At 46.9% G+C, this 144,179-nt stretch overlaps 3 protein-coding genes and 1 long non-coding RNA gene across 7 annotated transcripts; 1 reads left to right on the forward strand and 3 right to left on the reverse strand.

Moving 5' to 3' along the window:
• Positions 1–20,270: 20,270 nt before the first annotated feature.
• LOC144671567 (myelin-associated glycoprotein-like) lies at positions 20,271–45,336 on the reverse strand. Its single transcript, XM_078533521.1, has 10 exons — positions 45,087–45,336; positions 41,945–42,301; positions 36,126–36,449; positions 34,163–34,423; positions 32,137–32,397; positions 30,561–30,818; positions 29,750–30,040; positions 28,350–28,443; positions 25,956–26,001; positions 20,271–22,061 (listed from the first exon to the last, which is right to left on the reverse strand). The coding sequence occupies exons 1-10, from the start codon at positions 45,133–45,135 to the stop codon at positions 21,846–21,848; spliced, it is 2,157 nt and encodes a 718-aa protein (XP_078389647.1). The 5' UTR covers positions 45,136–45,336; the 3' UTR covers positions 20,271–21,845.
• A 10,719-nt stretch (positions 45,337–56,055) lies between these two features.
• LOC144671658 (transcobalamin-1-like) lies at positions 56,056–73,380 on the reverse strand. Of its 2 annotated transcripts, XM_078533662.1 has the most exons (8): positions 72,289–73,380; positions 70,119–70,280; positions 68,556–68,711; positions 67,003–67,169; positions 63,247–63,433; positions 61,848–62,031; positions 57,443–57,561; positions 56,056–56,283 (listed from the first exon to the last, which is right to left on the reverse strand). In XM_078533662.1, exons 2-8 carry the CDS (start codon positions 70,129–70,131, stop codon positions 56,222–56,224), a joined length of 888 nt encoding a protein of 295 aa, XP_078389788.1. In that variant the 5' UTR covers positions 70,132–70,280; positions 72,289–73,380; the 3' UTR covers positions 56,056–56,221. The 2 variants fall into 2 exon arrangements, with proteins under 2 accessions (XP_078389788.1, XP_078389789.1); XM_078533663.1 differs by lacking the exon at positions 72,289–73,380 and having other exon boundaries at positions 70,119–70,656.
• Positions 73,381–80,725: 7,345 nt separating this feature from the next.
• On the reverse strand, positions 80,726–88,891 carry LOC144671659 (claudin domain-containing protein 1-like). Its single transcript, XM_078533664.1, has 5 exons — positions 88,829–88,891; positions 86,435–86,758; positions 85,840–85,947; positions 85,228–85,365; positions 80,726–83,927 (listed from the first exon to the last, which is right to left on the reverse strand). The coding sequence occupies exons 2-5, from the start codon at positions 86,730–86,732 to the stop codon at positions 83,704–83,706; spliced, it is 768 nt and encodes a 255-aa protein (XP_078389790.1). The 5' UTR covers positions 86,733–86,758; positions 88,829–88,891; the 3' UTR covers positions 80,726–83,703.
• Positions 88,892–90,423: 1,532 nt separating this feature from the next.
• On the forward strand, positions 90,424–99,009 carry LOC144671646 (uncharacterized). Of its 3 annotated transcripts, none has more exons than XR_013573979.1 (4): positions 90,424–90,507; positions 91,477–91,811; positions 92,877–93,000; positions 98,906–99,009. It is a non-coding gene; the product is annotated as an uncharacterized LOC144671646 (long non-coding RNA). The 3 variants fall into 3 exon arrangements; XR_013573977.1 differs by lacking the exon at positions 98,906–99,009 and adding an exon at positions 96,154–96,190; XR_013573978.1 differs by lacking the exon at positions 98,906–99,009 and adding an exon at positions 95,189–95,544.
• The last annotated feature ends 45,170 nt before the right edge of the window (positions 99,010–144,179 follow it).

Raw genomic sequence — 144,179 nt, forward strand, 5'->3', positions numbered from 1 at the left:
TAATAGCCCCAAACTAATCCCAATTCCCCACTCTCGTCCCATAGCCCTGTATCAATTCCAAACTAATCCCACTGCCCCGCTCTCTCTCAGAGCCCTGTATCAATTACAAACTAATACCAGTGCCTCACTATCACCTCATAGGCTTGCATTAATCCCAAACTAATCCCATTGCCCATCCCACTCTTCAGAGCCCAATGAAATCCAAGATTTATCACCTGGCCCGCTCTCCCTGCATAGCCCTGTAACTGTTTTTGTGAAATTTTGGTGATTAGAAGTTGGCTAAGATTGACATTATTCCTGTTATACCTGTTAATTAACCTATTGTTGAATTACTATCTAAATATATAAAGATAATGGGGACTATAAATAAAAAGAATTATAATTAAAACGTTTCTGGAGCCAGTGAAACTGATTGGTTATGTTTTCTCTTTCTCAGTCTGCAATGCCGAGGAATTAAGGGTGAACGAGTTCGCCACCGGCTATTTGGGAATGGAAGTGATGCTCCCGTGTCAATTACAAACTTCCCAACCGGGTCTGACAGTAATCCAGGTCACCTGGGCGAGGAAAGCTGATCCGTGGAGAACCCTGGCACTCTGCAATCCAAAACGTGGAACAAGCTACCCCCAGCAACCCGGCTCCTCGCGGCTACGATTCATAAATGCCTCTTGCCAGGACGCCACGCTGGTAATTTCATACTTGGAAATGAGCGATGCAGATGAATACAAGTGCAAGTTCACCACATACCCCAATGGAAGCATATGGGGGGATATCACCCTGAAAGTACTAGGTATGCCCAAGCGTCCATGCATTCTTGATTTATAACCTCCTCTGAGCAGTTAGATTAGAGCAGTGAAGGTTAAGGAGAGACTTAACAGAGGTGTTAAAATTATGAATGGTTTATCCAGATTAAAGGAGAAACTGTTTTTATTTCCTTATTATTCACCTTGGGCTGTGAGTGTGCCTGGCAAGTCCAGCACTTATTGCCCATTCCAAATTGCCATGGAATTGAACGGTTTGACAGTTCATCCCAGAGGGCATTTTAGAGTAACCACATCGCTGTGGGCCAAGACGCCCAGGTAGACCAGGCCAAGTAAGGGCGAAACATTTCCTCCTCTGATGGGCATTAGTGAATCAGATGGGCTGTTACAACAACCTGGTCGTTTCATGATTATTATTGCTAATGAGACAAGCATTTTGTGCCGGGTTTATTAGTTAATCGAATGTTAATTCCCGCAGTCGCCCTGGTGGAATTTGAACCCATGTCACAGGAGCATTAGTTATTATTTATTGCTGTTTCGTTCATTCGTGGAAGCAGACTCATGGGTGATTTCATTGTCCATCCTCAACAAACCTTCTTAAGATTGTTGTGATGGTGGCTTCCTCGGCCATTGCAAGCCAGAGTTTAATGCGCAGAAATTCCTCTGTGTAACCTCAATATTTGTTAGCCTGCGCTTTAGGTTAGCCTTTGGAAGGCAATTAATCAGGATTTGATCCCTTCGTCAAACTGATTTCTGGGTCGGAAGGTTGTGGGTTCAAGGCCTACTGAGCAGTAAACCCAGTTGACGGGTTTTAGAAGGATTAATTATGTTGCAGATATAAATATGATGTTGCATAGCACTGACAGCCACTTTATTTTGATGCAGGATGCATAGTTCTTGAAAGTAAATAAGTTGGGTTCCTATCTCACATTGTCCCCAACAAAGATGGCGGCTGCGCATGCGCCTTGCTGCACATTGCCCCCTATAAAGATGGCGGCTGCCCTTGCACCTGCTGCACGTTGCCCCCTGTAAAGATGGCGGCTGCTCATGCGCCCTGCTGCCATTGGCCCCTACCCAGAGGGCGGCCACGCAGACAATTGCGCATGCACGGCGTAGGGAGCCAACGTCACATGTAGGCCAGGGCGGATAAGGAGGACAGGTTCTCTTCTGTAAAAGGACAATAATCAACCAACTGGAAACGTATGAAAACCTGGTGGTTGCATTCGTTTTCTCCCAGGTCATTTGTTTAATAAATTCATTATGTGTTTTCCAAAAATATTCATAAAATTTGTAAAAGTACATTCCAAAACATTTCAACTTGAAAATTGCAGAATGTGCAAAAAATATTGGCTTGTCTCCATAAAATATGTTCCACTCTTAGGTGCTCCGATACAGTTGTAATTCTCTTCATATTTTCGATATACGCTCCATATCAGGCATTCAGCCTCGATGGAAAACATTTCAGATTCAAAAATTACAGAAAGTCCAATGGAGCTCAACTTTCCTTCATACAGCATGTTCCTCTGTGGGGTGCCTCAGTGCAACATCAATGCTCTTGCATTCGCAAAGTACATTCAATGTCAAACAGATAGCGCGAGGGGTTCTACAAAGTTTTCCCGCCCCCTCGGTGCGCTATGCCTGAAAGGCCTTAGACAGCGACCTTTCTCTATTGAACCTCTGCAGTTGTCCCCCCCAAGCGTTTGTGCACCCCTCAGCACGTAGTCCTGGACCTTGGAATGGGCCAGTCTGCAACAGCCTGTTGGGGGCAACTCTTTCCACTGGAAAACCAGCAGATTTTCTGCAAACGAAGGAGCGTCTTTAGCCGAGCTGTTGACCCTCCAGCCGCAGCTGATGTCTATCTCAGTGTGAGTTTCTTACTGAGCTCAAATTCAGAAGCTGTCATGGCGGGGTTTCAGGTTAGGTTTCCACATCATGAACCTAACCCTGTGCCTCACTAGTCCAATAACTTCACCAGCATGCTGCATTATCCGGGTGTCTAAAGGCTTTCTTTCGTTTAAACCCAGCAAACTGTTTTCAAATGAAATGACCTGTATGGAATACACATGGCAGAAGATTAAACAGTAAAATTTGAAAGGCTATAGACTTGAAAAAAAAACAATGCAGCACTATGGGTAAAGAGGAGGAGAGTAAAACTAATTGGATAGCACTTTCAAAGAGCTGACAAAGGCAAGATGGGCTGAATTGACCCATTCTTTGGGGTTAGATTCTATGAACCCATGATTAGATCTATTGTAATCGGACGAATTGATTCGACTGACGTTGCTTCATTTTTATTCGTTCATGTGTTTGGACGTCGCGAGGCCAACATTTACTGCCCATCGCTAATTGCCCTTGGAAGGCGGGGGTGAGCTGTGTTCTTGTACCACTGCAGTCCATGCGCTATAGGTGCACCCACAGTGCCTTTTGTCCCTGCCGCTTGAATGATTTCCTGTATCACTGCACCTGATCAGTTTGCTCACCCACCATTTCACCATTCCGCCTTCCACACCACGCCCCCTCGCTCCCACCACCACCCCACCACGCCCACATCCATACAGACGGAGATAGCCTGATACATTTTTGATAGGATAAAGTCTGTTTCCTTTCTGATTCATCCATGGGATGTGGGCATCACTGGCTAGGCCAGCATTTATTGCCCATCGCTAATTCCCTTTGAGCTGCTTCAGCCCCTGTGGTGTAGGTGCACCCACAGTGCTGTTTGGGAGGGAGTTTGAGGATTTTGGCCCCTTGACAGTGAAGGAATGACGATATATTCCCAAGTCAGGATAGTGAGTGGCTTAGAGGGCAACTTCCATTTGGTGGTGCTCCCATGCATCTACTGCCCTTGTCCTTCTATTCTAGATGGTAGCAAGCGTGGGTTTGGAAGGTGCTGTCTAAGGAGCATTGGTAAGTTCCTGCAGTCCATCTTGTAGATGGTACATACTGTTGCCACTCTGCATCAATGGTGGAGGGAGTAAACATTTGTGGATGGAGTGCCAATCAATTGGGCTATTTAGTCCTGGATGGTGTCAAAAGTGTCTTTAGTGTTTTTGGAGCTGAACTCATCCAAGCAACTGGAGAGGATTACATCACCCTCCTGACTTGCGACTTGTAGATGGTGCACAGGCTTTGAGGAGTTAAGAGGTACATTGCTCTCTGCAAGATCCCTGCTGGACATATAACCTGCCTGACCTGATCTGCTCTTGTAGCCACAATGTTTATGTGGCTATTGCAGTTTAGTTTCTACTCAATGGCAATCCGCAGCATGTTGACAGTGGAGGATTCAGCAATGATAATACCATTGAATGTTAAGGGGAGATGGTTCGATTCTCTTTCATTGCAGATAGTCATTGCCTGGCACTTGTGTGGTGCGAATGTTATTCTGTTCCACATTCAAGTATCGGGCCTGCGACAGTTGATCCTAATTTAAGAGGAATGACTGTGCACTCTCTTTCTTTTCTGTCTTGAGAAAAAAATATACTGAGAGGGGACATGATTAGAATATTTAAGAGTATGGATGCTCATACATAAATTGAAGCCAAGTCTGCTTATGCGTAAAGTTGGTGAACGTGTGGAGGGTGAATTGGGACACCCTTATGGGTTTCAAGAAGGACAAGGTCTTGTCAACGTCTGGGATCGAGGGTCGTGCGCCAGTACGATGCTGTGGATAGCGAGCTAGATCGGCCAAGAGCCTTCGCCTGTCTACTGTATGATTGCATACACCATTGCTTAAAACGACTCAAAGTTCTCATAGAAATGCAGGGAATGCGTTGGGTAGGCACAGCATGCAGAATTCCTTCAGTACTGGTCTGAAGTCTCAGCCGAAAGTTTACATCAGAGATATAAGAAATGAGAACATAATGAAGAGGACTTATGCCCCTAACCTACTCACTCATTCAATAAGACCATTCGTGATTGTAATACAGAGACAGAGATTGAATATCTTGTATAATGTCAACTTGGCAAGACTAATAACTCTTAGCAGGTTGGCTAGCACTTGGCAGGCTTGGTAGAGCTTGTTAACATGGGTCCCACTTGGCAAGACTGGCAGTGCATGCACCAGTGAGTCCGCTCCCTTGAATGAGAGTGTTGCCCTATGAGGAGTAGGTGAATAGAATAGGCCAATATCTCGGGAGGTCAAAAGGATAAGAGTGACCTCATTGGGATATAGAAACTCATTAAGCAGCTTGCCAGCAGAGATGCTGTGATCGGCTATTTCTTTTTGGAGGGAGAGTTTAGAATTAAGGGTCACAGGCACACGGAGAAGAGGTTAGCCATTTACAACCCAGAAGTGTAGAAATTTCTTCAGAGGGACATCGGTGAATGTTTGGAATTCAGCATCCCAGGCTGTCATGAACGTTCAGCCATTGAGCACATTTAAGATTGTGATTGGTAGATATTTGGACACGAAAGGAATAAAGGGATAAGGGGTTAGAGTAGGGAAGTCTTGTGGCACAGTGACTAGCGTCCCTGCTTTTGGACGAGAAGCTCCAGGTTCAGGTCTCATTTCAGGACTTAACGGCCACGGACTGTGCGTCCATAACATGACCAAACACGTTGGTCATCAGGCTGCAGACCCTTCCAATACACCTCTGTGGTAAGAGTGGGAGAGTTTTATGGTAAGCCATACTGCAGAAGGCAACGGCAAACTACTGCAGCACTTTTCCGAGCATAAACCAACACAATGGAAGTCCCTGGCCACCAATGCCCTCTTGGAGGATGCCTGGAGGTAGGTCAGAGTTGGAGGGCAGGAGATCAGACATGGTCTTATTGAATGGTTGAGTAGGTTGGGGGCATAAATTCTCTTCATTATGTTCTCATTTCTTATATCTCTGTTGTAAACCTCCAGCTGAGACTTCAAACTGGTACTGAAGGATTTCTGCATGCTGTGCCGAGGGGGAAGGGATGATTATATCCAAAGGATGTGAAGGCTTTTGCTAAGTTCACCTCATCTTCCTGATGCTCCACCACACCAGTTCAGGTGGAAGTTATAGGCTCACTTACAACTTGGGAAACTAACATGCTCTGAAATTCAACTGTGGCACAAAACTATTTCAGAGGTTGATGCTCTCGTCCTCAACCACCCACCCCCCAGCCTCTCTACCCTAACCGCCATGGGACAGAGTGGGCTAAAATTGGGGCTGAATTCTGCCCTGGAATTTCTATAGCTCCAGGATTTCCAATGGGCCTGTGCAATTGGCTGCCAGAGGCCTGACCTCATTCATGATCCCAAGTCAGAGAGGTTGGCGTTCTCACTGCCTAAGGAATTGCATTGTTTTTGTTGTCCTTGTAATGGCACAGCCGATGGTAAATGCTGAGCTGCTCAAATACCAAAAGGAAACTTGAAACAACTATCACAACTCTTTTGCAATTTGTATATTTATCTGTATATTTAGGAAGGTGCTGAGGGTAGAAGTGACATTCGAAAATTGAGGTGTTTTAATTGTAAGAAATCTGGACGCACAATTTCAGTGTGTTGGAAATTGCAGGGAAAAGCTTTTGGGATTATTGGGGTGCAGAAAATCTCTGGAAGTAAAAGTACTGTAGGCTCTGAGGTTCAGGCACAGGAAATAAAACAATGCTTTGTGTACAGGTAAAAGATGGAGAATCAGTGATAGGTAAAGAAGCGTGAATGTGCTCACAATTTACCCAAGAGAATTCTGAGGAGGAGGTTTCAGAAATGTTAAAAATTCTGTCTGTGAAGGGGAACATTTTTCATGCGTATGAGGTGGAGTAGGTAAAGATATTAAAATTTAAGAAGCACAGGGGCTAATCAATCCTTAATGTTGTAGAGTAGCGATATTTGCTGTTCAGATGGAGTATTTCTGGAGCAGGCGACAATCAGTGGGGTTCATGGAGATGCTAAACCTATTCCATTTTGGAAGGTGAATTTAACGAGTAAGTGGAAAACAGGTAAAGTGATTGTTGGATTAGTGGAAAAATTGCCCATTGCACGGGTTCAATTTATTTTGGGGAATGATAGCCAGGTCCTAGATGTGGTTGATGCCCATGGTAGTTGAGTAGCCTGTAGAAGTGGTTTCAACCAAAGTATTTCAACAGAAGTGTTTCAGAGAAAGCATCCTGTGTTGTTTCCAGATTGTGTGATAACAAGATCGCAGGTTCATGGTTTGAAACAAGATGAACAGGAAGTTCAAAGGTAGAGAGAAGTCCAATTAGCTGGCATTGTTTTTTCATAACATTGTTCAGAAAGAAAGGTTGGAAGAAAGTGCAGCTGAAGTGATTAACTCAAGGCAGTTGGTAGAGTTGCAGAAAAAGGAATCGCGAATAAAATAGTTATATCTGACAGCTTACTCAGAAACAGAGGCAAAGTGTATTACAGAATGTTATTACCTTAAAGGTAATGTGTTAATGAGAAAATTGAGATCTTATCATGCTTCAGCAAATGAAAGTTGGAGAGAAGTGCATCAGATTGTAATACCATTTGGATATAGAAATGAGAAACCAAGAATTGCTCATGAAATTCCAATGGAGGGGGGCATTTAGGAATTAGAAAGGCACAGGCGAAAGTACAAAAACATTTTTATTGGCCTGGATTGCATAAGGATGTAGTCAAAATTCTGTAGGACATATCACACGTGTCAGGTGATATGGAAACCACAAGCCGTGACTAAGCTGGCACCTTTAATTCCAATTCCAGCATTTGAAGAACCTTTTACTAGGGTCATGATTGATTGTGTAGGGCCCCTCCCCAAGACGAAAAGCGGGAATCAGCTTGACTATATTGGATCAGTCTACAAGGTTTCCTGAAGAGATTCCTTTGAAAAATATTACAACAAAGAAAATTGTGGAAGAGTTGACTAAGTTTTTACAAGATATGGTTCACCAAAGGAAATACAATCAGATAAGTGTTCAAATTTCATATCACAGCTGTTTAAGGATGTAATGAACAGTTTGGGGGTAAAACAATTTGAGCCAACAGCCCTGAGTCACAAGGGTTTTGGAAAGATGGCACCAAACTCTAAAAATTATGATGTGGGCGTGTAGCCAGGATTATCCACATGATTGGGGAAGGAAACTCCATTCATGTGATTTGTTATTAGGGTCATTCGTAATGCATCGATTGGTTTTAGTCCTTTTGAATTAGTTTATGGTCATGAGATAAGGGGACTACTGAAATTGATTCATGAGAAATTGGCGGATCAAAATTCAGAAACTACCCTCCTGGATTATGTATCAACCTTCAGAGCGGGATTGGATAGAGTGTGAAAGTTAGCTAAGGAACATATAAATATATCACAGCTTTTGATGAAAGTGAAGGCAGACAAAAAAGTTACAGCTCATAGTTTTCTTGCTGGGGGAAAAGTGCGAGTTCTGTTACCAGCACTGGGTAACTCGTTAAAGGCAAGGTTTAATGGGTCTTACAGGATTGAACATAAACTAAGTGAAGTAAATGATGTAATAATTACTCAAGATAGAAGGAATAGGTAGAGGCTGTGTCATGTAAATATGCTTAAAAAGTGCTTTGACAGGGAAGAGGACCAAAAGGAGGCATTAGTGATGGTAGATAATAAGAAAGAGGTAGAAATTCATGATTCTGAAATTGGTTTTCCTCTAATCAAATTGGATAATGAGGGGGTACTTGAAAATGCAGATTTATTATTGAGTTTCCTTCTAGCAAGTGTCAAAGTGATTTGCAGATGCTATTGCAGTCACAGAAAACTATTTGTGGGAACATGCTGGGGAAGACAAATTTAATGATACATGATGTATCTGTTGAAGTTTCATCTTCGATAAGGCAACATCCTTATAGGTTGAGTCCAGCAAAGTTATCTCAAGTACAGAAAGAAATTGAATTCATGTTTCAAAATGATATCATTGAGTCTAGTTAGAGTAACTGGAGTTTGCCTATTGTGCTGGCACTGAAACTGGATGGAACACAAAGACTGTGTGTGGGCTATCAAAAGGTGAATGCAGTGACAAAAGCGGATTCATAGCCTATACCATGGTTGGAAGATTTCATTGAGAAAGTGGGACAATCAAAATTTATCACAAAGATTGACTTGAGGGTATTGGCAAGTGCTGTTATTGGAGAGGGCAAATGAGACATCGGCTTTTATGACTCCAGATGGACTATATCATTTTAAAGTCATGCGTTTGGTATGAAACATGCACCTGGAACATTTCAGAGGCTGACAAACAAAGTAATTGCAGGACTGAGCGATTGTGCTGTTTATATTGACTGCTTTATAGTTTTCAGTCAGACGTGGGAGGAGCATTTACAGCACCTGGAAGAATTGTTCTGTCGATTAAAAGAAGCTAATTTGATTATGAACTTGGCTAAAAGTGGATTTGCAAAAGCGCAAGTTACACATCTGTGCCATGACATTGGACATTTCAAGGTGGCTCCGAGAGATGTGAAAGTCAAGCCTATCATGGATTTCCCAGTGCCTTAACAAAATGAAAAGTTTTTAGATTTCTGGGCATGATTGGGTTTTATCATGAATTTGTACCAAATGTTTGCAGTGTGGTTGCTCCATTGACTGAACTATTGAAAAAGAACGAGAAGTTTCAATGGACACAGGGATGTCAGAAGGCATTTTAGCAGTTTGAAAATTGTATTAACTAAAACACCAGTTTTTGCAGTACCCAATTATGCCAAGCAATTTAAGTTGGCCGCTGATGCAAGTGATTTCGGCATTGGGGCTGTACTGTTACAAGAAGGTCATACTGGATTTGAAAGCCGAAAGTGTATTTTTCACCGAGGTTGAATGTACAGCAGAGAAGATATTGAATGATCGAAAAAGAGACCTTGGGTTTTTCAAATTTTGAAATTTGCATTGCAAACGGTTTGGCAGAAACAATTGTTTAAACAGAGCGTGCCCTTTAACGTTTTTCGACAAATTTCCATGCAAAAGTGCAAGGATATGCAGATATGCAGATAAAGTGTATTATGGCAACTATTTAATCTATAAACTTTACATGTGGCTCTAGGAGAATATCTGATTGCAGATGCAGCGTCACGAGTTTGAAGCCTAAAGAGAAAGTTCGGCATTTAAAACCTGAACACTAGACTGGAATAATGTCTGTTGATTCCAAGGATTTGCATATGTATTATTATGTTAATGCATGTATCTGATAATGGAATAGTGCAATAAGTATAGGAGGTAGAGTAAGATGGGTTCAGAAAATGAAGCCGTCTTTTTAATTTATGGTGGTTCATTTTTTAATAAGGGTGATGATGTCTGGAAGATATAATAACTTTCATGATGACATTGGAATTTATTTTAAAGTGGAGTAATAGTGAGATATGTGTCTATGCACGCGTGTGTGTGTGTGTGTGTGTGTGTGTGTTGCTTAATTGAATTAAAGACAGCTGGTCTGGCTTCTGTAAGAAAAGAAGTTTCTATTTTTTTACAAAACTAAATTAAACATTTTTTTAATAGAAGAAATGATTTTAAGCACATACTTTGGGCTACAATTTTTTACTATGAGTTTCACTTAGCTCCCCTGACAAATCTAACTCCCAATTACACCTCCATTAAGGCAACAGTAAGACACATAGATTTTAAAAGGCTCAGGCAAAGTAACATAATACCCTGAACAGTCGAACTCAAAGTGAGTTTTCTTAACTTCAGTTCTTTGTAGACAGCAGCTTGAGGCTTAGATGCTGGAGGTTTTTCACACTTGTGTTAGATCTTAGAATGCATGCCCTTACACACAGCCTTCGCTCCGTTATATATATTTTCCCCTTTGAATGCAAATTCCCATTATTTCATTATGCCTCTGGACCTTACCTCTCTAATAATAAAAAATCTATCAAAGTACTAATTTTACCAGTAATCATTGGGAAAAATAAACACACTGTTTCTTAACTTCTCCTGGCTTGGCTGTAACACTTCACCCCCTCCTTTGAATTCAAGTTACTCTGGTTTATTTAAAAATTCAGATGTTCCCATTACACCTCACGTTCTAAAACTCCACCCATATTTGCCAAATTAGCTGTTCAAACTTAGCTTCTCTTCTTACATCAAAACCTTCAGACCAGCTGTCCTTAATTCAATTAAGCCCCCCACACCCCGTCTCACACATACACACACACACACAGACACAGACCCATAGACACAGACTCCACTATTACCCTATTTTACAATAAATTCAAATAACATTATGAAAAGCTTTAGATCTTCCTGACACCCTCCTTTATTTCCTCTGGACCTGAGGGAGCTTGACGGGATCGTTTTTGAGAGAATATTTCCCCCTATCAGGGGAACAAAGGACAAAAGGGCACATTTTCAAAATAATATATTCCCTCTGTGAAATGGAAATGATGAGAAATTTCCTCTCCCACAGGGCAGTTCGCCTGTAGAAATCTCTCCCACCGAAAACAGTCGAGGCTGAGCATTGAATAAACGCAAAGCTGAATTAGGCAGTTGAGTGAGTGGGCAAAGGCACGACAGATTCAGTATATCTTGGATAAGGGTGAAGTTATCGTCTTTGATCGAAAAACCAAAATGGCAGTGTATTATTTCAATGTTGCTTAGATTGGGAAATGTTGATGTACAAAGGGGTATGGGTGTCCTTGTACACCAATCACTGAAGGCAAGTATGCAGGTGCGGCAAGCAGTTGAAAAGGGAAATGGTATGTTGGCCTTCACTGTGATAGGACTTGAATACAGGGGCAAGGGTTTCCTGATGCAGCTGTACAGGGCCTTGGTGAGACCACACCTGGGGTATTGTGTGCTGTTTTGGTTATCTTACCGAAGAAAGTATATGCTTGCCATAGAGGGAATGAGGAGTGATTGGGCCAATTAGGCCTGTGTTCACTGGAGTTTAGAAGAATGAGAAGAGATCTCATTAAAACGTGTAAAATCCTGACAGGGCTGGACAGACTGGATGCAGAGGTGATGTTTCCTCTGGCTGAGGGGGTCCAGAACAAAGTGTCACAATTTCAGGATGTGTGGTAGGTCATTTAGGACTGAGATGAGGGAAATTTCTTCAATCAGAGGGTGGTGAATTTGAGGAATTCTCTACCGGGGTGGGTTGTGGAGGAGAATCATTGAATATATTTAAGAAGGAAAAAGATAGACTTCCAGACTCTAAAGCGTCAAGGGGTAGGGGGGGAGAGCGGAAGAATGGCGTTGAGATAGAGAATCAGCCATATGCATATTGAACAGTGGAGCAAGCTCGAAGGGCCGAATGACCTACTCCTGCTTCTATTTTCTATTGTTCTCTATCCCTGTCTGTTCTACAAGGAACTCAAGTCATGGGGGACGTGGTGGTGGTTGGCTTGTAGGAAAGTGGAGCCTCGGCCACAGTCAGGTTATTGATAATCTTTAAGAATGCCACAGCAGTCTTGATGGGCAGAGGAACTCATTCCTGCTCCAATTTCTTATCATAATATCATTTTATATTAACTCTACCTCGCCACATGTCTCTCGACTTTCTCGAAACTCCTTCAAACTTAATTCTGTGACCAAGTTTTGGTCACTTCTCCTCCTGTTGTAAAAGGTAACCACTGTCAATCCCGTGAGCTTCCAGTAAGCAAAGATTTTATTCAAGCATACATATGCTGGAAGAGATCAGATCTATCCCGGTTGCTTTCCCAAGGATTTCTCAAAAATACAAAGTCTGTGTCATGATTTATAGCTCTTGCTTACTACATTGCAAGACATTGTTTGGTACAGCCCTCAATCACTGATGTTGCTTTCACATATACACCACATAAGCTAGTAAGTGTGACAAGCCAGGCTGCAGATATCCCCTGTTATCTCAGCTTTTGGTGTCGGAAGGTTTTCTCATGTCTGGGGCCTAATGACTCCCTGTCTGTTTCCTTATCTCCTGAACACTTTGTTTACCCAAGCTGTAAAGGCCATTGAGTTTTATGGCTTGTGATTTTTTTAGCTGGATTTATTTACTGTGTTCCCACAGTTCTGTCTGCAGACCCATCATGCCTACAGTGTCGGCTAAATTTCCCATCATTCACAGAAAGGGCTCCCATAACTACATTCGTCCGTTCAAAAGCTAATAATGCATGTATCTAGGTCAATCCTAACATGAAATCGTTTCAGCTATCCCACTTTACTTCTTATGCAGCTCACTGCCAAATTCGGCTGGCTAGTTATTTCTGTGAAGGCCCTTGGAGCATTTTACTACATTGCAGACTCTGTATAGATGTAAACTGATGGCTTGACTTTAGGTGGAGAGTCAAATGGGTGTCCCTTTTACGACCCAAACCTACGCTCATCCCTACAGGTATAAAATCAATGAAGAAGTTCAGATTAAACACTTCACTGGGGCCTTTTGATGATATTAATCCTGATTTGTGGGAAGACTTTGATCCCCTTCCATTTGAGAATGACCACTTCCTTAGGTTAGAACTGCGAGTTCGCTTTGCTGTAATTTCTGGCCTCCGCCACGACTCAGCAGCATTTTCATCTTTAAGCCAGTGCTGGTACCAAGGGAATGCTGCACTGTTGGAGGTGCCGCCTTTTGGAGGACCCGTTAAACTAAGGCCCCAACTCTTCTCTCTGACGGATCTCAAAGATCTGAAGGCCACCATCGTGAATAGGTTCAGAGGAGATCTCCCCGGTGTTCTAGTCAACACATATACCTCAAACAACACCTCAAGACAGGCTATCTGGTCATTATCACATTGATATTTGTGAGAATTTGTTGCAAGCAATTTAACTGTAGAATTCTCTACATCGCAACAGTGACTGAACTGCAGGGAGAAAAAAAGTAGTTAATTGTCTGTGAACTGATTTGAGATGGCCTGCCGATATGAAAGCCGGTGTTTCTCTCTTTATCCGCCTTTCCATTTATCCCTGTTTCTTGCTCTCTTTTAAACTCCTGAGCTGAACTCCCATCCCCATATCCTCTCAACCTCGAAGATCCTATAAAGCTGTCTGTAATGTCATCCGCCCCTGCATCCATCTCAGCCAGGCTCTCGATGCAACTCCACGTAGATCGATGTGTAAAATGCATTTAACAAGTCATCTATTTTCTTTACAGCTGAACCCCTGCCTGAAAGGCGCAGGCATACCCTTTCCGTTGCAGTTTATGTGGTGATGGTGCTGCTGCTCGTTACAATGTCAATTCGCTTAACAAAGCTATTCTGTACAACACGGATTCAAGGTAAGCTGGACGTCCATATGCTCTGGAGAGTTTCAAGTTACGTTCAGGTACTCTGAACAGGCTCAGTGCAAGATTAACAAGGTGTAAGTGTAGATATTGGAAACGGTTGAAATATAAGGTCAGCAAGCTGTAAAGTTCATTGCATTACAGTTTATCCCGAAATCTATACGGGGACCAGAGAACCATGGAAACGTCAAGTCATAGAAAGAGGCCATTCAGTCCATCGTGTCTGTGCCGGCCGGAAAGGAAAAAAAAAATTTAAAAACTAGCCGCCCATCTAACTCCACCGTCCAGCACCTGGTCTGTAACCTTGTAGGTTACAGCACTCCAGGTGCCGATTCAGCTACCTTTTCAAATAGTCATCATTTTGCCGCACAATTTTGACTCCAGAATGTAGTCAAGTTAGCCTGGTGACGACAAAAGGAAACCCAATTGTTTGCAGCTCCAGCTATGCTGCAGACTGATGGACAGCATAATTCTGCTGCTTGCATGTTGGAGACGGAAGTTATGATAGTCACAGTGGTTGATTGTAACTCTGGTTCATATATAACCTGTTACATCAGGAAATTACTAAGTGGGTCAACTTTCCAAAGAGCTCTCGTCCCCTGCCTTAACGTAGCACCTGATTGGAGAGGGGATAGTCATTTCACAACGAAATATCAGACAAGTGCTGATAACTGTAGCATAAATAACCTTCAAAATATGAAACAAATGAGAAGTTGAAACCTGCCGATGAAGAACTATTCATCCATAATGCGATGATGAAGCGGCAAGGCCAGTGGTTGCCAGAAGATACAACGCGTATTCTATTCCACCTATTCTAAATGGGAAGCCTGGGCCGGTTGTCCAACAACGTTGTAACAAGCAAACAAACATACCAATGTAATGCTTTCAGTAATTCATGTTTACACTGTGTTAAGTGCAAGATGTGTAAAAGAGTAGAATGTAAGTCACGGGGATGGACAGGTATAGCTTCAGTTTGACAGTATATTAGTGCAATAACTTCTGATTATATTCCTGTTTTATAATGCAGATGTCAAGAACAGTCCTCCTGGACTGGAGGTATGTATTCAATAATTTGTTATTAATTTGATATTATAAAACATTGAGATAGTAACAACGTTACACTTGTAGGACGTATAAAATATTAAAGTAAAAGCTAGTTAATTAAAGGATTCACCGAAAAAGCAGCACTGGGTTACAGGGCAGTGAAGATTGTCATACCTCAATACAATGCATCTTTTTTTTTTCAAATTTCTAAGGTCTCTCAAGCTTTTAGCCAAGTTACAGAATATTCATTCAGGATTCCCATTGATCACCTGATCATTGCTGCAAAGCATTGATTGCTTCCTGGTCCAGCAATGTGGCTGACCAGCACACAAAGCTATCAACAAGCTAATAAAGAATAGCTGAGCTAAACGAGCAGAAATCCACACGGTTAGAGTTCCGACTTAATTGGAATGTATACTCTCCCACAATAAGGCCCACCGCTCAATTATATCCATAAAGCAGGTGGGTTAGAGCCAGGGCCTAGGGTCTCATGTGCGTCCGAACACAGGTGAGTGCGCTGAAATAACGTGCCCAGTTTAGTGAATACTTTGCAAGAAAGTGACATTTTACTAGTTGCCCTGCAACCTGTATTGTGCTGCGAAATGTTAACAAAGGCTCTTCAATCATAGGTTTATTTAATGGGTAAATGTTATTTTTTTTCGGAAGCAATACATTTGGTTTTGGGTGCTAATGATAATATGTATGTGCGATGTTTACCGGAAAGAAAACGCAATTATTCCTTTTTTAGTTCTGACACTACATGGATATGTTATAAATTATAGGAATGTAGGGAACAGGAGGAGACCATTCATCCCCTCTACCTCGTTCCTCAATTCAATGACATATTGGCTCATTCGTGGCCTGACAATATATATTTACCCGCCGATGTCCCATATTCATCCAGCTCCTTCTCCAGGGTCACCTGGGTGGGGGAAGCGAGCAATGGAAAGGGGGGGTCGAACTACCCGCCGCCTGGACCTGGGAATGGCCACTATGGCCAGGTCCACAACCCGTCCACCCAGAAGGCGCCCCCGGCTTTCCTGCTCTGTTCACCCCTACCGAGTGGCCAGGTCTCAGAAGAGTGGGACTCAAGTGCAGCCAGGAGCCGAGGACCCATCCCCCTCACGTTACTGAAGCGCAGCTGTAATTCCCAGCTCCGCATTCTCCTGAAATGCAGGCTCTTCCAGGCGGCCAGAATTTCAGGCCGCCTGAGGGAAACAGAAGTTAGAGATCAGCTCCTTCCACAAACCGTCTCATGGGAGTCAAACTTCCCGCTGGAGGGGGCACAAATTGCCCTTCCTGAAATTGTTGGCGCGTGGCTTTGGTCATCTCACACCCTGGGGAAAGAGAGTGTCAATGGATGTGCATTTCTATCTTAGCAGGGTGATTGCACAGTGGAATATGCCGTCTTAAACCTGCAAACTCCACAAGCAGCCGAGAGGCAAACAGAAAAAGTTCCAGAAGAGGAGGTGACTGACTCCACGATGATTGTGTATGCAGCAGTGAACGGCGGACCAAAACATCCAAATATTACTATATAAGTGGATTTGCCCAATGTATTAATTTATGAGATCTGTGCAGTCCCGGTTAATGAGTATGAATCTGTCTATTTGCTCTGGTATTGTTACTCATAAAACACTGATAACATTCAAGGATCTACCATGGATCCCATGATTTGCTGAGGTAATGCCAAACTCCTAATTACTTACCTAGGCTTCCCATTCCATAAGCCATTGTGACTAATAGGCTCTCAAAGGGCAGGCAGAGTAAGGAGTGTTCCCTAATAAGAGTCTTCCCTTTTTCCCAACCTTATGCAATTATATTCCGTAATTCTTTAAAGGGTGAGAGAGGCATTTATCTCCAAGTTGGGGTAACAATTTATGCATCTTTATTCGTTCCTCGGAGGTGAATGGTCAATGGACTCACACAGACACTCCGGCTAATTTACTCCTTGTTTAGGGTACACAACGTCTGCCGTGTCCATTGTAACTCCAAAATAGATCCTAGGTGGTTTGAGCGACACAGTCTAGGAAGCCACAAGCAGCGAGTAGCCGAACGCTTCACAATCCTGTCTCAAAGAGTGAGCGTGGGCCAAAACGTAGCTAACAACGCGACACTCTGAAAGCATGTGATCGCTGCATCTATTATGTCTAGCTCCTGCAAGTGGAGTGCCTGTTCTTTTGTGAGTGGCTGCAACTAACATGGTTAATTCAATTGCTGAAGGTTGTTCAATGCAAAGGCGACAAACGTTTGTACAGAAGCAAAAATAATGCAGCTGCTGGTCATCTGAAAGGGAAAACGAAGAACACTGAAATTATGCAGCTGGTCAGGCAGCAACTGCGGCAAGAGAAGCAAGAATCAATTTTTCATGCCAATGACCTTTCTTCAGATATGGAAAAAAAAAGTTATGCAATAGGCTTAAGCAAGTACAGACAGAAAAGCATTGTTTCAAGGGAGCTCAGAATAAGATTTGCAAGGAAATTCCACTTTCGATTCAACACTTTACTTCCTGCCAGACTCAGCGTTGAGTTCCACAATTTCAGCTTACAACTGAATCATCACGTCTCATCTTTTATTTTCAAAGAGGAAGTTCTGGTAATGATTCCACTGTTGCAATTTAAACTCTATAAATATGTTTTCTTTGCATTCACTTTTCACTTTTCAGCATTACTTTCCTGTGCACCATCATTCATTTTCACATCTAATCTCCCGCCTTGCTTCCTCCCACTGACCGTTGTTATTTCCTGCTCTCCCTGCCTTTGTACTTGCTTAAAACGTGTTACAGCTCAAACAAATATCAGTTGTGATAATGGATCGCCCTTATGAGTTCACTCTGTTTTGCTCCCCACAGATGATGGCTGACATGCTGAGCATTTAGTAACTTGCATCAGATAATGTGTAGGGGAAACTGGTTCTATTTTGTTACTTATGCATGGACCAATATTTTCACTCTTATGTTTCGCTGGGACTTATTTTTGATTCTCTGAATTTAAAGTCACTCATTACTAAGAAATAAGTAAGGGAATACGTGAACATTTGTATAGGTTCGAGTATTGTGCAAAGTTTTTGAATGTAAAAGATTGAAAACTTTATTCTAAATCGTTATTTGCAAACATTTTGGAAATACATAAATAGCTCACTCTGTGTGTCCCCTTTAACAGCTGAGGAATTAGTCAGTCCCACTTCCCTTAATGAGAATGCTATAATTTCTCAGCCGGTGTCTCATTTCTTTGTTTCACATCTCAGGACCTTTCCCCGTGGTTTGCTGGGGATTTACTGCCTTTGGCCTCACTCCCAACAAATAGGCAGTCGTATTCATAACTGAGCAAACCCTAACGTTCATATCTATGCTTGACAGTCTTGCACTAGACTCGCTACTGCCGGAATGATAAAAACAACAGAACGGGCGATACCTGCCAAAATGTAGACAAGTGTTTGTTTAGACACCTGTGTGTCGGTGTCGCTGCCATCTATTACACCATCTGTGTTGGCGCGGACACAATGGGCCAAATGACCCCCTCCTACACTGCACCAGTTCGGCGATCCGGGCCAATTTTGTGTGACGTACCCAGATGAAAGGACGATTTGCAGTAAAACTGCAGCTGGCTCTGTGGATTAAAGTCACGTCTCAACTCGGACCACCCCTCTGCACATCTATCCCCAGAATGTGCATTCCCTTCTCATCCATGAACTAACGAGGTGGGGGGGGGGGGGTGATTGAATCAACACCATGGCCTTAACTGGCTGAGTAGTGGTGGCACTTTTCCCCTCGCTGTCCTGTTGTATCTTCCACCACCAAGGGAAAGGTAGGGCCTATCAGAGATGTAAATGGAAACGTGCGCGTTGATGCAGATGAGAGCAGGATTCTCAGTGAGTACTTTGTCTCTGTCATCACTAAGGAGAGGGATGATGCAGATATTCTAGTTAAAGAGGAGGAATGTGAACTATTCGATACAATAAGCATTGTAAATTGCATTAGTTGTAGACGAGAGCATCTTTGAACTGTTCCTTATGTCACTCTTCAGTAAAATCATGGTTCCAAATCCTAACAATACTCACTTCATTGGCCATCTCTGGTTGAAGGAAAGGACACCCCCAATCCATTTGCAACTATACCTTCAAAATCCCAACTATATAGACTTTGGCCCTCCTTTTCTACAACATTTCTCAGCTACTGGCTTGCTCATCTGCTTCCTCAACTCCACCTTTGATGCCATTGCCTGCAATAACGCCCATTGCCCTGGCATTGCCCTCTTAATTCTTCCCTTAAGTAAGTCCAAGCGACGCTGACTTAAGAGGATGGTGTAGGTGACTGGTTTAGCCTTGACCACAGAACTGGCTGAACCATAAGACGCACTTTAGGGTAATGCTCTCGCCACTGTTCCAGGATCATCCAGCAATGCCAAGATAATTTACGGCTTCCATTCTCTATTTCAAGCCATCTTCTTCAAGCCCTGTTTCCCCCCCCCCACCACCCAGTGTCTCCAGCAATGGGCGTGCAGAGCTCATGGACTTCTTCGTCACTAAGATTGAGGCCAACCGATCAGCTGCCTTTGTTGCATTCCTCCCTCCACTAGCCCACCGGGTTAATCTACCTCTGAAGTTCCCCCAGCCCCAGCCCGCCACTCGATGCTTTCTTTAGTTTCTTTCCTAGACCTTCCACGCTGTCTGCAAGTTCTTTTTGTTTACCCAGAGACCCACTCTGCTGCTCTTTCGGCCCCGTTCCCACTAAATTGCCGACCACATAACCACCCTCTTGCTTCCTCAGTTATCCAATGTTGATAATGGCCCTCCCTCTTTAAGTGTTGTCGCACCCTCCTCTAAATTTGCCCTCATCGCCAATCTCTAAGAGAGAAAAAACACCACCAATGGACTCACCGTCCTTGCAAACTACCACCCTGTCACAAACCACTCAATCTTTTCCAAAGTCCTTGAACTTGCTGTCACTTGGTAAATCTGTGCCCACCTTTCCTGGAACTCCATATCTGAATCCCTCAAATTAGCTTTCCCCCCGTACATCAATATTCAAAATGTCCTCTTAAATCCACCAAAGGCACCCTATAAGACTGTGACAGACCTTCCAAACCAGTTCCAAATTCCAAACTTCCTCAACCACCTGGGTGGGCAAAAGCAACAGGCATATGGAACACCAGCCAAGGCACACACCATCCTGAATTGGAACCAGGTCACGCTTCCTCCACGGCCAATGGGTCAAATTCCTGGACATCTCTCCCTAGTGTAGGTGTACATAGGTGGACTGCAGCACTTCAAAATGTTGGCTCACCACTAACCTCTGAGCCGCAGTTAGGGATGATCAACAGACTTTTGGCGTTTGCAGAAAGACTCAGATCCAAACAGCTACCAAAATGAAAGAAACATTATTTATTCTTAAAGAATTTCAGGGTATAGCCAGTAGGGGGAGTTTTCTGCAGGTGTCTGTGTGTGAGCGGGGTATAATACCGGGAATGCCCAATAGGGGGAGATAACTGGCCGTGTCAGTGGGCACAAAGCGTAATGTTTATTCTTTATACTTTGATGGGAAGCGAGCATCGCTGGCAAGGTCAGCATTTGTTGCCCATCCCTAATTGCCCTTGACCTGTATGGCTTGCTCAGCCATTTCAGAGACTAGATAAAAGTCAGCCACATTGTTGCCTGCCTGGAGTCACCTGTAGGCCAGACTGGGTAAGGGCGGCAGATTTCCTTCCCTAAAGGACATGAGTGAACCAGATGTTTTTTTTATGACGATTGATAATAGTGCCAAGATCACCATTACTGGGGTCATTTTTTTTTTTAAGAGAAAGGTTTATTCACAGAATTCAAATTCCACTAGCTGCTGCAGTGGGATGTGAACCTATGTCGCTAAAGCCTTAGATAGATTTGTGGATTGCATTACCAACACGCCGCCTCCTCCCGAGCATACAATCTAACAGAGGGAGACTGCTAAAGTTGAGGCTGTGTTTAAGGGTGTGTATATGTGTGCGTGCATGTGTGATTATGTATGTGTGTGTGATCCTGTGTGCGTGGGAGAGCGAGAGATTATGCGAGTGTGTATGTGCGTGTGTGTTTGTGCGTGTGTTATTATGTGCGTATGTGTGTTTGCGTGTGTGAGAGAGAGATTATGTGTGAGATAGAGAGAGCGATTATGTGTGTGTGAGAAAGAGATTGTGTGTGAGAGAGATTATGCGTGTGTGTGTTTGATTGTGTGCGAGAGAGAGATTGTGTGTGTGAGAGATTATGCGTGTGTGTGTGTGTGTGATTGTGTGCGAGAGAGAGATTATGTGTGAGAGAGATTATGCGTGTGTGTGTATGATTGTGTGCGAGAGATTGTGTGTGAGAGAGATTATGCGTGTGTGTGTATGATTGTGTGCGAGAGAGAGATTGTGTGTGTGAGAGATTACGCGTGTGTGTGTATGATTGTGTGCGAGAGAGAGATTGTGTGTGTGAGAGATTACGCGTGTGTGTGTGTATGATTGTGTGCGAGAGAGAGATTGTGTGTGAGAGATTATGCGTGTGTGTGTATGATTGTGTGCGAGAGAGAGATTGTGTGTGTGAGAGATTATGCGTGTGTGTGTGTGTATGATTGTGTGTGAGAGAGAGATTATGTGTGTTTTAGAAAAGCCTCTGAAATCTTATCAAGGATTTTTTTTCTCATTGTTCACTGGTCCCTGCATTCACTCATATGGATATTCACAGAGGACAGGATGGGTCGTCGCTAACTCGTGGCTAACTCTTCTACTCGTTAATCTCAATTTTAAGAGGTACGTCGGCAAAATATACGTTCGGGAGAAGCAGTTGAGGAACCAGACCCTAGTCAAAATTTCAGGCTAGAGCAGATGAACAGTCGGCCACATATAGCAACCAAGAACAATGGCAATTTTCGATGTCCTTCATCCACTTTTTTTCCAGGTTTTTTTTTTCACTTTGCGGAGTGAAATCGAGAGGTTATGCTTCAGAGAAGACAGTCTCTGCAAACTCCGGCTCGTTTGACCTGAATTTAAGATTCGCATATTCACTCTTCTCTTTACAACGTACATACCCAAAGGCTGAAGTGTTACGTGGGTGGTACAAAGTGGCGTACTGAATTTCGTTGTCATGCTCAGTCGAGTTCGACCTCGCTTCCCCGCCGTCGCTGCCTGGATCATTCTCACAGCGCCCCCTCTACAACAGAAAGAACATTTGATGCAGAGACACAAAGAAACACACATGCACAACAAACACGCAATAGGTGCACGAAAATAACACGGTACACAAAGAAAAAAGCGGTACCGACACACAAATAACACATATTACAGCGACATAAGGAAATTTTGACACCCATACAAAAGGAGACGTAGCACGGTGCATAAGCAACATGCCCTGCAGTTACATGGAGAATACGTGATACAGAGATAGCTAGAATGTCTGATTCTCGTTGAAATAGAACCAATATTGGGAAACACAAAAAGTAAACAGACTCAGTCTGGTCTCCCTCAGGTCTGTACTCTTTGTACATTATTTTACTCTTTGATTGAATGTGGGCGTCACTGGAAAGGGCAGCATTTGTTGCCCATCCCTAATTACCCTTGAGCTTATTGACTTTGTGGTCCATTTCAGAGGGCAGTTAAGAGTCAAAATAGTGCTGTGGATCAGGAATCACTTGTATGCCAGACCGGGTAAGGAAGGCAGAATTCTTTCCAGGAAGGGCATTAGTGAACCTGATGGATTTTAACAACAATTGGCGATAATTTCATGGTCACCATTACTGAGATTAGATTTATATTCCAGATTTTTTTTTTAACTTAAATTCCACCCAATGCCTATGTCCCCGGAGCATTATTCCGGGTCACTCGTCCAGTGACACGGCGACCCCCCCCCCCCCTCCCCCCACCCCGCCATCATCCGTCCCCCCCACCCCTTGTGTTAACGGTATGTGAATATCGTTATACTGCAGCGGACCCAGATCAAGATAAAGCATCTCGCTGAGGTTTTTCTAGCCGGTGGTAGTAGGACGATTGTACTTCAAGACGCAAACTTGATCCACATCCAAGAGATCCGTCGCTGCTTCTCACAAAGCCGACAGCTCTTCTAGAACAAGTAGCACTAGAAATTAATCTTGGCCGGGAGCACAAAATGGATCGGCCACCGTTTTCCACCTCTTTCTAAATATTCAATACCAGTGCCACGCGATAGCACCAGACGGTCTAACGTGAAGGTCTACTCTGGCTGGCTCACTGCTGTAAGGATTTCAGTTCACCCTCTGGGATTCAGAGGAAGGTGCTGATTCCTGGGCACTGACTTCCAGTGGCTTACCTGTGCAAATCCGCCTGCTCCTGCTCAGCCAAGGTTGCAGGCATTGTTTCCAGGACTGTTATTGACCTCATCTCCTCTGGAGATCTTCCTTCCACAGCTTCCAACCTGATAGTCCCCCAACCTCGGACGGCCCGCTTCTACCTCCTACCCAAAATCCACAAACAGGACTGTCCCGGCAGACCGATCGTGTCAGCCTGTTCCTGCCCCACGGAACTCATTTCTTGCTATCTTGACTCCATTCTCTCTCCCCTTGTCCAGTCCCTTCCCACCTACATCCGTGATTCCTCTGACACCCTACATCACATCAACAATTTCCAGTTCCCTGGCTCCAACCACCTCCTCTTCACCATGGACGTCCAATCCCTCTACACCTCCATCCCCCACCGGGATGGTCTGGTGGCTCTCCGCTTCTTCCTCGAACAGAGACCCGAAAATTCCCCATCCACCACTACTCTCCTCCATCTGGCTGAACTTGTTCTCACACTGAACAATTTCTCCTTAAACTCCTCTCACTTCCTCCAAATAAAAGGTGTGGCTATGGGTACCCGCATGGGCCCCAGCTATGCCTGTCTCTTTATGGGGTATGTGGAACATTCCTTGTTCCAGTCCTACTCCGGCCCCCTCCCACAACTCTTTCTCCAGTACATCGATGATTGCTTCGGTGCTGCTTCATGCTCTCGTCGGGACCTGGAAAAATTTATTAATTTTGCTTCCAATCTCCACCCCTCCATCATCTTCACATGGTCCATCTCTGACACTTCTCTTCCCTTCCTTGACCTCTCTGTCTCAATTTCTGGTGATAGACTGTCCACCAATATCCATTACAAGCCTACCGACTCCCACAGCTACCTCGACTACAGCTCCTCACACCCCACTTCCTGTAAGGACTCCATCCCATTCTCTCAGTTCCTTCGCCTCTGTTGCATCTGTTCTGATGATGCCACTTTCAAAAATAGTTCCTCCGACAATGTCTTCCTTCTTCCTTAACCGAGGCTTTCCACCCACGGTGGTTGACAGAGCCCTCAACCGTGTCCGGCCCATCTCCCGCGCATCTGCCCTCACACCTTCTTCTCCCTCCCAGAACCATGCTAGGGTCCCCCTTGTCCTCACTTATCACCCCACTAGCCTCCACATTCAAAGGATCATCCTCTGCCATTTCCGCCAACTCCAGCATGAGGCCACCACCAAACATATTTCCCTTCTCCCCCCTGGCAGCATTCTGCAGGGATCATTCCCTCCGGGACACCCTGGTCCACTCCTCCATCACCCCCTCCACCTCAACCCCCTCCCCCGGCACCTTCCCATGCAACTGCAGAAGGTGCAACACCTGCCCCTTCACTTCCCCTCTCCTCACCGTCCAAGGGCCCAAAAACTCCTTTCAAGTGAAGCAGCATTTCACTTGCACTTCCCTCAACTTAGTCTACTGCATTCATTGCTCCCAATGCGGTTTCCTCTACATTGGAGAGACCAAACACAGATTGGGTGACTGCTTTGCAGAACACCTTCGGTCTGTTCACAAGTATTACCCAGACCTCCCTGTCGCTTGCCATTTCAACACTCCACCGTGTTCTCATGCCCACATGTCCATCCTAGGCTTTCTGCATTGTTCCAATGAAGCTCAACGCAAACTGGAGGAACAGCACCTCATCTTCTGACTAGGCACTTTACAGCCTTCCGGACTGAATAATGAGTTCAACAATTTTAGATCATGAACTCTCTCCTCCATCCCCACCCCCTTTCCGATTTTCCCCCTCCCTTTTCTTTTTTCCAATAATTTATATAGATTTTTCTTTCCCTACCTACTTCCATTATTGTTAAGTATATTTCCATGCATTGTTTTATCTCTACCTTTGAGCCTATTTCGATCCCTTCCCCCCACCCCATCCCCACTAGGGCTATCTGTACCTTGCTCGAACTGCTTAATTCGCACATTCCTTTAGATAATATCACCACCTTCAACACCTCTTTGTCCTTTTGTCTGTGACATCTTTTGGTTCTCTCTACCTATCACTGGCCCTCTATCCAGCTCTACCTGTCCGCCCCCACCCCCCCCTTCAACCAGCTTATATTTCACCTCTCTTCTATTTTTACTTAGTTCTGTTGAAGGGTCATTCGGACTCGAAACGTTAACTGTGTTCCTGTCCGCAGATGCTGCCAGACCTGCTGAGTTTTTCCCGGTATTTTTGTTTTTGTTTCGGATTTCCAGCATCCGCAGTTTTTTGCTTTTGTCACACTGGATGTTTTATTCACTTTCTGACCGCTGCAACTCAGAGCCCAGCCGTTGCTAATTGGACGCAGCACTGTGATGAAATCTTGGAACCACATTACACCACCACCTGGAAGTTCCCCTCCAACCCTCTCACCATCCTGACTTGGAAATATATCGCCGTTCTTTCAGTGTCGCTGAGTGCAAAATCCTGGAACTCCCTTCCTGATTGCATTGTCGGTGTACCTACACCATAGGGACTGCAGTGGTTCAAGAAGGCAGTTCACCACCACCTTATCAAGGGCATTTAGGGATGGGCAACAAATGCTGGCCCAGCCAGCGAAGCCCACACCCCGAAAATGAATTTTAAAAATACTAAAGGCCATGCCCTCAAACCACGTGATTTATCAGTGATCTAAATCAGAGAATTAATCCAGGAATCCTATCAACCATTCGTTGCACATCACTTTGAGAAGCCTTGAAGATGTGCAAGTCGCTGCAGACTGAGACAGGAGTGAGACCTGTTTGCATTACAGGAAGGTCCACTCAGCAATTACCTTGTCCGCCCTTGAATGTCGCCGAGAATGTTTAGTTAGTTTCCCCCTAGTGAAGACAGAGTGAAAGAAATGTGAATGCTATGGATTCATCGAGTTGGTTCCAGAAAAAAAATGCCTTCCAAAGATAACGATGCTATTTATTCGTACAAACACAATTTGTCTCTTGTCCCCTTTCACTATTTGACTTGAGATATGAATGTGCTCTATTGACCCAGCTACAAATGGGCTGTAAATGGGAAGATGGGAAACTTTCAGCATTCCTTGGGGTATGAATCATCGACCTGAACGCCCAAAAGGAACGATTGCGGATCACTATTCCGTTTTACGCTCTGCCCCAATTTCTTTCCCTGAATAAAGTCCGTTGATTCACTAACACCCGTATGTCCTGTCACCCTAGAGCGCCAGACATCTACTTTCCTGCCATTGGAATGGGCGTTTCAACTCAACGCAACGGCCTAGTCCAGAATGAAATTTCACACAGGTGTTCAGTCTTTATGCACCATATATCGCCACTGCTTCTGCTGCGATCAACAATGTATAATTTTTAAGTTAAATTTATATATCTATTGATATATATGTATATATATATTGTGTGTGTGTGTGTGTGTGTGTTTGTGTTAAGAAAGGTTGAGTGGTTGCATAGAAACATAGAAACTAGGAGCAGGAATAGGCCATTCGGCCTTTCTAGTCTGCTCCGCCATTCATTCTGATCATGGCTGATCATCCAATTCAATATCCTGCTCCCTCTTTCTCCGCATGCCCTTTGATCCCTTTCGCCCCAAGAGCTATATCTAACTCCTTCTTGAAAACATACAATGTTTTGGTCTCAACTACTTTCTGTGGTAGCGAATTCCACAGGCTCACCACTTTCTGGGTGAAGAAATTTCTCCTCATCTCAGTCCTAAATGGTCCACCGCATATCCTCAGACTGTGACCCCTGGTTCTGGACTCCCCCACCATCGTAAACACCCTTCCTGCATCTACCTGGTCTAGTCCTGTTAGAATTTTATAGGTTTATATGAGGTTTTGTTTTTTTGAGCCTTGCTACCTAGAACTTTGGTTCGACCTGTGGCTGAATGGTCAGTCTTTTGGGTTCTTTACATATATACATTTTTCATGAGGTTTTACATGCCCTGAAGTTAAAGAGATGGGTTTAAAAGGGGTTAGAAGTTCAGTGATTTGGGGAAAAAACACATACACACAAAGTAGAAAAAACGGGGCTGTTGTGGTCAAGTGACACCGACACGGAGAAAGACAGGAAAGAGTTCAGTGCGTGTCAGAGAGTGAAGACAGGAATTTTCAGCTCTCTGAGATAAGAAATAGTATAAGGCTACTGGGAGATTGAGTTTAGGGAATGAGTGCTTTCTCTGCATTTGAGGGAAGAGTGGGTTTAAAGTGCAGTTTTGGGTGTCTCAGGGAGAGATACGAGCTTGGTGAGAAGCATCTAGTGAATGCTTAAGGAATAAAATCGCATGCACGTGTGCCAGCCCCAAACCAGGAGCATTTCTGTCAAGCTAGTGGCAACTCCTTGCTGGTTTATGCATCAATAAATATACTGCTGGGAAATTGAATATTGGGAAATTGAATCAGCTTCTAGTGTTTGCATTGAGATTTTTCTAACCTTTTTGTCTGGTATAACATTGCTAATTTTTCTTGTTCTAATAAATATTTTATTCGTTGTGTTAAAAGTTCACCAACAGACTCCTGTGAATTTGTCCAGTAACTTTCCTCCCAGTTCCTAAAACAAAATGCAAGGAACTATCAAACCAAGTTTCCTAAGTTTTACTCTGGGATCTGACTTCTTCAGCCTTAAGATCAGATGCGATCGTAACGCTGTTTGGTCCACTGGTATAAACCGCCTATGGCGAAGGTTAGTTCTCATCTGGAAGGGCTTACCAGACACTGAGAAACAGCACCGAACATAGATGGGACAAGGCGCTTTCATCAGCGTTATATTCCATCCTGTCATTCAGGTATTTAAGATTGTCGATTTGACAAATCATTCACAAAAGAAATATTGTTTGCCAGAAACAGTCGTGACCGAATGAATACATGAATGAATTATTATAGGTGATGTTCCACCCTCAGTTCCCCATTACCCTAAGATTTCATGAAGCAGTGATGATACTTTTAAAACAATCTAACCGTTAATTTGGTGGCAATCTTAATTCATTATGTTAGTATGAGGATTATAATGGGGGAAAAATTCCATCAATAACTACATAAAATATTAAGCACTGTGTGAGGGAGTATTATTAAATTGATAAGAAAGTTAATTGGTTAATTACTGACTATTTAGCAAAGAATTCTCCTGTTGAGTCCCACTAACCAGTATCAAGCTAGATTACCATGGGTTAATAACAACAGTAACTACAATTGTGAAACATCACTTACTTCCTGAATTTCTTGGCCACGCTGAAAGTAATCAGGGCAATGAGAATCAGGAGGGCTGATCCGATCCCTGCAATGTATTTCCAATCTACTCTTCCTGCTTATCAGAAAATGATACAAGGTCAGCAATATCGAAGTGAACCTGTAAATAATGTATACTAATGCTTACTGTGAAAGCAGCCTTAAGTATATTATCCTTAAACATTGGCCCATATCATTGTGTAAGTTGTGCACAATCTTGTAATATTACATATAACATGGCCGGTTTTTGAATATTGTGTTCTATAATATTCTAACATTCCATATTTAAGGACAGCTCCTCCAAAAAGCACTCCTCCCACCTCGGAGAAGGACAAGGGAGAGCAAAAGCTTCGGTTCAACATCCATCATGTTACCTTCATTCTCTCAGGTATAAAATCCTAAAACAGTCGAGCTGACCGCATTGTGGAAGCACCTGGGCCAGACGGGACTTCTGGCTTTCAAGAGTAAGACGCAGGGGTATCTTCTCGATGGCAATTATAGATGAGCAATTAAAACCCGTCTTGTCTGGGAATCTATTTTTTAAATAAAATAAATAGAACATAACTCTCCTTTGGCCTCGCAGTTAAGGCACATCAGAAAATCTACTTCGAACGGATGTTACAGTGTATATTTTAATTCATTAACGGGATGTGGGCTTCGCTGGCTGGGCCAGCATATATTGCCCATCCCTAATTGCCCTTGAGAAGGTGGTGGTGAGCTGCCTTCTTGAATGGCTGCAGTCCATGTAGTCTAGGTACATCCAAAGTGCTGTTAGGGACGGGTACGGTTGGAGGGCGAGTAGTTCCAGGATTTTGACCCAGCGCCAGTAAAGGAACGGCGATATATTTCTAAGTCAGGATGGTGTGTGACTTGGAAGGGAACTTTAATGGGGCTCCCATGCATCTGCTGCCCTTGTCCTTCCTGGTGGTAGAGGTCGAGGCTTTGGAAGGTGCTGTCGAAGGACCCTTGGTGGAGGTGCTGCAATACACCTTGCAGATGGTACACACTGCAGCCAATGTGCGTAGGTAGTGGAGGGAGTGAATGTTGAAGGTGGTGGATGGGGTGCCAGTCAAGCGGGCTGCTTTGTCCTGGATGGCGTCGAGATTCCAGTGTTGCTGGAGCTACTCTCATACAGGCAAGTGGGGAGTATCTGAAATGCGGCGGAGATTCGCCTACCGCATGCTCGTATTGGGAAATTCCGCTGGAAATTCTCGACAGCTTGTTAACGGCTGGTTAAACGGTTGTTGTGCACTTCACAGTTTAAGCAGGCTCATTTCCCTCGTTCCCTTCTTTACAGTGCCAATGCGAAATGCCAATGAAAAAGACTGTTCTGAAATCTATCACTATACAGTTTTCCTCACTGAAATGCAATCAGTAGTTACCTGGTAAATCGATGTGCAATCTGGAGGAAGCGACGCCGTGTTTGTTTACTGCAAAACACGAAAGGTTGTGTTCAAGTCCCAACTCTTCCTTCAGCGTCAGAGTGCTTTGCATCTGGTTGTAATCCATTACTAAAGAAACGACTCCAACATCTGAACTGGCCGCTGTGATATTACTGTCATCCAGGCTCCACATAATGTGTTCAACTGGCGGGTTACCCTTCATGGTACACACGCAGATTATGCTATTTTCAGACCTGGTGCAGTTAGTCGGATCCACAGCTCTCGGGGGATCTACAATGCGGTTTAATGCAAAAAAAAATCTTCCTGAGCTATGTTGGCGGAGGAATAAAACAACAGCAGAGACAGAATGTGCCTGAGACCAATATGCAGATCAATTATTTTTTTTTAACCTTAAGCATGATTTCTTAATTCATAGAGGTTTGTGACCAGAAACAAATGTGGAAGATATTACCGGCCAAAAGTGTGTTAGCAACGATAAAACGAAATAAGCAGCTTTTTTTGCCTTTTGATGGCAGTGTCAAAATGGCGAGAAGGATGCAGCTGAGTAGAAATACTTTACGATAATGTTAGGCTTCGTTTTTTCTTTTCTGGCGAAGACATGAGTTTCCACGTGGATTCCCATTGTCAACGTTAAAAAAATGCGTTTAAAGGTTTAAACACAACCCTGGTAAGTAAAGCAAACTACACCGAGGGCCGGCAATGTGCTTTGAAACAGAGGGAGCGAAAGGCATTATGCCAATGAAGCAACGTTGCCCGAAGTTAGACATCCTGGCAACCTTGCTGTACTTACATTCCACAATAACCTGTGTGGAGCTGTTTGCAGTGCCCAAGATGTTTGCAGCCACGCACCAAAAGAGTCCGTCTTCTTCCAAACTAATATTATTAACCGCCACCTTCAGTTCACCGGAATGAGATATGTTAATTACTTCACAATTTCTCACCCAGCTTAAGGTGACTGGTGGGTTTCCCTGGGCGGTGCAATATAAGAATAAAGAGTGCCCTTCCAAAGCAACTACGGAAGAATTGACCAGCAGCTTCTGTGGTGCATCTGAAACATACAAATTTCCAACAATTACAAAACTTTTCTCCACTCAAAAAAATCCATTAACTTTATCAACATTGATCCAAGTTAGAACTTCTATAAACACCAAATATTCTGTTGCAATGCGATAATCCAGTACTATGAATAGGACAGGAGAGTCATACGGACTGGAAACGTTGGCTGTTTCTCTCTCCACTGGTGTTGCCAGACCTGCTGAGCTTTTCCAGCAATTTTTGTTTTTGTTTCAGATTTCCAGCATCCGCTGTATTTTCCTTTTGTCTAATTCAATGCAGTTTGATTCGCCAGATGAAAATGAAAGATTCTAGATGTGTTCAAGATTCTTTGTAGCTGCAACGTTAAAAATAATCCAAGAAAATAATGTTGCGACTCTCTGCTCACCGCTGTCTTCAAACCTATTTCAGTAAATTAACCACGTTAACCAACTTCAACATATTGTAAATTCAACAAGTTGTTTTGCGACTGCTGAGGACTTTGCTCCTATCCAATTGCAATTCCTGTTTTGTGTCAAAGTGATACCGAGCCATTTTTCTGCATTGTCACTTTGCAGGAGGGAGCAACCTCGCCACATCCACCCTGTCAAGACCCCTCATGATCTTAGATGTTTCAATCGAGTCGCCTCTCATTCTTCTAAACTCCAGTGGATACGAGCGTAGCCTGTCCAACCTTTCCTCATAATTCAACTCTCCAATTACAGGTCCTAATCTCGTAGACCTTCTCTGAACAGCTTCCAAGCATTTACACCCTCCCTTAAATAAGGAGTCCAGTACTGCACACAATAATCCAGGTGTTGTCTCACCGAAGCCCTGTATAACTGAAGCATAGCCTCCCTACTTTTGTATTCAATTCCCCTCACAATAAACGGCAACATTTTATTAGCTTCCCTAATTGCTTGCTGTACCTGCATACTAACAATTTGCAATTCATGCAGTCGGACACCCAGGTCCCTCTGCATCTCAGGGCTCTGCAATCTCTCACAATCTAGATAATATGCTCTTATTTTATTCTTCCTACCAAAATGGACAATTTAAAACACTAAAGTTTTGCCACGAATTGAACGGAACTATGAATATGAAATGAAATGAATTTCCCCTTTCAAAGACATTCCATTCTCTCCGAGCAGGTAGTGTGCAAGAAACTGTTATACGTGCACGAACGCTAGAAGCCTTATTATCATTTTGTTTTGTTGGATATAATAACGGGGGCATGAGTACTTAATATTCATATATATCTATATATATATATATAATGAGGAGTCATTCATTTATCACTGTTTGTAAAGTAGGGAATACAGTCTTAGACTTACATTCCACAGTCATGTTCATCCAGCTGCTTGCACCGCCATGTTTATTCCTTGCCTCGCACTTATATTCTCCTTCATCATCATATCTTATATCAGTTAAATTCTTTGTTAGCATATTTCTTGAATAGGAGCTGACAATAGGCGTGCCATCTTTCACCCACTGTAAATGAGACTCCGGTTTACTCTGTGTTATGCAATATATGCGGAGGGAACTGCCCTCTCTGACTGTCAGTGAGGAATTGATCAGTGGTTTCGAGGGTGGATCTGCCAAAGAGAAAGCGTGCATGAAAAGACAATTATGCTGATGTGAATAAACACTAAGTCCTTCAACAATTGTTTCTGTGTTCCTTATGCCCCTGTGATGTGAAACAACATGTAAATATGTATTACTGGTAAAAGAAACATGTCGAAGTTTTTCGTCTTGAACTCAGAAGGACACTTCACAAGAATTCCAATAAGAGTGGAAAACAACAATTCATACTGCATGAGAAGAGAGTGCTGATTGGTTGCCAAGTGGACTCTGATTGGTAGAGGTGGGGCCATGGAGGATGCACCTGCGATGGTAAGTGACATTTAGCTGCCAAACGTTATTTCAAGTTAAAACCAGGGGCCTTGACCATGATTGGTCAAGACTTTACAAGGTACAAGGCAGATGTCAGATGTATGATGGAATATTTCCACTTGCCTAGACGAGTGCAGCTCCAAAAACACTCAAGAGGCTCTACGCCATCCAGAACAAAGCAGCCCAGTTGATGGGCACCCCATCCACAAACATTCATTCCCTCCACCACCGAAGCACAGCGTGTACGATCTACAAGGTGCACTGTAGGAACTCACCAAGGTTCATTGGATAGCACCTTGCAAACCTACAACAGTTACCGCCTAGAAGGACAAAAGCAGCAGACACATGGGAACGCCATCAACTGGAAGTTCTCCTCCAAGCCACTCACCAAGGTTCCTTTGACGGCACCTTCCAAAGCCGCGGCCTCTACCACCAGGAGGGACAAGTGCAGCAGATGCATGGAAGCCTCATTAAACTTCCGCACCAAGTCACACACCACCCAGACATGGAAATATATCGACGTTCCTTCACTGTATTTGTGTCAAAATCCTGGAACTCCGTCCCTAACAGCACAGTGGGTGTACCCACACCAATTGAACTGCAGCGGTTCAAGAAGGCAGCTCACGACCACCTTCTCACCGGTAATTAGGGGTGGGCAATAAATGCTGGTCTAGATAGTGACGCCCACATCCCGTGAAGGAATAATAAAGAGTAACATCAGTCGACTCAATTCATCCAATTCAATAGATCTAATCATGGGTTCATAGAGTCTAACCACAAAGAATGGAGCGATTCAGCCCATCTGCTTGTGCCAAATTCGTGCAAATCCCTTCTTCACAGCATTGTGGGTGTACCTACACCACATGGGCTGCAACGGTACAAGAAGGCAGCTCACCACCATGTTCTCAAGGGCAATTAAGGATGAGCAAAGAATTCTGGCCTAGCCAGCGATGCACGCATCCCAAGAATGAAAAATAATATTCCAAATCATATGTGAATAGGTGTGTTTACTAATGCATCATTGCACCTTTTATCAAATAAACTAAATAGGCGACAGCCATTCCCTGGCTCATTCCCCAGGGCAATGCTTTCACCAGTCCGATTATTTGAATTTAGACAAAGCTTGGCAGTTAACTCTCACTCATCAGTTAATTGGTGCATTCCCAATGGCAACGGCTCTACCCATCAGAGTCCACTTGCCAACCAATCAGCACTCTATGCTCGTGAAGTATAAATTGTTGTTCCCCTTACATTTGGCATTTGTCCTGATGAGTGCAAGGTGAAAAGCTTCAACAACGTGTTTCTTTTTCAGCAATACTCAAGTTCTGTACTACCAAAAGGCTAATTAAATTAGCACAAAATTCGATCATGCAATTGGATAATTTACATTTTCGTTCACTTGGATAAATCGTGGGGAAAAAAGCAATGCCATGATTTCGCGAAGGACTGGACGGAGGTTGCACTCACATTCCACAGTGATGTTTATGGAGCTGGCTGATGTCCCGTGCTTATTTGCAGCATGACAGGAATATTGTCCTTCATCCTCCAAAGCAATGTTGGAAAACTCGGCCCTCAAGAGGTTGTTTGAAGACTCCTTGCTCAGCACTGTTCCGTCCTTTACCAGTTCTAACCTGGACTCGGGGTTACTCTTTGTCGAGCAGTAAATCAATGCAGGTCTACCCAACACCGCCACAGGTGTCGAATGGAATTCAGGTTCGGTTGGTGGGTCTGTAAAAGAAGAGGGCGTCGCAAAGCACTGTTAAAATACAAGGAAGGGTATGGCCACTTTCACGTACACGGCCTCAGCAGGTGTATTTTCAAAGTTTGCCATTGACCCCAGGCATCTCTGGCAATAAAGGAAGACTTCTATTAAATTTTACGCTCTGGCAGGAAGAATAGAAAAGCAAAAAAAAAACAAATGCTTTGTGAAAATGTGAGGTTGATAACAGTTGAGATTCAGAGTGTTTTGGAGCCCTTGTAACACGAATCACAGAGAGCTCATAGAAGCTACGCCAAGCAATTACAAAGCAAATGTTGTTTTAATCTTTATAGCAGTGGTTTTCTGTATAATAGCATGAAAATCTTACCATATCCTAGGGGGTCGATTGTGGTAATATGACTGGCTTGGTAATCCAGAGACCCCAAGCTAATGCTTTGAGGACAAGGGTTTGAATCCCACCACGGGCAGTTGGTGTAAGTTAAATTCAACTAAAATCTGGAATGATCTACTCCCCAGTAATGGTGGCCGTGAAACTATGGTCGATTGTCGACAAAGAAAAGCACATTTTGTTCACTAATGACCTTTGGTGAAGGAAATCTGCCGTCTGGTCTGGCCCACATGTGACTTTGCAAAGGCCTAGCCAAGGTAGGAGACTGCACCAGGCAGCTACACACAAATGCAGGCAATCCCTAAATTCAAGGGGAATTAGGGATGGGTAACAAATGCTGCTCTTGCCACTGACACCCACATCCCATGAAGGGAATCTATCGTCCTTACCGCTTCTGGCCTACACGTGACTCCAGGCCCACAGCAATGTGGTTAACTCGGCCAACAATTATTGCCTGTCACTAATTGCCTTTGCGAAGATGGTGGTGAGCCGCCTTCTTGAACCGTGGCAGCCCATGTGGTGTAGGTGCCTTGTAGATAGCGGGCAGGCTTTGGGGAGTTAGGAGGTGGGCTACTCGTCGCAGGATTCCTAGCCCCTGACCTGCTCTTGTAGCCACAGTATTTATATGGCTATTCCAGTCCAATTTCTGATCAATGGTAACCCCCAGGATGGAGCAATTACCCAGCAGGAATGGAGGAATGACCAAAGGCCCTTTCGCAGGTCACTACTGCGGACAAATGTGCTGCTATTCGTTAACAACATGATGACATCATCAGCTACTGCGTCATAGCAATTGATACTCTCAGGCTTTCTGCTACCTACATTTGTGTGTGGCTGCCTGGTGCAGTCTGTCACCTTGGTCAGTTTCCCTGAAGGCAGTGCCTGGACCCAACTATTTGCTGTTGAGTTTCATGGTGGGCCATATGCAGTCTTGAAGAAACGCATTTGCTATCATGTCTTACCTACGACACTTGTCATGCGTGAATTGACACCAGCTGAGCAAGCACTCATAGAGTGAAATTGTCAATGTTCTTTGTGGCATTGACAGAGAAGCTCGGTCTGCAGTATAGCTGTCATCTGCCGGGTGAAATGGACATTGCACATATTTTGTGTTCGCGTCGGGTTGCTGCTGGCTTAATGCAACCCGAACTGACAGGGGGCAGGAAGCCAAATGCGTTAAGCTGCAATTTCTAGACCTGGAAATCGTTGCTCCTTTTTGTTTCCCCCTGTCTACAGAAGCAAAACATGAATTATAAAGTCCTGCTGTTGAGGCACCTGCACTCCTGACCAGAAATGCTCCTATATAGAGAGCCAACACTTACACTGTACATCCAACGTGACCATCCCCTGAATCCCGTGTGAGTAGCCATTCAGAAGAATCTCGCATCCAAGCACTTTCTGGTCATATTGACGCAAGGCTGTGAAAGCCAGCACAGAGGATACTTCCACTGATCCTTTCCAATCCCGGCGGTCAAACCCGTTGTCGATGTCTTTCAACTCGGTGGCCGAAGGTGCAGGGCTAAAATCGCTGCCCTTAATCCACTTTAAATCAATTTTAGCTTCAGGGCAACTGTGGACGAGGGAACACGTTACCATTGCTGCTTGTCCAGCCGTAAATTCTCTCGACACCGATACATTGGGCATCCCTATAAGATCAGATGTAAAATGTGTGTTACTGTTAACTTCCATGGGGCAGTATTCATGTTAATAGTTGTCACGACTCACTGGGGATAGTGCGCTGTAATATCAAACCCCACTGTCCTCCGAGACGTGACATATTTGAAAAGTTTAACCAAACCACCAGGCTGCCCCAATTCTATCTAACTGTTTAATTTAGGTTAACAGTATACGAGCACCACGTTTGTAAACTTGATAAGTAAATAACTGTTTATTGAACAAGCTCTCGTTAACCAGTGGCAAAAGAAAGCAATATGAGCTGCTAATTTCTAACACTATAACTTAAACTCTACCCCTTTTTTTAAAATCCCTGTACTCACACACATACAAGACACATAAAACACACAAAACATGGATTTTCAGGGTGGGATAAAACAGTTCAATAGCACCAATTCTGGAGTACAAAATTCGATGGGTTAATTTTGATCGATGTCTTCCAAATTCCTTTCAGTTCTTGCTGATGACTCGAGGTGGTCTTCCAGCACTTTCAATTTGTAGTTCACTGGCTGAGCACTTGCCTTTCAATGTGTCTAACAGTGGTTTTCCCCTTTGCCTCTTGACAGGGGTTTTCAAAGAGAGCAGGTTATAGGGATATGAGGGGGGGAAAGCCAGTTAGCTATTATTGTGGAATTACAGGAATCTTCCACGCACAGGAGAAAGAGGTTTTAGGTCTTGTTCCTTTCAGGCTAGGAGCTATTCAGCTGCACTGTCCTCACACAAAACCTGGTCACCTGGTCAGGAGCCAATTAAAACGTTGTTGTCAGTCAGCTCCCTTGGGCCAGGGCACCTTTCTGGCACCATCCTGTGTTTTGTGGCACACTCGGTACCAGGGCTGTAACATTGTAAATATGTACCATCCTGTTCCAGTGGATACGTCTTTCAAACTGCAGTCTCTGTAATTTTAATACACAGTCGAAAAAATAAATAAAAAGATATGCTCCTTACAACAGTGAACAGTGGTTGGATTTCAATGGTGCCTAGATGCCCGTTACCAGACCAAACCAAGGGAGGATGGGGGAGAGTGGTGGATGGGGTGAGTGGTGGTGTGTACTGGTTGGGAAATCTAAAATCTAAAGGGGCACATTGTCAGGATCAGGGGTCTATCATGTCGGATTGAGATGGGGAGATATTTTTTTCACTCAAAAGGTTGTGAATCTTTGGAATTATTTCCCCCAGCTGAGTCTGGGTGCTCCATTGTTGACTCTATAAAGGCTAGCATTGGCAGATCTTTGCCCTCCCAGGGACTAAAGGGATCTGCATAGGGGCGGGGCCAAGATCAGTCATCACTGTATTGAATGCCCGAGAAGGGCCTTACGGTCTAATCTTGCTCTCATCCTCTGCCTTCTTGTGTTAGTCAATGCATCGCACACGTGGCCGGGGGTGGGGGTACGGAGAGGTGGGGAAGGCGGTGGCGTTGTGGTATTTTCACTGGACTAGTATTCCATGAAACCATTGCTATTTGCCGTAAAACCCATCTAGTTCATTCATGCCCTTTAGGGAATGAAATCTGTCTTCCTTACCCGGCCTGGCCTACATGTGACTCCAGACACACGGCAATGTGACAAACTCCTAAATGCTCTGTGAACCAGGGCAATACGCTGGCCTAGACAGCGACACCCACATCCCATGAATGAATTGAAACAAATTTTGTTCTCGAGGACGACCCTCCTTATAGTTTATTTGCACAGTAAGACCCCGTGGCAAGCCATTTAGTCCGGTCGTTCCCTCGCGATTATTTGCATGCCCCAATTATAATATATGACGTGCATTTATTTGCTCATCCAAGCCTGATCAGAGACTTTGGATCTCTGATTGTTGCTTGTACTCATCAACAGGTGAACACTTCAAAACAGGAACAACGGGCACCCTGGTGTGTTGTCAAGGATGCAAGGAACTATTGTTTCCCATGCCTCAATATTCTTACAATATGTTAAATATATACATTCAAGTTCTACGGGCTGTTCCCAGGGACACACACCGAGACAAGTATCAACTGCAGCTGGAGGATCATCAACTCGGTGAAAGACGCTCTTTGGTCTGACCGAAACTTGCTTGTCTTCCCGTGCCCAACCAAGTGTTGCGGACTGGCACAATCCAAGCTCCAGGACTACGTGCTGAGAGATGCACTAAAGCTTGGGGCAGCCACTGCACAGGCGCAATGGGGAATTGTCGCTGTCTAAGACATTTCTGCCATGGTGCACCGAGGGGCTGGGAATTGTATAGACCCCTCGGGCTGTATGACTTGCATTGAACGTATGCAGTAAATATTACATGTTTCATAATTGCATTGAAACACCAAAGATTGCAACATGATCTATGTAGACAACTTAAATACCATTGCATGTCTGACTGTCTGTTATGAACATTATGAAATGTCTGTAATGTTCATTGATTGTATTGAAGCACCTCAACGTGTGACATGATCTAAATGGAAAACTTGAATATGATTGCACTTTTTGTGATGGTCTTGTTGAAATATTTGTAATGTTCTTTCAGACATTTGATTAATAAAGTATATTTTTGCAAAAAAAAATTCTTCTGTATACTTTTATATTTTATATTTTTGTACAATTACACTTTCCTGTGTAGAACCTGTCACAGTGATATGTTTGAGAATGTTTGGCTATCATTGTTTTTAGACCACTATGAATTGATTGCCAGGGATTTGGCAGTGGCATGAATTTGAGTTCCCATGCATTTTTGCATTGGGCAATGGTGTGAGTTAGGAAGGACCACTTATAGCAATGACCTTATATATAAAATGTAATCACTGCATGATGTGAATAAATGCCCAGCTATTGGCATTTACTCCATTAGTTGGATTGTATTTTCATCCTTTGCTACCAAACAATTTAGAAACATGGAAAATAGAAGCAGGAGGAGGTAATTTGGCCCTTCGAGTCTGATCCACCATTCAATGTCCATGGCTCATCCCTTATCTCAATGCCGTACTCCCACTCTCTCCCTACATCCCTTGATGCCTTTAGAGTCTAGAAACCTATCTATTTCCTTCTTAAGTGTATTCGGTGACTTGGCCTCCACAGCCTTCTGTGGTAGAGACTTCCACAGGTTCACCACCCTCTGAGTGAAGAAATTTCTCCTCATCTCAGTCCTAAATGGTCTACCTCATATCCTGAGATTGTGGCCCCTTGTTCTAGACCCTCCCCCTACCACCAAATCAGATGAAACATCATCGCTGCCTCCAATCTGTACACCCCTGTCAGGATTGTATATGTTTCAATGAGATCCCATCTCATTCTTCTAAACTCCAGTGAATTCAGGCCTAGTCGGCCCAATCCCTCCTCATAAGACAAACCTACCATCCCAGGAAACAGTCTGGTGAACCTTCACTGAACTCCATCTATGGCAAGTATATGCTTTCTTAGCTGAGGTGACCAAAACTGCATACAATGCTCCAGCTGTGGTCTCACCAAGGCCCTGTACAGCTGTAGTAAGACATCCTTGCTCCTGTACTCAAGTCATCTTGCAATGAAGGCCATTTGCCTTTCACCTTCTTAAGTGCTTGCTGCACCCTGCATGCTTGCTTTCAGTGGCTGGTGTACAAGGGTATCCAGAACCCTTACTGGGTTTCCCAATCTATCAGCATTTAACTAATACTCAGCCATTCTGTTTGTCCTACCAAAGTGGATAACTTCACAAATATTCGCATTATACTGCATCTGCCATGTGTTTGCCCACACACTCAACTTGTCTAACTCTCCTTGAAGCTTTTTAACATCCTCCTCACCACTTAGGTTCCCACCTAGTTTTGTGTTGTCAGCAAATTTGGGAATATTCCATCCCATCCCGCCCCCAAAGGGCCATCTGTTACTTGTTCATGTTTTTTTGCAGAGTGCTTCCCCTTGTCCTGCTATTACCACATTCTGCTTTCTTACCTTTTCCACTATCAACACCGTTTTTAGCCCTTACCACTACCATTAACACTCCCTTTGTCCTTTTGTTCATGGCATCTTTGTCAATCTCTCCTTTGTTCTCACCTATCACTGGCCTGCTATCCAGTTTCACCTGCTCCACAGCAAACGCACCCTCCACCACCACCCCCCCCCCCTCCCCCCACCCCCGCCACCCAGCAAACATTATAAATTTCATTACACTTCTACTTCTCTGTAGCTCTGACGAAAAATCATACGGACTCGAAACGTTAACTCTGTTTCTCTCTCCACAGATGCTGTCAGACCTGCTGCGTTTTTCCACCATTTTCTGTTTCGGTTTTGGAAATAATACATTTGGTTCATCTTAATCATAACTGAACTTTGAACTCGTGGGGGGGGTCAAAGAACGCTTACAACACAGTCCGAGGCTATTGGGCTAATCGTCACCATTCTGATAGAGCAACTCGAGCTACTCAGCCAGTCCCACTCTCCATCCTTTTTCTGAAAGCCCTGTTACTCTTTTCTCTTCAGATAATGATCCACTTCCCTTTTGAAAGCCATGATTGAACACGCCTCCACTGCTCTCTCAGGCAGTGCATTCCAGGACCCAACCACTCACTGTCTTAAAATAAAAAACTGAAAAATAGAATATTGCCCCGGGCTCCTTCGCCATTTCCTTTCTATCGATGCTCTCTGGTTCTCGACCCTTCGGCCAGTGAGAACAGTTTCTCTCTATCTGTACTGTCCAGGCAGCTCGTGATTTTGAACACTGCTAATGGCGAATAGGTGTCGCTTAAATCAAACATGTTAAGGGCTGCCAGGGTAGTTTCATGTTTCTGTGACTGGATGAGTCATTCAGGAGCCTGGACCGATAGTGCAAAAAAAAAACGTGAATCCCCAAAACGGCTTTTTGCTCCAGAAATTGATTGTCGATGCAGAAAACAAAACCCTGATTTTGTTTTGTTTTTTTAAATGATCATGAACCTGTCGGTTTATCGCTAAGTACCAACTGGTTTAGTAATATCACTGGAAATGGGAAGGGATGGTGCAGTGGTATTGGCGCTGGACTGGCGATCCAGAGAACCATGGACATTTGAATTATTTCAACGTCTGGAATTTTTAACAAAATGATGAGCATGAAACCATTGCTGATTGTCTTAAAAACCCATCTGGTTCGCTACTGTCCTTTAGGGAAAGGAATCTGCCGTCCTTACCTGGTCTGGCCTACATGTGACTCTAGATCCACAGCCAATGTGGCTGCCTCTTAAATACCCTCTGAGCAAGGGCAATTATGGATGGGCAATAAATGCTGGCCTAGCCAGAGACACCCACATACCATGAATGGACAAGAACAATTCCATTCATTCCCTTCTTTTGTGAAACTGCTGCTTAGACAAGTCCAGCAGTCAGGGAGCTGGTCTGATCACCACCATCCAGACGTATTTAGCAATATATTGACTTTGGCAGTGGTGCACATATCCTGGTAATTGTTATTGTTATTATTTTATTATTATTATTATTATTATTATCGGAATATAGCACTGAATAGAAAGCAAGAAATTAAAACTCACCAAATACTGAAAGGAACACTGGGTCAGAGAGCATCATTTCTGTGCCGTCTCCTCCTCTGATGTAGTATTCACCCTGATCTTCATTCTTGATAGCAGATATCCAAAATGAGCAATCACTTGGATCGCTACCAGACATCTTCCCACTGCGAATTCGGTAATCAGGATCAACCGATCCCACACCTGCTGGGTTGTGAATGGTGGTGACACCTGGATCATCTGGAACAACACCACCCTTCAACAGCAACCAATTCACTCCAGGCAATGCATGACGAGCAGTGCACGGGATGACCACACAGGACCCAACCAACACCGACAGTCTTTGTGGCGTCCTCATTGGCCTTTGTCCGCCAAGGGCAGCTGAAAAGACAAATTACAAAAGCCACAGAGGGATATAGACAGGTGAAGTGAATGGGCAAAGATCTGGCAAATGGAGTATATTGTGCAGAAATGTATCCATTTTGACAGGAAAAATGAAAAAGTAGCATATTATCTAAATGGTGAGAGATTGCAGAGCTCTGAGGTGCAGAGGGATCTGGGTGTCCTAGTGCATGAATCGCAAAAGTCTTGTATGCAGGTGCAGCAGGTAATTGGGACAGCTAATAGAATGCTATAATTTATTGCGAGGGAAGTTGAATACAAAAGTAGAGAGGTTATGCTTCGGTTGTACAGGGCATTGATGAGACCACATCTGGAGTACTGTGTACAGCATTGGTCTCCTTATTTAAGGAAAGATGTAAATGTGTTAGAGGCAGTTCAGAGAATGCTTACTAGACTAACACCAAGAACGGGCAGGTTGTCTTATGAGGCAGGTTAGGCTTGTGTCCACTGGAATTTAGAAGAGTAAGAGGCAAGCTGATTGAAACACAACATCCTGAGGGACATTGACAAGGTGGATGTGGAGAGGATGTTTCCTCTTGTGTGAGAATCTGGAACTGGGGGCTATATTTTTCAAAAAAATAAGAGGTCACTCAGATAAGGGGATTTCTTTCTCTCTCAGAGGGTTGTGAGTCTTTGGAACTCTCTTCTCCAAAAGGCGGTGGAAGCAGAGTCGTTGAATATATTTAAGGCAGAGCTAGGTAGATTCTTGATAAGCCAGGGGGTGAAAGGTTATCGGGGGGTGGGGAGGGGGGCGGGTAGGTAGAAATATGGAGTTGGAGTTGCAATCAGATCAGCCATGATTTTATTGAATGGTGGAGCAGGATCGAGGGGCCGAGTGGCCCACTCCTGCTATTATTTAGTACGTTCGTATGTTTGTGTTTTCACCCGTATGTAAATTACAATTATGAGAAGCTGATAAAGGATGGATTTCAAACTTGACACTCGGAAGTCAGATTGAATTTGGTTATCGTCTGTCCTCTGTACAATCCGCCAGATTATAAATCAAACAGGTTAAGGGCTGCCAGGCTAGTTTCATGTTTCTCTGACTGTATTAGTAATTCAGAAGCCTGGACTCACAGTGCAAAAAAAAACACGTGAACCCGCAAAACGACTCCTTTTTTTCAGAAATTGATGTTCGATTCGGAAAACAATGCCCTGAAATAATGTTTACAAGTGACCACGAATCTGCCGGTTTCACAAAGTACCAACTGGTTTAGTAATATCATAGGAAATGAAGTTCCATTCATTTTTTTTACATCATCAAACTGCTGCTTAGACAAGTCCAGCAGTTAGGGAACTGGTCTGATCGCCAGCATCCGGATTATTAATGCCATTTAGGAAGAAAGCAAACATTCGTCTGTTTTCTGGGACAGATGTCCATTCCGCCGGACCAGTTGTTTACCAAGGGACAAATAGACATTCGACCGCCCTTATCTTTAAATTTAAATTAAAATCTTTAAAGCTATTATTAGGAGTGCCCTGAGGATGTGATATTGCTCTTGTAGGAGCTTTCCTCTCAAAGAAACATGCCAGTTTCAACAACAACAACTTCAATGTATCCAACGGCTTCACAGACCTTTAGCTTATCCTTGCTCTGTGCACGGGGAGACATACTGAACTAAGAATGCAGAGGCGTAATTTATTACCTGGGTTTAAATCCCGCCACAATAGCTGTGGGATTTAAACTCAATTTCAAAAACCTGGAATTTAAACCTGGCCCCAGCATTCCTTATGTATTCCTTCTTGGGATACGTATGTTTTCCATTCTTAATTGAACTAAGCGGCTTGCTAGGCCATTTCAAAGGGCGGTTAAGAGTAAACCACTCTGCTGTGGGCCACATATCGGCCAGACCGGTTAAGGACAACAGCTTCCTTTCCCTAAAGGGCATTTGCGATCCCGATGTGTTTTATTTTTTCAGACGGAAATCGATTCATCGTCACCACTACTGACAAGTTTATCGATTCCAGATTATGAACCGAATTTTAATTCCAGCCTTGGCCCCAGAACATTATCCTAGGTCTCTGGGTTACGACTTCAGTGACATTACCAGTACGCCACCGTGTCCCCAGTAATGGTGACCATGAAACTAATATCGATTGTTTGGTTCACAAACATCCTTCTGGGGAAGGAAACCTGCCACTCTTAGCTGACCTCGCCTATACGTGACCCACAGCAGAGTGGTTGACTCTTAACTTCCCTCTGAAATGCAAGCCACTCGGGTCGAGGGCAATTAGGGATGGGCAACCAATGCTGGCCTTGCCAACATCCAGTGAAAGAATAAATAAAGAAAAAATACATATGTAGGTTCTCGAACAGTCAGATACTTAGGAGGCTAAAAAGCATGGCAAACAATGACTGGTGCTGTCGACAGACGCTTTTGCCATATTGTTCTGTCTCTGCCAGGCACTGAGCGCTGCTAGCTTGGCTCTAACAAGCAAACAGTTGGCCAGATGTTCACCAGGAAAGCGGTGGAATTAATCCACCAGGGAAACCCCGGGGGAGCGAACTGGGCGGGAAATCCATTCGGCCCATCCAGTCCATAGCAGAGGGTTTCCACCAGCGCCTATTCCAGTTTCAGGGAAGATTAGGCGGGGGGATGGCGGGGCGGGATAAAATAACCCTGCCAAAAAAAATTGCAACCACACTTTTGGCTCAGGCACCCGTCGGCAAACCCATCTTCCCCCAGCCCCTGCTCCACTAGAAGGCATAACATGACTTCTGTTAGAGTGTTTTCCTTTTGTGAAGAGAATATCAAGAGCTTACCTTCAGTGAAGTGCAGGATGGCGAGGAAGAAAATGGCAAAGTTGTTCATGGGTTTCAACGTAAGAAAAGCCCTAGAGTCACTTGCTCCCGAATTCTAATCTCACGGGGGCTAGGCTGAGGAGATACGCCTGGGGTCCAGGGTGGTAGATGATCAGTGTTTTTACAACTTCAGCTTCACTGTCCAGAAAATGTGCTTCTTCTGGACGGGCTCCACTGGGCGGATGTGCCATTTGGCATTTGAAATGCAGAAGTCTGTCTGGGGATATCCAAATCATGTGTTTGCACCAGCAATGGAACTACTATGTCAGCATCTCTGACTTCCTTTTCTGACTGAGTCATGATTTGGGGGTTGAAATCTAAGGACTGTGGATGAGTGCAGTTCCAACAACACTCAAGGAGCTTGACAACGTGCAGGACAAAGCAGCCCACTTGATTGGCACCCCATCCACAAACATTCACTCCCTCCACCATCGATGCACAGAAGCAGCAGGGTGTACCATCTACAAGATGCACTGCAGGAACTCACCAAGGCTCCTTAGACAGCACCTTCCAAATCCACGACCGCTACCACCTAGAAGGACAAGGGCAGCAGACACGTGGGAACACCACCACCTGGAAGTTCCCCTCCAAGTCACTCACCATCCTGACTTGGAAATATATTGGCCGTCCCTTCACTGTCGCTGGGTCAAAATCCTGGAAGTCCCTCCCTGACTGCACTGTGGGTGTACCTACACCACATGGACTGTAGCACTTCAAGAAGGCAGCTCACCACCACCTCCTCAAGGGCAATGAGGAATGGGCAATAAATGCTGGCCTAGTCAGCGACGCCCGCTTTCCATGAACGAATAGAAAAAAAAACCCTATGGTCTTTCTGCAAAACTCGCAAAATATTTGGGAAATTAGGCCAGTGTTTCTAAAGGCCCAATTTAGGAAACATACAACTATTTAGTTCCACTTTTCTCTTCCCCGTACTCAGATTCACGTTCTCTATGAATCTTTATTCACGAGCGTGTGGTTTTTTTATTGTGAAACCGTGGATTTGCAAAAATCCAAACGCCAACTCTCAGTTTCTTTAATAATTCTAGTAATGCAGCTTTCCAGATATAGCACACATGGAAACTGCTCCATTGGATCCATATCACACCTTACTACCAGGCACCTGTTATTTCACACATTACAGCTGAAACGACTCGATTGGATTCTGGCCTGTAAATCCCTCTGGATAATTTGCTCTGCCCTTTATAAAGCACTCCTACTCTCTGTGATTACATTCCCATCTACAATTCCCTCCCTGGTGCCACAGTGCTTCGGTGGTGGAGGGAGTGAATGTTTGTGGATGGGGTGCCAAACAAGCGTTCTCCTGGATGTTGCCGAGCTTTTTGAGTGTTGTGGGAGCTGCACTCATCCAGACAAGTGGAGAGTATTCCATCGCACTCCTGACCTGTGCCTTGAAGATGTTACTCACCACAAGACTCCTAGCCTCTGACATGCTCTTGCAACCATAGTATTTATATAGATAAGATAAAAGCGAAATGCTGTGGATGCTGCAAACCTGAAACAAAAATAGAAAATGCTGGAAAAACTCAGCAGGTCTGGCAGCAGTAGAGAGAGAAAGAGAGTTAACGTTTCGAGTCTGTATGACCCTTCTTCAGTGAAACGTTAACTCTTCCTCTCTCCACAGGTGCTGCTAGACCTGCTGAGTTTTTCCAGCATTTTCTGTTTTTTTTTATATGGCTAGCCCAGTTCAGTTTCTGGTCAATGGTAATCCCCAGGATGTTGATAGTGGGGGGATTCAGTAATGGTAATGCCATTCAATCCCAAGGGGCAATGGGTGGATTCTCTCTTGTTGGAGGCGATCATTGCCTGGCATTCGTGTGGTGTAAATGTCACTTGCCACCTGTTGGCCCAAACCTGGATATTGTCCAGGTCTTGCTGCAATATATATTTCACCATATTTCTACTCCCTTTAGCTCTGAAGAAGAGTCAGACAGACTCGAAACGTTAACTCTGTCTGTCTCATCACAGATGCTGTCAGGCCTGCTGAGTTTTTCCAGCATTTTTTGTTTTTGTTTCAGATTTCCAGCATCCACAGTATTTTACCTCTGCCCTGAACAGGGCCATGCAGGTTAAGACGGGGAGCAATGGGCAGGCCTAGCCACATTAAATGGACTCTTAATGTGACAACTACACGGAGAGGGGTCAAAAAGGCACGAACGATTTGAAACGTCAAAAAGATTTGCAGAACAGCTGCACAGATGCGGCAGGCTCTGGACCAATGTGACCAGGATTTCAACACCCCCCCCCACCCCTACTCCAAACCCCCTTCCACCCTACCCTGATGCCCTCAAATGCCTGCGTCTCGGCTCAGTACTTGAAGCAGATGTAGCTCTCAGAGGTCATGACAATCTTTACAAGTTCCCATATGCTGCAGTACTGCTGTGCTGCCTTCACTTCCGCATCCATCCCCCCTTTATAAACAGTGTAAACTCCCGGAGTGGATGGATTAGTGAATGTGTTTAGTTGATAAGTGATCTGCATGAAACCCATTTTTGATTTATCTGAAAATCCAAATTAAGCTTCCTCTTCAGGAACCATTAGTGCTGTCAAATGCACGTAGCTTTCTGTACATCTTTGTGTCTCCTTTACTCTGACCATAGCACTAGTCCAATAGCTGTTCTGCACATTTTTTGACATTTTAAATGGTTCGTGCCTTTTTGATCCCTCTCCGTGTAGTTGTCAGACTAAGAGTCCATTTAATGCCACTAGGTCTGCTCATTCCTCCCTGTCTTAACCTGCATGGCCCTGTTCAGGGCAAAGGCAAAATACTGCGGATGCTGGAAATCTTAAACATTGCGGCCTGCTGCATTGTTCCAGTGAAGCTCAACGCAAACTGGAGGAACAGCACCTCATCTTCTGACTAGGCACTTTACAGCCTTCCAGACTTAACATTGAGCTCAACAACTTCAGATCATGAACTCTCTCCGCCACCCTCACCCATTTTTGATCCCCTTTTTACAATATGCATTTTTATTTTTTGAGCTTTATTTATTTCTTTTTCCACTTATTTTTATTATTATTATTTTTTAAAATGTATTCCCATTTTTATTCATTGATTTATCCCCAGCTTTTAGCCTGTTTTCGATTTTTTTTCCATCACCGATCCCTCCTCATAACCCACCCCCACTAGGGCCATCTGTCACTTGCTCATGTTCTTCTTTCCAGGGTGCTTACCCTGGTCCGGCCATTATCACATTCTGCTTCCTACTCTTTATGTCAACAGTAGCACTTCTTTTAGCCAGTAGCACCACCATTAACACCCGTCTGACCTTTTGTTTATGACATCCTTTTCAATCTCTCCTTTGCCTCCATCTATCACTGGCTTTCTATACAGCTTCACCTGCTCCGCCCTCTTAAACAGGATAAATTTCACCACATTTCTACTTCCCTTTGGCTCTGAAAAAGAGTCATACGGACTCGAAACGTTAACTCTGTCTTTCTCTCCACAGATGCTGTCAGACCTGCTGAGTTATTCCAACATTTTTCAGTTTTTCTTAGCCCTGTTCAGGCTCGCTAATCAGTGTCATACATTGACAATGACAAGCTGAGGCTTCATCGCATAGCACTGAGTTAGTTATCAATTGGCTTTCAGTTTGCAGCTGTAGTGGCCCTCTGCCACCTTATTAAAGCAAATTCAGTCTTTCCATGCATGCAGTTGCTAATGGGTTAATGATAAGCTACAGGCTGCATATTAGCTGGTTGATAGTTCCCCATTTCCAACTTGCAGCTGTCCAACACTTCCTGTTTCTGTGTCAGTGATGAACGGTTCGACATCTGGAGTGTGCCAATCAACTTGTTTAGAGGTTAAACCAGGTCAAACCGTTATCCATAGCCTGTGTTTTCTATCTCGCTTATGGGATGGGCAGGCCTCCATTATCAGTGTTGGTCTGCCCTGGCCTTCATGTTGATCTCTGATAGCCTCGCTACTCTTCACCTTAACTCTTGTTAGTATTTTTTCTCCAACGGTATTTGCACAGTCTATTTGTTTCAAAGTTGTTAGCAGTGCACAACACCCTTGGGATCATTTGTATCCTTAAAACTTTAAGGAAATAACAGTTCACTATTTGAAGCAGGCAAAGGTGCTTTATGATCAGTGGAGAGAAGGACTGTACTGGATCACAACTAAGGAGTCTGCTCAGGAACAATGTCCTCTCTCCTCGCTGCAAATGCTGAAAAATAAATACCTCTTTTAAATATATCCTACACCGTCGAAGCGTCTTTGCTGGTCTTTGTTCACTGATAAAGGAAAATAGGCGCTGGCACTTGAGCAGTGGCTTACACCTCTTCCAATCGTGTACATTGGGATCTTCGACATCCAGCAGAGAGAGCAGAACGGGGGCTCAGTTTCAGCCTTAATTGAAAGATGGCACCTCTGGCAGTGAGGCCCTCCTGCAGTTTGACACTGGAGTTTTAGATGTGCTCTGGTCCCTGAAGAGTGACTTGAACCCAGGACTTTGTGACAGAGCAAGAGCGTTATACACCAGCCAAGTCAAACCAAACTGATTGTCTTAATTGTTGACATGAATAGGGTAATGTTAGGGGTCTATGTACAAGCCGGATAGATCTCCTCAGTCAGAATATTGTGGGTTAGAGCCACAATCCAGAGACACGTGTCAGGAAGATATAATAATGTCCATAATGTTACTGGAATTTATTTGTAAAATAGAGCGTCGTGTCTATCTGTGTGTGTGTATGTGTGTGTGTGTGAGAGAGAGAGAGAGATACTTAATTGAATTAAAGGCAGCTAGTCTGGGTGCTTTGATGTAAGAAGAGAAGTTAGGTTTGGAATGTTTTTTTTATTCATTCATGGGATGTGGGCTTCACTGGCTGGGCCAGCATTTATTGCCCATCCCTAATTGCCCCCTGAGAAGGTGATGGTGAGCTGCCTTCTTGAACTGCTTCAGTCCATGTGATGTAGGTACACCCACAGTGTTGTTAGGGAGTGAGTTCCAGGATTTTGACCCAGCATCAGTGAAGGAACGGCCGATATATTTCCAAATAAAGATGTTAAGTGAGTGACTTGGATGGGGAACTTCCAGGTGGTGGTGTTCCCATCTATCTGCTGCCCTTGTCCTTTTAGTTGGTAGTGGTCGTGGGTTGGAAGATGCTGTCTCAGGAGTCTTGGTGAATTCCTGCAGTGCATCTTGTAGATGGTACACACACTGCTGCTACTGTGCGTCGGTGGTGGAGGGAGTGAATGTTTGTGGATGTGGTGCCAATCAAGCGGGCTGCTTTGTCATGGATGGTGTCAAGCTTCTTGAGTATTCTGGGAGCTGCGCTCATCCAGGCAAGTGGGGAGTATTCCATCACACTCCTGACTTGTGCCTTGTAGATGGTGGACAGGCTTTGGGAAGTCAGGAGTGAGTCACTTGTCGCAGGATTCCCAGCCTCTGACCTGCTCTTGTAGCCACAGTATTTTTATGGCTAGTCCAGTTCAGTTTCTGGTCAATGGTAACCCCCAGGATGTTGATAGTGGGGGATTCGGTGATGCTAATGCCATTGAACATCAAGGACTGATGGTTGGGTTCTCTCTTGTTGGAGATTGTTATTGCCTGACACTTGTGTGGTGCGAATGTTACTTGCCACTTGTCAGCCCAAGCCTGAATATTGTCCAGGTCTTACTGCATTTGGACATGGACTGCTTCAGTATCTAAGGAGTCACGAATGGTGCTGAACATTGTGCAATCATCAGCGAACATCCCCACTTCTGACTTTATGATGGAAGGAAGGTCATTGATGAAGCAGCTGAAGGTGGTTGGGCCGAGGGCACTACCCTGAGGAACTCCTGCAGTGTTTTCCTGGAGCTGAGATGACTGACTTTCAACAACCACAAGCATCTTCCTTTGTGCTAGGTATGACTTCGACCTGCAGAGAGTTTCCCCCCTGATTCCCATTGACTTCAATTTTGCTAGGGCTCCCTGATGCCACACTCGGTACAATATTGCCTTGATGTCAAGGGCAGTCACTCTCATGTTGCGTCCGGAGTCCAGCTCTTTTGTCCATGTTTGAACCAAGGCTGAAATGAGGTCAGGAGCTGAGTGACCATGGCCGAACCCAAATTGGACATCAGTGAGCAGGTTATTGCTAAGCAAGTGCCACACGATAGCATTGTTGATGACCCCTTCCATGACTTTACTGATGATTGAGAGTAGACTGATGGGGCAGTAATTGGCCGGGTTGCATTCGTCCTACTTTCTGTGTACAGGACATACCTGGGCAATTTTCCACATAGCCGGGTAGATGCCAGTGTTGTAGCTGTACTGGAACAGCTTGGCTAGGGGCGCTAAAAGTTTTGGAGCACAAGCCTTCAGTACTATTGCCGGAATATTGTCAGGCCCCAATAGCCTTTGCAGTATCCAGTGCCTTCAGCCGTTTCTTGATATCACGTGGAGTGAATCGAATTGGCTGAAGACTGGCATGTATGATGCTGGGGACCTCCGGAGAAGGCCAAGATGGATCATCCAATTGGCACTTCTGGCTGAAGATTGTTGCAAATGCTTCAGCCTTATCTTTTGCACTGATGTGCTGGGCTCCTCCATCATTAAGAATGAGGATATTTATGGAGCCTCCTCTTCCAGTGAGTTGCTTAATTGTCCACCACCATTCACGTCTGGGTGTGGCAGGACTACAGAGCTTAGATCTGATCCCTTGATTGTGGGATCACTTAGCTCTGTCTATCACTTGCGTCTTATGCTGTTTGGCACGCATGCACCCCTGTGTTAAAGCTTCACACCTCATTTTTAGGTATGCCTGGTGCTGCCTCTGGCATACCCTCCTGCACTCTTCATTGAACCAGGGTTGTTTCCCTGGCTTGATGGTAATAGTAGAGTGGGGGATACACCAGGCCATGAAGTTACAAATTGTGTTCAAGTACAAATCTGCTGCTGCCCCACAGCGCCTCATAGAGGCCTAGTCTTGAGTTGCTAGAAATCTATCCCATTTAGCATGGTGGTAGTGTCACACAACACGACAGAGGGTATCTCCACAACGACCTTGTGGTGTTTACTCCTACCATTACTGTTATGGACAGATGCATCTGAGGATGAGGTCAAGTATGTTTGTTCCCTTACCACCTGCCTCAGACCCAGTTTAGCAGTTATATCATTTAGGACACGGCCAGCTAGATTTGTGGTGGTGCTACCAAGCCACTCTTGGTGACAGACATTGAAGTCCTCCAGCCAGAGCACACTTGCCACCCTCAGTGCTTCTTCAAAGTGATGTTGAGCGCTGATTCATAAGTTGAAGGAGGGCAGCACTTTTTTGTGACTTTGTAGTTGTTCGTTACAACTGAGTGACCATTTAAGAGTCAACCACATTGCTGTTGGTCTGGAATCTCATGTATGCCAGACCAGGTAAGGATGATAGATTTCCTTCCCTAAAGGACATTAGTGAACCAGATGGGTATTTACAACAATGGTTTCATGGTCAACATTAGACTATTAATTCCAGATTTTTATTGAATTCAAATTCCACCATCTGCCGTGTCAGGATTCGAACCTGGGCCCCCAGAGCAATACCCTGGGTCGCTAGTCCAGCGACAATACCACTGCACAGGCGTCTCCTCCAGCTAAATTAGGTAAACATGGGGAAGTTTCAGGGTGTGAAGTGTAAAGGGGGCGGGCAATTTGCATTTTTAAACAAACCAGGTGAAGCTCAGAAACAGTGCGGTTATTTTCCCAAAGATCACTGGTGAAATTGGTACTGGCATAGAGTTTTATTAGCAGAGAGGTAAAGTTCAAAAGACAGAGTGAAACAATGGGAATTTGCGTTCAAAGGGGAAAATATGTATAAAGGAGAGAAGGCTGTGTGTAAGGGGAGGCAGTCTAAGATTCAACAAGTGTGAAACGCCTTCAGCCTGTATGTACCAAACTGCTGTCTGCAGTGATGGAAATTAAGCAAACTCACTTTGAATTTGACTGTTCATGGTATCGTTTACTTTGCCTGGGTCTATCAATACCTATGTGTCTTCCTGTTGCCTAAACGAAGGTGTAACTGGGAATTGGATTAACTAGGGGATTTAGAAATTATTGTAGCAGTAATTTGCAGACATGTGTATGTGCGTACAATCTTTTCTTTTATTAATAAATGTTTAACTTAGTTTTATAAAAAAAACCTCTTAAGACTCGGTTGTCTTATTATTAATTAACTCAAAGGCCGCATCTCGAAAGACAAACTGCAAAAAATATTTGTGGCAGTTGTTTAAAGTTTCCATCTGGGGCTTGAACAGCTCAGCATTTACCATCTGCTGTGCCATAAAACACGAGACCATAATCCGGGCTGACATCTGTGGCCTCTACCATGTGGAAGGACCATGGCATTGTGTGCACGATGGAGCAATGGCGGCTCCTGTCCCCACAATCCCCCGCGGCTGGGAAAGGCCTCTATCAGTGGCTCTGGCCGCCCTGCACTCTAAGAGAACCTAGAGCCCGTGTTCCCAGCCTGGGGGTAGACAGGAGGTGACTCCAGGAGGACCGGGGAGGAGAGGGGTGCATGAGGAGTGCGAGACCGGCCTCCTGCGATCAGGAGGGGGAAAAGCAGCAACCACAGTCACTTCCCATGGCCCAGTTCAGTGGTGAGAGGCACTGGGCACCTCTTCAATATAAACTTCTGTTTCTAAATTCATCAACAAGAAACATTCACTCCCCATCCCCAATATATATTCCACCTTTTTCATATCGGCTGATATGTTTTGCACTTCGATATTCTAAAATTAAACACATAATAAATAACATGCCCCATGTAATAATTATTTTGGTGTCACATAACAGTCAAATAATCAATTCCACTCCCACCCTGTGTTATTGTGATATATTTGCATTATCCAATTTGATAATAAAACGCACAGACTTAAAACTTTGCTTGTGTTTTTTTTCCCTAATGTCCTCCTTGGCTGACTATAGCGAGATTTAAATTATAAAAGGGCAAATATTTCGCCTTTTGAACTGAATCTCTTTAATCACCTGTGTGCTTTGAGTGTTAGTGGTTCCAATAATAATTGGGGTATCATTTAGCCTCAGTAAATTGTAGGTCGTGGAAGGGTCACCTGTTTCAATATTCTCATAAAACCGTGCAACTTGATACGGTAAAGTGGCCATTGTATCACAAGGAGATAGATTGAAAGAAATCAGAAAATAGTGAGGTGAGCGTGAGTGCGATCCTGAGACTACCCAGCAGAGAAATTGATGACAGGGTGTGCTTGAGAATGTGTGTGAGAGAGAAGAGAGAAAGTGAGTGTGTATGTGTGTGGATGGGAGAGAGATAGTGAGAATATTTTTGTAAGTGTGTGTGAGTATGTGTGTGTGTGTCACACTGTATTTGTGTGCCTGTGTGTGTGTACATGAGCGTGAGTCTGTGTGTGTGTGATTATGATAATGCACAGCAGTGAGAGATTGCTGAAAATGTGTGTGTGGAGTGCTGGCAGTATTTCCTCCGTTATCTATTGACCTGTCACATTCTTTACTATAAGTGCACAGCTTTTTTATAAACCATTAATTACTTTCTACACCTTTTGAAAAACTGTTCGTTTTACTTTCCTCTCGCAGCTTTTTACAGACTGTCCAATACACTTTGTGACATATTTACAAGCTTTTTTCAGAATGTTTTATTTAAATGCCTTCGGACTTTATCAAAGTATTTACAATGTTATCTCAGGGTTCCGTTCAGTGCTGCTCACCTCTCAATCTCCAGACTGAGTTGTGGCGGTGTTGATGCTCCTGTGCTTTTTGATCCATGCTGTATGAAGGGCACCCGTGATTGAACCCCTGATGCAAAAACAGAAAATGCTGGAAAAGCTCAGCAGGCCGAACAGCATCTGTGGAGAGAAAAACAGAGTGAAGGAAACAAAACGAAACGTTCACTCTGTTTTTCTCTCCAAAGATGCTGTTAGACCTGCTGAGTTTTTCCAGCATTCTGTGTTTTTGCTTCAGATTTCCAGCGCCCGCAGTGTTTTGCTTTTATTTTCGGATTGAATCCCTGATGATTGCCCGTCTGCTTGTGTAGAAGCGTCCATCCGCCAGCGGAGGGTAGGCTTTGTATCACTTTAATCACAAAATACAGAAACAGGTTTGTGGAAGAGATGCGTCCCTGCTTCTTGACAGCCACCTCCTTCCTCTTTTCTCATCTAGCTCTCTTTCTCTGTGTTTTTCTCTCTTTCTCTTTTTCTTCTGCATCTCTTCCCATGGACTCATTTTCTGCCTTTCCTCTCTCTCTCTCTTTCTCTCTGCCTTTCCTCCCCCTATCTCGCTCTGCCTTTTACACTTAAGACCCCATTGTTCATAAATAGCTGAATATGTGGGAGGTGGGATCACAGTTGCTGAGTTGAATTCCTGCAGCTATGTGTAACTCTGCTGTGACAAGTGGGAGAGAGGGGTCGGCAGGGTAAAAACAGATGGAGAGAGAGAGAGAGAAACTCTGTTTGGGAGAAAAATGGACGGTGAGAGAGAGGCAGAGAGACAGAAACAGGGAAAATAGAGATAGCGAGAGGGGTGTAGAGGCATGGAGAGGGATTTAGAGCCAGGCAGGTGGACCAGAGAGAGGAGATGGAGAGTGCGATTTCATGAAATTAGAGATGGGGGTTACAGTTCTTCCACATGTTAATGCAGAGAACAGGCTTCAGTTTGTGTCCTTGCATTTACCTGTCTCCATCTGTCCACAATTCATACCATCAGCTGTGTTCACCTATAGTTGATTTTGTGACCATCTGAGCTGGTATGTTCACTCCTGTTGACATTTACTTATGTTAGTGTCTTCCTGTGGAGAATAGGCATGCAGCTGTTCCACTATCTTTCCTGTTTCACTGCAATAAATACTTTGTAAGGGTTTGGCCTTGTGACATTTAAGTGTGATTTACGAGAGAGAGGTATCAAAGCACGACAGAATCAATGGAATTTGTTGCGTGAAAAATAACCACACTGGCAATAAAAGATCAACTTTAATCATTTCTGTCACTTTATTCTGCATTTCATTTTGCACTGTTCTTCGGGTCAAGAATACTTAAAGTGAAAGTCTCCCCTTCCTTTGACAGTACGTGTCTTTCCACAGTGATACTCAAGTTCTGTGTTACTAAGTGACTGCTTCAGTCAATATTTAGAAAGTCTTGCGATGATATTTTCACCATTGGAAGGTTTGTACTGTGCAACACCTGGGGGAAAAAGACCAGAAAGATTTTAAATCTGCCTTATGCTAGAGTTAGAAGACAAATCACGAGTATTCATGCTAATTTTAACCAGGGAAAAAATACAGACAAAGGTACATATGTGGGAGACTTCAACACTGCGAAAGCTGCACAGTCAGGGGGTCAGTCCTGAGGGAGTGCGACACTGTCAGAGAGTCAGTACTGAGGGAGTGTGATATTGTCAGAGGGTCAGTATTGAAGGAGTGCGACATTGTCAGAGAGTCAGGACTGAGGGAGTGCTGCACTGTCAGAGTGTCAGTGCTGAGGGAGTGCTGCACTGTCAGAGTGTCAGTACTGAGGGAGTGCCGCACTGTCGGAGGGTCAGTACTGAGGGAGAGCTGCACTGTCAGAGTGTCAGTACTGAGGGAGTGCTGCACTGTTGGAGGGTCAGTACTGAGAGAGTGTGACATTGTCAGAGGGTCAGTACTGAGGGAGTGTGACATTGTCAGAGAGTCAGTACTGAGGTAGTGCTGCACTGTTGGAGGGTCAGTACTGAGGGTGTGCTGCAATGTCAGAGTGTCAGTACTGAGGGAGTGCTGCACTGTTGGAGGATCAGTAGTGAAAGAGTGTTGTGCAGCTGGAGGGTCAGCATAGAAGGAACTCTGCACTGTCGGATGTTTGGTACTGAGAAAGCTGCACTTTAGGAGGGCAAGTACTGAGGGAGCACTGAATTGTCAGATAATTAGCACTGAGGGAGTGTTGCACTGTCGGAGGGGCAGTGCTGAGGAAGTGCTGCACTGTCAGAGGGTCAGGACTGAGGGAGTGCTGCACTGTCAGAGGGTCAGTACTGAGGGAGCGCTGCACTGTCGGAGGGTCAGTACTGAGGGAGCGCTGCACTGTCGGAGGGGCAGTTCTGAGGGAGTGTTGCATGGTCAAAGGAGAGCATGGGGGCATGCGAGTTCTCTGGGGTGTCCTGGCCAATATGTATTCTTTGAACAACATCACTAAAAGATATGACCTGATCCTTTATCACATTGTTGTTTATGAAACCTGCTGTGAACACAGTTGGTGCCTCCACTTCAACATTGCCTTCAATAAAAGTGCTTGTTTGGCTGTGGACTGCTTTGGGACATGCTGATCTGATGGAAGGCGCTAGATCAATAAGAATTATTTCTGTCTCTCTTACCCATAGGAATTGGCACCGACCCATTCAGAAACTGCCAGTAGGTCCTATCGTTCTCGCTTCCATCAATGCCTCCGATGCTGGTGATGAAGGGGCCCAAGGAAGTCGTCTTCTCTGTAAATCTGCGAGAGTTGGAGAACAAGGAGACGTGTGGATGATGCATTGAAGGACGTGCACAGGGACATTCACACTCCGCATTATCCACCAGACCCAGGCTATGCTGCCCTTCTTCTAACTGCAGGACCCCTGAGCTTTCAAACTCCGAGTGACTATCTGTCTAGGAGCAGAGCCTCAGGCAAACAAAAGTTCTCACAGATACAGAGTTAGAGATAAGAAACTCGCCCCCCCACCCCATGTTCTTCTCTCTCCCTCTCCTTCTCTCCCTATCCCTCTCTCTCTCTCCCTCACCCCGTGCCTGAATCCGTGTCTGCCTTTATTTCTCGCTATTATTGTGTATTTTTCTGTTTGTCCCTCTCTTTCTTGCTCTCAATCTTGCTCTGTCTGACTGCTTCTCTTTTCTTGCGCTTTCTATCATTGTCGCCCTTCATATTTCTCTCTTTCTTTTTTGTGTCTATACCTGCCTGTCTCTCTGTATCTGTACGTGTGTGTCTGCATTTATATATGTGTGTCTATGCCATTCTCTCTCCCTCTCTCTCTCTGTAAAATCAAATGAGGTTCCTCCATTGAGTGTGATGGAGCTTCCATTGATTGCAGAGGAGGTTCACCAGGATGTTGCCTGGGATGAAACATTTAAGTTATGAAGAGAGGTTGGATAGACTTGGGCTGTTTTCGTTGGAGCAGAGAAGGCTGAGGGGCAACCTGATCGAGGTGTATAAGATTATGTGGGGCATGGATAGGGAGCAGCTGTTCCCCTTAGTTGAAGGGTCAGTCACGAGGGGACATAAATTCCCAGAGGGTGGTGACGGTCTGGAATGCACTGCCTGGGAGGGTGGTGGAGGCGGGTTGCCTCACATCATTTAAAAAGTACCTGGATGAGCACTTGGCATGTCATAACATTCAAGGCTATGGGTCAAGTGCTGGAAAATGGGATTAGGTAGGTAGGTCAGGTATTTCTCACATGTCGGTGCAGACTCGATGGACCTAAGGGCCTCTTCTGCACTCTGTGATTCTATGATTGAGTATCTATTCGGTGTGAGTGCCTTTCCATTTAGTGAGAGCGAGTTTCTATTGAGTGAGAGGGAGCTTCTACTGAGTGAGAGGGAGCTTCTATTGAGTGAGAGGGAGTTTCTATTGAGTGTCAGTGACGTCCCATTGAGTGTGAATGAGTTTCCATTGAGTGTGAGTGAGTTTCCATTGAGAGTGAGTTTCTATTGACTGTGAGTGGGTTTACATTGAGTGTGTGTTTCCATTATGTGTGAGGGAGTTTTGATTGAGTGTGAGGGAGTTTTGATTGAGTCTGAGGGAGCTTCAATTGAGTGTGAGGGAGTTTCGATTGAGTGTGAGGGAGTTTCGATTGAGTGTGAGGGAGTTTTGATTGAGTGAAAATGGTTTTCCATCGAATATGAGTGAGTTTCCATTGAGTGGGGATGCGTTTCTATGGAATGAGAGTGTTTCTATTGAGTGTGAGTCACTTTACATTGAGTGTAGGTTTCCATTGAGTGTGAGAGAGTTTCCATTGAGTGTGAGTTTCCAATAAGTTAGTTAGCTTCTATTGAGTGTGACTGACTTTCCATTGATTGATATTGTATTTGCATTGAGTGTGGGTTTCCATCGAGTGTGAGTGAGTTTCTGTTGAGTGCAAGCGAGTTTCCATTGAGTGAGTGACTTCCCATTGACTGAGTGTGAATTTCCATTGAGTTTAGGTTTCCATTGAGTAAGAGTGAGTTCCCATTGAGTGAGAGTGGGTTACCATTGAGTGATAGTGAGTTTCCTTTGAGCATGTGGGATCTTCCATTGGGTGCGAGTGAGTTTCCATTGGGTGCGAGTGAGTTTCCATTGGGTGCGAGTGAGTTTCCATTGGGTGCGAGTGAGTTTCCATTGGGTGCGAGTGAGTTTCCATTGGGTGCGAGTGAGTTTCCATTGGGTGCGAGTGAGTTTCCATTGGGTGCGAGTGAGTTTCCATTGGGTGCGAGTGAGTTTCCATTGGGTGCGAGTGAGTTTCCATTGGGTGCGAGTGAGTTTCCATTGGGTGCGAGTGAGTTTCCATTGGGTGCGAGTGAGTTTCCATTGGGTGCGAGTGAGTTTCCATTGGGTGCGAGTGATTTCCCATTGGGTGCGAGTGATTTCCCTTTGGGTGCGAGTGAGTTTCCATTGGGTGCGAGTGAGTTTCCATTGGGTGCGAGTGAGTTTCCTTAGGGTGCGAGTGAGTTTCCTTAGGGTGCGAGTGAGTTTCCTTTGGGTGCGAGTGAGTTTCCTTTGGGTGCGAGTGAGTTTCCTTTGGGTGCGAGTGAGTTTCCATTGGGTGCGAGTGAGTTTCCTTTGGGTGCGAGTGATTTCCCATTGGGTGCGAGTGTGTTTCCATTGGGTGCGAGTGAGTTTCCTTTGGGTGCGAGTGATTTCCCATTGGGTGCGAGTGTGTTTCCATTGGGTGCGAGTGTGTTTCCATTGGGTGCGAGTGATTTTCCATTGGGTGCGAGTGAGTTTCCATTGGGTGCGAGTGATTTTCCATTGGGTGCGAGTGAGTTTCCATTGGGTGCGAGTGATTTTCCATTGGGTGCGAGTGATTTTCCTTTGGGTGCGAGTGATTTCCCATTGGGTGCGAGTGATTTTCCTTTGGGTGCGAGTGAGTTTCCATTGGGTGCGAGTGATTTCCCATTGGGTGCGAGTGTGTTTTCATTGGGTGCAAGGAAGTTCCAATTCAATGTGTGAGTTTCTATTGAATTTGAGTGACTTTCCATTGAGTGTGTGTGAGTTTCCATTGAGTCTGTGTGTTTCCATTGAGTGAATGTGGGTTTCCACTGAGTGTGAGTGACTTTCTATTGAGTGTGAGTGAGTTTCAGTTTAGTGTGGGTCAGTCTCCACTCATTGCGAATGAGTTTTCATTGAGTGTGAATAAGCCTCCACGCAGTGTAAGTGAGTTTCCATTGCCTTTCCCTCCGAGTATTATTACGTTTCCATTAGGGAATTTATCTTTGGAATAGGCTTTCTGGGGGGAAATATGGTTTCTGTTGAGAATGGATTTTTTTTGTGGTGAAAGTGGTGGTTCCTGTTGGAGGGAATATGGTTTCTCCCCAGAATGGAGGGTTCTGTTGTGAAAATTGGGGGGAATATGGCTTTTGTTGAGAAATGGGGATTTCTATCGGGGAAATGGGGTTTCTGATGAAAGTGAAGGAGATTTTCATTAAGGGATTAGTGTTGCTGTTGGGGGAGTACAGTTGGGGTGTACTTTATTTTTTTTCAGCTGGTTTTCGGTGTTTCTGTTGAGGGTATCAGGGTTTCTATTGGATATGGTGTTTCTATTTGGTGTTATGTGGTTTTGATTACAGAGTAATAGTGGATTACAGGGTTTCTTTTGAGGGCGGGGGTGGTGTGATATGTTGCCTTCAGGGTCATAAAAGGTGCTGCATAAATGGGTGCTCCTTCATTGCTACAATAGCAGAATGACAGCAATTTAAAATCACTGCATCCCCTATACAATCCACCATTCACACGAGTGACCACCACCTTCCTCTGTAACCCAACCTCCAATCCCATTTCATGCCCCATCTCATCATCCATATCATCCCTCACTGCAGTTCCCTCTGCAACCCTCAGCAGACCTTCACCTCCTCCACCACCACATTCCCCACTCCATGCCACATCCCCATCCGTCACCTCATTCCCATCCCATCTCCCATTGCAACTGCCACCTAATCCCCCACCTCACCCATTCTCCACCTCACCCCAAACCATCTTTTAGCCCATCTCCCAGCTCCATTCATAACCCAATCTCCCCCCATCCCATTACCCTATGACTACCCCTTCGACCCTCACTGACCCTGAATCTTATCGCAGAGCCCCTTCCCCCTCCCACGCAATCCTGCACCCCATCCCTGATTGCATATCCCACAAGCATTCCCTATCCACACCACCATACTATCCCTCTCCCAACCAGTCACTCCATCCCTCACTCCATCCCTCAGCCCATTCCTCAACATATTTTTCTCACCAACCCCCACCTCACCCCATCCCACACTCCATCCCTCAGCCCATCCCTCACTTACGACAACACGCACCCCATCACTCAAACCATCCCTCTGCCCAGCCCCCACCTTATTCTGTATTCTATTCCCGCCCTCCATCTCTCTTGAAGCCCCCACCCCAACCATGCAAGTTAACCTAATTCCCCCTCCCCAATCCCTCACTCCTGATCTCCCACCCTAGATCTGCCCCGCAGAACTCCTCCACTCTGCAGGGAGGAGTCAATATGGATACCCATGATCACATATCAATTTCTGACATCACTCACCGAAAGAAACGTTGGTCTTTCTCCTGTGCCAGCCTCATGATCTGAAGAAGTCTGGTTCCTTTAGGCACCGTCAGACAGATGTAATGACTACACGAAGGGCTGCAAAGCAATCCATAAATCACAGTGTAGGTCACGGTGATCTCTCTGAGGTTATCCATCTGCAGGATTGACTTGACATGGGTGTCTAAACAAAAGAGGATTAGACAGGTTGCTTGTGAGTGTAAACCTGCTACAGGTCTCAAAGCAAATGTGCAAGGGGTCACTTCTCTGCCTCAGTTCCTCGGATAAATACACACTGGCACTGTGGAAACCTTATTGGGCTAGTTTGATCACAGGATGAGGCCATTCAGCACCAGGGACACACACCTGGTGGTGGGTCACATCTCGAAATTTAAAGCATAACCCCAGTGTTTAAGTGTCTCAACTGACCTTGACCCCTCCCTATCTCTGTAACATCCTTTAGCCCCTAACATCCTCCCTTTCCCTATATCCTTATCCAGATCCTAAAAAGTTCCCTACCTCTGTATTCTCTTCCAGTCCCTACAAACCTCCCTATCTCTGTAACCTCCTCAAGCCTTCTCAACCCTTTCTCTGTAACCTCCTCCAGTCCCTACAAATCTCCCCATCTCTGTAACCTCCTCCAGCCCCCACAACCCTCCCTTTCTCTGTAACCTCCTCCAGCCCCTACAACCCTATCTCTGTAACCTCCTCCAGCCCTTACAACCATCCCTATCCCTGTAAGCTCATGTCCCTATAACGTTCCTTATTTCTGTAACCTCTTCCAACCTCTAAGCTTGGCTGATAAATGGTAGGTATCTATTGTGCTAGACAAGTGCCAGGTAAGGACCATCTCCAACAAGAGATCTAGCTATCTCCGTCTGACCCTCTAACAGTGCAGTGCTCCCTCAGTGCTGACCCACAAATGATGCAACATGCCCTCAGCATTGCTCCTCCGTCAGTGACTGCTCTCTCAATATCGCCTCTCTGATAGTGCAGCGCTTTTCCAGCACTGCCCCTCCAACAATGCAGAGCTCTCTCAGTTCTGCCTCTTTGACAGTGCAGTGCTCCCTCAGTACTTCCCATCTAAGAGTACAGCATGTCCTCAGATCCGCCCCTGTGACAGTGCAGCACTCCTTCAGTACTCCCCCTTCGACTGTGCAGCACCCCCTCAGTACTGACTCTCCGATAGTATAGCACTCCCTCAGTACTGCCCCTTCGGCAGTGCAGTGCTCTCTCAATACTGCCTCTCCCTCATACTGCCTGGGCCAAAGGGTTCAAGTCCCTGCAGTGCGGGACCCAGGCCCATGACTTTCTGACATTGAATCCAAGGAGAGACTCAGACTCAGCAGAATCCAATGTTCTGCCATGGCCAATCCAACTGATGCACAACTCAACTTACCAACAGCCCAATTGCAGGTCAACTTGTCTACGTCCAGGTATGTCTTGCCCTGTATCGGGGGCAAGATCTGTGAGGCCAATATGGCGTTTGTGAAAGCTCCCGCATCAATTTCCCTCAGCACCTCCTGCAGAGTGTTTGAACGATTCCACACTTCAGAGGGAACAAGCTGGTCATTGGCAATGAGAGCCTGCGAGCGAAAGGAGAGGGATGGGTAGAGTGGTCGTCACATGTTGCTGCTGAACCTCTCTGCATTACACAATGATCCCTATCATGTGAGCACTAACCCCGCATTAACAGGTTCATAAATAACCTTTCTCAAGTTTGGCTAAGGGTTTTCCACTGGCTTCAGCAGGGGAGAAATGAGCAACACCAGCAGCTTTCGATTAGGGTGGAGAAGGGAAACACTGTCGATTTCACACCATCGCTAGAAACTGAAGGTCATATGTATGTTTTTTAAGAACATAAAGAATAGGAGGAGTAGGCCATTCGGCCCTTCAAGCCTGCCCCTCCATTCAATGAGACCATGGCTGATCTGCCCCAGGCCTCAACTCCTCTTTCGTGCCAGCTCCTCATAGTCCTCAACTCCCCGATATTTCAAAAATCTATCGACCTCCTCTTTAAATGCTTTCAGTGATCTAGCCTCCACAACTCTCTGGGGTAGAGAGTTCCAGACGTTCACTACCCTCTGAGAGAAGAAATTCCATCGCATCTCAAGTTTTAAATGAGTGGCCCCTGTAACTCTGTCTCCTAGTTCGAGATTCTCCCACTAGTGGAAACATCTTCTCAACATCTACCCTGTCAAGCCCCCTCAGAATCTTGTACGTTTCAGTAAGATCACCCCTCATTTTTCTAAACTCTAATGAATAAAGGCCTAACCTGTTTAGCTGTTCTTGATAAGCCAACCCCTTCATCCCAGGAATCAGCCTAGTGAATCTCTTTGGAACTGCCTCCAATGCCAGTATGTCCTTTCTTAAATACGGGGTCCAAAGCTGTACACAGTACTCCAGGTGTGGCCTCACCAATGTCCTATACGGTTGTAACAAGACTTCCCTATTTTTAAACTCTGACCCCCTGGCAATACAGGCCAAAATTCCATTTGCCTTCTTAACTCTGATACCCAAGGATGCAGACACAGCAAGTGATTCAGGAGGAAAATGGAATGCTGTATTTCATTGTGAGGGGAATGGAATATACAATTAAGGAAGTTTCGCCACAGTTTGTGAAAACAGATCTGGGTTGCACTGTACAGTTTAGGTCTCCTTGCTAAAGAAAGGATGCAATTGCATTCAAAGCAGTTCAGAGAATGTTCACTTCACTTATTCCCCAGATGAATCTTAGGAAGAAAGGTTGGAAGGTTGAACCTGTATCGATTGGAGTTTCGAAGAATGAGAGGTGATCTTATTGAAACATATAAGATGCTGAGGGCTTTGACTGGGTGGATGCGGAGAGGATGTTTCCCCCTTATGGAGAGACGACAACGAGAGGGCACAGTTTACAACTAACGGGTCTCCCATTTAATTTGGAGATGAAAGGACCTTTTTTTTAAATTGTTTCAGAGGGTCATTAGTCTGTGGAATTCTCTTCTACAAAGAGCAGTGGAGGCAGGGTCAATGAATATTTTTACCACTGAGTTCAGTGGATTCTTAATTGAGAAGGGAGTCAAGGGGTATCTGGGCTAGGCAGGAAAGTGGAGTCGAGGCCACAATCAGATCAGACATGGTTTTATCAAATGGCAGAGCAGGCTTGAGGGGCTGAATGGCCCACTCCTGCTGTTACTTCATGTGTTCAGATGTATGGCCATATATGGGCTATTATTCCAACACTGACCTGACTGGCCTTCTAATTTCTACCCTCCAACAGCTGGAGGCCATCAACGCTCTGCTGGCTGTGTCTGAACTCAGAGTCCCATTCACTCATCGCCCTCTCCTCACTGACTTACACTGGCTCCAGCACTGGAAATGCCGCGTTTTTCAAGGTCTAAACCTCATCCCTCCCTATCTCTGTAACCTCCTTCAGCCCCTACAACCCTCCCTATCCCTGCAACCTCCTGCAGCCCCTACAACCCTCCTTATCTCTGCAACCTCCTCCAGCCCCTACAACCCTCCCTATCTCTGTATCCTCCTTCAGCCCCTACAACCCTCCTTATCTCTGTAACCTCCTCCAGTCCCTACAACCCTCCCTATCCCTGCAACCTCCTCCAGCCCCTACAACCCTGCCTATCTCTGTAATCTCCTCCAACCCCTACAACCCTCCCTATCTCTGCAACCTCCTCCAGTCCCTACAACCCTCCCTACCCCTGCAACCTCCTCCAGCCCCTACAACCCTGCCTATCTCTGTAATCTCCTCCAACCCCTACAACCCTCCCTATCTCTGCAACCTCCTCCAGCCCCTAAAACCCTCCCTATCTGCAACCTCCTCCAGCCCCTACAACTCTCCCTATCTCTGGAACCTCCTCCTGCCCCTATACCCCTCCCTATCTCTGGGATCTCCTCCAGCCCTTAACCCTCCCTATCTCTGTAACCTCCTCCAGCCCCTACAACCCTCCCTGCCTCTGTAACCTCCTCCAGCCCCTACAACCCTGACTGTCTCTGTAACCTCCTCCAGCCCCTACAACCCTCCCTATCTCTGTAACCTCCTCCAGCCCCTACAACCCTCCCTATCTCTGTAACCTCCTCCAGCCCCTACAACCCTCCCTATCTCTGTAACCTCCTCCAGCCCCTACAACCCTCCCTATCTCTGTAACATTTTGGAGTTGCCACATCAGAGATCTGTGCATCCCTCTAACTCTGGCCTGTTCAGCATCCCCTGAGTTATTTTTTTACATCTTTGGTGGCTATGCCCTCAGCTGCCTAGGCCCTGAGCTCTGGAATTCTCTCACTAAACCTCTCCTCTTTGACCAAACTTTTGGTCATCTGCCCAAATATGCCCTTATAGGCTTGGTGTTCAATTGTGCTTTATACTTGCTGTTGTGAAACACTTTGGGAGATTTCCCTGCACCACTTATAGTGAGCAGGGTTAAATGTTTTTGCCCCAGTTAGTCTGTTAGGCCGCTAAAATAAAGCATTGCATTCATTTCTGGATGAACAGAGTTGAAAAGCAGAGAAGATTTGTCAAGCTATATCATACTGGGAGCACTGTGCACAGTTCTGGTCTCCATATACATTGCTTGGACCACAACTGAAGTCTCTCCCCCATCCTCAATCTCCATTGCCTCGTTTCCCTCTCTCTGGCTCCATCTGTCCCTCTTACCCACTATCTCTCTTCCCAGCTGTCTCTCCCATCCTTTCTATCTCCATTTCCCTTCGTCTCTCTCTCCATTTCTCCTTCCATCACCCTCTCCTTATCTCTGTCTCTCCCCCTCCCTCTCTCTCACTCACTCCCCGCTCTGTCTCTCTCCCCTTCCTGTCATCTCACTCATTCCCTCCCTCCATTTTGTCTCTTCCATCTCCCTCTTCCCTTCTCACTCTTTATCTCTCTCCCTCTTCAATTCTCTCCCTCTTCAATTCTCTCCCTCTTCAATTCTCTCCCTCTTCAATTCTCTCCCTCTTCAATTCTCTCCCTTCTCATCCCTTCCACATTTCCCTTCTTCTCCCAATGTCTCTCTCTGACTCACTCTCTCCCTTCCTTCCATCTATCTACCTCTCACCTTCTCTCCACCTATCCCCGCCTCTCCTCTCACCCTCTGTCCCTCTGTCTCTCCCTGCTTTCCCTGGCAATGCCAATGTTACACTGGGTATGGAATGCTGACCAGCTTACCTGCATGGCTAGCCCAGTGCTGTAGATATTCCCAATGATCCCCTGAGTGTCCTTCGCACAGAAAATCTTCATGAGCAGCTTTATTGCAGCATTCCTGATGGTGTTAGCTGGCTGGTAGGATTCCTGCTGCATACAGGTTAAAGCAAGGGCAGCCACAGCACCCGTATCTGGAGGAGAGACAGACTGGTAAAGGTGACTAGCAGCTCAAGAACAGTTGAGGGGCTGACTGGTTAAAAGGGACACCTTGCCAGGTTCTAGAAAGAGAGAGAGATACAGAGTGTTTTCCACCATCCCTGTGTTGAGAGGAGAGACAGAGAGGTTAATGGGCACACACAGCCCATATCTTGAGGAGAGACAGTGTGCTCTATTCCAGTCCCCATGTCTCTCTATCTTCCTTCTGCTAATCTGTGCTTCTCTCTCCCTGTCTCTCGTTTTTTCTCTTTCCTTCTCAGACTGCCCCTCCTCTTGTCTGTGTATCTCTCTCATTTTGTCCCTCAATGAATGTGTGTGCGGTGTGTGTGTGTGTTTGTGTCTGTCTGTGTGTGTGCACACGCGTGTGTGTGGGGGTGTGTTTCTGTCTGTGCGTGTGTGTCTGTGCGTGTGTGTGTCTGTGTCTGTCTGTGTGTGCGCACGTGTGTGTGAGGGTGTGTGTGTGTGTTATTCTGTGTGTGTGTGTGTGTGTGTGTGTCTACGCGTGTGTGCCTATGCGTGTGCCTGTGCATGTTCAAATACCTGATGCAGTATGCAAAGTCTGCATATGTCTGTGTCTGTCTGTGTGTGTGTGTGTGTTCAAGTACCTGTTGCAGTATGCACTGTGTGTGTGTCCGTGTGTGTCCGTGTGTGTGTCCGTGCGTGTGTGTGTGTCCGTGCGTGTGTCCGTGCGTGTGTGTGTGTCCGTGCGTGTGTGTGTCCGTGCGTGTGTGTGTCCGTGCGTGTGTGTGTGTCCGTGCGTGTGTGTGTGTCCGTGCGTGTGTGTGTGTCCGTGCGTGTGTGTGTGTGTCCGTGCGTGTGTGTGTGTGTCCGTGCGTGTGTGTGTGTGTCCGTGCGTGTGTGTGTGTGTCCGTGCGTGTGTGTGTGTCCGTGCGTGTGTGTGTGTGTCCGTGCGTGTGTGTGTGTGTCCGTGCGTGTGTGTGTGTGTCCGTGCGTGTGTGTGTGTCCGTGCGTGTGTGTATGTCCGTGCGCGTGTGTGTCCGTGCGTGTGTGTGTGTCCGTGCGTGTGTGTGTGTCCGTGCGTGTGTGTGTGTGTCCGTGCGTGTGTGTGTCCCAATCCCTCACCCTTCCTCCTTCTCCCCAGGTCATTTTTTTTCTTCTTTCTCTGGATGTGGGCATCGCCGGCTAGATCCGATGGCCATGAGAAGGTGGTGGGGAGCCACCTTCTTGAACCACTGCACTGTATTGCTCCCTCCTTATTCCTTTGTTTCCCCCTCTTTCTCACTCTCTCTATGTCTCTCCCTCTCTCTCTGTCCCATTCCATTTCAGTTTTTCTCTCTCATGATTTATCTGTCCCTCCCTTTGTCTCTCCGCCCCTCGCCTCTCCCTGTCTTTATACTCACCCACTGAGAATTGCTGTCCGTAAGAGAGTCCGTCGTGCATTGCAGCCTGGGCAAACGTCTTGATATCGCTCTTACTGATGTAGTAATTCTGTTTGCAAAGTCCAAGCATCGCCAACCCAACCTGGTAGTAGGTAGTAACTGGGTGACCATACAGCTCTAGGAACACAGGATGGGAAATAACATTAGGGCCCCATTCTCAGATCTAGATCTAGAAAGCTGTGGGGGAATGAGGGTGGGGTCAGGGTGGGTGGTTGTGGGGGAGGTTGTCTGAATGGCATTCGGGCATTTGTTCCCAAACCACACTTGCAGGCTAACTCACAACCATTTCTTAGCAGTAGGACTAAGATTTATCATTACATAGAGTAATACAACAGATCAAGAGGCCATTCGGCCCATCACACCTGTCCCAGCTCTTTGAAAGAGCTACCTCATTCGTCCATTTCCCCTTGCTCTTTCCCTATAGCCCCGCAAATTTCTCCCCTTCAATCATTTATCCAAATCCCCCTTTTGAACGTTACTCTCGATTCAGCTCCCATCGCCCTGTCAGGCAGCTCATAAAAGCTTCTAATAACTAGCTGTGTAAAAACATTGCTCCTCATCACGGTTCTTTTGCCCATTGTCTGTGATCGGTGTCCCTCTGGAGCCTCCTGCCACTGGACACAGTTTCTCCTCATCTACCCCATCGAAAGCCCCTCATGGTTTTGAACAATCTCCCTGTTAATCTTCACCGCTCTAAGAAGAACAATCCCAGCTTCTCCAGTCTCTGCACATGAACTGCAGCCTCACATCCTTGGAACCCCTCTGTTAAATACCCTTCCTAAAGCTTTGGCGTCTTCACAAACTCATTTCATAATCCGTGGATTAGGCTCATCCAGGTGAGGGAGCTGACTCTCCCTTAAAGCAATGCTTAAGCCTGGTACAATCAAGCTCAGTGTGGCTTAAAATCGAACGGAAGCTGTCCCCTTAAGGTGGGACAGGTTAAAAGCTAACCACGAATGCAAAATGTGAAGTCGGCAGCCAACACTGGCAGAGTTGAGAAGCAGTCTGATTCGCCAGGTTAAATTAGGGGAGAGGTTAGCCAAACCAGCGATTGTATGTCCTGAAGTTTAAAGGGTGATTTGATCAAAACGTTTCTATTAGATATTGGCGGAAACCAATAAGTTAGATAGAGAGGACCCACTTTGACTGGCTGAGGTATATAGGATGGGGCAGTGTGGTGGGGGTTAGGTTAGAGCTAGATACTCAGAGTGAAATTAGGGAGCACCTCTACATACAAAGGGTGTAGAAGTTTGGCACTCTCTTCCACAAACAGCAATTGCTGTTCGATCAATTGTTACTTTTTAAATCTGTGATTGATGAATTTTTGTCAGCCAGGGGTATGAGGGGGTATGGGCCAAAGTTATATGCAATCTGATCACATCGAAAATATATCAGTGCATGGCAGAACATGGCCATGGAGCCAAAGGCCACCTCCCCATCCCCCAGCCTCCCACCCCCGACCCCTCCACTGTCCTTATGATCGTCCAGCCCCCCACCTTACCCCTCCACTCCCCTGCTGCTTACCAATACTTTTCATCTCTTGGCCAAGTTTTTCAGACAGTAGCTCCCCCAGGTTGGTACCAGGAGCTGTTTGCGACTCATTAACCTTCAGGTTCAATGTGTTTTCACAGGAGGCGATCAGAGCCAGCACGTATAAGCTCAACTGCCCACTGGTCAGATCCGCAGCTGCTCAGAGGAGGACATTAAAAACAACAAGATGTCAATGAATGGAATCAGGGGTGGGCGCTTCTCCAACTGCACACGCCAAGTAGCTGCACCTTGAGCAATTACTGACCCACCCACAGTGCAACACTGTACTGACCCTCTGACAGTGCAGCAGTCCCTCAGTACTGACCCTCCGACAGTGCAGCACTCCCTCAATACTGACCCTCCGACAGTGCAGCACTCCCTCAGTACTGACCCTCCGACAGTGCAGCGCTTCCTCAGTACTGACCCTCCGACAGTGCAGCGCTTCCTCAGTACTGGCCCTCCGACAGTGCAGCGCTTCCTCACTACTGACCCTCCGACAGTGCATCACTCACTCAGTACTGACCCTCCGACAGTGCAGCGCTTCCTCAGTACTGGCCCTCCGACAGTGCAGCGCTTCCTCAGTACTGACCCTCCGACAGTGCATCACTCACTCAGTACTGACCCTCCGACAGTGCAGCACTCCCTCAGTACTGACCCTCCGACAGTGCAGCAATCCCTCAGTACTGACCATCCGACAGTGCAGCACTCCCTCAGTACTGACCCTCCGACAGTGCAGCACTCCCTCAGTACTGACCCTCCGACAGTGCAGCACTCCCTCAGTACTGACCCTCCGACAGTGCAGCACTCCCTCAGTACTGACCCTCCGACAGTGCAGCACTCCCTCAGTACTGACCCTCCGACAGTGCAGTACTCCCTCAGTACTGACCCTCCGACAGTGCAGCACTCCCTCAGTACTGACCATCCAACAGTGCGCAAACCCCTTCGTACTGACCCTCTGATAGTGCTCACTCAGTACTGACCCTCCAACAGTGCAAAACTCCCTCAACACTGAACATCTGACAATGCAGCACTCCTTCAGTATTGACCCTCTGACAGTGCAGCACTCTATCAGCACTGATTCTCCAACAGGGCAGCACTCCCTCAGTACTGTCCCACCGACATTGTGGGGCTCCCTCAGTATTGACTCTCCGACAGTGCAGCACTCCCTCAGTACTGACCCTCCGACAGTGCAGCACTCCCTCAGTACTGACCCTCCGACAGTGCAGAACTCCATCAGCACTGACCCTCCGACAGTGCAGAACTCCCTCAGCACTGACCCTCCGACAGTGCAGAACTCCCTCAGCACTGACCCTCCGACAGTGCAGCACTCCCTCAGAGCTGACCCTCCCACAGTGGAGCACACCCTCAGTACTGACCCTCTGACAGTGCAGCAGTCCATCAGCATTGACCCTCTGTCAGTGCAGCATTCCCTCAGTACTGACCCTCTGACAATAAAGCACTCCCTCAGCACTGACCCTCCGACAGTGCAGCACTCCCTCAGTACTGACCCTCTGACAGTGCAGCAGTCCATCAGCATTGACCCTCTGTCAGTGCAGCACTCCTTCTGTACTGTCCCACCAACAGTGCAGCAATCCCTCAGCACTGACCCTCCGACAGTGCAGCGCTCCCTCAGTACTGACCCTCCAACAGTGCAGCACTCACTCAGTACTGACCCTCTGACAGTGCAGCAGTCCATCAGCATTGACCCTCTGTCAGTGCAGCACTCCTTCTGTACTGTCCCACCAACAGTGCAGCGCTCCCTCAGCCCTAACCCTCTGACAGTATGATACTCCTTCTGTACTCTGATAGTGCTCACTCAGTACTGACCCTCCAACAGTGCAAAACTCCCTCAACACTGAACATCTGACAGTGCAGCACTCCCTCAGTACTGACCCTCCGACAATGCAGAACTCCATCAGCACTGACCCTCCGACAGTGCAGAACTCCCATCTGAGTGGGCCACTCCCTTATTAATGATCGTTCACCCGCGCAGGGATTCCTCAGTACTGAACACTCAACAGTGCAGTGCTCCCTCAGCACTGACGCTCCGACATAAAAATGGAGTTACAATGTAAATTGCAATTGTGATTAGAGATATGCAGACGTGTGTTGTTGCTGTTCCACCCGTTAACCCACACGACTTGTACAATCTCCCCTCTCTTACCTTTCTTGAGAACGTTCCTCTTCAGACTTGTTACGAGCTTCTGCTCGAGCGGGTAGTTGACCAGACGCAGGGTAGTGAATACCCTGGGCTCGGGGTTTTGGTCATCCAGGTTTTCAACCAGAAGCTGCTCCAGGTATTGAAATGCTGTTGTCTGATGTGCTGGAAGATGTTTGAACACAAGCAATGGCAAAGGGACAGATTGAAAGAAAATGATCCTGTTCACTGGGCTGCAGCTGACAACTCGCCTCTTCTTCAGACCTTTGCTTACATAATCCAACTAACAATTCTCCTCTCAGCTCTTTATCTAACTCCTTTATTGAAAATTGCTACTGAGTCTGCTTCCACTGCCCGTTCAGGCAGGGAATTTCAAATCACCATAACCCGCTGTGCAGAAACATGCCTCCTCGTCTCTCCTCTGGTTCTATAGCTGATTCCCTTCAAGGTGTGTCCTCCGTTTACAGCCACTGTAAACAGTTTTCCTGGTTTACTCTATCTTCATGATGCTGAACACCTCCATTAAATCTCCCCTTAACCTTCTCTGCTCTAAGGAGCACAATCCCACTTTCTCTGGTATCTCCACTTTAAGTGAAATCCCTCGTTCCCATTTGGAAACAGGATGCCTCGCACCCTTTAACTTTCATCCAAGTCAGAATGGGTTTTAGCCCGGCTGGGGGAAGGTGGTGGTGGAGGGGTAGCCATGACTTACCACTGCCTTGGAGTCTATGATGGAAGAGAGCAAGGGTCAGGAACAGTATAGTTAAGGCGGTCATGTCTGCTGCTGGTCACAACCTGATTCCTTCTGTGGGAGATGGGGAGAATGGCTGCATATAAACCCAAGGGGGGGTGCGTGGGAGGTGGGGGAGGGAGGATTAGAAGGCTCACCACCACCTTCTCATTCGCAATTGGTGCGAGATTAGGGTTGGGGTGTGCAAATAAATGCATGCCTTGCCAGCAAAACCATTAACAAGTAGGGAAAATGTCCTTTCTGTGACATTGCCGCTGGTCACATTGCAAATCGTTCAGGCAGTCTGGCAACTATCATTTACCTTCAATTAGCGATAATGTTAGAATGGGACCCTTATCTTACACGTCAAGATAATTGCAGGAACAAGTATTAACTGAATGACATTTTATTTACTTGTCTATGGTTGCGCTGGCAAGGCATGCATTCATTTTCTCCCCCTCACCCCCAGTCCCACACCAATTGTCCTTGAAAAGGTGGTGGTGAGCTGCCTTCTTGAACTGCTGCAGTCCATGTGGTGAGGGTACACCCACAGTGCTGTTAGAGAGGGAGTTACCAGATTTTGACCCAGCAACAGCGAAGGAACGGCCGATATATTTCCAAGTCAGGATGGTGTGTGGCTTGGAGGAGAACATGCAGGTGGTGGTGTTCCCATCCATCTGCTGCCTGTGTCCTTTGCTGTTGTTAGAAGTCACTGGCTTGGAATGAGCTGTCAAAAATAAAACACAATCACGGCTTGCATTTATATACTAGCTATCACCAGCTCAGGCCTTCAGCCCAATTGAAACGCATCACAAACCTTCTGAAGTCTCAGCACAAAGGGATCAAAGTAGCCAAATGGCGTGCAGTAAGATCCCACAATACATCCTCACACCTGAAGTGTCAGCCGAGACTATTTGTATTACAAGTCTTTGGAGTGGGAGTTGAACCCAGCACATCTGGCACAGACGTGAAGCTGCTATCCAGTGAGCCAACGCTGAAGGAGCAAGTTTGAAACGATTGTCCATTACATCTCCGCCTTCAGCACCTCAGAATGTGCCACAACACTTCATAACCAGTGAAGCATTGCATTACAAAATGTGGGCAATGTGGTGGTGCGGGAAAGCAGCAGATAATTGGCAGCAGATAATAATCCACCATCTACAAGGCATAAGTCAGGAGTGTGATGGAATATTCTCCCTTTACCTGCATGAGTGCAGCTCCAACAACACTCAAGAAGCTCGACACCATCCAGGACAAAGCAGCCTGTTTTATTGGCACCCCATCCACAAACATTCACTCCCTCCACCACCGATGCACAGTAGCAGCAGTGTGTGTGCCATCTACAAGATGCACTGCAGGAACTCACCAAGGCTCCTTCGGCAGCATCTTCCAAACCCACGACAGCTACCATCTAGAGGGACAAGGGCAGCAGACACATGGGGGAACACCATCACCTGGAAGTTGCTCTCCAAGTCACTCACCATCCTGACTTGGAAATATATCGCCATTCCTTCACTGTCGCTGGGGTCAAAATCCTGGAACTCTCTCCCTAACAGCACTGTGGGTGTACCTACACCAATGCAGCGGTTCAAGAAGGCAGCTCACCCCCACCTTCTCGAGGGCAATTAGGAATGGGCAATAAATGCTGGCCCAGCCAGCGATGCCCAAATCTCATAAAAATGAACTTTAAAAATGTGCTTTCAACAGTGAAGTGCTCCCTCAGTACTGACCTTCCAACAGTGCAGTGCTACCTCAGCACTGACCATCTGACAGTGCAACACTCCCTCAGTGCTGACCCTCTGAAAATGCAGATCTCCCTCAGTCCTGTCCATCTGACAGTGCAATGCTTCCTCAGCACTGAACCTCCGACAGTGCAGTGCTCCGTCAGTACTGATACCATGACAGTGTAGCGCTCCCACAGTGGTGGCGCTCTGACAGTGCAGCACTCTATCAGTACTGACCCTCCGATAGTGCAGTGTAGAAATGTATACAACCACAACCTGTATCTTCATGGCCCGGCATATCCCCCACTCTACCATTACCATCAAGCCTGTGGATCAGCTCTGGTTCAATGAAGATTGCAGGAGGGCATGCCAGGAGCAGCACCAAAAATGAGGTGTCAACCTGGTGAAGCTACAAAACAATACAATTTGCAAGCCAAACAGTGAAGCAGTATGCAAGACAGAGCTCAGCGATCCCATGATCAATGGATCAGATCTAAACTCTGCAGTCTAACCACATCCAATCATAAATGGTGGTGGACAATTAAACAATTCAATGTAGGGGGAGGCTCCACAAATACCATCATCCTCAATGATGGAATCATTGCAAAATGATCAGTGCAAAAGATAAGGCTGAAGCATTTGCAACCAACTTCAGCTGGAAGTGCCGAGTGGATGATCCATCACAGCCTCCTCCAGAGGTCCCCAGCATCACAGATGCCAGTCTTCAGCCAATTCGATTCATTGCATGCAATATCAAGAAATGGCTGATGGCACTGGATACTGCAAAGGCTATGGACCCTGACAGCATTCGGCAATAGTGCTGAAGGCTTGCACTCTGGAACTTGCCGTGCCCCTAGCCAAACTGTTTCAGTACAACTACAACACTGGCATCTACCTGGCAAAGTGAAAAATTGACCAGGTATGTCCTGTACACAAAAAGCAGGACAAATCCAACCCAGCCAATCACAATAAAGTATTGGAAGGGGTCATCATCAGTGCTATCAAGGGGCACTTGCTTAGCAATAACCTGCTCACTGAGGCTCAGTATGGGTTCCGCCAGGGCCACTCCGCTCCTGACCTCATTACAGCCTTGGCCAAAACATAGGGAAAAGAGCTGAACTCTCGAAGTGAGGTGAGAGTGACTGCCCTTGACATAAAAGCAGCATTTGACTGAGTGTGACATCGAGGAGCCCTAGCAAAACTGCAGTCAATGAGGATCATGAGAGAAATACTTTACTGGTTGGAGTCAAACCTAACACAAAGGAAGGTGGTTATGGCTATTGGCGATCAATCATCTCAGTTCCAGGCAATCAGTTCAGGAGTTCCTCATGGTAACATCCTGGACCCAAACGCCTTCAGCTGCTTCATTAACTACCTTCTTTCCATCATGAGGCCAGAAGTGGAGATGCTCACCAATGATTGCAAAATATTCAGCTCCATTTGCAACTCTTGAGATACTGAAGCAATCCATGTTCATACGCAGCAAGACCTGAACAACATTCAGGTTCGGGTCATTAAGCGGCAAGTAACACTCACACCACACAAGTGCCAGGCAATGACCATCTCCAACAGGCGAGAATCTAACTATCTCACCTCAATATTCAAAGGCATTAGCACTGCTGAATCCCCCTCCATCAGTATCCTGGGGGGTTACCATTGACCAGAAACTGAACTGGACCAGTCATATAAATACTGTGGCTACAAGAGCAGGTCAGATGCTGGGAATTCTGTGGCAAATAATTTATCTCCTTACTCCCCAAAGCCTGTCCATTATCTACAAGTCTCAAGTCAGAAGTGTGATGGGATACTCCCCATTTCCCTGGATGAATGTAGCTCCTACACTAAAGAAGTTCGACATCATCCAGGACAAAACCCACTTGATTGACTCTTCATCCACCACATTAAACATTGACTCCCTCCACCACTGACACATAGTGGCAGCAGTGTGCACCACAAGATGCATTGCAGCAACTCACCAAGGCTCTTTCACAGCACTTCCAAACCCATGACCTCTACTACCTAGAAGGGTAAGGGCAGCAAATGCATGGGAACGCCACCACCTGCAAGTTCCGCTCCAAGCCACACACCATCCTGACTAGAAACTATATCGCTGTTCCTTCACTGTCGCTGGGTCAAAATCCTGGAACTCCCTCCCTAATAGCCCTACATGACATGGACTGCAGCAGTTCAAGAAGGCGGCTTACCGCTACCTTCTCAAGGGCAATTAGGGATGGGCAATAAATATTGGCCTGGCCAGTGACGCCCATATCCCAAGAAAGATTAATAAAAACACTTTCCACTTACCTTGATGAACAATAGAAACCTGAAGAAGAGCTTTTTTTCCATACTGCTTGAGTTTGGGGTCTGTTTGCACTGCCTGAGTGTGCGGTGGAAGCAGAATCAATCGAGGCATTCAGGAGGAAATTGGATTATCATATAAAAAGGTAGAATGTGCAGAGCTAAGGGGAAGAAGGCTGGTGAGTGGCATAATGATAAATTGCTCCTTCAGCCAGTGCTGAATGTTCTCCTTCTGTGTTTTCACTATTCTGTAATTCTGCTCCACCACCAGTGCAGTGGCTGCAGTGTGCACCCTTTGTACAATACGACCTAAAGGACTAGAATATAAGCAGTAGAAGTCAGGAGAAACTGGGACTGTTCCCCTTGGAGAAAAAAATGTAAGATTAGATTTGATGAGGTATTCACAACCATGAGGGATCCGGATGGAGCAAAAGAAGGAGACTGTTCCCATTGGTGGAAGGATCAAGAACCAGATGACACCAATTTAAGCTGATTGGCAAAATAATAATGACGGAGAAAAATAATCATGCAACGAGTGGTTAGAATTGGGGATGCCTGACTTGAGAGCATGTGGAGGCAGATTGAATCAAGCAGAACTTCAGAAGAGAAGTGTATAATTAACAGAAGATAAAATATTTGTAGGGCTACAAGGAAAAGGTGAGGCCGTGCGAATAGGTGTGTTGCTGTTGCATTGTGCAGGCATGCACACAATCGGAGGAATGGTCTCCTTCTGTGCTGTATCCATTCAATGAAAATTCTACCCAAGGTCATCACCAATCGGGTCAGATCTGCTCTAGAGTTGGTGATCCACCCTGAATAGACCTGCGCTGTACACGGGCAGGAAGATCTCTGACAGCCTTGCACTACTCAGGGATATTATTGCCTCTGTATGGGACAGGGGTTTGGACACCTACCTCATCAGCCTAAACGAGGAGAAGGCGTTTGGCAGAGTATTGCACACCTACTTGGTGGATGTTCTTTCCAAAATGGGGTTTGGGGAGGGAATCTAAGCAATTGGATCCAACTGCTTTACACAAACATCAGTAGCGCAGTTTCAATCACTGGGTAGGAATCAGAAAGCTTTCCAATTAAATCTGGAGTCAGGCAGGGCTGCCTTCTCTCCCCTGCCCTGTTCAGGTGTTGCATTGAACCCTTTGCTGAGTGCATCAAGGAGGATTCGGGCATGAGGAGCGACAATCCCAGGCAGTGGAGGCACTCAGGTCAAAGCCGCCCTGTACATGGGCAATGTCACCGTCTTCTGCTCAGAACCGCTGCCAATGTGCTGACTGATCAACATCCATGATCAGTTTGAACTGGCCTCGGGTGCCAAGATAAATAATGGCAAGAGTGAGGCCATATTCTTTGAGAACTGAGCTGACCGAACCTTTGTCCCCTTCACCATCAGGTCAGAATGCCTGAAGGTGTTGGGGATATGGTTCAGAGGGACCAGGGCATGCATTAGAAACTGGAAGGAATCAATATCTATGGTGAAGAAAAACTGGGCATGTGGGAGCGACGCTCCCTCTCCATTGCGGGTAAGAGCCTGGTCATCAGATATGAGGCACTCATGGTATTGCTGTACGTGGCGCAGGTCTGACCCATTCCTTGCTCCTTCGCTATGGTGATCACCCAAGCCATCTTCCGCTTAATCTGGAGGTTGAAAATTGTCCATGTTCACAGGGACACAATGTACAAACTCTAGATAAAGAGGGGAAACCGTGCCCAGCATTGCCCTCATACTGATGGCCACGTTTGTGTGGCTGTATCAAGCTGCCCGTAGACCCTCAGTACACAAACACCAAGTGTCACAACGTGCTGTGGCTCTACCTGTCCCCGGTGCTGTGAAGGATGGGCCTGAGTACGCTGCCATGGAATGCTCCAAGTAGTTGGACTGTACTGTACCACCTGTCCTGTGTGGAAGAATTTATGCAGAGAAACATCTTTGACCACAAGTCCATCAGGCATTGGTCTGCACATAACATACTAGAGGCCCTGCAAGAAAGAGAGATGGTGGATCCTATCAGGTGGTTCCCTGAGCAGACTGTCAAAGTCATTTGGCAGAATGCTTCATTGCCAGAACTTTCAAACAAGCACCAAGACGTAGCTTGGCTGCTGGTGAGAAAGGCCCTCCCTGTCAGATCCTTCCTAAATGCCAGGAGTCTTACCCCATCTGCACATTGCCCTCGAGGTGGCTGTGGTAGGGAAGAGACTGTTGTTTCACCTCCTTATGGAATGTGCCTTTGCAGAGAAGGCCTAGAGAGAGATGCAGTGTTTTTTTTCAAGTTTTGGCCCAAGTAGATCCAGGGCACATGTCTCTGTGCTCTACGGGCTGTCCCCAGGGACACACGCCAAGACAGACATCAACTGCAGCTGGAGGATCATCAACTCGGTGAAAGACGCTCTTTGGTCTGCCCAAAACTTGTTGATCTTCCAGCGCAAACAGCTGTGCCTGACCAAGCATTGCAGACTGGCACATTCCAAAGCCCAGGGCGACACACTGAGGGATGCACTAAATTTTGGGGCAGCCACCGCAGAGGCGCAATAGGGAAAGGTCGTTGGTCAAGACCTTTCGGCCATAGTTCGCCAAGGGGCTGGGAATTATATAGATCCCCTCGGGCTGTGACTCACACTGAATGTATGCAGTGAAAATTGTATGCATCGCAATGATATTGAAGCACCTCAGAATGCAACATGATCCACGTAGACAACTCAGGCACCATTGCACTTTCTGTAATGGCCATTTTGAAAAATCGGCAATGCTCCTTTTATGAGATCGAAGCACCCGAATGAAACATGATTGATGTAGAAAACTTGAATATCATTGCACTCTGTGATGGACATTTTGAACTGTTCTGTAATATTCTTTCAGATATTTTATGAATAAATCATACTTTTGCAAAAATAAGTAGCCATTCAATGATTCTTACAATGACAGCCAGACCTTTCAAGAACGAAGTCAAAAAAACGTGCTGGAGAAACTCAAGTTCTGGCAGCCTCCGTTGAGAGAGAAACAGAGCTAACATTTTGAGTCCAATATGACTTTGAAGGAAGAACCATGTCGGACTCGAAACTTAACTCTGTTTCTCCCTTCACAGATGCTGCCAGACCTACTGAGCTTTTGCAGCACCTTTTCTTTTTATATCAGATCTCCAGCAGCTGCGGCATTTTGCTTTCAAGAGTGAGACTAGGAACCACTTCAACACCACAAAAGGGTGGTAGAGGTTTGGAACTCCCTTCCACGAACGACAATTGACGCTAGATCAATTCTCAGCTTTAACTCCGAGATCGATAGATTTTGTCAGCAAAAGGTATTGAGCGATATGGGGGGTAAAGCATGTGGTAGAGAGTTAGGCCATGGAGCAGCTATGACCTCACTGAATGGAGAAATAGGCTTGAAGGGCTGAATGGCCTCCTCCTGCTTCAGTGTACCGCCCGCAGTTCAGTTAATGCCTCAACCCTTCTGAGTCAATCTCAGTACAGTTCACAAACTGGCTCATGCACAATCCTCCTGTCTCTCACACTCTCCTCCGAGCCTTGATAAAGAGTCACACTGGAGTTACCTCTTATCACATTGCTGCTTGTGGAATCTTGCTGTGTGCAAATTGGATGGCATGATGACATTACAAGTTACAAAAATACATTTTAAAAACTTCATTGGCTATAAAGCACCTTGGGACATCTTAAGGTCGTGAAAGGCTCAATATAAATGCTTGTTTTTATTTCAATAACTTATAGATTGCACTGCATAGGGGAGGGGGATTATCATAAAAAATACATTCACATCACAAGTTATTAAATACCATTATTTCTCACACAGATTATGATACACATAAGGAGCTCGCTCACCTGTCAGGGTTCTGGGGGAATCCCACGTCGAATTAACACTCTCTTTTAATGCCTGCCTATAAGGTTCTTAGCCCCCACCAGCCCCACCCCACCCCACCCCAAACACAAACATTCCCAAAAGCGCGACACTGAGCCCATGACCCGCTTCCCTCATCTCCCCGTTCATAAAAGCCACAACTTTATTCGGAACATCCCTTTAACATGCCAAAAGAAAATTTGGTTGCGATAAATAAAAATAACGAGTCTGAAGGAAAATTAGTTTTGGAGGCTGTTGTCAAAGAGCAGAGGATTGATGACAAAAAAAGAATTTGGTTCTCAGCTGGCCAGCAGCAGACATGCTTAGAAGGCTGGTAACAGAAATTCACAATAGGATTTTGTGTCAGCATGGCTCAGTGAGAAGAACTCGCTCCCTCTCTCTCACTTGAGTCAGAAGTTCGTGCTTTTGAGCCTCATTCCAGAAACATGAGCAAGTGCTAAAGGAATGCAGCACTGTGAAGGGGTCAGGGCTGAGGGAGCGCCCCACAGTCGGGAGGGTCAGGGCTGAGGGAGTGCTACACTGTTGGTGGGTCAGTACCGAGGAAGTGCTGAAATGTCACAGGGTCAGGGCTGAGGGAACACTGCACTGAGAGAGGATCAGTACTGAGAGAACGCTCCACAGTCGCAGGGTCAGTACTGAGGGAGTGCTCCACAGTCGCAGGGTCAGTACTGAGGGAACGCTGCACAGGCGGTGGGTCAGTACTGAGGGAGTGCTCCACAGTCGCAGGGTCAGTACTGAGGGTACGCTCCACAGGCGGAGGGTCAGTACTGAGGGAATGCTCCACAGTCGCAGGGTCAGTACTGAGGGAACGCTGCACAGGCGGAGGGTCAGTACTGAGGGAGTGCTCCACAGTCGCAGGGTCAGTACTGAGGGTACGCTCCACAGTCGCAGGGTCTGTACTGAGGGAGTGATGCACAGGCGGAGGGTCAGTACTGAGGGAACGCTGCACAGGCGGAGGGTCAGTACTGAGGGAATGCTCCACAGTCACAGGGTCAGTACTGAGGGAACGCTCCACAGTCGCAGGGTCAGTACTGAGGGAACGCTGCACAGGCGGAGGGTCAGTACTGAGGGAACGCTGCACAGGCGGAGGGTCAGTACTGAGGGAGTGCTCCACAGTCGCAGGGTCAGTACTGAGGGAGTGCTCCACAGTCGCAGGGTCAGTACTGAGGGTACGCTCCACAGGCGGAGGGTCAGTACTGAGGGAATGCTCCACAGTCGCAGGGTCAGTACTGAGGGAACGCTGCACAGGCGGAGGGTCAGTACTGAGGGAGTGCTCCACAGTCGCAGGGTCAGTACTGAGGGTACGCTCCACAGTCGCAGGGTCTGTACTGAGGGAGTGATGCACAGGCGGAGGGTCAGTACTGAGGGAACGCTGCACAGGCGGAGGGTCAGTACTGAGGGAATGCTCCACAGTCACAGGGTCAGTACTGAGGGAACGCTCCACAGTCGCAGGGTCAGTACTGAGGGAACGCTGCACAGGCGGAGGGTCAGTACTGAGGGAACGCTGCACAGGCGGAGGGTCAGTACTGAGGGAGTGCTCCACAGTCGCAGGGTCAGTACTGAGGGAGTGCTCCACAGTCGCAGGGTCAGTACTGAGGGTACGCTCCACAGGCGGAGGGTCAGTACTGAGGGAATGCTCCACAGTCGCAGGGTCAGTACTGAGGGAACGCTGCACAGGCGGAGGGTCAGTACTGAGGGAGTGCTCCACAGTCGCAGGGTCAGTACTGAGGGTACGCTCCACAGTCGCAGGGTCTGTACTGAGGGAGTGATGCACAGGCGGAGGGTCAGTACTGAGGGAACGCTGCACAGGCGGAGGGTCAGTACTGAGGGAATGCTCCACAGTCACAGGGTCAGTACTGAGGGAACGCTCCACAGTCGCAGGGTCAGTACTGAGGGAACGCTGCACAGGCGGAGGGTCAGTACTGAGGGAACGCTGCACAGGCGGAGGGTCAGTACTGAGGGAACGCTGCACAGGCGGAGGGTCAGTACTGAGGGAACGCTGCACAGGCGGAGGGTCAGTACTGAGGGAACGCTGCACAGGCGGAGGATCAGTACTGAGGGACAACTGTACAGTTGGTGGTTCATTGCTGAGGGAGCGCTGCACGGTGAGAGGCTCAGTACCGAGAGAGAGAGAGTGGTGCACTGTCGGAAGGTCAGTACTGAGGGAGAGAGCTGCACTGTTTCAGGGACAGGAGTGATACAGCACTACAATGTCTGGCGGGATGACGCCATAAACATGGGGTGGAGTGGGGGGGGAGAACCATCGGCCCTCTCAATTGGCCAGGGGAAGCCCTACATCCACTACTGAAGAACAGAAGTGGGGAGAACTCTCTAGGGACCACTATTCAACCCTGAAACACCATCACTAAAGTGGCAGATAATCTGCTCATGATCACATTGCTGTTTGTGGGAGTTTGCTATGCACTGATTAACTGCCTCGTTTCCGGTATAACAGCAAACACTGTTCAAAATAAGGACTTCATTGGCTGTAAAGTGCTTTGGGACATCCTATGGTTGCGAGAGGTGCTCTAGAGATGGGGAATTCTTCACCGATATTGCGTGTGGGAGGGGTGGAAAGTGAAAGAGAGAGAGCTCTGGGAACTGTGACTGGGCACGAGGCGGGAACGATGGGAATAGTTTGGGACATGGCCTTCATGATTGAAAAGTGTGGAGGGAAGGATCAGGAACCAGCTCCTTTACGGCACTGAAATTTCCGAACATGATTTACGTGCATGTCCATACAGGTCAGTGGCGGAGTGAGCTCGTAGCTACGCGAGAGATCGTAGCTATGCTACACGGTACATCTTCATTCTGCTGTATTCTGTCCGGTCAGTTCGGGCTGCCCAGATAAAGAGGGCAGCGGCCATGAGCTGGAGAGGGGCTGAAACGCAGGCCAGGCAGAAAGACCAGCCATAGTCTCCGTTCGGAGACAGCTCCGGGACCCGAGTCTTGACATGGAGGAGCTCAACGTTGGCAGCAAAACAGGCCACGGTACCAAGTGTGCAGGCGCCTGGCAGAGGAAGAGCAGAGAGAAGGTCACAATAGCAGGAACACCAACTTCAACATCATAGAACTCAAAAGACAAATATCTCAAAAGCTCAGAAATTTGAATTAAAAAAATCACAAGTTGCCATTTTGCATAAGCGTAACCCAATACAGATTGTTGGTTACTAAACATTCTCAGTGATTGGTTTGATCTACAATGGGTCAGATCTCCTTACAAAATCTACATTACACAGGTTAATGGTTCAAATCCCACCATGGCAAAGGGTGAAATTTGAATTCAATAAAAATCCGGAATTAAACGTCTCATGGCCACGAAACTATTGCCGATGGTCAGAAAAACCCATCTGGTTCACTAATGTCCTTTAGGGAAGGAAAGCTCACCTGGTCTGGCCTACGTGTGACTCCAGACCCACAGTAATGTGGTTGACTCTTAGATGTCCTCTGAACAAGGGCAATTAGGGATGGGCGATAAATGCTGGCCTAGCCAGCGACTCCCACATCCCAGGAATTTTTTTTAAAAGTTAAAAAGAGGGAACCAACGTCCGAGAGCACAGGACAACCACCTTGACAGAGACACTAATATTTGGAATACAATCACTGAACATTCAGAATCGAGTAAAGGGGCATCACTGAAACAATGTTCTTTAGAGAAGGGAACCTGCCATCCTAACTGGGCCTGGCCTAGATGTGACTCCAGGCTCTCGGCGATGTGGGTGACTCGAAGACAAGGGGAAATGAAGGATGGGCAACAAATGCTGGCAGAGCCAGTGACGCCCATGTCCCACTCACCCACGAACGAATAAACAAGGAAGAAATTTGGCTCAAAGTTAGAAGATCAAGTCTCACTCCAGGAATTCATTTCAGACATTGATGCTGATTCTCTGGTGCAATGCAGAGGGAGAAGTGGGCCACCCCAGGGAGGGGGTCGGGAGCGAGGGGGGTGGCGGGCCGCCCCAGGGAGCGGTTGGGGGCTGGGAGAGGGGGGGTCGGGAGCTAGGCGATGGCGCGCCGCCGCAGGGAGGGGTCGGGAATGAGAGCAAGGAGCTGGTGGGCCACCCCAGGGCCAGGATCGAGGGGCTAGCGCACTGCCAGAGTGCCAGGGACGATGGAGTGCCAGACCCTCCGAGGGTCAGTATCGAGCGAGTGCTGCATTGTCTGAAGGTCCTTGGCAGAGTCAGCGGGGACCGAGCGCTGCACCGTCCGAGGGTCAGTAGTGAGGGAGAGTTGCGCTGGTGGGCTCGCATGAGGGTGCGGATGAGACAAAGATAGCGAGGCGAGGAGGAGAGATTGTCTTTAAATTTTACCTGCAAGGAGATGTAGAACTCCAGTGCCAATGGCTGGATAGAGGGTGTGACAGGAGCATGCACACAGTCCGATCAGCGCCCCGAGACACATCAGCCCCAGGCTGATGAATGGAAGCAGGATCTGACAGCGGCTCAGGTCTGTACATACAGAAAGAGAGAAGAGGGAGAGAGAGAGAGACAAAGAAAGTGAGATCTCTAACACTTGTAGGGCGAGGTAGATGCAGGTCACAAACGAACACCGTTTTCATGTTGTCTGAGGAGGAGGAGCCAAATGGCCACCTTCTGCTCCTGTGTAACAGGTTCGAGTGGCTGAATGACCTCTTCCTGTTCCTGTGTAATGGGCTCGAGGGGTTGAAAGGCCTCCTCCTGTTCCTGTGTAACGGGTTTGAAGGACTGAATGTCCTCTACCTGTTTCTCTGCATCAGGCCCAAGCAGCTGGGAGCTGCCCACCCACTGTGCTAGAGGTGGCAGAGTGTAAATACTGCGCCATGTTTACACGAGAGCTTATCCATGATAATTCTGAATATCAGGGGAGGTTGACAAGGGAGGGGCATTTGGAGAATAAGCTTTGTCTTGCAGGCAACACACGGAGGAAGAGAAAAGCAAACTCACAGGTTCTCACGTAATCAATCTCGCTGTTGTGGTTTCCGATCTGCGTGTACTTGGGTGTGAACTGGTCTTTCAGAGAGAAGCTGACACACAGTGCACCCTGTTCCCCATCTGGAATACGAGGCAGAGACAATTCAAATCAACAATTAAGACTGCATTTGTGCAAGAGTGGGGGGGAACGAGAGAGAGAGAGAGAGAGGAGGAGAAAGCGCCAGAGAAGAGGGGGCCAGTGACGTTGTAGTCATGGAGGAATATTGGATGGAATTAACATTATGAAAAAAAGAGGCAACAAAGAAATTGGCTCTTGGAAACATTGATAGGAATCTGGAAGTAACAGAAGCTGTCGGTCCTTTTAAAAAGCATTCTGTCGTCTAGTTAAAGAATTGTGATCTACAAGACTATGGACCAAGTGCAGGAAGGTGGGATTAGACTCGATACACTCTGTCAACTGGCAAATGTCCCCCATTTTGTGGTGTAAACTTTATAGAGTATAGAGGCAGAAAGTGAGTACCGGGGGAGGCAGGGCAGGAAAGAGGGAGACAGGGGGGTGATCCTGGCACAGAGAGGAGCAGACAGCGAGCTGAAAGTGTGTACGAACCTTGTGGTGGGGGTTTGAACCAGTGCCCTTCCTGGGAGACGCGAATACATCTTCTCCAGAGGCCAATGGTGCCATTGTGTCTGTAGAGAGCCCGTGAGTACATGTACTCGTCAATGTCATCAGTCTTAAATTCCTCGCTGACCGGAGGAATGGAATGCGGGGAAGTATCATTCGGCTCGGAGAGGCTCCGGTACTCATACCAGTGATCCGTGCCAATGGCAGCAGCGATGTACACTGCCGAGATCAGGGCCAGGACACTGCCAATCACCAACGCCGTGGCAAAACGGTTGTCCACCATCACACCAGCGGTTCAACATACGCCAACTGCGAGAGCAAAGAAAGGGAGCTTAATACGAGACAGAGAGAGAGGGGCGGAAAGGGAGAGAGAAGGCGGGAAAGGGAGAGAAGGGGGGAAAGGGAGAGAGAGGGGGGGAAAGGGAGAGAGAGGGGGGAAAGGGAGAGAGAGGGGGGGAAAGGGAGAGAGAGGGGGGGAAGGGAGAGAGAGGGGGGGAAGGGAGAGAGAGGGGGGGAAAGGGAGAGAGAGGGGGGAAAGGGAGAGAGAGGGGGGGAAAGGGAGAGAGAGGGGGGGAAAGGGAGAGGGAGGGGGGGAAAGGGAGAGGGAGGGGGGGAAAGGGAGAGGGAGGGGGGGAAAGGGAGAGGGAGGGGGGGAAAGGGAGAGGGAGGGGGGGAAAGGGAGAGGGAGGAGGGGAAAGGGAGAGAGAGAGCGATAGAGAGTGGGATGAGGAGAGAGAGTGGGCCGCCAAATGGGTGTGTAAATACAGCAAGCAGTCATGATGCAGGGAGTGGGCAATGATACGGAGAGAGGTGCTTGCAGATATAGTTATTTCCTCAACGCACTCCCACCTTCCGTGACGACGTTTGCCACCATTCTGCCCCAGATATCCCACACTACAGACTTGTCCCCTGCTCCAGTCAGCACACGGCCCAATTATCATCATCTCTATGTCTGTCTCCCTCCTAAGTCGGACCCCTCACTCTCTCTGACAGCGCAATCAGTCAGTTCTTTCAATAAGATACCGGGCTGCCCTCTCTCAATCTCTCTTTTATAACTCGACGCCCCCCCCATCAACACAGCCCCACTCCTGATCCTGAAGGGAATAGTCACCAATCCCAGATAAAGTGCTTGGATGACAGGAGAGTTAGAGGCAGACAGATACACCCAGGGGTGCACAGGGACAGAGGCAGACTCGAGTGACCCAGCGGAGGCAGGCACTCCCATTTCTACTGTGCCTTTCTTGATCTCTGGATGTTCCAAAGCACTTCATAGTCACTTCAATGCTTCAGTTCCAAAGGACTCTATCCCTCTCCCCGGCAACAGTACGAGATTAAGCCAGTCTGCTTCCAACCTTGGTGTCATATCTAATCTCAAGATGAGCTTCTAGCCACATATCCCTGTCATCACTTAGACTGCCTACTTCCACCTCTGTATCATCGCCTGACTTCACCTGTCTCAGCTCATCTGCTGCTGAAACTCTCATCCATGCTTTCGTTACCTTTAGATTTGACTATTCCATACCTCTGTCTCGCTTTCCTCCTTTATGAAACCTCCCTCTTTCACCAAGCTTTTGGTCATCTGACCCCTTACTTCTGTGGCTCGGTGTCATATTGTGTTTCATAATACTCCAATGAAGAGCCTTGGGACGTTTCATTACATTAAAGGTGCTATATATAAATATAAGTTGCTGCTGCAATGCCACAAACAGCAGCCGATTTGCACACAGCAAGATCCCATAGCCATTAACATTACGATGGCCATGGGATTTTGCTTTGTGCAGACTGGGTACTGTCTGTAGATTTTTTTTTGTTGATTGAGGGATAATTCATGTGTCAGCCGTGGCTCAGCAGGGAGCGCCCTTGCCTCTCAACCACGTGGTTTCAGGTTTGGGTCCCAGTCGGGGACTCGAGCACAGAAACCTGGGCCGACCCTGCAGTGCAGAGCAGGGGGAGCACTGCCCTTGTCGGAGCACGCCGTCTTTCAGCTGAGACGTTAAACCGAGGGCTCCATGCCCGCAACCCACCTTCCCGTTGGGTTGGACATAAAAGATACCACGGGTTACCCCCGCCGGGATGTCCTGGCCGATGTTTTATCCCTCAATCAACACTACAGAACAAAAAAGGCAGATGTTGTACATCATTATCACGTGGTTGCTTGTGGGAGCTTGCTGTGCGCAAATTGGCTCCCTCGGAGCAGGGGGGGAGGATGGGGGGGGATGGGGGTAGGGGGGAGGAGGGGAGGGATGCAGGGGGGAGGGGCCATGGGTTATTTCACATCCGCCTTTCCAATACCCCCTCCCTCCCTCCCTCCCGAGTCCCTCTGCCTATTCCTCCCCCCAACCCCCGGGGCGCCACCCTCCCTCCAAACCCCTCCATTACCCCGCAATCACTGCAGATTTCGGCCTTCCACCACCACCGCCGCTTCCGGTCCGGCGCGGGCCAACTTCCGGCGAGTCCTGACGTCATCCCTTTCCTTTCCCCGCCCTCCCCGGGCTCCAGCACCGCCTCCGCTATGACGTCACTGGCCATCGGCACCGCCTCTCGTGCGTCCTACGTCATCCCGTCCACACACCCACACCCCGTGTCACGTGACGCCAGGTTGCCCTTCTCTCTCCCTCTTCCCCGCCTCCCCCTCCCTCCCTTCCGCCATTTTGAAGGGAACTGATTGGTTTTGATCTGCTTTTGAACGGATATTCACGGTTTCCTCTCCATTGGAGAGACCAAACGCAGACTGGGTGACCACTTTGCAGAACACCTTCGGTCTGTCCGCAAGCATGACCCAGACCTCCCTGTCGCTTGCCATTTTAACACTCAACCCTGCTCTCATGCCCACGTGTCCGTCCTTGGCCTGCTGCATTGTTCCAGTGAAGCTCAACACAAACTGGAGGAACAGCACCTCATCTTCCGACTAGGCACTTTACAGCCTTCCGGACTGAATATTGAGTTCAACAATTTCAGATCATGAACTCTCTCCTCCATCCCCACCCCCTTTTTCAAATGATTTGCCTATTTTTTAAAAATATATTTTTCTTTTCCCACCTATTTTTAAATTTATTTCAATCTATTGTTCTATTTCCACCTTTGAGCCCATTTCGATCCCTTACCCCACCCCACCCCACTCCACCCACAAGGGCCATCTGCCACTAGCTTACTACCCTTAATGTCCCCATTAGCACATTCCTTCGATAATATCACCACTGCTAGTACCCCTTTGTCCATTTGTCTATGACATCTTTGGCAATCTCTTCTTTGCCTCCACCTATCACCGGCCCCCTATCCAGCTCTACCTGTCCCACCACCCCACCCCACCCCCCCCCACCGCCCCCCGCCACCCCCACCCCCCGAGCAGGCTTATATTTCACCTCATTTCTATATTTCCTTAGTTCTGTTGAGTCATATGGACTCGAAACGTTATCTGTGTTCCTCGCCGCAGATGCCGTCAGACATCCTGAGTTTTTTCCAGGTATTTCTGTTGTTTGGGTTATTTAAAGTGGGAGCGGCCAAATGGGAACTTCAGCAGATTCTCCACCGTCAACCCCATTGTCTGGAATACAAAGACCAGCGGCTATACCACACGGGAACTCTGGATCATGTCACTAATGTCCTGATTTTGATGTTTTACTGTTTTCAATTCCATCCCGTTATTGTTAATCCTCACGGATTTTATTTCTTTCGCTCTGGGATTGTGTTTCTAACCCGTTCCTCTCTCTCCTGTTGTTCCCCCCTGTCCCCAGCTCTGAGGGGATCCCTCTCTCGGGGAATGGATGGAAAGGAGCTGCAGGTACTGTCAGTGTCTCACACCCGGGGGGAGGGAGGAGGATCTGGGGGAAACCTTCCTTTATCTTCATCGGGATTCAACTCTTTATCTGGGGGGTTCGGGGGAGTGAAATGGATGGAAAAGGAGCTGCGGTTCCCTCAGTGAAAACCGGATCGGGAACCGGGAATTGGGGGAGAGGGAGTGTCTGCTGTAACACGGGGTAACTGTGTTTTCTTGTTGCAGGGACACAACTTACAGAAACTACTGCTGCTGCTGCTCATTGTTGTTGCTGCTGTTTCAGGTAAGTGCTGTGACTGCTGGAACATTTCAGCAGTGATCAAAGTGGGGGTGGAGGAATCAGGAATTCATCTTGCTGTAAGGATCTGTGTGTACTGCAAGTGGAGCCATTGAGGGAGTGGACACAGTGGGTTCACATCAACACCATCATGATCAGGAGAGCTGAAAGGGAGGCAGCTGATGTCTTTGGATTGACCCCTTGGATGTGGACACTGAGCAACTCTTGGTGACACTGGGATGGGTGACTGGGATCCAATGGGCCTGGGATCCAGTGGGCCTGGGACGGGGTCCTGAGCACTGGGACCAGGAGTCTGGGACATTGCTGGGATCAAGTAGAACTGGGAATTGTTTTGGAGTCAGGCCATCAGGACTGGTGACTGGGCTTTGGGTCCTAGTAGGGGACAGAGTCTAGCCATATTGGGGGCAGGAGCAAGATCTGACAGGTTAGCGGTGGAGGGAGGTGAAGATCCACACTGCCTCGGCCCCTTTCAGACAATCAGGTGCTGCCTCACTCCTTAGACTGTGCACTCGTCCGTCATTGTCCCCTCAACCTGTCCAAAACCCTTTCCACCTCCTCGGGCACCCCCTCCCTTGCCCGTTCCTGTCTTTACATTTCAGAGTCAGTTTTCTGCTCCTGAGCTCCACCTCACATTGTGCACCCCCAGTCTGTGATTTTTCTCCCAAGGGGAGGTGACCAATATCCTGATATGTTTTCCATTTATCCACGTGCTGGGAGAACACATGATTTAAAGTGCTGTCCAGCTGCTCTGTGCTTACAAATCTCCAGCACAAGCTGGTTTTAGTTGAAGGCCCTTAATGCCTGAGCTTTAACCTTCCCACAGAAATGAGAGCAGTGAGTTACTGATCAGTGCTTCTTGTAAATCGAGCATCGCAGTGTAACCATGTGATGCTTGGGTGTAATGTACCAGCAGGGAGGTTATATCTGTGGATAAATACTTTCAACCTTTTCCAGGTGACTCGCCTGTCCCAGTTTCTGGGTTCCTTGGGGAGCAGTTTGTGCTGCCCTGTACCTACAAAGGGAATGTCCCAGTCTCAGATTTACTGGTAGCCTGAGGGGATATCTGAGTGTGAAATTTCTCAATGGGAACGGTGAATTGACAGGGCAAGGCCCACAGTTGAGAAACAGAACAAACCTGTTCAACGATCAACTGGAACAAGGCAACTGGTCAGTTCTAATCTCTGACCTCAGGAAGTCAGACCAGAACCAGGATCAGTGTCAGATTTACAAGAGAACAGGTGCAGGGTTACACTGGGAGCACACTGATCACATCCATCTCTCTGTAAGAGGTGAGAAGTTTCTGTTTATGGGTTTGGTAGTGCAGTGATTATGTTACTACACTAGTGATGCAGAGGCCTGGACTAATAATCCAGGCAGTGTGAATTCAGACCCACTATGGCACTCTAATTAATAAACTGCATTTAAATTTAAAATCTGGGAAATATAAAGTTGGTCCCAATAAAAGTGACCCTGAAGCTGTTGGATTGTTGTAACCCCCAACTGGTTCACAAATGTCCCTTTAGGGAAGGAAACCTGCCATCCTTACCCAGTCTGGTCTCCATGTGACTTCAGTCCCACACAAACCTGGTTGACTTTTAACTGTCCTCTGACTTGCTCGGCCACTTCAATCAGTTTGTATCAAACCGTGAGACAAGAAAAAACAGAATAAAACTGAATCACTGGTTGTGACCCAAGTATCGAATCAGGAAACAACAAAGACACACCCAGCCCAGTCAACTCTGCAAAGTCCCTTCACTAACACCTGGGGACTAGTGTCCAAGTTGGGAGAGCTGTGTGACATAGTCATACTCACATAATCAGCCCTACATCCCAGACTCCTCTGTCACCATCCCTGGGCATGTCCTGTCCCACCGGCAGGACAGACCCAACAGAAGTGTGGGCACAGTGGTATACAGTCGGGAGGGAGTGACTCTGGGAATTGTCAACATTGAATTCAGTGGAGAGTCATATTGACCTTGGTACAAACAGGTGACCCATCCAACCTCATGGCATTCCCAGCCAAAAAAGTTATTTTTTAAAATTTCCCCCCTCTCTTTTTCAACGTGCTGTTGGCTTTAATTGAAGGGGGGCTGCTGCTGGTCAGTGTCCAGTTATCTCTATTGGAAAGCATGTACCGATCACATTGTGGGACAGTGTGTGCGTGCACGGAGCTGTGGGGTGGCCTGGTGCGTGTGTGAGTGTTGGTATCTAGCCTCCCACATCCCTCCAGGACTAGAATTAACCCAGGGATCAGTTTGTACCGGGGTTGATTCTGAAACACTAGATGCTGAAAGTCTCTGCTGTTAGTTTTGTTAGTGTGTCCCAGTCTGTTAATGTCTTCATTCTGCCTCTAGGTCCTGTACTTTGTACAGGAGCACGGCTTGGATTTGGATTTGGAATCGGAGTTCCGGTTGGTTTTTTTGCTGGCGTCTTGCTTTCTGGAATTGCAGTTTGCATATTCCAAAGGCGACAAAAATGGTGAGTTGAAGAATGTTTCATTTTTTCCATTTTAATCCTGTTTTTGTTTTGTAATGTTTTCTTAAATGTCGCTGACATCTAAACCTGTCCATTTCCTGAGCTGTGAGGATGCTTCAATCCACCCTATCATTGAGCAGCATTATTCATTCACTTCCAGCTTGTCATCCTGTAGCTGCCGAACATTCCCCATGGATTGAAAAGGAACAAATATTATCCCGCTGGCGGAACCAGTGGATGAGGAATATATATGGAATTTCAGAAGGAATCTGATAAGGTGCCACACAACAGGCTGTTCCACAAGATTAGGGCCCACAATGTAACTGGTGCTGAATCATCAGTTATTCACAATCTAGATCAATGTCTTAGGTGAGGGGATAGAGTGTAATATGTCCAATTTTGCAGATGATACAAAGCTCAATGGGAAAGTAAACTGAGGAGGATACAAAGAGGCTGCAAAGAGATATAGGCCGGTGAAGTAATTGGGCAAAAATGGAGGCAGATGGAGTATAATGTGGGAATTGTGAATTTTGTTTGGAAAATAGAAAAATAGAATATTTTTACGGAAAACAGTAGCTGTGCGCTGCCCACAGCGCATTGCCTGGCCGAGCGAGAGCCCAGAGACCGGGAAGCGGTTTCGGTGAATCATTTTGGCGACCCGTGTCTGGACATTTTGCTGCATCGGAAGGTGCTGGCAGGGCACAAGCGGCGTCAAACGCTGCCAAAACCAGGTGAGGCTTCCGGCAGCCGTCTGAATGCATCGGGACAAATGTCGAAAAACCCCACAGGAAACGAGGCTGCGGTTTGCCGGGAACAATCCTGCCTTGTCCCGCTGGCTCATTTCCCATCGATTTCAATGAGATTTTTCACGCCTGTGGTCTGAAGTCTTTTCCTCCAAAACCACATGTTTGACCCTGGTCAGGCTCATTGGAAAGAGCAGAGCCCCCAGTGGAACTATATTGGGTTACCGACACCAACCGAGCCTGGGAAAATGGTGAAACCTGCCGATGAACACCGGGCCTCCTGCACCCACCTCCTGCAAGGTTGGATTGAGGCGCAGTCACCAACCAGATACGGGGCTCTGCCAGCTACAGAGAACGGCAGCTGTGCCCCGCCGGCCAAGCTGCTGCCCAGACAACCAGAAGCCGGTTTTCGGTGAATAATTTCGGCGTGCTGTGCCCAAACACTTCGCTGCACAGGAGGCTGCTAGACAGCCGAGCAGGCAGTTTAACATCTCAGCTGAAAGACAGCACTTCACACAGTTCAGCACTCACTCACTCATTTTGGTCTCTCCCCCACTTCCCCCCACTCCCCTGTCGTTTGGGGGTCCCCGTGCCACAAGGGTTTGATTGTAAATCTGCCGCTGTTCATCCTTGAATTTATTTAGGACTGAGACAGACAGATTTTAACATTCTCACCCTTTTATCAAACATTCCGTGGCCTCACTCCTCCCCATGTGTAACCTCCTTCAGCCTCCGATCTCTGCACTCCTCCAATTCTGGTGTCTTCAGAATCCCTGATTTTCCACCGCTGCATCATTGGTGGCTGAGCGTTTAGCTGCCTGGGCCCGAACTCTGGAACTCCCTCCCTCAACCTCTGCCTGCCTCTCTTCCTTACCTCCCAACAACACCATTTGCTCCATAAAGCCTACCTCACTGCCTGAGCCCTTGTGTAGCTCAGTGCCAAATTTTGTTGCATGAGCACTTAGGATATGTTCTGTTAAAGGTTCTATATAAATGCAAGTTGTTGTTGTTGTCTCCTCCTACACTTTTCAAACCACAGCCCTTTAGCCAGGATATTAGATGATTCAGTCACTGGGAAGGCCATGTCAGATTCTCTTCACTCACTCAATGCCCACATCTCCAATGCCCCACATACACCCCTCACAGGGGGAGGGGGAACTATTGTAGGATTCTCTAACTCTATCCTCTGGCCCTCCCTCTGTCGGTCAGCACAGCTCCTTTGGAGCGTCCAGCTCTTGCCCATTGCCTCTCCTATAAGCCTCCTCTCCTCTACACTCTGTGCTCCATCACCGTGCAGCTCCTGTGACACATTTTCCAGCTGCCATTGGCACCCAGGATGTTGAGTGTAATTTAGTCAGTCTGTGCTCCTGAACGGCTCCTTTACACACTTGACCAAAGTGCTGGATTCTTTTCATGTCACCTGAACTCTGCTGGTTTTTCTGTCCTAGGAAACAAAATAGACAGCAGATCAATCAGAATGAAGCATCTTGCACTGTCCCTTTGACAGAGGTGAGCTGTTCAGGTGAAGCACGGGGCCTTGTGACAACAGCACCTGAGCGTCAGGATGGAGCGGCTGGAGAACAAAACCTTCTGGGGAAGGGGACTGTCCAGCACTGAGCTTCCACTGCACTGAGCCTGGATCAGGGAGGGGAAAATCAGCCCAGTATTGTGGTTATCGAGTGATTCCTGGTGGAAAGGATGAGCTCAGGATTGGGATCAACAATCACTTCCCACTTTGCACAAACTGTTCGGTTCAGCACAATCTCAGGAGGGACACTCCCAGGAGAACTATTATCCCTTTACTGGAAAAACTATCTCAGTATTTCATTCTCTGCATTATCTCTCAGCATTCCTGTTACAGACTGTGTCCAAACCCAGTCCCAGGAACAATACAGGACCATCTTTAGCTGTGTAACCCATTGATCACTCCCTGTATGAGATGATAACTTCCAAAATATCCTATTGATGAGTGAGCGGGAACGTCAGGCAGTTTCTGAAGAATTTATTCACTTGTTCTCAGTGTGCCAGGGCCCCTTTTATTGTCCATCTCTAGTTGAACCACTGCAGCCCCTGTAGTGATGGTGCTGCCACAGTGGTGAACATGGGGAGAGGCTTCAGAAACTCCCTCTGCAGCAGCATCCACTAGGCAAAAAACCAGCAACGACATTATTGTCAGCAAGTGTTTTACACCCAGAATTTACACCCAGATTGAAACTGTTTCATGCCAGAAATGATGCAGATATATTCGGTGTATTTTAATCTTGCCTTTTTTATATGCAGTTTTTACTCCAAACAATGAGTGGTCACATTTGACAAAGGATGTATAGAATTTGTAATGTAAACATTTTCTGTATGTGTCTATACATCTTTTAGGTATATTTGTTACTTTGCTACATGTTGTTTTTGATCCAAGGCCTAACTAAAGATAAACCGATGCTGAAATGACGGGATCTACAGTCTGATGTTTAATGACTCTGGTAGTCACTGCCTGAACAGAGGAGCTGCTGTCTGCAGGCAGCAAGCCTCCTAATGTGAGAAGTGAATGAGATTGGCTGAAGACTGGTGTCTGTGATTGTGGGATCTCCCGGAGGCCAGGAATGATCATCCAGTCAGCCCTTCTGGTGATTGCGGTGTTAGGGGAAGGGGAGGGAGGGAGTGCGTGAGCTCCCTTCACTTGTCTTGGGGGGGTGGGAATGGTTTTGGCATGAACAAACAGCAATTCAACTTCTTCAGGGGTGGAGACCCTTACACAGACACACAGAAAATACATGAACATGGAAATAGTATTCACGCATCGAGATAGCAACTGAATAATGACAGGAATCCAGACTTGTTCCTGAACCTCGTCATGAAGTACGAGTTGCATTTTATAATGTTAAAGGTGTTATGTAAACGTCCCAAAGTGCTTCACAGGAGCATTATAAAAGAGAATTTGGTACCAAGTCATATCTGGAGATATTAGGTCAGAGGAGGAAAATAAGATCAGTTTTCCAGAGCTTGCGACCCACAGACAGCTGAACTGCAGACACCTTACTTTCAAGTAAAAATGCTCTTTTAATATAAGTGTAGTTACATTGCATCCTCCCCAAACACAAATTCTCTTTGGCTGCCAGTTTCTCCTCCTGTCTCAACTTGTTCCCACCTTTAGCTCCACTCACTCACTCCAAATCAAAGGTGTGAGCTATGAGCACCCACGGGGACATTAGCTCTGCCGGCCTTTTAGTAGGATATGTGGAACTTTCCTTGGTCCAGTCCTACTCGGGGCCCTATCCCCCACCTCTTTTCCTGCTTCGTTTGGTGACAATGACAGAATTGGTGCTGCTTTAGACTCTCAACCTGAACTGGAAAATTTCTTCAACTCTCCTTTCCTCACCATCACACGGTCCATTTCCAACTATTGCCTTCCTCAAATTCTCTGCCTCCATTTCTGGGGATCTCCTGTCAAAGAATATTCACTAGAATCCCACAACGATACTACTCACAAGTTCCTCCCACTCGGTAACATCTGCTCTGAATGTACAGCTGATCTTTTTCTTCAACCGATTCTCCGACTCTGTGGTTAATAAGGCCCCCATCCCATTTCCTGCACTTACACTCTCAGCCCACCCCTGTCTCTGAAGACCATATTAGGAGTCCCCTTGTCCTCACCTTCCACCCCACCAGCCTGGAGTGGGGTTTGAACCCACAACCTTCAGACTCTGAGGTGAGAGTGTTAACCCACTGAGTCATGGCTGACATGTGAATACCTGCAGCCCTCTGTTTGCCCACATAAACATCCATCCTTCATCTGTGAGGGTTGGAACATTTGACCAGTTGTGTTGTAGCCCTTTCTCTGTGACTACATTCACTGTGTAGGAAGACTCACTGCTGGGAGCAGAGCCTTGTTAAACAAATCCTTTAGATTCAGCAACTTATATAACATTGCATCAAAGCCTGATCCTGATGTCCAGCAGGAGTTTCCAGACAGCGACCAGGACAGGAATGTCAACAAGTCATTCCCCTCTCTCACTCTGAGCACTGAGATCAATATTATCTGCTGCTCTGGCTGAGGCATCTTTTCCCTCTGGGGTCCAGATGGGCCTTTAGCCAGATCCACATGTGGGGATATTAGGAGAAAAAACATATTCAAAGTTTTAGGCAGATTCTCAAAGAAGGGAAGAGAGTTGCGGGGAGGTTTAATCTGGCATCGCAGCGAAGCTGGTGTTGGCCAGAATTTCATGCTCAGCTCTCTGGAGCGGCTCTGTGAACTCACAACCTTCAGACTCAGAGCTACCCACTGAACCACAGGGTAGCTGGGCTGTTGCGGGAGGTTTTAGTCCCTCACGCCACCGGGTCTTGACTAAACACTGTAAGGGACAGAGGAATAGGCAGGGCTGTCCATCCCATACTGGGAACATCCATTTTAAACACATCAGAAATAGGAGCAGGAGGAGGCCATTCAGCCCCTCAAAACTCTTCCCCCCCTCAGTAAGGTCGTGCCTGATCTTCCACATCAACTCCACTTTCCACCTGATCATCATATCCTGGAATTCCCTTTGAGTCAAAAACTCTCAGCCTCGAATATACAGCCTGGGTTTCACATCTCCTGGGATCCAGTTCAGGGTTTTCATTGATCCAGTACTGAGTGTCTGTATTGAAGTCCTACACTGACTCAGTGGGGAATGCACTCACTTCTGAATCCCATTCCAGAGACATGAGCCCCATATCCACTCTAACATTCCCAGTGCAATACTAAGGGAGTGCTGCACTGTCAGAGCGTCAGTACTGAGGGAGCGCTGCACTGTCGGAGGGTCAATACTGAGGGAGGGCTGCACTGTCAGAGGGTCAGTACTGAGGGAAAGCTGCACTGTCAGAGGGTCAGTACTGAAAGTGCTGCACCGTCGGAGGGTCAGTACTGAGGGAGTGCTGCACTTTCGGAGGGTCAGTACTGAGGGAGTGCTGCACTGTCGGAGGGTCAGTACTGAGGGAGTGCTGCACTGTCGGAGGGTCAGTACTGAGGGAGTGCTGCACTGTCGGAGGGTCAGTACTGAGGGAGTGCTGCACTGTCGGAGGGTCAGTACTGAGGGAGTGCTGTGATGTCGGAGGGTCTACAGGTAGGGAGAGCCGCACTGTCGGATATGCTGTTTGGATGAAGCATTAAACTGAAGCCCTGCCTGTTCTCTCAGAGAAATGAGAAAAATCCCACAGCCACTATTTGGAAGTTAAGCAGGGGGAGTTTTCCCAGAGACCTGGGCCCAATATTGATTCCTAAACGCACATCATTAATAACAGCTGATCTGCTTTTGTCCTGACCTAGCATTCATGGGAGCTTGCTGTGCGCAAATTCATTGCCGGATTTCCTGCATTAGAATAGTTCAAAAACACTTCAGTTCACTGTCAGTATCTTATTTTTTTGTAAGTATTAAAGTATTTTGTTGGTTATAAATCACTTTTGGGACATCCTGTGGCGTGAAAGGTGCTATATCAATGCAAATCTTATTATCAAAATTGCTCAAACGTCTCGCTGCAATACCAGCCTTTGCTCACTTGGTGGCGCCATCAACTGACTGAACCCCTTTAATACAGGAGCCAGACTCTGGGTTCATCTGACTGAACCCTTTAATACAGGAACCAGACTCTGGGTTTATCTGACTGAACCCCTTTAATACAGGAACCAGACTCTGGGTTTATCTGACTGAACCCCTTTAATACAAGAACCAGACTCTGGGTTTATCTGACTGAACCCCTTTAATACAGGAACCAGACTCTGGGTTTATCTGACTGAACCCCTTTAATACAGGAACCAGACTCTAGGTTTATCTGATTGAACCCCTTTAATACAGGAACCAGACACTGGGTTTTCTGACTGAACCCCTTTATTACAGGAACCAGACTCTGGGTTTATCTGACTGAATCCCTTTAATACAGGAACCAGATTCTAGGTTTATCTGACTGAACCCCTTTAATACAGGAACCAGACTTTGGGTTTATCTGACTGAACCCCTTTAATACAAGAACCAGACTCTGGGTTTATCAGACTGAACCCCTTTAATACAGGAACCAGACTCTGGGTTTATCAGACTGAACCCCTTTAATACAGGAACCAGACTCTGGGTTTATCTGACTGAACCCCTTTAATACAAGAACCAGACTCTGGGTTTATCAAACTGAACCCCTTTAATACAAGAACCAGACTCTGGGTTTATCAGACTGAACCCCTTTAATACAGGAACCAGACTCTGGGTTTATCAGACCTAACCCCTTTAATACAGGAACCAGACTCTGGGTTTATCTGACTGACCCACTTTAATACAGGAACCAGACTCTGGATTTATCAGACTGAACCCCTTTAATACAAGAACCAGACTCTGGGTTTATCTGACTGAACCCCTTTAATACAGGAACCAGACTCTGGGTTTATCTGACTGAACCCCTTTAATACAGGAACCAGACTCTGGGTTTATCTGACTGAACCCCTTTAATACAGGAACCAGACTCTGGGTTTATCTGACTGAACCCCTTTAATACAGGAACCAGACTCTGGGTTTATCTGACTGAATCCCTTTAATACAGGAACCAGACCACCACCACCTTTGTGTGTGGCTGCATCAAGCTGTGCGTAGACCCTCGGTACGCAAACACCAAGTGTCACTACATGCTAAGGTTCTACCTGTCCCCGGTGTTGCGAAGGATGGGTCTGGCCACGCTGCCGCGGAACGCTCCAAGTAGTTGTACCACCTGTCCCTGGTGGAAAAATTTATGCAGAGAAACACCTTTGACCACAAGTTGATCAGGCAGTGGTCGGCATATGACGTCCTCAAGGCCCTGCGGGAAAAGGAGAGGGTGGATCCTGTGGGATGGTTCCCCGAGCAGACTGTCAAAGTCATTTGGCAGAATGCCTCATCGCCAGAACTCTCCAACAAGCACCAAGATGTAGCTTGGCTGGTGGTGCGAAAGGCCCTTTATCACCTCTAACACCATCCCTGGCTATGTCCTGTCCCACCAGCAGGACAGACACACCAGAGGTGGGGGCACAGTGGTATACACTCCGGAGGGAGTGGCCCTGGGAATTATCAACTTTGTATCTGAACCCCATGAAGTCTCACAGCTTCAGGTCAAACACGGGCCTGGAAACCTCCTGCTGATTATCACCTACTGCCCTCCATCAGCTGATGAATCAGTACTCCTCCATGCTGAACACCACTTGAGGGAAGCAGTGAGGGTGACAAGGACACAGAATGTACTGAGTGGGGACTTCACTGTCCATCACCAAGGGTGGAAGAGTAATACCATCACTGACAGAGCCCTGAAGGACAGAGCTGTCAAACTGGGTGATGGAAGGAGTTAACGGAGCTATCAAGCTGCACTCACTCTCCAGAAACGTGCTCCATCCGTCTCCAGATTTTGGGGTGCAGGAGGTGGGGCCCATCGCACCTCTCGAGCAGCCTTTACAAGACCCAGTGCACTTACCTTGAAAGTGTATTCCAGTGGACCGAGGATCCTGTGGGGATTCTCTCCACAGGGGGGATGTAGGCTGCTGGGAATGATCCTGCTCAGGGTAACTCTGGAAAACTTCCATTCTACCCCCCTCCACAGTTAGTGCAATCCTGTTGGAATTTTCACTCTGCCGACCCTGTTCCTGATCCTTCCCGATCAGTTTGACCCGAGTCTCGTCCTCCCTGGATGTGTTTCCCTAAAGCCCGACAGAGTCTTTGAACATTTCTGCAGTTTGTTTCACACACAATACTAAACACGTGATGTTTTCTTTAGAGCGACCTCAAACACCTGTACCGAACACACCTGTACCAGGTAAATCTGTTTCTAAACTACTGCATGTGTTTTCAGCTCTTACATTTGAACATGCTGCAGAGACAGGTAGTAACATTGGAAGGTTTGAAATGCTGCATGTTATTTTTCCTTAGTTCTGTTGAAGAGTCATACGGACTCGAAACGTTAACTGTGTTCCTCTCCGCAGATGCTGTCAGACCTGCTGAGTTTTTCCAGATATTTTTATTTTTGTTTTAGAAAACAGACCCATCCTTGTTTGCTTGGCAAGACTGTGACCTGGAATATAACCAGTTGAGACTTCCCAAAGAGATTACGTTGTGGATTGATCCCCAGGAGGTGTGCTGCAGGTAAGTCTTCACCTGGATGGTTTAGCAATGCAGTCTCATCGAATCTACAATCGACCCCAGCTGGAGAATTGTGTCCAATTCCGACTGCCACACACTTTAGGAGGGATGTCGAGGCCTTAGGGAGGGTGCAGGGGAGATGAGGGTCTTAAGTTCATGCAGAGAGTCTGGAGAAGCTGGGATTGTTCTCCTTAGAGCAGAGAAGGTTGAGGGGGAGATTGAATCGAGGCATTCAAAATCATGAGGGGTTTCGATTGAGTAAATAAGGAGAAACTGTTCCCGGCGGCAGGAGGTTTGGCAACCAGAGGGACACAGATTGAAGAGAATCAGTAAATAAACCAGAGGCAGGGAGATGAGAATTTTTTTTACACAGCAAGTTGCTGTGATCTGGAAGGCGCTGCCTGAAAGGGCGGTGGAAGCAGATTCAATAGGAACTTTCGAAAGGGAAGTTGTGTCTGTCTCTGTCTGTCCTTCACTGCACAGCAGACCTTCCCTCGGCTGTGTTCTGCCAGTTTGTGTGGGTGTTTGTTGTTTATGCCAGGTTGTTAGTGGCTGTGTCTCGTTCGTTGCTGCCTGACCCAATTCCCACTAAATCTTGATTTGAAATCCCTGCAGGTCTGGTGAGGGGAGTCAGCCTTTCACTGTCGCTCAGTTTGGACAAGACTCCAGGATGGTGGCAACGTCAGACTCTGGGCAAGGCAGCGCATCCTCGGAGTGCAGCACATCCGACTCCCACTCAGACACATCGCCAGGCGAAGGGGAACGTGCCAAAGGTCAAACAGTGGAGGAAACCGCAGCAAAACCAGCTGAAGCTACTGGCAAGGTGAAGAGAACATTGAGCACCCGGTGCTGGGAGGGGTCGGAGTGAACGATTCCAATACTCTCCGGGCCGATCTCCCACCTTCTACCCCTGGAAACTAACTCACATTGAGTCCCGTTCACCCATCACCATCCTGTCGCTCACTGACCTACACTGGCTCCCGGTCCAGCAACTCCTCAGTTTCTAGAATAAATTTCATCCTTCTTTTCAAATCCTTGCTCACCCCCTCCCTATTTGTATAAGCCCCTGGAACCCTCCCTAACTCTGTAACCTCCTCCAACCCTCCCTGTCTCTGTAACTTCCTCCAGCCCTTACAGCCCTATCTCTGTAACCTCGTTTCTATTTTCCCTTAGTTCCGATGAAGCTCGAAACGTCAACACTGCCTTCCTCTCCGCAGATGCTGTCAGACCCGCTGAGCTTTTCCAGCTATTTTTGTTTGTGTTGTGGGAGGAGCTGTCTTTTCAATGAGACATGGAAGTGAACTGGGACTGAGCCGCGGAAAGACAGTCACGTGCTTTCGATACCGCGTGACATGATCGGCACAAAATCTGCAGATTGTCGAGGCAAAATGCTGGGGATGCTGGAAATCTCCAGGTTGTGGGCGAGTTTGGGCTGTCCCATTGTGGCAGTGAGTTAGATGGGGGGGGGGGGGGAGGGTGGGTTGGTGAAATAACGACCCAGCCTCTGTCAGGAAAGCTCTGAAGAAGATTCACATGGACTCGAATCGTCAACTGTTTCTCTCTCTCCACAGATGCTGCCGGAACTGCTGAATATTTCCAGTATTTTCTGAGTGGGATCTGAACCCCCTCCTTCCCCCAACCCCCGCCAAAGAGAGGAGAGATCGGGAGTGATCCAACTCCCCCCGTGGGTCAGTGGGTACTTTAAATACATCTTTCATTCATAAAATATCTGGAAGAACATTACAAAACATTTCTAAATGGCCATCACAAAAAGTACAATCAGATTCAACGTTTACACATGGATCACGAGGAGCTTCAATACAATGAATGAATATTCCAGCCATTTCAATCTGGTCATTACAGACAGTGCAATGGGATTGGAGCTATCCACATACATCATGTTGCTCTCTGAGGTGCATCAATACAATTATGATACATTCATTGTGAGCCGTACAGCCCAAGGGGTCTAGACAGTGTCTGAACCCCTTTAATACAGGAACCAGACCCTGGATTTATTCTCAATGAACCCATTTGAAATGTGAATAAGTTTTTCCCTTTGGACCCCCAGAATCGATCTTTAACGATGAAAAATTTAAAATATTTAAATGAAGGGGGTGGGGGCCGGGGCTGGACTGGTCCACTGTCACAGTGAGTTAGGGGGCGGGGCTAGACTGTCACAGTGAGTTAGGGGGTGGGGTCGGACTGTCCCACTGTAACAGTGAGTTAGGGGGCGGGGCTAGGCTGTCCCACTGTCACAGTGAGTTAGGGGGTGGGGCTGGACTGTCCCACTGTCACAGTGAGTTAGGGGGCGGGGCTAGTTTGTCCCACTGTCACAGTGAGTCAGGGGGCGGGGCTGGAGCGTTCCACTGTCACAGTGAGTTATGGGGCGGGGCTCGATTTCCAGCATCCGTAGTAGCTTTTAGCTTTTTGTTTTGGTCCCACTGTCACATTGAGTTAGGGGGCGGGGCTGGAATGTCCCAACGTCACAGTGTTAGGGGGCGGGGCTAGACTGTCCCACTCTCACAGTGAGTAGGGGGTGTGAGGAATATTGAGTGTCAGGAAAAGCTGGGTCAAAAGCTGCATTTTCCCCCTGAAGGGATTGGAGTGAATCAACAATTCTAGTGTCGGCTCCCGGGAAACTGTTCACATAAACTCCCCCCGGGGGGTGAGGGGCCGGGAATGATTCCCCCCCGCCCGCTGTCTGAATGGAAACGGCCACAGGCCCCGCCTCTTTGACATCTTCAGGCCGAGTTTTATGTTCATTTTGTAACCGACATTAAGGTCGCTGATCAGGGCTCCCCGCTGACCCCTGACCTCACTGACCGCTGGCTCCACTAACCCCACCCCCTTTACTGACCCCTGACCTCACTGACCCCTGACTCCACTGACCCCTAACTCCATTGACTCCTGACTCCACTGACCCCCTAACCCCACTGACTCCTGACTCCACTGACCCCTGACTCCACTGACCCCTAACTCCACTGATCCCTAACTCTACTGACTCCTAACTCCACTGACCCCCTAATTCCATTGACCCCTGACTCCACTGACCCCCTAACCCCCTGACTCCACTGACCCCTAACTCCACTCTGAAAGGCCTGGTATGTAACAGCGGACTATGGGTGTAAGGTGAGAGTCTGTGGAGCCAGGGTACAAGCAGCAGAATGGATTGCAAGCTGGCTACAGGACAGAAAGCTGAGAGTGAGTGAAGGGTAGTTATTCAGAGTGGCAGAAGGTGGGAAGTGGTGTTCCCCATGGATCAGTATTGAGATCACTGCTGTTCGCAGTTTACATGAAAGATTTGGACTCTGGAGTCAAAAACACCATTTCTAAATTTGCAGATGACAAAGGAAGGAAGGGAGGGAGGATAGTCAATACCGAGGAGGAGGAACGCATCAAGCTACAGGAGGACATTAATAAACTTGCAGAAAGGGGATTCATTGGCCAATTAAGTTCAGCACAGATAAATATCGGGCAGCACGTTTTGGAAGAATAGGGAGGTCACTTATTACCTGGACGGCACAAGTGGAAGTGGAGTCAAAGAACAAGGAATCACAAAGCATCAGTCGCTAAAATTTGGGCGTTTCAAGTCCAAAATGACTCTTCTTTGGCTCTTAGTCTCGAAACATTAAATCCGCTTCTCACTCAACGGATGCTGCCAGACCTGCTGAGCTTTTACCAGCACGCTCTGTTTTTATTTCAGGTTTCCAGCACCCCCAGTGTTTTGCTTTTACTAAACATTATGCCACTGGTTAGCAAAACCATTAAAAAAGTAAACCAAGCACTTATTTTTATTTCTAGAGAGATAGGATTGTAAAGTAGGGAAGTCCTACGAACCTGTAACTTATGAAGACCACACTTAAGAGTACTGCGTGCAGTTGGGAACACAGGACTTAGGAGCAGGAGTTAGCCTTTGGAGCCAGCTCTGCCAGCTGAACTGGTTGTGTCTCAACTCCACTTTCCCGTCTGCCTCCCATAACCCTCAACTCCCTTGTCTATCAAAAATCTGTCTAACTCAGCCTTGAATATAATCAATGATCCAGCCTCCACGGATTCCCTCCGGGACACCCTGGTCCACTCCTCCATCACCCCCAACACCTCAACCCCCTCCCAAGGCACCTTCCCATGCAACCGCAGAAGGTGCAACACCTGCCCCTTTACTTCCCCTCTCCTCACCGTCCAAGGGCCCAAACACTCCTTTCAAGTGAAGCAGCATTTCACTTGAACTTCCCTAAATTTAGTCTACTGCATTCGCTCCTCCCAATGTGTCTCCTTTACATCGGGGAGACCAAATGCAGACTGGGTGACCACTTTGCGGAACACCTTCGGTCTGTCCACAAGCATGACCCAGACCTCCCTGTCGCTTGCCATTTCAACACCCCACCCTGCTCTCATGCCCACATATCCGTCCTTGGCCTGCTGCATTGTTCCAGTGAAGCTCAACGCAAACTGGAGGAACAGCACCTCATCTTCCGATTGGGCACTTTACAGCCTTCCGGACTGAATATTGAGTTCACCAACTTCAGATCATGAACTCTTTCCTCCATCCCCACCCCCTTTCCGATCCCCCTTTTTCAAATAATTATTATGTAATTTTATATATATTTTTTTCTTTTCCCACCTATTTCTATTATTTTTAAAATTTATTTCCATCCATTGTTTTATCTCCACCTTTTAGCCTATTTCGATCCCTTCCCCCCACCCCACCCCCACTAGGTCTATCTGTACTTTGTTCATCCTGTTTTCTACCCTTAATGTCACCATTAGCACATCCTTTAGCTAATATCACCACCGTCAACACCCCTTTGACCTTTTGTCTATGACATCTTTGGCAACCTTTCCTTTGCCTCCACCTATCACTGGCCCTCGATCCAGCTCCACCTGTCCCACCCCCCCTTAAACAGCTTATATTTCACGACATTTCTATTTCTCTTGAGTTCTGATGAAGAGTCATACAGAGTCGAAACGTTGACTCTGTCTTCCTCTGCACAGATGCTGTCAGGCCTGCTGAGTTTTTCCAGCAATTTTTGATTTTGTATTAACTTAGTGAACCTTCGCTGAATTGCCCCCAATGCAAGCCTATTCCTCCTAAATAAGGAGACCAAAACTGTCCACATTCCTCTCTGCATGGTCTCACTAATGCCAAGTCCTGACTGTCATAGCAGGACTTCCCTACTTTTATGCTCTATCCCCCTTGCATCAAAAGGATTTGCCTTCCTCATGACTTGCTGCTCCTGCATGCTAACATGAAGTGATTCATGTACAAGGCCACTCAGATTCCCATGTCACAGCATCCTGCTGACTCTATTTATTTAAATAATAGTCTACTTTTTCTATTCTTACTGCCAAAGTGGACAAGCTCACCTTTTGCCACATCACACTCCATCTGCCATTTTTTTTTGCCCACTCACTTAACCTGTCTATATCCTTTTGCAGACTCCTTGCATCCTCTTCATAACTTACTTTCCTGCCTACCTTCGTGTCATCAGCAAACTTGGCTACAATACAGGCGGTCCCTCCATCCAAATCGCTAATGTCGATCGTAAGTAGTTGAGGCCCGAGCAATGACCCCCCTGTGTGACTCCACCAGTTAAAGCTTCTCGCGCTGAAAATGACCGGGTTATCCCGACTCCCTGTTTCCTGAGCTGGCCAATCTTCTCTCTCCGCATTAATATATCACACCCTGCGCCATCAGCCCTCCCCAACCCCCATGAGTCCTTGTGAGGCAAAGCTTTTACCTGGCACTTGTCAAATGCATTTTGGAAATCCAAAAATTACATCCTCAGCTCCCTTTTAATCCTCCCACCATTTACTTTAAATCTATGGACCCTGGTTATTGGCCTGAATATTGTGAGCAATTTTGGGCCCCGTATATCAGGAAGGATGTGCTGGCCCTGGAGAGGGTCCAGAGGAGGTTCACGAGAACGATCCCAGGAATGAAAGGCTTAACATATGAGGAACGTTTGAGGACTCTGGGTCTATACTCGATGGAGTTTAGAAGGATGAGGGGGGATCTGATTGAAACTTACAGAATACTGAAAGGCCTGGATAGAGTGGACGTGGGGAAGATGTTTCCATTAGTAGGAGAGACTAGGACCTGAGGGCACAGCCTCAGAGTAAAGGGAAGACCTTTTAGAACAGAGGTGAGGAGAAACTTCTTTAGCCAGAGAGTGGTGAATCTATAGAATTCATTGCCACAGAAGGCTGTGGAGGCCAGGTCATTGAGTGTATTTAAGACCGAGATAGATAGGTTCTTGATTGGTAAGGGGATCAAAGGTTACGGGGAGAAGGCGGGAGAATGGGGTTGAGAAACTTATCAGCCATAATTGAATGGCGGAGCAGACTCGATGGGCCGAATGGCCTAATTTCTGCTCCTATGTCTTATGGTCTTATGGCCTCCTTGCTGAGGGAAATATGTTCTTCCAGTCCATTCTCTCTGGGCTCCATATAATTTTATGCACCTCAACTAAACTACACTCGGCCTCCTCATTTCCAAGGGCAAAAAACCCCAGCTTATCCAATCTTTCCTCATCGCTAAAATTCTCCATTCCTGGCAGCAACCACTGTAAAATCTCTCGCCACCTTGTCCTTCAGGAGTTGAGGATGGAACACCAGTGACCGTGTGGGTATTGTGTCTGGCTGAAGTACCCGCCATTGCCGAAAACTTGTCGGGAAGCGGAGGCAGCATTGGTAGAGGCGCGAGGGTTGTGGGTGTGTGAGCCGGGGAGTGCTGCTGGGTGAGCAACGGGGCTGTGGTACAATGAGCCGTGGGAGAGGTTGGTGTGCAGTGGGTCAGAGAGGTCATGTGGAGAGATGTTCGCTGACCTTGACCACTGGCATGAGATTGTTAGTCTTCCAGGTGCTGCCGCCAGGACCTGGGGTCCAGACTCCAGGAGCTGACTTTGCTGGTCGCCTGTGTTAAAGTCTCTATTCGTTCATTGAGTAAAGGACGAATTTGGACCCAGTCTTTTCCTCAACACAGGTTGATTCACAAGAGCGCAGACTCCCCATTTCCTCCCCGCTACACTGGTGTAAACCAGTTCTTATACACTTAAGAAAAATCCCTACTCTTTTCCCACTTAGCAACAGCAGCTCACACTTACAAACTAAAGCATGGACTTCATTGTACAGGGTTCCAACATGTAACAGCCTTCTCCCACTCCCTTCTGAGGGAGCTCCTTGAGGCTCCCCTACCCCGTCTGTGGAGCCCAGGTGTCTCTCCTCCTGCCCACCTTCACCGCCTCTTGTGCTGCATCCACCACCCTAGAACCCTGGGTGTTATTCTTTAATTGCCCCATCGCCATCCCTTTTCACCTTGTACCATCATCCCCTCTGTCAGGTTATCACTCCCGCCATTCACCCTTTCACACAGCTTTTGTTCCTTTCCCCCATACCCACCTCTGAACTTAAGTATTTATACCACAGGAACCCAGGCCCAATTAGTCAATGCTGGTGTTTATCCTCCACACAAGCCTCCTCCCTCCCGCTGTTCATCTCACCCCATCACCATATCCTTCTATTCCTTTCTCCCTCATGTGCTTATCCAGCTTCCCCTTAAATAGTATTCACCTCAACCACTCCCTATGGTAACGAGTTCCATATCCTCACCACTCTCTTGGTAAAGAAGTTTCTCCTGAATTCCCGATTGGATTTAATAGTGTCTCTCTTATATCGATGGCCCTGATTCTGGTCTCATCCACCAGTGGAAACATCTTCTCTCCATCTACCCTATCAAACTAGTTCGTAATGTAAAGACTCCATCACGCCAGCCCTCAACCTTCTCTCTCCTAAAGAAAAGGGAGATCTGTTCAGTCTCCCCTAATCAATGCCAGGATTTAGACGTACATCTCCGCAACCTTTCCCGACCCTGATGACAGGTCACCCACTTGAAACGTTAACTCTGTTTCTCTGTCCACAGATGCTGCCTGACCTGCGGAATATTTCTGGCAATTGCTGTTTAAATTTCACATTATCGGGGGGAGCCGGCACAGCCCCAAACTCACAGCACCTTCCAAACCCAAGACCTCTACCATCTAGAAGGACAAAGGCAGCAGACACATGGGAACACCACCACCTGGAAGTTCCCTCGCAAGTCACTCACCGTCCTGACTTGGAAATATATCGGCCGTTCCTTCACTGTCGCGGGGTCAGAATCCTGGAACTCCCTCCCTAACAGCACTGTGGGTGTGCCTACACCACAGGGGCTGCAGCAGTTCAAGAAGGCGGCTCACCACCACCTTCTCAAGGGGCAATTAGGGATGGGCAATAGATGCTGGGCCCAGCCAGCGAAGCCCACATCCCATAAATGAATTTTAAAAAGACGCATTGAGGTCTGGTCAAAAGCACTTTGGGCCCAAGGGCTCGCTCTTGATTTGCCGCAAGGGTGGCTGAACGCGGCACAGCAAGATCCCACAAGCAGCGGTTAAAACCTGGTTTGTTTTGGTGACTGAAGGAGGGACGTTGGCCCATGAGGAAACCGTTTCCTGAATGTTCTTGTGGCTGCAGGATCCTTAAGGTCAGAGGCTGCGAAGTTCCTTGGAATGTCCTGATGTCGTGAAAGCATTGTACAGATGTGAGTCCCTTTGCTTAACGTAGACTTGAATAGGGTAGACAGGAGTCCTGGCTTAACTATCTCATCGTCAGGAGCAGAGGAACGGGAGAAGGCTACTTGAAATAAAAAAAATAGAAAGTGCTGGAAAAGCTCAGCGGGTCTGACAGCATCTGCGGAGAGAGAAACAGAGTTAACGTTTCGAGTCCAACAGGACTCCCCTTCAGAGCTGAAGAGAGGTGGGATGTAATGGATTTTATGTTGTTGAAAAAGTGGGGAGGGGCAGGTGGAGCAAAAGAGAAGGTCAGGGATGGGTTAGAGGGCAGGGGGGAGATTAAATGACAAAGATGTCGTGGAACACAGGGCAAAGGGAGTGGTAGTGATAGTGTTGAAGGCACAAAGCATTGAGCCTTTAGAGTAGGTGTTGGAAGCAGAATAACGGTTTGCGCTGTCTGAAAGCGAAATAGCAGAATGCGCTGATATCAGGGTAAAGGTGAGCCCTGTCCAAAAGCAAAAACCTGAAACAAGATACAGACTGGCACTTGGGAGGGGGAGGGGTGGGGGTGGAATTCAAAGAGGAGGGCAGAATCCGTGGTCTTCAGAAGACCCCATGAACTTGTCCCGAAGGATATCCTCCATTCGGTGTGTATCCCTCCCTCTCCGGAGGGTCAGCAGCTGTACATTGATTCTATGACGTGGGCCACAGTGGCAGGTATTTATTACCCACACCTAATGAACCCAGACCTAATGAACCCAAGGACATACAGGAGCCAAACACATGAGCGCCTTCAACCATTTCAGGATGTCCCAAAGTGCCTTGCAGCCAATGAAGTAATTCTAAAGCGTCGTCACTGTTGTTGTGAAGGAAACGTTGCAGCCAATTTGCGCACAGCAAGCTCCCAGAAACAACGGTGTGATAATGGCTAGACCATTGATTTAAGTGATATTAGTTGGTGGCGAAGGATTGAGCCCAGGACATCAAGGAGATATTCTCTGCTCCTCTTTCAAGTCGGGATATTTCATATTGACCTGACAGGTCATCGAACAGAAAGTGCTTCTGACAGTGCAGCGCTCCCTCAGCGCTGACCCTCCGACAGTGCGGCGCTCTCTCAGCACTGGCCCTCCGACAGTGCGGCGCTCTCTCAGCACTGGCCCTCCGACAGTGCGGCGCTCCCTCAGCACTGGCCCTCCGACAGTGCGGCGCTCCCTCAGTACTGACCCTCCGACAGTGCGGCGCTCCCTCAGTACTGGCCCTCCGACAGTGCGGCGCTCCCTCAGCACTGGCCCTCCGACAGTGCGCCACTTCCTCAGCACTGACCCTCCGACAGTGCAGTGCTCCCTCAGCACTGGCCCTCCGACAGTGTGGCGCTCCCTCAGCACTCGCCCTCCGACAGTGCGGCGCTCTCTCAGCACTGGCCCTCCGACAGTGCGGCGCTCCTTCAGCACTGGCCCTCCGACAGTGTGGCGCTCCTTCAGCACTGAAGCTTTGACCAGGCAGCGCTCCCTCCATACTGCCTGAGTACCTTGAGGTGATTAGTGGTGTGGATCAAGGCAGAGCAGAGGATGTCGCTTTCTTGCATTGCAAAAAGGCATTTGACAAGGTGCCACACGAAAGGTTAATACACAAAATAAGGGCTCATGGATTTTGGGATAATACTGTAGCGTGGATAGTGAATTGGTTAGTGGACAGGAAGCAGTGAGTTTGGACAAATGAGGCATATTCAAGTTTGCAGTCTGTGACTGACAGGAGTGCAGCAAAGATCAGTGCTGGAATCCCCCGCTCTTTTCGATCTCTATTGACAACTTAGACAAAGAGACAAAGAGTAATGTATTGCTGACAGTACAAAGCTCTTTATAGGTCGTGTGGAGGACACAAAGGCACTGCATAGACATATAGATAGGTACAGGAGTGGACAAAAAGGTGGCAGATGGACTATAACGTGGGGAAGTGTGAGGTTATTCACTTTGGGAGTTGGAATAGAAAAGCAGAATAACATTGAAACAGAAGAAAACTTTGATTATATTGATGTTCAGAAGGACTTGTCTGTATTTGGTTCAGGAACACAATGGCATGTGGCTCTTCTACTGCGAGGGAATTGGACTAAAAGAGTAACTAATATCTTACAGGGCTATAGTGAGACAACGTATAGAGCACAGTGCTAAGCTTTGATCCGCCTGTTGAAGTGAATCTTCATAAGATTAGTCCCTGGAATGAGAGGGCTGTCCTAAGATAAGAGGCTGGGTAAATCGGGCCTATGTTCTCTGGCGTTGAGAAAAATAAGAGGTGATCTGATTGTAGCATACAATATTCCGAAGGGGCATGATAGGGTGGACACTGAGAGGATGTTTCTCCTGGCTGGGGAATCCAGAACACAGGGGACATAGTCTCAGGGTAAGGAATAATCATTTCGGATTGGGACGAGGAGAAACTTCTTCGCTCAAAGGATCGCGAATATTTCGAATTCCCTCCCCCGGCTTCGAGTATCTTTCCGACTGGGAAAGACAGGTTTTTGGTCTCCTTGCGAATCAAGAAATGGTGGGTGGCGGGGGGGGGGGGGGGTAGTGAGTGGGAAAGTAGCGCTGAGGCCCAGTTGAGGCATCATCCCATGGAATGATGGGGCAGGATCGGGGGTCAGGGTTGGGGGTGTGACGTGCAGGATCCATTCTCGCCCTATTTCTGATGCCTCTAATGACAGGATGATGACCTCGGCGGTGAACTCTCACATCTAACTTTGAATTCTTTCAAAAACTCCCACACAGAGGCCTCCGGGGCACTTGTGATTAATGTCAGGATAGAAAGGCCTCCTTACAGTTCGCTTCAGGTTAACCACAACCTGCGTCACCACACGCAAACTTATTCAGATGCTGATCAATCCTTGCCAATGGCAAAAATCTTAACTGAACAGATTTCTTTTCAGCGTCTTACTGTCGCTGAGGTTATTACAGGTTAACGGTCACACTAAAGACCTGCTTGTTCTGTTTTCCTGGACTAGTCGTGCTGTGTGGCAGCTTTTAATTTGAAAATCAGCCTGAATCTGCTCAATTCAACCTTGCTACATCTAACCAGCCTCTCTCTCTCTCTCTAGAAACTGTTTTCAGTCAAATGCTTGTGGCTTCAAACCTCCCACCTTTAAGGGACACAAACCCCATAACTCAAGACTGAGTGAGCATTGCACTGTCGGAGGGTCAGCACTGAGGGAGAGCTGCACTGTCGGAGGGTCAGTACTGAGGGAGTGCTGCACTGTCAGAGGGTCAGCACTGAGGGAGAGCTGCACTGTCAGAGGGTCAGTACTGAGGGAGTGCTGCACTGTCGGAGGGTCAGTACTGAGGGAGTGCTGCACTGTGGGAGGGTCAGCACTGAGGGAGAGCTGCACTGTCAGAGGGTCAGTACTGAGGGAGAGCTGCACTGTCAGAGGGTCAGTACTGAGGGAGTGCTGCACTGTCGGAGGGTCAGTACTGAGGGAGAGCTGCACTGTCAGAGGGTCAGTACTGAGGGAGTGCTGCACTGTCGGAGGGTCAGTACTGAGGGAGAGCTGCACTGTCAGAGGGTCAGCACTGAGGGAGAGCTGCACTGTCAGAGGGTCAGCACTGAGGAGCGTTGCACTGTCAGAGGGTCAGTCCTGGGGGAGTGTTGCACTGTCAGAGGGTCAGTCCTGGGGGAGTGTTGCACTGTCAGAGGGTCAGTCCTGGGGGAGTGTTGCACTGTCAGAGGGTCAGTCCTGGGGGAGTGTTGCACTGTCAGAGGGTCAGTCCTGGGGGAGTGTTGCACTGTCAGAGGGTCAGTCCTGGGGGAGTGTTGCACTGTCAGAGGGTCAGTCCTGGGGGAGCGTTGCACTGTCAGAGGGTCAGCACTGAGGGAGTGTTGCACTGTCAGAGGGTCAGCACTGAGGAGCGTTGCACTGTCAGAGGGTCAGTCCTGGGGGAGCGTTGCACTGTCGGAGGATCAGTCCTGGGGGAGTGCTGCACTGTCGGAGGATCAGTAATGAAAAGACACTGCACTGTTGAAAGGTCAGTACTGAGGGAGTGATCATTAGCAAATTTAACTACAAGGCAGTCAGTCTCTTCAGCCAAGTCATTAATATGGATCGAAAACATTTGAGGCCCTAGCGCTGATTCCTGTGGCGCTCCACAGTTTGCCAACCCAACCTGAAAATGACCTATTTATTCCGACTCTGTTTCTCCTGTTAGTTAGTCTGTTGTGTGGCATTACCACCATGCTAAATGGGATAGATTTTGAACAGATCTAGAAGCTCAAGACTAGGCATCCACGAGGCGCTGTGGGCCATCAGCAGCAGCAGAATTGTACTCGAACACAATCTGTAACCTCATGGCCCAGCATATCCCCCACTCTACCATTACCATCAAGCCTGGTGATCAACCATGGTTCAGGAGGGCAAGCCAGGAGCAGCACCAGGCATACCTAAAAATGAGCTGTCAACCTGGTGAAGCTATAACACGGGACTACTTGCGTGCCAAACAGCATAAGCAGCAAGTGATAGGCAGAGCTAAGTGATCCCACAACCAACGGGTCAGATCTAGGCTCTGCAGTCCTGCCACATCCAGTCGTGAATGGTGGTGGACAATTAAACAACTCACTGGAGGAGCAGGCTCCACAAATATCCCCATCCTCAATGATGGAGGAGCCCAGCACATCAGTGCAAAAGACAAGGCTGAAGCATTTGCTACAACCTTCAGCCAGAACTGCCGAGTAGATGATCCATCTCGGCCTCCTCTGGAGGTCCCCATCATCACAGATGCCAGTCTTCAGCCAATTCGATTCACTCCATATGATATCAAGCAACGGCTGAAGGCACTGGATACTGCAAAGATTATGGGGCCTTACAATATTCCAGCAATATTACTGAAGACTTGTGCTCCAGAACTTTTCGCGTCCCTAGCCAAGCTGTTCCAGTACAGCTACAACACTGGCACCTATCCAGCTATGTGGAAAATTGCCCAGGTATGTCCTGTACACAAAAAGCAGGATAAATCCAACCCGGCCAATTACCGCCCCATCAGTCTACTCTCCAACATCAGTAAAGAAATGGAAGGGATCATCAACAGATCTAGCTAAATGTTGGGGAACACAAGGTTTGGTGAGAGGGAGGAACTGAAAAAAATCAGTATTAGTAAGGAAATGGTGTTGGGGAAATTGATAGGATTGAAGGCCGATAAATCCCCAGGGCCTGATAATCTACATCCCAGAGTAGTTAAGGAAGTGGCCCTAGAAATAGTGGATGCATTGGTAATCATCTTCCGAGATTCTATAGACTCTGGAACAGTTCCTACAGATTGGAGGGTAGCTAATGTAACCCCACTATTTAAAAAAGGAGGTAGAGAGAAAACAGGGAATTATAGACCAGTCAGCCTGACGTCGGTAGTAGGGAAAATTCTAGAGTCCATTATAAAAGATTTAATAGCTGAGCACTTGGAAAACAGTGGCAGAATCGGACAGAGTCAGCATGGATTTATGAAAGGGAAATCATGCTTGACAAATCTACTGGAATTTTTTGAGGATGTAACTAGTAGAGTTGATGAGGGGGAGCCAGTGGATGTGGTTTATTTGGACTTTCAGAAGGCTTTCGAAGTAAGAGATTAGCATGTAAAATTAAAGCGCATGGGATTGCGGGTAGTGTATTGAGATGGATGGAAAACTGGTTGGCAGACAGGAAACAAAGATTAGGAATAAACTGGTCTTTTTCCAAATGACAGGCAGTGACTGGTGGGGTACCGCAGGGATTGGTGCTGGGACCCCATCTATTCACAATATATGTTAATAATTTAGATGAGGGAACTAAATGTAATAGCTCCAAATTTGCAGATGACACAAAGCTGGGTGGGAGGGTGAGCTGTGAGGAGGATGCAGAGATGCTTCAGTGTGATTTGGACAAGCTGAGTGAGTGGGCAAATGCATGGCAGATGCAGTATAATGTGGATAAATGTGAGGTTATCGACTTTGGTAGCAAAAACAGGAAGGCAGATTATTATCTGAATGGCTATAAATTGAGAGAGGGGAATGTGCAATGTGTAACTTACCTGGCAGGGGAGAGACCATGATCATGGTTCTGCCAAGGCAAGGTCGGGAAGCAAAGGCTATAACCAATCGAAACCCATACCATGGGTTATCTAACACCGTCCGAGTCACGGTGAAGGACAGCGAAGGAGGATCACCTATGGATCGGGCCTTCTTCGCCAGGAGGATCCTGTTGAAGGCGTGCGGCTTTGAAGCTCTGGAGATCTTCACCCTGCAGGACTTCCCCAACGCTGGATTTTTCAACGTGACGTTCAAGCGGGTGGCAGACTGCGTCCAGCTCCTGAGGGTGTTCGAGGAGAAGAGAGACCTGCCGGAGATGAAGATCCTGACGGCGGAGCCGCTCTTTGCTCTGCCGTTGCAACGGGACCGTGTGGTGATGGTGCATCTGTACAACCCCTTCGTCCCTGTCGCCGATGTGGTCACCTCCCTCACCAGGTACTTCGATAAGGTGGGGAGCGGCACCGAGATTCGAGACGACTTGGGGATCTGGACAGGCAAACGCCAGTTTAAGGTCACGCTAAAGACCGACGGTAAGGGAGCCATTTTCCACCCTCCTTCCAGATTCACTATCGGGGGAAACCGTGGCTACCTGGTCTACGCTGGGCAACCCAAGCATTGTCGCTCATGCGGCAAGGCTGGTCATGTGGCGGCCAACTGCAGCGCCTCCCTCTGCAAGATCTGCAAACAGGAAGGGCACCAGACAAAAGACTGCAGACAGGCCAAGTGCTGCAACCTGTGTGGCGAGGCAGGTCACCTCTACAGGACCTGCCCCAAACGCTGCCGTACTTACGCACAGGCAGCCAAAGCCAACGAGGGGGAAGCAGAAGAAATGCTTCGTGTCACTCCAACCACCAAGGCCCCCAGGGAGCTCAACGGGACAAAGGAGGACACAGAGAGAGACAGGGTGGAGGAAGAGATTGAGGCAACAGATAGCAAACCAATAGCACTACCCCCTGAACCTCCCAGTCCTCAGGACAGCGAATCAATGGAGGAGGAGGCAGCAGTGGAAAAGCAGCAGGGGGAGTGGCGGACGGTGAAGAGAGCCAAAAGGAAGAAGGAGCGAAGAAGAAGCAAAGCCACTTCCCAGACAAGCGGCAAGAGGCGTCTCCAATCCGACATGGATGACAAAGGCAGCAGCTCTTCGGATGAAGAAGTGCCAGGGCGGCACCGACAGAAGAGGCGGCAAAGCTCCAGGGAGTTGGAGGACGAGACACCCGAGCTCCAGAACATTGGAGACAACAAGGAGACCAGCGCACCCCAACTTTGCCTGCAACCCGAGGAGGCCAGTGCACCACAGCCCCAGGAATCTGGGAGCAGTGAGGCAATCATCGCACCCCAGCTCCAGGAAGCCGGGAACAGCAAAACCCCAGAGGGGGTGAGTTTTGGAGAAGCTTCTCCAGCAAAGGTCATCTCAAAACCTGCTCTCTACGCGAACCCCCAAAGAGCAGAACACTGCCAAGGAGAACTACCTCAGCCCAACCAAAGTGAAGGAATTTGAGCTCACTACGGGTATGAAGGAGCAGACTAAAGGTCTGGGATTCTCAGAGACAATGGGTTTGGTAGGAGAATAAATGCTTTAAAATGGGTTTAAAGATTGTATCCATAAATGTGCGTAGCATTAAATCTACTACGCGATGTGTTGCGACCTTGGACTACCTTGCCAAGGTCAAAGCTGACCTGTTGTTTCTGCAGGAGTGTGCGATACCGCACCTCAGCTCCTACAGGCAGTGGTCACGATGGTGGTCCCATGGGCCATCGATCTGGTCGGGCGGAAAAGACTCTGGTTCCTCCGGCCTGGGTATTCTGCTGCGGGGAGGCAACTTCACCGTCTCCGAGGTTAAGGAGGTGGTGGGCGGGCGCCTCCTTGTAGCAGACGTAATGTACAAGAACGCTCCACTCCAGTTAATTAACGTGTATGGCCCGTCACAAGGGGCCGAGCGGCTGGAGGTTTTTCAGCAGCTCCCACTGCTGCTGGCGACCTCCAGGCCAGTCATTCTGGGTGGTGACTTCAACTGCATCATCGATGCGGCTGGACGATCCAGCAGGGCCGACAGCAGATTGGACGCTACGTCCAGATCCCTGATGGAAACAGTTAAGGATGCCAAGCTGCACGACGTCTTCAGCAACCCTGCAGACAGAGCGCAGCGTAGATACACCTGGTCGCGGCCAGACGGGTCCATTCGTTCCAGGATAGACTTCCTGTTTGTGTCCCGTGCATTCACAGTCAGATCCACCGACGTCAAGCCGGTGTTCTTCTCTGACCACTGCCTCCTACTGGCGGACTGCCACTTGGAGAAGGACCTGAGGGTGGGCAGGGGGGCATGGAAGCTAAATGTGCAACTGCTGACCCCAGAGAACATTGAGGAGCTCAAGAGGGATTACAAAGGTTGGAGAACCGTGAAACCCCTCTTTGAGTCCCTGACACACTGGTGGGAAGCGATCAAGGGAAACATCAAGAGGTTTCTCATCCTCAAAGGCACCCAGAAAGCTAGAAAGGAACAGAGGGGAATGTCTCGACTCCAGAAAAACATGCAGAATCTGCTCCGGCTGCGGTCGATGGGGGTCGATGTCAAGGAGGAGCTCCAAGAGGTGAAGAGCCAGCAAGCCTCGCACTTTGCCTCGGAGGCCTCCAAGATCATCTTCCGTTCCAGAGTCTGCTCCGTGGAGCAGGACGAGACGTGCTCATATTTCTTCTTCCAAAAGGTACACAGAGAGAGCTCTGTGATCAGCAGCCTGAAGGAAGAAGACTGCTCAGTAAAGTCATCACAGTCCGACATTTTGAGGATCAGCAAATCCTTTTATGCCGGATTGTATGACGTGAAGCCCACAGACAGCACGGCCTCCCAGTCCTTCCTGTCCTCTATCACGGAGAGGTCTTAGACAACAGTACACGGGAGAGCCTGGACAAACCGCTAACTCCGGATGAACTGACTAAGGCCCTTGAGTCCTTCGAGAAGAGTAAGACTCCCGGAAGCGACGGCTTGCCGGCGGAGTTGTATTCGGCTCTGTGGGACTTGATCGGCCCAGACCTGCTAGAAGTGTACTAGAGTATGCTCCTGGCCGGCAGCATGTCAGAATCCATGAGGAAAGGCATTATCACCCTCATCTACAAGCACAAGGGAGGAAGGGAGGAAATTAGAAATTGGCGACCCATTTCACTGTTGAATGTGGACTATAAGATTCTGTCCAAGGTCATCGCCAATCGGGTCAAATCCGTTCTGGAATTGGTGATTCACCCTGACCAGACCTGCGCTGTGCCCGGCAGGAAGATCTCTGACAGCCTCGCACTGCTCAGGGATACGATTGCCTATGTACAGGACAGGGGTGTGGACACCTGCCTCATCAGCTTGGATCAGGAGAAGGCCTTTGACAGAATATCGCACACCTACATGGTGGATTTGCTCTCCAAAATGGGGTTTGGGGAGGGAATTCGAAATTGGATCCAACTGCTCTACACTAACATCAGTAGCACAGTCTCAATCAATGGGTGGGAAACAGATAGCTTTCCAATTAAATCTGGAGTCAGGCAGGGCTGTCCTCTCTCGCCTGTTCTTTTCGTGTGTTGCATAGAACCCTTTGCCGAGTCCATCAGGAAGAATCCGGGCATAAGAGGAGTGACGATCCCAGGCAGTGGAGGCACTCAGGTAAAAGCCTCCCTGTACATGGATGATGTCCCCGTCTTCTGCTCGGATCCGCTGTCAGTGCGCAGACTGATCCACATCGGTGACCAGTTCGAACTGGCCTCGGGAGCCAAGGTAACTCGTGGGAAGAGCGAGGCCATGTTCTTTGGGAACTGGGCTGACCGATCCTTTGTCCCCTTCACTGTCAGGGCTGACGGCCTGAAGGTGCTGGGGATATGGTTCGGAGGGACCAGGGCATGCGTTAGAAACTGGAAGGAGCAAGTGTCTATGGTGAAAAGGAAACTGGGCATGTGGGAGCGACGCTCCCTCTCCATTGCGGGTAAGAACTTGGTCATCAGGTGTGAGGCACTCTCGCTGTTGCTGTACGTGGCGCAGGTCTGGCCCATTCCAGACTCCTGCGTGGTGGCGATCACTCGAGCCATCTTCCGCTTTATCTGGAGGTCAAAAATGGATCGTGTCCGCAGGGACGCGATGTACAAGCCTCTAGATAAAGGGGGAAAAAACGTGCCCAACATCGCCCTCATACTGATGGCCACCTTTGTGAGTGGCTGCATCAAGCGGTGCGTAGACCCTCAGTGCGCAAACACCAAGTGTCACTATGTGCTGAGGTTCTACCTGTCCCCGGTGTTGTGAAGGATGGGTCTGGCCACGCTGCCGCGAAACGCTCAAAGTAGTTGGACTGTGCCGTACCACCTGTCCCTCGTGGAAAAATTTATGCACAGAAACACCTTTGACCACAAGTCCATCAGGCAGTGGTCAGCACGTAACATCTTAGAGGCCCTGAGGGAAAAGGAGAGGGTGGACCCTGTGGGATGGTTCCCCGAGCAGACTGTCAAAGTCATTTGGCAGAATGCCTCATCGCCAGAACTTTCCAACAAGCACCAAGACGTAGCTTGGCTGGTGGTGAGAAAGGCCCTCCCCGTCAGATCCTTCCTACACGCCAGGAGTCTCACCCCCTCGGCACGTTGCCCTCGAGGTGTCTGTGGTGGGGACGAGACCATTGTTCACCTCCTTGTAGATTGTGCCTTTGCAAAGAAGGTCTGGAGAGAGATGCAGTGGTTTCTGTCGAGGTTCATCCTGAGCAGTTCTGTGACACAGGACTCTGTGCTCTACGGGCTGTTCCCAGGGACACACACCGAGACAGCCATCAACTGCAGCTGGAGGATCATCAACTCGGTGAAAGACGCGCTTTGGTCTGCCCGAAACTTGTTGGTCTTCCAGCACAAAGAGTTGTCCCCGACCGAGTGTTGCGGACTGGCACAATCCAAAGTCCAGGACTACGTGCTGAGGGACGCACTAAAGCTTGGGGCAGCTGCCGCAAAGGCGCAATGGGGAAGGGTCGCTGTCTAAGACCTTTCTGCCACAGCGCACCGAGGGGCTGGGAACTGTTTAAACTCCCTCGGGCTGTACAGCTCAAAATGAAAGGCTGTAAATGATTGTAATATTGTTTGTACTGATGCACCTGATGATACATTTTGTAAAAGTTGAACCGGATTGTACCCTTGAAATGGTGTTTTTGAAATGGTTTGGAATGTGATTGAAGATATTTTATGAATAAAGTATATTTTTGCAAAAAAAAAAATGTGCAACGAGACCTGGGTGTCCTTGTACACCAGTCGCTGAAGGTAAACATGCAGGCGGTAAAGAAGGTAAATGGTATGTTGGCCTTCATAGCGAGAGGATTCACGTACAGGAGCAGGGATGTCTTGCTGCAATTGTATAGGGCCTTGGTGAGACCACACCTGGAATATTGTGTGCGGTTTTGGACTCCTTACCTGAGGAAGGATGTTCTTGCTAGAGGGAGTGCAGCGAAGGTTTAGCAGACTGATTCCTGGGATGGCGGGACTGACATATGGGGAGAGATTGAGTCGGTTAGGATTATATTCACTGGAGTTCAAAAGAATGAGGGGGGATCTAATGGAAACTTATAAAATTCTAACAGGACGAGACAGGGTAGATGCAGGAAGGATGTTCCCGATGGTGGGGGAGTCCAGAACCAGGGGTCACAGTCTGATGATATGAAGTAGACCATTTAGGATTGAGATGAGGAGAAATTTCTTCACCCAGAGAGTGGGGAGCCTGTGGAATTCGCTACCATAGAAAGTAGTTGAGGCCAAAACATTGTATGTTTTCAAGAAGGAGTTAGATATAGCTCTTGGGGCAAAAGGGATTAAAGGGTATGGGGAGAAAGGCCATTGAGTTGGATGATCAGCCGTGATCATAATGAATGGTGGAACAGGCTCGAAGGGCCGAATGGCCTACCCCTGCTCCTAGTTTCTATGTTTCCTATTTTCTATGTAACAGTGCTATCAAGCGGCACTTGCTTAGCAATAACCTGCTCACTGGTGCCCAGTTTGGGTTCTGCCAGGGGCACTCAGCTCCTGACCTCATTACAGCCTTGGTTCAAACATGGACCAAAGAGCTGAACTCCCGAGGTGAGGTGAGAGTGACTGCTCTTGACATCAAGGCAGCATTTGACTGACTGTGGCATCAAGGAGCCCTAGCAAAACTGGAGTCAACGCGAATCAGGGGGAAAACTCCCCGCTGGTGGAGTCATACCTAACACAAAGGAAGATGGTTGTGGTTGTTGGAGGTCAATCATCTCAGCCCCAGGACATCACAGCAGGAGTCCCTCAGGGTAGTGTCCTCGGCCCAACCATCTTCAGCTGCTTATCAATGACCTTTCTTCCATCATAACATCAGAACTGGGGATGTTCGCTGATGATTGCATGATGTTTTGCACCATTCATGACTCCTCAGATACTGAAGCAGTCCGTGTCCAAATGCAACAAGACCTGGACAATATCCAAACTTGGGCTGACAAGTGGCAAGTAACATATGCACTACACAAGTGTCAGGTAATTATCATTTCCAACAAGAAAGAATCTAACCATCGCCCCTTGACATTCAATGGCATTCCCATCACTGAATCCCCCACTATCAAAATCCTGGGGGGTTACCATTGACCAGAAACTGAACTGGACTAGCCATATAAATACTGTGGCTACAAGAGCAGGTCAGAGGCTAGGAATCGTGCAACGAGTAACCTACCTCCTAACTCCCCAAAGCCTGTCCACCATCTACAAGGCACAAGTCAAGAGTGTGATGGAATACTCTCCACTTGAGTACAGCTCCAGCAACACTCAAGAAGCTTGACAGTTTCCAGGACAAAGTAGCCCACTTGATTGGCACCACATCCACAAACATTCACTCCCTCTGCCACCGATGCACAGTAGCAGCAGTGTGTACCATCTACAAGATGCACTGCAGGGATTCACCAAGGCTCCTGAGACAGCGCCTTCCAAACCCACAAACACTACCATCTAGAAGGACAAGGGCAGCAGATAGATGGGAACACCACCACCTGGAAGTTCCCCTCCAAGTCACTCACCATCCTGACTTGGGAATATATCAGCTGTTCCTTCACCGTCACTGGGTCAAAATCCTGGAACTCCCTTCCTAACAGCACTGTGGGTGTACCTACACCACATGGACTGCAGCAGTTCAAGAAGTCAGCTCACCACCACCTCCTCAAGGGCAACTAGGGATGGGCAATAAATGCTGGCCCAGCCAGCGAACCCCACATCCCATGAATGAATAAAAAACAAGCCAGTCCCCTATCCATGGCAACATATCACCCCCAACACCATGAAGTCTTATCTTGTGCAGTAACCTTTTATGTGCCACCTTATTGGCTGCCTTTTTGGAAATGTAATTACACTACATTTACTGGTTTCCCTTTATCCACCCTGCTTGTTACATCCTCAAGGAACTCTAATAAATTTGTCAAGCACAATTTCCTTCACAAAGCCATATTGACTCTGCCTGATTGCATTATATTTTTTCTAAATGTCCTGCTACTGCTCCCTTAATAATGGATTCTAGCACCTTCCCAGTGATAGACGTTAGGCTAACTGGCCTATAGTTTCCTGCTTTCTGTCTTCCTCTGTTTAAAATAGTGATGTAACATTGGCGGTTTTCCAAACCACTTAAACTTTTCCAGAATTTAGGAATTTTGGAAGATTACATCCGATGCATCCACTACCTCTGCAGCCACTTCCCTTAAGAGCCTCAGATGTAGGCCACCAGATCCAGGGGACTTGCCAGCCTTCGGTCCTATTAGTTTTCATGGTACTTTTTCTTGTGTGATTTTGATATGTTCCTCCTTTATGCTGCCTGGGTTTCTACAATTCTTTGCATGTCTTTTGCGTCTTATACTGTGAGTGTGGGATTGGAAAGGGCACCTGGCTGTCCTCGGGCCGGCATGGACAAGATGGGCAAAAAGGCCTCCTTCTGTGCTGTAACTTTTCTATGGTTCTATGACAGATACAAAATAGTTGTTCAAGGTCTCTGCCTTTCCCTTGTTCCCCATTACTAATTCCCAACCTCACCCTCTGGGGGACTAGCACTCACTTGTGCTACTCTTTCCCACTTAATATACTTGTAAAGGCTTTTTTCCTCTGTTTTCATATTTCTTCTAGTTTTCTCTCATACTCCAATTCCTCCCTACTTTTTTTGTCACCCCTTGCTGGTTTCTAATTTTTTTCTAATCTTCTGGCCTACCTTGTCTGTATTGACATCTTTCCTTTTAATTTGATACCATCCTTAGCTTCCTTAGTTAGCCACGGATGGTGCATACCTGAGCCTGTCTTTCTCAATGGAATATATCTTTGCTGAGAGTTCTGAAATATCTCCTTAAATGCCTGCCGCTGCTCCTCTACTGTCCTATCTTTTAACCTATTTTCCTATTTCAATTTAGCCAACTCTGTTTTCATACCCTTGTAATTGTCCTTCCTTTTTTTTAAGACACTAGTTTCAGAGTCAAGTTTCTTCGAAGATGTGTTAAATCAAACAGTAGCAACAAGAGTAAGAGAGAAAGGTATTAATATGGAAAATGATAAAGAGACCGTGACAGGAAAGGATAAAGAGCACAAAACTAAGCGTAAAGCAACAAATAAGGCAAGAGGTTTCAAAAATAATAAAAGGACAAAAATAAAGACTCTGCATCTGAAGGCAAGTAGCATTTGAAGCAGAACAGATCAACTGATAGCGCAAATAGAAATAAATAGATACAATCTGCTATCACAGAGAACAGAAAGTGCTGGAAAAACTCAGCAGGTCTAACAGCGTCTGTGGAGAAAAAAAACAGAGTTAACGTTTCGAGCCCTTATGACTCTTCTTCAGAGCTAAAGAGAAGTAAAAATGTGAGGCAATTAATACTGTTCAACGGGGGTGGAGCAGGTGAAGCTGGATAGAAGGCCAGTGATAGGTGGAGGCAAAGGAGAGATTGCCAGAGATGTCATGGACAAAAGGTTAAAGGGGTGTTAATGACAGTGGTACTGACTAAAGGAGGTACTGATGATGGCATTAAGGTCAGAAAGCAGAATGTGATAATAGCAGGACAAGGGTAAGCGCTCTGGAAAGAACAGCATGAGCATAGATTCAAGATAAGTGGCAGAAGGTGTAAGGGGGACATGAGGAAGAACTTTTTTACGCAGAGGGTAGCGGGTGTCCAGAATTCGCTGCCCAAGTTGGTGGTAGAGGCAGAAACTCTAAACTCTTTTAAAAAGTACCTGGATCTGCACCTTAAGTGCTGTAAGTTGCAGGGCTATGGGCCGGGTGCAGGAAGGTGGGGTTAGAAAGGGCACCTGGGTGTCCTCGGGCTGGCATGGACAAGATGGGCCGAATGGCCTCCTTCTGTGCTGTAACTTTTCTATGGTTCTAAGTGATAGATGGCCTGGGTGGGGTGGAGGGAGGGGACAGTGGTGGGAAAAAAGATTGAAAATAAGGATAAAAAGCGAGGATAAAGCAAGGAATAAAAATGAAATAAATAAAAATAAGTGGATAAGAATTAAAACATGAAAAAATTAAAATTAAAAAATGAATATTGAAAAAGGGGATTAAAAAAAGGGTTGAGGATGGAGGAATGGCAGGCGTCAGGAAGGTCTGGGTCATGCTTGCGGACAGATCAAAGGTGTCGCTTGCTCAAAACGTTAACTCTGTTTTTCTCCGCAGATGCTGTTCGACCTGCTGAGTTTTTCCAGCATTTTCTATTTTTGTTTCAGATTTCCAGCTTCCACAGTATTTTGCGTTTAACGATTACAGAGACATGGCTGCATAGATTGGGACCTGAAAATTGAGGGGTACACGAGAGTTAGGAAGGACAGGAGGCTAGGCAAAGGCAGAGGAGTGGCTCTGTTAACCACCGATGGTATTAACACAATAGAGAGGGATGACCCAAGTTCATCAAACCAGGATGTAGAAGCAGTTTGGGTCGGGATGAGGAATGATAAAGGCAAAACTAGTACTTTAAACTTAAATAAGGGCAATTATGAGGGCATGAAAGAAGAACTAGCTAAAATGAACTGACAAATTAGGTTACGGGATAGGTGAATAGAGATGCATTGGCAGACACTTAAGGGGATATTTCAGAATACTCAGAATAGATACATTAGATATTAGAATAGATACAAGAATGCAAATTTCCAAGGGGAGGACTCACCAACTGTGATTAACTAAAAAAGTTAAAGATAGTATCAAACTTAAAGAAAAAACATATAATTATGCAAGAATTGTATAAAACACTGGTGAGGCCACAATTGGAGTATTGTGTGCAGTTCTGGTCACCACATTACAGGATGGACATAATAGCTCTGGAGAGAGTGCAGAGGAGGTTTACAAGAATGTTGCCAGGGTTAGAAAAGTGTAGCTATGAGGAGAGATTGGATAGGTTGGGGTTATTTTCCTTAGATCAAAGAAGGCTGAGAGGTGACTTGATTGAGGTGTACAAAATTATGAGGGGAATAGATAGAGTGGACAGGATAAAATTGTTTCCCTTGGTGGAGAATTCTAGAACCAGGGGACATAGATTCAAGATAAGTTGCAGAAGGTGTAGGGGGGACATGAGGAAGAACTTTTTTATGCAGGGGGTAGTGGGTGTCTGGAATTCGCTGCCCAAGTTGGTGGTCGAGGCAGAAACTCTTTTAAAAAGTACCTGGATCTGCACCTAAAGTGTTGTAAGCTGCAGGGCTATGGGCCGGGTGCAGGAAGGTGGGATTAGAAAGGGCACCTGGGTGTCCTTGGGCTGGCATGGACAAGATGGGCCGAATGGCCTCCTTCTGTGCTGTAACTTTTCTATGGTTCTAATGGGTGGCAGGTCAGAAGATTGGACAGAACATAAAAAAAGGCAAAGAATGACTAAAATATTAATAAGGAAAGAAAAACTAGAGAAAGGTAGCTGGAAATATAGAAACAGATAGTAAGAGTTTCTATAGATATTTACAAAAGAAGAGTTAACAAAGTGATTGTTGGTCCCATAGAAAGTGAGGCTTGGGAATTAATAATGGAAAATAAGGGGATGGCAGACAGATTTAACAGCAATTTTGCATCAGTCTTCACCATAGAGGCTAAAAGTAACATCCCAGAAATAGCTGTAAAACAGGACATGGAAGGGAGAGGAGCTCAATAAAATTATATTCACCTGGGAACTGGTAGTGCGCAAATTGTTGGAGTTGTGTTCTGAAAAGTCCTGGGGTCTTCATGGATTTCATCCTCAGGTCTTAAAAGAAGTGGTGAGTGAGATAGTTAATGCATTGGTTTTAATTTACCAAAATTCCCTAGATTCAGGGAAGGTTCCTTTAGGTTGGAAAATAATGAGTTACAGAATTCAGAAAGGGAGGGGGACAGAAAGCAGCGAATTACAGGCCAGTTGGCTTAATATTTGTCACAGGGAAAATGTTGGAAGCTATTATTAAAGACATTATAGCAGGACACTTCGTAAAATTTCAAGATAATCAGGCAGAGTCAGCATGGTTTTGTGAAGGGGAAGTCGCGTTTAACCAATTTATTGGCATTTTTTTTGAGGAAGTAGCATGTGCTGTGGATAAGGGGGAATCGGTGGATGTACTGTACTTAGATTTCCAGAAGGTTTTTTGATAAGGTGCTACACCACAGAATCACACAGTACAGAAGAGGCCCTTCAGCCCATCGAGTCTGCACCGACACGTGAGAAACACCTGACCCACCTACCCAATCCCATTTACCAACACTTAGCCCATAGCCTTGAATGTTATGACATGCCAAGTGCTCATCCAAGTACTTTTTAAAGGATGTGAGGCAACCCGCCTCCACCACCCTCCCAGGCAGCGCATTCCAGACTGTCACCACCCTCTGGGTAAAAAAGTTTTTCCTCACATCCCCTCTAAACTTCCTGCCCCTCACCTTGAACTTGTGTCCCCTCGTGACTGACCCTTCAACTAAGGGGAACAGCTGCTCCCTATCCACCCTGTCCATGTCCCTCATAATCTTGTACACCTCGATCAGGTCACCCCTCAGTCTTCTCTGCTCCAACGAAAACAACCCAAGTCTATCCAACCTCTCTTCATAACTTAAATGTTTCATCCCAGGCAACATCCTGGTGAATCTCCTCTGCACCCCCTCCAGTGCAATCACATCCTTCCGAAAATGTAGCGACCAGAACCGCACACAGTACTCCAGCTGTGGCCTCACTAAGACGCTATGCAACTCCAACATGGCCTCCCTACCTTTGTAATCTATGCCTCGATTGATAAAGGCAAGTGTCCCACATGCCTTTTTCACCACCCCACTAACATGCCTCTCCGCCTTCAGAGATCACGCCAAGGTCCCTTTGTTCCTCAGAACTTCCTAGTGCCATGCCGTTCATTGAATACTTCCTTGTCAAATTACTCCTTCCAAAGTGTATCACCTCACACTTTTCAGGGTTAAATTTCATCTGCCATTTGACCATCCCATCTATATCTTTCTGTGGCCAAGACATTCAACCTCGCTGTTAACCACCTGGCCAATCTTTGTGTCATCCGCAAACTTACTAATCCTACCCCCCACTTAGTCATCTATGTCGTTTATATAAATGATGAATAATAGGGGACCCAGCACAGATCCCTGTGGTAAGCCACTAGACACTGGCTTCCAGTCACTAAAGCATCCTTCTGTCATCACCCTCTGCCTCCTACAGCTAAGCCAATTTTAAATGCACCTTATCAAATTATCCTGTATCCCAAGTGCAATTTCCTTTTTTATAAGTCTCCCATGTGGGACCTTGTCAAAGGCTTTGCTGAAATCCATATAAACTACATCAACTGCACTACCCTCAGCTACACACCTGGTCACCTCCTCAAAAAATTCAATCAAATTTGTTAGGCATGACCTCCCTCTGACAAAGCCATGCTGACTCTCCCTGATCAGACCTTGCCTCTTCAAGTGGAGATAGATTCTCTCCTTCAGAATCAAAAGTTATTCAGGAAATTAAAAGCTCATGGTGTGGGGGTAACGTATTGACATGGATAGAAGATTGGCTAGCTAAGAGGAAACAGAGTAGGCATAAATGGACCATTTTCTGGTTGGCAAGATGTAACGAGTGGTGTGCCACAGGGATCAGTGCTGGGGCCTGAACTTTTTTACAATTTCTATTAATGACTTGGATGGTGGGTCTGAAGATATGATTGCTTATTTTGACAATGACACAAAGAGAAGTAGGAAAATAAGTTGTGAAGAAGATCTCAGGAGGCTACAAAGAGATATTGATAGATTAAGTGAATTGGCAAAGTTCTGGCAAATGGAGCACAATTTGGCAAACATGTGAGATTGTCCATTTTGGCAGGAAGAATAACAAAGAAGCTTATTATCCAAATGGTGAAAGATTGCAGAGCTCTAAGACGCAGGGGGATCTGGGTGTCCTAGTGCATGAATCACAAAAGGTACAGCAAGTAACTAAGAAGGCCAATAGAATGTTATTGTTTATTGCAAGGGGAATTGAATACAAAGATAGGGATGTTATACTTCAGCTATACAAGGCATTGGTGAGACCACATCTGGAATTCCATGTACAGTTTTGGTCTCCTTATTTAAGGAAGGATGTAATTGCATTGGAAGCAGATCAGAGAAGGTTTACTAGACTAACACCTGTAATGGGTGGATTACCTTATGAAGGAAGATTGGACATGTGCTGGTATTCACGGGAGTTTAGAAGAGTAAGAGGTGACTTGATTGAAACACATAAGATCTTGAGGGCTTTTGACAGAGTGGATGTGGAGAGGCTGTTTCCTCTTGTGGGAGAATCTAAAACTAGGGGTCACTGTTTAAAAATGAGGGATCGCCCATTTAAGACAGAAGTGAGAAATTTTTTCTCACAGAGGGTCATGAGCCTTTGCTACTCCCTTCCTCAAAAGGTAGTGGATGGAGAGTCTTTGAATATTTTTAAGGCAGAGGTAGGTGAATTCTTGATAAAGGGGTGGAAAGTTATAGGATTTAGGCAGGAATATGGAAAAATCAGATCAGCCATGATCTCCTTGAATGGCGGAGCAGGCTCAAGGGGACGAATGGCCTACTCCTGTTCCTAATTTGTATGTATATTCACATGCCATCGAACTGAATATTCAATTCCATCACATTATGATCATTCTTACCTGGAAGATCCTTTAGAAAGAGGTTATTAATTGATCCTGTCTCATTACACATTACCAAATCAGGTAAAATAGCCTGTTTGCTGACAGGTTCCAGGACATATCGATCTAAGAAACTGCCCCAAATACACTCTATGAACACATCCTCCAGGCTGCCATTGCCAATTTGATTTGTCCAATCTATATGAAGATTAAAATGTCCCAAGATTATTGCAGTACCTTTCTTACAAGTCCCGTTATTTCTTCATTTATATTCCGACCCACTATAACAACTGTCAGTGGGGATGGGGGGGTCAATCCTAAAAGTGGCTTCTTTCCTTTCCTATTTCTTATCAGTGTCTAAACTGATTCTAAACTTTGACATTGTGAACCAAGATCTTATCTCACTGTTGCAACGAGAGCTACCCAACATCTTTTTTTCTTCCTGTCCTCTGAAATAAAGAATATATATAAAGAATGTATATTTATGTCTCAGCTATGGTCATTTTGCAACCCTGTCTCTGTAATGGCTTTCATATATCATACTCATATATCTCTTATATTTGTGCTATCAATTAACCCATCTTGTTACAAATGCTGTGTGGATACAGATCGAGAACCTTTAATTCTTTACCATTTTTTCCAACTCTGCTTTTGTTCCCTGGTACTTCTGTGCTCTCTCTCTTCCTGTGGCATTCTGGTTATCAATACCCGCATTGCTACCCTGTCGGAGGGTCAGTACTGAGGGAGCATGGCACCATCAAAATGGTCAGTACATGAGGGAGCGTTTTACTGTCAGTCAGAACTGAGGGAGCGCTGCACTGTTGGAGGGTCAGTACTGAGGGAGCGCTGCACTGTTGGAGGGTCAGTACTGAGGGAGTGCTGCACTGTTGGAGGGTCAGTACTGAGGGAGTGCTGCACTGTCGGCAGGGCAGTCCTGAAGGTGCACGGCAGTGTTGGAGGGTGAGCACTGAGGGAGCGCTGCACTGTTGGAGGGCGAGCACTGAGGGAGCGCTGCACTGTTGGAGAGTCAGTACTGAGGGAGTGCTGCACTGTTGGGGGTGTCAGCACTGAGGGAACCTCACTGTTGGAGAATCAGTAATCAGCTGGAAAAGACACAGAGATAGGGAATGTTTTAGAAGCTATGGAATGTTACAGAGATAGTGATGATTGGAGCAGCTGTAGATAGTTACAGGGAAAGGGAGGGTTGTTGGGGCTGGAGGAGGTTACAGAGATGGGGAGAGTTGTTGAGGCTAGTGGAGGATGCAGAGATAGGGAGTGTTGTAGGATCAAAGTAGGTTACAGGGATAGGGAAGGCTGTAGAGCTTGCAAGTCAAATGTTCTGTCCTATCCCCAATGTCCCAGTGGGAAGTAGCCAAGCAAGTTTCGCAGTTGTATCCCAGAAGGTGGCTCATTGCCAAATTCACAAGGACAGTCAGTGATGGGCAGCAAATGCTGGCATTGCCAATGATGCCCAGATCCTGGTGAATGAATAAAAATACATTTCTTGAAAATGGTTTGTTGAAATGAATTAATCTCTGAAATCAGAAGAGTGGAGGATTTCCACTTATATAAAATCCCCCACAGCCTCAGGATGTCCTAATGTGCTTTACACCCAGTGAAGTACTTAAAGTGTTCTCATTTTTGCAACATGGAAAAAAAATTATTTGCACACAGTAAAATCCCACAAAACAGCAATCTGATAGTGACCCAGAAAATCTTTTTGTGACCTTTACTGGAGGGACACCTCCTCTGCTGCTCTTTGAAATTAGTTCCTTGGGATCTTTCGCATCCACCTGAGAGAGCAGTTGGGAGCTCAGTTTAACTTCCCGCTTGAAACATGGCACTTCCAACAGTGCAACGCCCTCAGTACTGACCTTCTGACTGTGCGGCACTCCCTCAGCACTGACCTTTTGACTGTGCGGCACTCCCTCAGCACTGACCTTTTGACAGCGCATCGCTCCCTCAGTACTGACTTTGACAGTGCAGCACTCCCTCAGTACTGACCTCTGACAGTGCAGCACTCCCTCAGTACTGACCTCTGACAGTGCAGCACTCCCTCAGTACTGACCTCTGACAGTGCAGCACTCCCTCAGTACTGACCCTCCGACAGTGCAGCACTCCCTCAGTACTGACCTCTGACAGTGCAGCACTCCCTCAGTACTGACCTCTGACAATGCAGCACTCCCTCAGTACTGACCCTCTGACAGTGCAGCACTCCCTCAGTACTGACCTCTGACAGTGCAGCACTCCCTCAGTATTGACCTCTGACAGTGCAGCACTCCCTCAGTACTGACCTCTGACAGTGCAGCACTCCCTCAGTACTGACCCTCCGACAGTGCAGCACTCCCTCAGTACTGACCTCTGACAGTGCAGCACTCCCTCAGTACTGACCTCTGACAATGCAGCACTCCCTCAGTACTGACCTCAGACAGTGCAGCGCTCCCTCAGTACTGACCCTCCGACAGGGCAGCACTCCCTCAGTATTGCCTCTTTGAAAGTGTAGAACTCACTTAGTACAGACCCTCCAAGAGTGCAGCACACCCTCAGTACTTACTGCCCCTCCAACAGTGCAGCGCTTACATAGGGGAGACCCTCCGACGGTGCAGTGCTCCCTCAGTACTGACCCTCCAACATTGCAGCACACCCTCAGTTCTGATCCTCCAACAGTTCAGCACTCCCTCAGTCATGCACCGGAGCATCAGCCTGGATTTTTGTGTCCACGTTTTGGAGTGGGACATGAACACACAACCTTCTGAATCAAAGGCCAGTGTGGCACCCATTGAGCAGGAAGACAGTGTGAAATGCTTATGGAAAAGTCCTGGGTCCTGTTGCATGTTGCCTTCACCTTTCTTTGACCTGCCACTTTCATTCTTTGTAACTTTGCGTGCCAAGCATCAAAGTTGACATGATTCAATCTTTGTATCAAAACCTCTCACTATTACTCACTGTTTTCTATCTACTTTCGAGAATTGCCCTGTGTGCAATTGAACCAGTGCTCTTGACTCAATTAACAGATGATATTTCCAGATTGTAGCAATGCAGCTTGTCCCAGTCCACGCTTCGTCAAGAGCAGGTTAGTGAGCAATCAAAGTATTGAGGGCAATTATTTGGAGGCTCACTTAAACAAACACAAGACACTCTAGCAGAAGCCAGGCTCAGAGAATGGAAAACTGTGTGACTGGATACAGGTGATGTGCAATGGCTGAAAGAATTAGTGTTGACAAGGATTGCTGAAAAGATGTTGCAAGGACGAAACCTTGGCAGAGGACACAGATGGAACCAGAAATCCCTTGAAATACTTACGCTGTTCTTTTTTTTTCAAACTGATCAGTTTTTGGACCTTCTAGTCGACAGGTCAGTGAGAGACTCTATTGGGATGGGGTGTGTTCCAAACTGTGTTAAATTTTTGCTTTTCTTTTTCTTTAGTCTGGATTAACCCTTGAAATGAATTTAAAAGCTGACTTTAATCCAAAGAATCAGTCAATTGAAGAAATGTAACTGGGTGAGGAGCAAGTTTATTTAGGTCTCGTTGTATACTTTATAATGTAAAATGCTCCAAATTAAAGCAGGTGTAATTATCTAAGAATATAATATTTAAGATTAAATCCCTATGTTCCTATATAATTTAATTCAAATTACTAGTTAATTTTTTGTTTGTTTTTAGTTAAAAAAAACTTTAATAATCTTGAATGCAGTGTTTTTTTAAAAAAGATTACCTTAACATCCTGTATTCTGAACTCACCTGTGAATATTTCACAGTTATTTCTTCAGAGGAAGCATTGGAAACCGTTTTGATATTGTTTGTATGTTCTGATGTGCATGTGTCTTGTGATTTGAATGTGACCTCTATTTGTTGCTGGTTTTAACGTTGATGTCCTTGGTTATTTTGACTTCTGATGTGGGCGTGCGTTTTAATATTTTTTGTTATGTTGGCTGTAGATTTGAGGTTAGCGGCTTTTCTCACTCCACGCCCTCACCCCTCCCTACCTCCATAACATCCTCCAGCCCTACAACCCTTCGAGATCTCTAAGCACCTTCAATTCTGGCCTTGTGTACAACCAGCCGATTTCCATCGCTCCACCATTGGCGGCCATGCCTTCAGCTGCCTGGGCCCAAAGCTCCGGAATTCCTTCCCTAAACTCCTCTGCCCGTCTCTCGCTCTCATTTAACATGCTCTTTCAAACCGACCTCTCTGGCTTCGCTGTCAATCAGCCATGCTAATAGCTCTTTATGTAGCGCCGTGACAATGTAAAAATAAAATCGTTCCTTTGAAGCACCTTGAGACGTTTTACTATGTACCACTTACTAATTATAAAATGCTTTAATGTGTCTCATGTTGTTTAATTAATAATTAGCAATTAATTGATTGGACATCAAAGCCTTGGAGACGGTTCCTTGGAAGGTTTGCAAGAACTAAACCAGGGATGAGGAACTTTAGTTAGCGTGGAGAGACTGGAGACGCTAGCATTTTACTCCTTAAAGCAGAAAATTAAGAGATTTAATGGAGGTGCTGAAAATTAGGAAGAGCTTTGACAGGGTAAATAAGGAGAAACTGTTGCCAGTGGCGGGAGGGCCAGTAAGCAGAGGGGCACAGTTTGAAGAGAATCAGAAGAGCTAGGGGAGGAGATGAGGAGAAATGTTTTTACGCTGTGAGCTGTTGTGAACTGGAAGGCGCTGCCTGAAAGGGAGGTGGAAGCAGATTCAATAGGAACTTTCAAAAGGCAGATTGGATAAATATTTGAAGGGGAGAAAAGGTACAGGGTTATGGGACAAAGAGTAGGGGGAGTGGGGCTAATTGGATAGCTCTCTCAAAGTGCCAGCACAGTGAAGATAGGACAAATAGGCTGCTCCTGTACTGTCTTCAAGAGTGCTTCTTTAAACGAATGACCAAAATCACCTATTGCATAATTTATTTATTTTTGATTTAGTGCAGAAATGGTGAATACACAAAAAAGCCAGTCTATAAATTTCCATTGGTACGTACACTTTCTATTTATTAACAGTGTGCCTTGTTTGCTTTTAATTCTGTCCCATTATGCAAACATCTTACGTGTTTGTCAATTTATTATTTTTTTTTGGTTTTCTAATGGGCTCATACCTGTAACTGGGTGCAATATTTGTGTATCTGTGTGCGTTTCCTGTGCGGTGATCATTCGTAGTTTGATGCGCCCAGTGCATTTTCCTTCTGCATCTGTGTGAGTTTGTTATTTATCTGCTATTTTATCACATAACCGTACCAACAGAGAAGGAGGCCATTCAGCCCATCATGCCTCTACCTTCTCTTTGACAAGAGCTTTCCAATTAGCCCCACTCCCCTTCTCTGTCCATAGACCTGTATATTTATCGTATCTGGGAGATGTGGAATATTGTTTGGGATTCGTTAGTTTGACATTGAGAGAGGCTGTGGTTGTTCTCCTTCCAGCACAGCAGGTAAAGGGGAGATTGACCAGAATGGTTCCAGGGATGAGGGACTTCAGTTCATGTGGACAGACTGGAGAAGCTAGGAGTTGTTCTTCTTAGAGCGGAGAAGGTTTTAAGAAGAGGTTTAATAGAGGTGTTTAAAATGATGAAGGGTTTTAATAGCGTAAGTAAGGAGAAATTGTTTCCAGTGGCAGGAGGGTCAGTAACCAGGGGGATAAAGTTCAGATAATTAGCAAATGAATGAGAGGAGCAGATGAGGAGAAATGGTTTTTATAGAGAGCATTGTTGTGATCTGGAATGCGCTGTCTGAAAGGTGGTGGAATCATATTCAATGTAGATGGAGAGAGTGATGAAGAGAGATGGGGAGATAGTGATGGGAAGAAAGTGTGAGTGTTACAGCTAGGCAGAAGGTGAGAGACCGAGAGAGAGAGAGAGAGACTGAGGCAGAGAAACAAAAGAGGAGAGAAAGAGAGAGAGAGAACAAAGAAAAAGGTTGGAAGTTAGCAAAAACAGAATGGGAGAGTAACGGAACAGAGAGAGCAGAATAAAGGATAGCTGGGGTTGTAAGCGAGGACAGATTCTGGGAATAGGGATTGGTGCAAATTGTGAAACTCAGTTCACCGTAAACAACAAAACCTCTTGGGTGGGGTGGGGGGGTGGGGGGGTGTTGGGGGAAGGCAGGGTCAGGAAGTGAGATCTTAGAGATAAGACACGCTTCTCACCAATCGGGTATCAGTGAGGCGAGTGAACGACCTTCGACAGCAGGCAGATGACGATTAACTTCATCAAACGGAGAGACAAAGAGAGATGGAAGGGGTGACAATGGAGAATGTGACAGATTACAGTTATATTCTGAACTATGATGAGTCATATCCCACTGAGGCGATCGAGGAAGAGGGGTGCGGGGCTGTCTCCCTTCCCCAATCCAGGCTCATCTTCTCCCTGGTCTACTGCCTGATCTTCGTGGTGGGAGTCCTGGGCAATGGGCTGCTGGTCTCGGCTATTGTGTTGAAGTGCCGGGTCAAGAGGGTGGTGGACATCTTCGTCTTGCACTTGGCTTTGGCAGACATCATCTTCCTGATCACCCTGCCTCTCTGGGCGGACGCTGAGACTTGGGGCAAGGCCTGGAGGGGTGGCCTCTTGCTGTGCCAGCTGAGTAGCTACGTGGTGGCAGTGAATAGCTACTCCAGTGTCCTCTTCCTGAGCTGCATGAGCCTGGACCGTTACCTGGCCATCGTCTACCCGCTCCGTTCCCGGAGATTCCGCTCCAAGGCTTACGCGGCGCTGGCCTGTCTGCTGGTGTGGATCGTCTCGCTCCTCTTGGGGCTGCCCGTCCTTCGCAGCCGGACCATCCAGACGCGGGGTGAGAAGGTGTCCTGCTGTGTGGAAGATCAGGACTCCACCAGCCCCGGCGTCTCTCTTGCCTACCTGCTCCTGACCTTCTTCTGCCCAATGCTGGTCACCCTGGTCTGTTACTGCTCCATTACCAAGAAGCTCTGCCTGCAGTACAGGAAGAGCAAGAAGCAGGACATCAGGCTGAGGAAGTCGATGAGGGTGGTCTTCCTGGTGGTCCTGGCCTTCTTGATCTCCTGGCTGCCTTTCAAAGTCTTCCGCTCCCTGGAATTGATGCTTCGCTGGGGGGTGGCCCCCGGGTCCTGGAGCTTCCAGACGGTGGTGAGAATGGGTCTGGTGGTCAGCGCTCCCCTGGCCTTCGCCAACAGCTGCTCCAACCCAATCATCTACTGCCTCTACGACAGCTCCATCCAGAAGGCCGTGCTGCAGCTGCTCCTGCCCTGCCTCAAGCCCCTTCGCCTCAGCCAGCTCTCCATCACCTCCGACAGCCAGCCCAGCAGATCTCTCTCCAGCAACATCACTCCAGAAGGTGCCAGCATCAGGAGGAGATTGGACCACCCAGTCGTCCAGCTCTCAACATGGGTTCCCAACCTCCAACCCTGAGTCCCACTGTATTGGGGGAAGGGGGTTGGGATGGGGGAGAGTGGGGAGGGCTGAATTTGGTGTTGTGGTGTTGAATTTGGGATTGGAAAAGAGAGAGGTGATTGGGCCTTGTAGAAAGGAAAAGAAGGAACTGGGGAGGCTATAATTGTTAGAAAAGACTGGGGATCTTTTCTGTAGAACTGAGAAGGCTGAGGGCTGATCATTAAGATTAGAGAGGCATTTAATAGAGTAGATGTAGAGAAGGTCACAGGTAGACAGGGTTGTAAAGAAAGCTTTTGGCATACTGGCCTTCATAAATCAAAGTATTGAGTGTAGGAGTTGGGATGTTATGGTGAGGTTGTATAAGACATTGGTGAGGCCAACTTTGGAGTATTGTGTGCAGTTCTGGTCACCGAGCTACAGGAAGGATATCAGTAAGATTGAGAGAGTGCAGAGAAGATTTACTAGGATGTTGCCGGGTCTTAAGGAGTTGAGTTACAGGGAAAGATTAAACAGGTTAGGACTTTATTCCTTGGAGCATAGAAGAATGAGGGGAGATTTGATAGAAGTTTACAAAATTGTGAGGGGTATAGACAGAGTAAATGCGAGTAGGCTCTTTCCACTTAGATTAGGAGAAATAAACACGAGAGGACATGGCTTTAGGGTGAAAGGGGTAAGGTTTAGGGGGAACGTTAGGGAGAACTTCTTCACTCAGAGAGTGGTGAGAGTGTGGATCGAGCTACCATCTGACGTGGTAAATGCGGGCTCACTCTTAAGTTTTAAGAATAAATTGGATAGTTACATGGATGGAAGAGGTCTGGAGGGTTATGGACTAGGTGCAGGTCAATGGGACTAGCGGAATAATATTTTGGCACAGACTAGAAGGGCTGAATGGCCTGTTTTCTGTGCTGTAGTGTTCTATGGTTCTATGGTTCTAAAGTGCTTCCACTTCTGGGGTGGGACCAGAACTGGGGGCAATCAATATAACATAGAGACTAATCATATAGGGGATTCCAGAGAAACCTCTTTACTCAGGGGAGTGGTGAGAATGTGGAACTCACTACCACAGGGAGTGGTTGAGGTTAATAGTATGGATACATTTAATGGGAAGCTGGATAAACTCATGAGGCAGATAGGAATCGAAGGATATTTTGATGGGGTGAGGTGGAAAGGGGGAGGGAGGGCTTTCATGTAAATAATAAACGTTGGCTTTGATTAGATGGGCTGAATGCCCTGTCCCTTTGTTGTACACATTTATGTAACTCTGTGGAATCCTGTGAGGCATGGTCTCCTGCTTACGTTGACCGACCAAGATGGGAGATGTCACCCAAGGACAGATGGTCTCACTTGAAGCCCCATTCAGGACTGTATGTGGAGCCTTCTCCTCTCTCCATTAGGTAGAACCTCCAGGAGAGACCACCAAGAAAATGGAAACTAAACAGAGACACTCCACAGAAACAGGTGGTGTCCTGCGTGACTCAACCTCCTCATCGTTGGAAGATAAACACTGCACCTTGACCCAGCGATGGACAGGTCAACACTTAAAGGAACAATGTGGTATTGCTGAAACTGAGACTCTTTAATTAAGATAAGTAACATGAAGAGATACTGTTTCTTGGTCAAGTGTGGGCGGTCGTGAGATGGGGAGAATCTATTGTGTGTTCAACACCTTGTGTTGGGATTGAAACCCAGTATGTTGTTTCAGAGATTGATAGACAAGAGGCTGGACATGACTGGACCTGTATAACCAAAGATGGATTTCCTATCTGTGTTATAGTAACCAGGCTCCTTTACTCCCAGTCTGCCGATCAGGCTGGAGATGATAATGGATGATTAGTCCTTTAAGCTGAGATTCCAAACCCCCTTTGGTTATATTTTTCACACAGTTATTGGGAATGTGTTAACTAACAGAGACAGATCTTCTACAGGAAGCTGTACCCCCTCCCCCACCCCTTCGTAAAACATCCCAAGGTGTCCATTGCAGTGTAAGTTGGACGTATGTAGCCAAATAAGAAGGTATTAAGACAGGTGGCCAACAGCTTGGTCAAAGAGGGAGGTTTTAAGGAGCATCTTAATAAAAGCCTTTCCCCTTCTCTCTGTCTCTGTTCTTTCCTCTTCCTTCCATTCTGCTCCTTTCATTCTCCCTTCCTAACTCTCCCGCTGTTTCTCCCCACACCCCTCCTCCCATCTCCCCTCCTCTTCGATCTCCACCCCTTCCATCTCCCTTCCCTTCCTCTCAATTCTCCTCCCTATCATCTACACCTGCTTCCCTTCTCTCTATCCTCTTCACACCTCTCCCTCACCCCAGCCCTCTATCTGCCAAACACTCCTCAAACAAATTGAGCAGGTATTTCCCTTTGAGGAAGGGAACATTGACAATTGCCCTAAAAATACTGCCACAGAGACTCCCACTAATAACTCAAGTGACCCTGGATGACACAGGCTCCAGAAACACCTGGGACTCAGTATAAACCTCAGTGAGAGAGCGAGTGTGTATTAATACAGCTGCCTGGGTTTATAACCAGAGTTAGGCACCTGTTGGAATAGTTCAGAGAGGAACTCCATGTCTGCCTGAGATCTCTCCATTTCAGTTTGGGAAAAGACCCCCAGTGTTACAAATCAGTCTGACTTTTTTTTAATGCAACTTTCTGTATTAAATATGACCCTGTTGATCTTTTAAAACTTTTTTTTGAAAATAAATTCTCTGAAGCAGATTACAGTTGGCTCAGTGGTTATCATTAAATGTTGGAGTCTGGTAGCACGACTTTATCTCATTTTCAGTTCATTCCCTGTCTGGTTAAACTCGCAACTTCAAAACAGTGAGGGAGACGAGGAAGACACAAAGGGTAGAGAGTGAGAGAGAAACAAAAATTGAGAGAGACAAGGCCAAAGAGAGAGATAAAGGTTCAGCATGAGAGAGGGAAAGAGACAAAGTGAAAGACAGAAGCAGGACAAGGATAGGCAATTATAGACAGATGGAGGGAAAGTGGGGAGACATAGTGAGAAATGCAGGGAGAGAAAGAAACAATGAGTGAGCAGTGGAGAGAGGGAGACATAAAAAGACAACCTGAGACAGGAAGACTAGAGAGAGACAGAGAAGGAAGAGGTAGAGAAAGAGAGACAGGAAAAGACAGAGAGCAAGAACGAAGAGAATTGGCAAGAGAGCGAAACAGAGCTGGAGACAGAGCAACAGAAAGAGAGAGTCAGAGAGAGCAAGTCGGAGAGAGCGAGAGTCAGAGAGCAGGAGAGATAGAGGAAGAGAGGCTGAGAGAAAGAGCCAGAGAACAAGCCTTTTAGAGACTGAGAGACAGAGAGAGAGAGAGAGAGCGCGAGCAAGGGAGACAGTCACAGAGAGTGCATGGGACAGAGACCAAGACAGAAAGAGATAAATAGAAAGAGGGAGACAGAGACTGAGAGAGAGATCCAGAGAGAAAGAGATAAAGACAGAAAGATGGCGATAGAGACAGGGAGGGAGAGGGAGAGAGACTTAGGGAGACAGAGAGAAAGAGACTGAGGAAAACAGAGAGCAACAGAAGGAAAGTGATAGGCAGGCGGCCATACACATGGATATATCAAGGATATTATCCAAATGTTTGAAGCTCTGTTTGGAATATATAACCTTCTGTATACAATATGTAACCCTGTGTATAATGCCCTGACTAAACTATATAATTTGCGGTATATAATGCAAGGAATAGCCTAATATAAGGAGCCAGGTTGCTCACAGTTAGATTATTTGTCCTGATTGCAGTCCGCTCCTCAATAAGCTGGTTTGAGTATCAGAGTGAGTGAGTGCAATAACGTTAGGCCAGGCTGGACGCTGTAACTCCACACCCAGCCAGCCCACTGTGTGACACAGAATGGGTCAGAAACAGGTCACTCATGCCTCCTCCGCTTTCCCCCATCACTTCCTCACATTTAGTGTAAATATGTGTATACATCTATCGATCTTACAGATTCCCCTTTCAACAAAGAACAGGATCTCCTGAGCACCTGTAAGTCCATCAGTTTAATTCAGAATAATTTACTGTGGTTACTATGGGACTTCTCCAAAGCAGAGTGTGACTTGAAAGTGACACCCTGTGTATAAATGTGTGATATTTATTTGTGTGTGGATATAGATGTGTAATTGTACTGCCTTCAGGAGAAACTAATTGATTGCAGAGTAAACATCCTGGAGGTTACCATTGACCAGAAACTGAACTGGATTAGCAATATAAATACTGTGACTAAAGAGCAAGGTGGAGGCTAGGAATCCTGTGATGAGTAACCCACTTCCTGACTCCCCCGAAGCCTGTCCACAATCTACAAGGTACAAGTCAGAAGTATGATGGAATATTCTCCCCCTACCTGCATGAGTACAGCTCCAACGACACTCAAGAAGCTGAACACCATTTAGGACAAAGCAGCCTGTTTGATTGGCACCCCATCCACAAATGCTAACTCCCTCCACCAATGACGCACAGTGGCAGCAGCAGTATGTACCATCTACAAGATGCGCTGCAGTAACTCACCAAGGCTCCTTCGACAGCACCTTCCAGACATCTATCTAGGACAAGGGCAGCAGACACATGGGAACACCACCACCTAGAAGTTCTTCTGCAAGTCACTGACCATCCTGACTTGGAATATATCGGCCGTTCCTTCACTGTCACTGGGTCAAAACTCCCTTCCTAACGGCACTGGGGGTGTACCTACACCAAATGGCCTTCAGAGGCTCAGGAAGGAGGCTCATCCCCACTTTCTCAAGGGCAATTAGGGATGGGCAACAAATGCTGGCCTAGCCAGCGACGCCCACATCCCATGAATGATTAAAAAAAAATAGGCTCTTTATAGGAAACTATTCCTTGCACAGCTTTTGGACACAAGTTGGCTGCCATGTTTCTTACATGACAACTTCAAAATGTCCATGATGGGCTGCCAATCCCTTTCAGATGTCCTGAGCTGGTGAAACACGCTGTAGAAATAGGAGTCCTTTCTGAAACCCATGACCTGCCTCGGAGATGAGAGAGACCCACAAGACGAATCCCCTTTAAAGTGACATATACTTTAAAAAAATCAGTTGCTTAGGAGATCTGTGGCTTTTCAGCTTCTCAATTTTCCATCGCTTCAAAGGTACGGCATGAAAAGTGGGGCTTTACACCTCTTGAACCGAACCTCAGAAACCACATCGAGCTTCCTCTCATTCTGAACAGAATCATTGTCCTACTGCCAGGTACCTTTTTATCACCGGTCCAGAACTGTCTTTCTTGAAGATGTCGGGAACCTGATCCTATTTAAGTAACAGTTAGGCCAGAGGATATTACAGGGACGATTTGATAGAGGGGTTTTAACCAGGTAAGCTGGAGAGCAGCAAAATCACAGGCCCCATTCCCAACCTGTTTGTCTAACAAACATGCCAACTCTCATAAATTGGCCATGAGACGCCATTTCTCAGTGGTCTTGTGAGAAGGCTGTGAAATCTACCTAACATTGCCCAACCCTGTCCCTGATTCAGTCCATCCTCCGTCGGATTCCTAACCCATGCCTTTGTCATCTTTAGATTTACTTATTTTAACACACTCCGGCTTGTCTCCCACATTCAACCCTCCGTAAATTTGAGCTCATCCAAAATTCTGCTGACTGTATCCTTAATCATTTTAATTCCCATTTACCCATCTCCTCCTTACACTCACTGAACTACTTTGGCTCCTGGGCAAACAAGGCTTGGATTACGAAATTCTCATCCTTATTTTCGAATCCTTCCAAGACCTGAAGCCTTCCTATCTCTAACTCCCTCCAGTCCCTGAAACCCACCCTATGTCTCTAACATCTTGTTTACAAGCCCCCCACCCATCTCTATAACCTCCTCCAGTCCCTACAACTGGCCCTAGATCTGTAACCTCCTCCAGCACCTACAACTGGCCCTATCTCTGTAACCTCCTCCAGCCCCTACAAACCTCCCTATCTCTGTAACCTCCTCCAACCCCAACAACCCTCCCTATCTCTGTAACCTCCTCCAGCCCCTACAGCCCTCCCTATCTCTGCAACCTCCTCCAGCCCCTACAACCCTCCCTATCTCTGTGACCTCCTCCAGCCCCTACAACCCTCCCTTTCTCTGTAACCTCCTCCAGCCCCTACAACCCTCCTTATCTCTGTAACCTCCTCCAGCCCCTACAACCCTCCCTATCCCTGTTACCTCCAGCCCCTAGAACCCTCCTTATCTCTGTAACCTCCTCCAGCCCCTACAACCCTCCCTATCCCTGTTACCTCCAGCCCCTAGAACCCTCCTTATCTCTGTAACCGCCTCCCGTCCCTACAATCCTCCCTATCCGTTACCTCCAGC

The sequence above is a fragment of the Cetorhinus maximus genome, chromosome 33 (assembly GCF_964194155.1).
Source record: "Cetorhinus maximus chromosome 33, sCetMax3.hap1.1, whole genome shotgun sequence".
Taxonomy (NCBI): domain Eukaryota; kingdom Metazoa; phylum Chordata; class Chondrichthyes; order Lamniformes; family Cetorhinidae; genus Cetorhinus; species Cetorhinus maximus.

Coding starts and splice junctions, on each gene's coding strand:
- LOC144671659 (XM_078533664.1), bottom strand. CDS start 86,732: ATGGTGGACAACCGTTTTGCCACGGCGTTGGTGATTGGCAGTGTCCTG. Junction 85,948..86,434: donor GTTCAAACCCCCACCACAAG/GTTCGTACACAC, acceptor CTCGTATTCCAG/ATGGGGAACAGGGTGCACTG. Junction 85,366..85,839: donor GATTGATTACGTGAGAACCT/GTGAGTTTGCTT, acceptor CTGTATGTACAG/ACCTGAGCCGCTGTCAGATC.
- LOC144671567 (XM_078533521.1), bottom strand. CDS start 45,135: ATGAACAACTTTGCCATTTTCTTCCTCGCCATCCTGCACTTCACTGAA. Junction 34,424..36,125: donor GGTCACGTTGGATGTACAGT/GTAAGTGTTGGC, acceptor CTTCTTTTACAG/ACCCACCAACCGAACCTGAA. Junction 28,444..29,749: donor ATTGCACATCGATTTACCAG/GTAACTACTGAT, acceptor TCTGATAAGCAG/GAAGAGTAGATTGGAAATAC.
- LOC144671658 (XM_078533662.1), bottom strand. Junction 67,170..68,555: donor CGGACAGCAATTCTCAGTGG/GTGAGTATAAAG, acceptor TCTCTCCTCCAG/ATACGGGTGCTGTGGCTGCC. Junction 56,284..57,442: donor GTCGGTGCCAATTCCTATGG/GTAAGAGAGACA, acceptor TTTTTCCCCCAG/GTGTTGCACAGTACAAACCT.